Source organism: Mytilus edulis, chromosome 5 (genome assembly GCF_963676685.1).
Source record: "Mytilus edulis chromosome 5, xbMytEdul2.2, whole genome shotgun sequence".
NCBI classification, from domain to species: Eukaryota; Metazoa; Mollusca; class Bivalvia; order Mytilida; family Mytilidae; genus Mytilus; species Mytilus edulis.
Genome location: NC_092348.1, coordinates 37,941,358 through 38,082,648, shown reverse-complemented (window position 1 = coordinate 38,082,648; position 141,291 = coordinate 37,941,358). Strand labels below are relative to the sequence as shown.

At 32.1% G+C, this 141,291-nt stretch overlaps 1 protein-coding gene and 1 long non-coding RNA gene across 6 annotated transcripts; one reads left to right on the top strand and one right to left on the bottom strand.

Annotated features, from left to right (window-relative positions):
• The first annotated feature begins 20,716 nt into the window (after positions 1–20,716).
• LOC139523607 (uncharacterized) lies at positions 20,717–24,550 on the top strand. Its single transcript, XR_011664652.1, has 3 exons — positions 20,717–20,793; positions 23,414–23,510; positions 24,357–24,550. It is a non-coding gene; the product is annotated as an uncharacterized lncRNA (long non-coding RNA).
• A 3,278-nt stretch (positions 24,551–27,828) lies between these two features.
• Positions 27,829–95,807, bottom strand: LOC139523606 (myosin-7-like). 5 transcript variants are annotated; one of them, XM_071317749.1, is made up of 14 exons: positions 57,162–57,901; positions 56,957–57,044; positions 51,862–52,045; positions 48,972–49,035; positions 47,772–47,847; positions 47,340–47,435; positions 41,985–42,128; positions 41,216–41,359; positions 39,999–40,096; positions 38,074–38,158; positions 36,384–36,957; positions 35,428–35,532; positions 32,990–33,096; positions 27,829–28,512 (listed from the first exon to the last, which is right to left on the bottom strand). In XM_071317749.1, the coding sequence occupies exons 1-14, from the start codon at positions 57,446–57,448 to the stop codon at positions 28,399–28,401; spliced, it is 2,166 nt and encodes a 721-aa protein (XP_071173850.1). In that variant the 5' UTR covers positions 57,449–57,901; the 3' UTR covers positions 27,829–28,398. The 5 variants fall into 5 exon arrangements, with proteins under 5 accessions (XP_071173850.1, XP_071173849.1, XP_071173854.1 ...); XM_071317748.1 differs by lacking the exon at positions 57,162–57,901 and adding an exon at positions 95,599–95,807 and having other exon boundaries at positions 28,265–28,512; XM_071317753.1 differs by lacking the exon at positions 57,162–57,901 and adding an exon at positions 93,447–93,586 and having other exon boundaries at positions 28,265–28,512.
• Between the last annotated feature and the right edge of the window lie 45,484 nt (positions 95,808–141,291).

Genomic DNA, 141,291 nt, shown 5'->3' with positions numbered 1-141,291 from the left:
AACATCGCTGAAAGTTCCGTGAAACACATAGCCAGACACAGATTGATAAATCCACCAACAGCCCACATAATTAACGTCAGGCCAATAGACCCAGCATTGGCTAAAATCAGTGATGAATTGATAAATATTGAAACATGTCCGGTAACAGCTACCAAAATGGATGTACATTTTAACAGATTGATAGATTTTTTCATCTGAATCGATTCCATTGTCCTCACATTCAGGTCAATTCTTTCTTCTTTTTCTGTTCGTTCCATTTTTAAAACTAATATTTATTCCTTGATTTTGAAATGGAAGTATAACATATTGATTCAAAAGTGTCCTCAGTGTTCTATTTAAACTGTTTTGTAAACTGCTTCTTGTTTACAATGAGATAAATGAACCGTAAAATGTTTACATGTACATGTATAACGTTTAATTATTATTTAATCTTCGTGGATTGTTGACCGAGTCAATTTCATACTTGTCCGTTATAGGTGTTACAAACATACTATGTACTTATAATAATCAAGATAATGTAGATATCGATGTCGATTTTCTATTTATGTGGTCAACCGGACGGTCGAAAATAATTTTCATTATAATATACATGTACTAACCATGGCATAAAACATTGAAATCAAATGTAAAATCATGCAGTGATTTAAAAATAAATTCAAAATCAATCATCTAAAACTACGTTTAAGAAACTTGTAAATTGCTTTTTTTCTGAAATTAAAGCAAACATGCCCCAGTTTTTATCAATCTGACTGTATAATTAAATTCCCTCCAAGTATGATCAGAAATTAAAAGATATGCATATGACCTTAGCTTAGTCTTTATTGCATGAAGATACATTAAAGATAGTAGTATTCGTAATCTTGCGACCTCGTTTAACTAATTTCTTAATTGTGTTATGGGGGAACACCAAATATGTTATGCATACTTTGGACGAGAAATATATATGATAGCTAGGAAATGCTGTCGGTAACTAGACAAAAACGGGCATATGTAAGTCCGATAGGTCTGACATTATGTCTTGTAAAATCATAAAACCTTGGAATCTCTTAAAATGACACCCAACAGTGTTAAAATTAGATATGCTGACTATTCCTTGTCCGTCCCTCAGCGGGATTTGAACTCACACCTTTGATACAACCAGGCAGAAGCTAGCGAACAATAGCTAGCGAACAATAAGCCAGCGAACAATAAGGCGATATATCGAGAAACCAAAAAACAGAATAAGACAACAACGGCCGTTAAATAAAAAATATTTAAAAAGGCAAAATCAGTTAAAATATAGCAATTTAAATTCAATTTTGAAATGGTTTTTATCCAATCTATTGATTTAACAAGTCGCATAACTTTTAAGGCTAATATTCAGTACCACAATAACTATGCATCTATCAACGGATTATTTGTAGGTGTAGGGCCACCTATGCACCCTCTTCAAATTAGAACGTATGTAAAAGTAGTCCTACCCTGTAAAATATAGCACCTTTTTTGTCATTGTTTAATCTAGAGCTCAAAATTTGAAAAAAATGTCAAAAAATTAGGAGGGTCGGCCTATTCCAGGGCTTCTAGAGAAAAATAATGAGGGGTGTCACGGGGAATGACTATATAGGTCTTGTAGAGGAGAAACAGGCACTTCTTTTGCGCTAGGTATCGAAGGGCGCTATGTTAAAAAATCTGAAACTAGAGCTCAAAATTTGAAAAAAATGTCAAAAAATTAGGGGGGTCGGCCTATTCTAGGACTTCTAGAGAAAAATAATGAGGGGTGTCACGGAGAATGACTATATAGGTCTTGTAGAGGAGAAACAGGCGCTTCTTTTGCGCTAGGTAGCGAAGGGCGCTATGTTCAAAAATCTGAAACTAGAGCTCAAAATTTGAAAAAAATGTCAAAAAATTAGGGGGGGTCGGCCTATTCTAGGAGTTCTAGAGAAAAATAATGAGGGGTGTCACGGGGTATGACTATATAGGTCTTGTAGAGGAGAAACATGCGCTTCTTTTGTGCTAGGTATCGAAGGGCGCTATGTTCAAAAATCTGAAACTAGAGCTCAAAGTTCGAAAAAATTGTCCAAAAAATGGGGGTAGGGTCGGCCTATTCCAGGAGTTCTAGAGAAAAATAATGAGGGTGTCACGGCGTATGACTATATAGGTCTTGTAGAAGAGAAACAGGCGCTTCTTTTGCGCTAGGTATCGAAGGGCGCTATGTTCAAAAATCTGAAACTAGAGCTCAAAATTTGAAAAAAATGTCAAAAAATTAGGGGGGTCGGCCTATTCCAGGGCTTCTAGAGAACAATAATGAGGGGTGTCACGGGGAATGACTATATAGGTCTTGTAGAGGAGAAACAGGCACTTCTTTTGCGCTAGGTATCGAAGGGCGCTATGTTCAAAAATCATAAACTAGAGCTCAAAATTTCAAAAAAATGTCAAAAAATTAGGGGGGTCGGCCTATTCCAGGGCTTCTAGAGAAAAATAATGAGGAGTGTCACGGGGAATGACTATATAGGTCTTGTAGAGGAGAAACAGGCACTTCTTTTGCGCTAGGTATCGAAGGGCGCTATGTTCAAAAATCTGAAACTAGAGCTCAAAATTCGAAAAAAATGTCCAAAAAATGGGGGTAGGGTCGGCCTATTCCAGGAGTTCTAGAGAAAAATAATGAGGGGTGTCATGAGGTATGACTATATAGGTCTTGTAGAGGAGAAACAGGCGCTTCTTTTGCACTAGGTATCGAAGGGCGCTATGTTCAAAAATCATAAACTAGAGCTCAAAATTTCAAAAAAATGTCAAAAAATTAGGGGGGTCGGCCTATTCCAGGGCTTCTAGAGAAAAATAATGAGGAGTGTCACGGGGAATGACTATATAGGTCTTGTAGAGGAGAAACAGGCACTTCTTTTGCGCTAGGTATCGAAGGGCGCTATGTTCAAAAATCTGAAACTAGAGCTCAAAATTCGAAAAAAATGTCCAAAAAATGGGGGTAGGGTCGGCCTATTCCAGGAGTTCTAGAGAAAAATAATGAGGGGTGTCATGAGGTATGACTATATAGGTCTTGTAGAGGAGAAACAGGCGCTTCTTTTGCGCTAGGTATCGAAGGGCGCTATGTTCAAAAATCTGAAACTAGAGCTCAAAATTTGAAAAAAATGTCAAAAAATTAGGGGGGTCGGCCTATTCCAGGGCTTCTAGAGAAAAATAATGAGGGGTGTCACGGGGAATGCCTATATAGGTCTTGTAGAGGAGAAACAGGCGCTTCTTTTGCACTAGGTATCGAAGGGCGCTATGTTCAAAAATCTGAAACTAGAGCTCAAAATTCGAAACAAAATGTCAAAAAAATGGGGGTAGGGTCGGCCTATTTCAGGAGTTTTAGAGAAAAATAATGAGGGGTGTCACGGGGTATGACTATATAGGTCTTGTAGAAGAGAAACAGGCGCTTCTTTTGCGCTAGGTATCGAAGGGCGCTATGTTCAAAAATCTGAAACTAGAGCTCAAAATTTGAAAAAAATGTCAAAAAATTAGGGGGGTCGGCCTATTCCAGGGCTTCTAGAGAAAAATAATGAGGGGTGTCACGGGGAATGACTATATATGTCTTGTAGAGGAGAAACAGGCACTTCTTTTGCGCTAGGTATCGAAGGGCGCTATGTTTAAAAATCTGAAACTAGAGCTCAAAATTTGAAAAAAAATGTCAAAAAATTAGGGGGGTCGGCCTATTCCAGGGCTTCTAGAGAAAAATAATGAGGAGTGTCACGGAGAATGACTATATAGGTTTTGTAGAGGAGAAAAAGGCGCTTCTTTTGCGCTAGGTATCGAAGGGCGCTATGTTCAAAAATCTGAAACTAGAGCTCAAAATTCGAAAAAAAATGTCCAAAAAATGGGGGTAGGGTCGGCCTATTCCAGGAGTTCTAGAGAAAAATAATGAGGGGTGTCATGAGGTATGACTATATAGGTCTTGTAGAGGAGAAACAGTACTTCTTTTGCACTAGGTATTGAAGGGCGCTATGTTTAAAAATCTGAAACTAGAGCTCAAAATTTGAAAAAAATGTCAAAAAATTAGGGGGGTCGGCCTATTCCAGGGCTTCTAGAGAAAAATAATGAGGGGTGTCACGGGGAATGCCTATATAGGTCTTGTAGAGGAGAAACAGGCGCTTCTTTTGCACTAGGTATCGAAGGGCGCTATGTTCAAAAATCTGAAACTAGAGCTCAAAATTCGAAAAAAAAATGTCAAAAAAATGGGGGTAGGGTCGGCCTATTCCAGGAGTTTTAGAGAAAAATAATGAGGGGTGTCACGGGGTATGACTATATAGGTCTTGTAGAAGAGAAACAGGCGCTTCTTTTGCGCTAGGTATCGAAGGGCGCTATGTTCAAAAATCTGAAACTAGAGCTCAAAATTTGAAAAAAATGTCAAAAAATTTTGGGGGTCGGCCTATTCCAGGGCTTCTAGAGAAAAATAATGAGGCGTGTCACGGGGAATGACTATATATGTCTTGTAGAGGAGAAACAGGCACTTCTTTTGCGCTAGGTATCGAAGGGCGCTATGTTCAAAAATCTGAAACTAGAGCTCAAAATTTGAAAAAAAATGTCAAAAAATTAGGGGGGTCGGCCTATTCCAGGGCTTCTAGAGAAAAATGATGAGGAGTGTCACGGAGAATGACTATATAGGTCTTGTAGAGGAGAAACAGGCGCTTCTTTTGCGCTAGGTATCGAAGGGCGCTATGTTCAAAAATCTGAAACTAGAGCTTAAAATTCGAAAAAAATGTCAAAAAAATGGGGGTAGGGTCGGCCTATTCCAGGAGTTCTAGACAAAAATAATGAGGGGTGTCACGGGGTATGACTATATAGGTCTTGTAGAAGAGAAACAGGCGCTTCTTTTGCGCTAGGTATCGAAGGGCGCTATGTTCAAAAATCTGAAACTGGAGCTCAAAATTTGAAAAAAATGTCAAAAAATTAGGGGGGTCGGCCTATTCCAGGAGTTCTAGAGAAAAATAATGAGGGGTGTCACGGGGTATGACTATATAGGTCTTGTAGAGGAGAAACATGCGCTTTTTTTGCACTAGGTATCGAAGGGCGCTATGTTCAAAAATCTGAAACTAGAGCTCAAAATTTCAAAAAAATGTCAAAAAAATAGGGGGGTCGGCCTATTCTAGAACTTCTAGAGAAAAATAATGAGGGTGTCACGGGGAATGACTATATAGGTCTTGTAGAAGAGAAACAGGCGCTTCTTTTGCGCTAGGTATCGAAGGGCGCTATGTTCAAAAATCTGAAACTAGAGCTCAAAATTTGAAAAAAATGTCCAAAAATTAGGAGGGTCGGCCTATTCTAGGACTTCTAGAGAAAAATAATGAGGAGTGTCACGGGGTATGACTATATAGGTCTTGTAGAGGAGAAACAGGCGCTTCTTTTGCACTAGGTATCGAACGGTGATATGTTCAAAAATCAGAAACTAGAGCTCATAATTCGAAAAAAATGTCCAAAAAATGGGGGTAGGGTCGGCCTATTCCAGGAGTTTCTAGAGAAAAATAATGAGGGGTGTCACGGGGTATGACTATATAGGTCTTGTAAAAGAGAAACAGGCGCTTCTTTTGCGCTAGGTATCAAAGGGCGCTATGTTCAAAAATCTGAAACTAGAGCTCAAAATTCGAAAAAAATGTCAAAAAATTAGGGGGGGTCGACCTATTCCAGGGCTTCTAGAGAAAAGAATGAGGGGTGTCACGGGGAATAACTATATAGGTAATGTAGAGGAGAAACAAGCATTCTTTTGCGCTAGGTATCGAAGGGCGCTATGTTCAAAAATCTGAAACTAGAGCTCAAAATTTGAAAAAAATGTCTAAAAATTAGGGGGGTCGGCCTATTCTAGGACTTCTAGAGAAAAATAATGAGGGGTGTCACGGGGTATGACTATATAGGTCTTGTAGAGGAGAAACAGGCGCTTCTTTTGCGCTAGGTATCGAAGGGCTCTATGTTCAAAAATCTGAAACTATAGCTCAAAATTCGAAAAAAATGTCAAAAAAATGGGGGTAGGGTCGGCCTATTCCAGGAGTTCTAGAGAAAAATAATGAGGAGTGTCATGGGGTATGACTATATAGGTCTTGTAGAGGAGAAACAGGCGCTTCTTTTGCGTTAGGTATCGAAGGGCGCTATGTTCAAAAATCTGAAACTAGAGCTCAAAATTTGAAAAAAATGTCAAAAAATTAGGGGGGTCGGCCTATTCCAGGGCTTCTAGAGAAAAATAATGAGGGTGTCACGGGGAATGACTATATAGGTCTTGTAGAAGAGAAACAGGCGCTTCTTTTGCGCTAGGTATCGAAGGGCGCTATGTTCAAAAATCTGAAACTAGAGCTCAAAATTTGAAAAAAATGTCAAAAAATTAGGGGGGTCGGCCTATTCTAGGACTTCTAGAGAAAAATAATGAGGAGTGTCACGGGGTATGACTATATATGTCTTGTAGAGGAGAAACAGGCGCTTCTTTTGCGCTAGGTATCGAAGGGCGCTATGTTCAAAAATCTGAAACTAGAGCTCAAAATTTGAAAAAAATGTCAAAAAATTAGGGGGGTCGGCCTATTCTAGGACTTCTAGAGAAAAATAATGAGGGGTGTCACGGGGAATGACTATATAGGTCTTGTAGAGGAGAAACAGGCGCTTCTTTTGCACTAGGTATTGAAGGGCGCTATGTTCAAAAAATCTGAAACTAGAGCTCAAATTCGAAAAAAATAAAAAATAAATGGGGGTAGGGTCGGCCTACATGTATTCCAGGACTTCTAGAGATAAATAATGAGGGGTGTCACGGGGTATGACTATAAAGGTCTTGTAGAGGAGAAACAGGCGCTTCTTTTGCGCTATGTATCGAAGGGCACGTTGTTCAAAAATCTGAAACTAGAGCTCAAAATTTAAAAAAAAGGCAAAAAATTAGCTCCGGTAGCGGCATAACACAAAAAAACTCATCAAAAATACCAGACGCGCGTTTCATCTACAAAGACTCATTAGTGACGCTCGAATCAAAATAATGATTGAAAGGCCAAAATAAAGGACGAAGTTGAAGAACATTGAGAACATAACATTCCTAGTATTTTTGCAAAATACAGGTAAGGCAGTCTATTCCTGGTGTAGAAAAACCTTAGTTTTTTCAAAAATTCAAAACGGGTTAATTTATAAGATTATATCAATGATAAGCCTAGTCAACACAAGTGCTGACTACTGGGCTGGTGATACCCTCGGGGAAATAAATCTCTACCAGCAATGGCGTCGACTCAGTGGTTGCATTTTAAGTTTTAACTCATCATAGATACCAGTATTTAAATTTTATATTTACGCCAGACGCGCATTTCGTCTACAATATATCAGTGAATGTCCTGTGAAGGGAAAACAGGCGCATCGTTTGCGTAAGACTTTAAAGGGTGCTATAGAAAAAGGAAGATGTGGTGTGAGTGCCAATGAGACAACTCTCCATACAAATAACAATTTAAAAAGTAAACCATTATAGGTTAAAGTACGGCCTTCAACACGGAGCCTTGGCTCACACCGAACAACAAGCTATAAAGAGCCCCAACATTACTAGTGTAAAACCATTCAAACGGGAAAACCAACGGTCTAATCTATATAAGCAAAACGAGAAACGAGAAACACGTATATATTACATAAACAAACGACAACTACTGTACATCAGATTCCTGACTTAGAACAGGTGCAAACATTTGCAGCGGGATTAAACGTTTTAATGGATCCAAACCTTCTCCCTTTTTCTGAAACAATAGCATAACATCACAACATAGAAAAACACACGATAAAATATCAATTGGTAGACTTAACTCAATCAAAAAACGTATGATTACACAATGAACGAATATATTTGATCTGCAATATCTGAATACAAATGCATAGTTAATTAAATATTAGAGACAAAAATTCATGAACAAAAAGCTAACAAACAAATTTAAACAAAGCCCTGGCAGGACATCACTGAGAAATATTTAACCCTTCGAAAATATTGATCAATATTCACTTTAGAAAAAAACCGGTTTTAAAAAAAATATTTATAATCTTGAAGTTTATACAAATGTAGTAAGAATAATGCTATGTTCAATTTTGTCGATAGGAACTAAAAACTTTTAATGAAAAACTCAACTGTCAGACAAGAACGCGAAAACCAAAAAAAAACATATCACAGTCAGCAAAGACTAATTTGCAATTTCTTGTCATATAAAGTCATAATTTCCCCATCCGAATAACATGATAAAAGAGTTTGTAAAATGTGTTATGTAAATACTGATAAAAAATGCTGATTACTGGCTGATTTTCTTTTTCAAGGGTATGTCGAAAAGAAAACGACGAAGATAAAAAGAACTTTAGTGCGAATGGCAGCTGGTATATAACCAAATTGGAATTGAAATTAAAAAACACTCTTTATTTTTTTATGATATAATTTGTTAAAATAGAACTAGTTAAACACTATTTAAATATCACCTGAGTTTGATCAATAATTATCGACTCGATAAGTTCTTATCTGCACATGCAGCTCCTGTACCCGTACACAGCAAAATATGTGTTTCATCCTCATTGTTTTCAACACTTTAAATAACCAAGTTTATAAAGTTATGTGATTGACACCTTGAAATAGGTCCTCCACAACTCATAGCAGCAGCAAGATGGCAGATTATCAGCATGAGAGAGGCAGGAATGTCGCTGTGACAATTGCACGTATTGTCGTTCATCACTTTTCCACTATAATAAAATTGAGAATGGAAATGGGGAATGTGTCAAAGAGACAACAACCCGCCCAAATAAAAAACAACAGCAGAGGGTCACCAACAGGTCTTCAATGTAGCGAGAAATTCCCGCACCCGGAGGCGTCCTTCAGCTGGCCCCTAAACAAATATATACTAGTCCAGTGATAATGAACGCCATACTAATTTCCAAATTGTACACAAGAAACTAAAATTAAAATAATACAAGACTAACAAAGGCCAAAGGCTCCTGACTTGGGACAGGCGCAAAAATGCGGCGGGGTTAAACATGTTTGTGAGATCTCAACCCTCCCCTATACCTCTAACCAATGTAGTAAAGTAAACGCATAACAATACGCACATTAAAATTCAGTTCAAGAGAAATCCGAGTCTGATGTCAGAAGATGTAACCAAAGAAAATAAACAAAATGACAATAATACATAAATAACAACAGACTACTAGCAGTTAACTGACATGCCAGCTCCAGACTTCAACTACACTGACTAAAAGATTATGATTTCATCAAATGAACATCAGGCACAATCCTTCCCGTTAGGGGTTTAGTATCATACCATCATAACATATATGAGAAGAACATAACCCGTGTCATGCCAACAACTGTTTTTAGAATAAATGTGTTTAGTTCCGATGCAAAGACCTTATCAGTGACTCAATATTAACGCCAAAATATGCAATCTTTAATGACTTGACAACAGTATCGTAATTATATCCCTTCTTAATAAGTCTATTCAAAGGTTTTGTAAGTTTCTGAGGTGAATACTGACACCTTTGTGCTTTATAAAGAATATTACCATAAAAAATTGGATGTGAAATACCTGAACGTATTAGAAGTCTGCATGTTGAGCTATATTTACGAATGATGTCTTTATACCGATGATAAAATTTAGTAAATGTTTTGACTAGTTTGTGATATCATATCGAAAACCCTGGTGTAATAATTTTTCAGTAATACATAAATTTCTCTCGTTAAAATCTAAAACATTGTTACATACACGAGCGAATCGTACAAGTTGAGATATATAAACACCGTAAGATGGTGACAAGGGAACGTCACCATCTAAAAACGGATAATTAACGATAGGAAATGAAAAATCATCCCTTTTATCATAAATTTTAGTATTCAGCTTTCCATTAGTGATATAGATATCAAGATCGAGAAAAGGGCAGTGGTCATTGTTAGTATTAGCTTTATTTAAAGTAAGTTCAACAGGATAAATTTCATTAATATACAAACTGAAGTCGTCATTATTGAGAGCCAAAATATCATCCAAATATCTAAAAGTATTATTATATTTGTTTATCAGATGTTGTTTCGATGGGTCTTTGCTTATTTTTGTCATAAATTGTAACTCATAACAATACAAAAACAGGTCCGCAATAAGTGGTGCACAGTTAGTCCCCATTGGAATTCCGATAATCTGACGATATACGGAATCCCCAAAGCGAACAAAAATGTTATCTAGTAAAAATTCAAGGGCATATATAAGTCGTTTAGAGAATAAAAATTAGGCAATACACGATATAAAAGACTATCCGAGATCAAAAAGACCCCCTATGCCACCTGCTAGGGAAAATCAAGCATGATGAAGCTTAGTCAGAAAGAAACCCATTGCATACAATACAATCCTGAAAAGAGAGAGGTGGGCATACAGGAGCCTTTTAACAATAATTGTTCGAGATTGAATCATCTCTACTGGTTATTGTGCGATAAGACCATTTCAGGGACGTTTGCTTACGAACAGACACACAGTTATCCGTATCAAATGTAGTGCAGAGCTCGCCAAAATTGGAAATTAGCATCGTGGAGGAAGATCCAATGTTCAAATGGAATTCGGTTCATCTTCCTAGGCCAGATCGTAGCCCGGATTTGAACCATATCGAGCATATTTGGGACACTATTGGGCGGAAAGTGCACAAAAGGACACACCAGTTCAAACGCATCATGAAATAAACAATGCCCTTCATCAGAAATGGTTGCTGCTACCTTAACAACATATTAGCCGATTCATGGCAGGAATCAAAAGACGTTGAGATGCGGTAATTCGTTTGATTGGAGGCTGCGCACAAAGTACTAATTTTTTGGTGTATAACGACCAACCATGATGCGAACAGTCATCTGAAGATTAATTTTGAAATACCTGACATTGTAAAGTTCGACTACAGTAAAAGTTGAAAAATGCATTTTTTGTACAAAAAACACTACATTTTGTTATTAAAATTGTGGTTGCCAATGTTATCATAAACTATGTTTCAATAATATCCTACACATATTTTATTATATTTCATCCAAAAAAAGAGGCTGATTTTTCAAGTTTAAAAAAATCAAGGTGCTGCAATAATTTTTTCCATGTGTATATATAATACAGCCGTGCGTAAGATGGGTCCATTAGGGTTGTTAACTAAGCGTCTTTTTGAAATAAGTCACTCGCCTATTGCAAATAAGCAGTCGATGCTCAACATAAGAATACAACGACTCGCAACTATACTCGTGGTATTTACGAGAGGTATGAGTATGATGCAACGTATTACCCTCAATTTTTAAGGTTTCAATATCTACTCTAGTTTGTCTCAACACATCTCACTCCGTGAATCTATTCAATTTCTCTTTCTTGTTCTTCTTGTTTTGCTTACCAAACATTCATCACCTGGATCTCAGCTGCCGGTTCTGCATGTTAGAATTTGTGGTCATACTTGTCCAGTTTGTTCATTATTTTATTTTCACGTTCTTTTATTGCTGCATCATATTTTATTTGCATCCATTTTATATCCGTTTCATACGTGCTTTTGAATGAACCAACATTTCATTACAGAATCCGAAATGGCCCTCAGAGGTTTCAGGATGGTGATATTGTGGTATTTCATGTTCCAGTATCTGAAGAAACTATTCTTGATCGTCCTTTTTATCAATGACCCTTTCTGTTGTTACTTTCCCTGAAAAGTATTATTCAAGTTGGATGACCGTTTCCGATGGATTTGGGCTCTTTTTGGTGAGTCGTCCAAGTTCGTCCCAAAGATGTCCCATTGGCGATAATCTGAAGACAATACTGGCCACGGCAACACTCGAATGCGATTATTCTCCAAAATTCATTAAAATGTGTTTACAACGGGCGTTTTCTGTTTAAAATGTAGTTTAACGATGCCTTCGGAGAAACGGGAGAACTAGTGGAGCCAGAATTTCGTTCCTATACCCTTTTGCATTTAGGTTTCCTTCACTAATTGTCAGATCGGGGCGTTCCTGGTAGGTTATCCATCCCATACCATTAATTCGCCACCCTAAAGCCAATTTGTTTCCTGTACGCACGCATCAAAAAGCATGCCTTGTACCTGCGGCAGACCATGTCTCTGCCATCGATAAATGTCAAGTTGAATTTCGATTCAGCGGTAAAAAGGATTAGTCTCCATGTTAGTCTATGTCATCGAATCCGTACCCTCTCCATTCAACTCGCGACATCCTTCGATTCTGCGTAAGGATAGATCACTTCAACGAACGACGAGCTCTTAGGCTGCTCAGATGAAGTCGGTTACAAACTGTTTGCGCATATAGCCTATTTTTGTTTCTTCCATGAGTTTCTCCAAATCGATTACGGAGATAAATAATGCGGATTTGCCAATCTTCACATAACTTCGTTTCACGTGAGTTGCAACCTCGGGGAGGTTAAAATGTTGTACCAGTATCTCTAAGACGAGTCTTTAGCGCCTTTCAAAGTCACTGTAGAGACATTGAATAGTGCTCGATACATTTAATGATCAAAAGGACAACTCAGTTCCATCTCTATAAAGGTAAATGGTTGAAAAAATGCGTATTTGTTTGAAATCGGAAAATGGCGTAAAGTTATCTTCGAATTTAAAAGAAAATACTAAATGATCATGAATAGATTATTCAGGCCATTAGTTTTAATCGTGAAAATATTACAAACTAATATATTAAATATATTTTACTTAAAAAGCAAAGTAAAGTTTCTTTTTTTATATATACACATGGAAAAAAATTGCAAAATATTGATTTTTTAAAACTTGAATAATCAGCCTTTATTTTGGATGGAATATGATAAAATATTTGTGAAATAATATTGAAACATAGTTTATGAAAACATTGGCATTTTAACGAACAAAAAATGTTTGAAAAAAAAAATATTTATCTAACCACAATTCTAAAAACAAAATGAGGTGTTTTTTTTGTACAAAAAACTACATTTTACAACTTTTACTGTAGTCGAACTTTACAATGTCAGACATTTCAAAATTAATCTTAAGATGATTGTTCACATCATGGTTAATCGTTATACGCCAAAGAAATAGCACTTTGTGCGCAGTCTCCATTTAAACGGTCAACCGCCACTTAACGTCTTATGATTTCTGCCATAAATCGACTAATTTGTTGCTTAGGTAGCAGCAACCATTTCTGATGAAGGGCATTGTTTATTTCATCACGTGTTTGGACTGGGGTGTCCTTTTGTGCAAATAACGCCCAATAGTGTCCCATACATCCTTGATATGGTTCAAATCCGGGCTATGATTGGACCAAGGAAGATAAACAGAATTCCATTTGAACAATGGATCTTCCTCCACGATGCTTATTTCCAATTTTGGCGAGCTCTGCACTACATTGGATACGGATAACTGTGTGTCTGTTCGTAAGCAAACGTCCCTGAAATGGTCTTATCGCACAATAACCAGAAGGGATGATTCAATCTCGAACAATTATTGTTAAAAGGCTCCTGTATGCCCACCCCTCTCTTTTCAGGATTGTATTGTATGCAATGGGTTTCTTTCTGACTAAGCTTCATCATGCTTGATATTCCCTAGCAGGTGGCATAGGGGGTCTTTTTGGTCTCGGATAGTCTTTTATATCGTGTATTGCCTGATTTTTATTCTCTAAACGACTAATAGTTGAAAAGTGATGACCGACAATACGTACAGTTGTCACAGCGACATTCCTGCCTCTCTCATGCTGATAATCTACCATCTTGCTGCGGTTAAGAGTTGTGGAGGACCTATTTCAAGGTGTCAATCACATAACTTTATAAACTTGGTTATTTAAAGTGTTGAAAACAATGAGGATAAAAACACATGTTTTGCTGTAGAGGGTACAGTAGCTGCATGTGCAGATAAGAACTTATCGAGTCGATAATTATTGATCAAACTCAGGTGATATTTAAATAGTGTTTAACTAGTTCTATTTTAACAAATTATATCATAAAAAAATAAAGAGTGTTTTTTTTTAATTTCAATTCCAATTTGGTTATATACCAGTTGGCAATCGCACTAAAGTTTTTTTTTATCTTCATCGTTTTCTTTTCGACATACCCTTAAAGCTTGAAAAAGAAAATCAGCCAGTAATCAGCATTTTTTTATCAGTATTTACATAACACATTTTACAAAATACTTTTTTCCATGTGTATACATGTACATCTATTTTTATCAGACAAAACCCGCACGTGGACGAGGGTACTTATACCGTCTTTAAGGTTGTGGCGCTTGTATTGTCATTGATAAAGTTAACTGGTCTGTATGTAGTTTTACTATCATACTTTTTAACAATGCAGTATTCTTTGCTGATTTTGGTTATCTGGTACAAAACCTCCGATATGAAAAAAACTTTTGAAAGAATAAAAAGTAGACTGTCTATTAAGTATGTAAGTGTATATAGAACTTTAGGTTATATACCAGCTGGTATTCGCACTAAAGTTCTTTCATCTTCGTCGTTTTCTTTTCGACATACCCTTGAAAAAAAAAATCAGCCAGTAATCAGCATTCTTTTTATCAGTATTTACATAACACATTTTACAAACTCTTTTATCATGTTATTCGGATGGGGAAATTTTGACTTTATATGACAAGATTTTGAAAATTAGTTTTTACTGACTCTGATATGTTGGTTTTTTTTTTTTTGGTTTTCGCGTTCTTGTCTGACAGTTGAGTTTTTTTTTTTAGTTCCTTTCGACAAAATTGAACATAGCACCTTTTGAAGTCTTACGCAAACGATGCGCCTGTTTTCCCTTCACAGGACATTCACTGATATATTGTAGACGAAACGCGCGTCTGGCGTAAATATAAAATTAAAATACTGGTATCTATGATGAGTTAAAACTTAAAATGCAACCTCTGAGTCGATGCCACTGCTGGTAAAGATTTATTTCCCCGAGGGTATCACCATCCCAGTAGTTGGCACTTGTATGTTGACTTGGCTTATCATTAATATAATCTTAAAAATAAACACCGCTTTGAATTTTTGAAAAAAACTAAGGTTTTTCTACACCAGGAATAAACTGTCTTACCTGTATTTGGCAAAACTGCTAGGAATGTTTGGTTCTCAATGATCTTCAACTTCGTCCTTTATTTTGGCCTTTCAACCATTATTTTGTTTCGAGCGTCACTAATGAGTCTTTTGTAGACGAAACGCGCGTCTGGTATTTATGATGAGCTTTTTTTTGTTATGCCGCTGCTGGGTGACCCCCCTAATTTTTTGACATTTTGTTCAAATTTTGAGGTCTAGTTTCAGATTTATGAACATAGTGCCCTTCGATACCTAGCGGAAAAGAAGCGCATGTTTCTCCTCTACAAGACCTTTATAGTCATACCCCGTGACACGCCTCATTATTTTTCTCTAGAAGCCCTGGAATAGGCCGACCCCCCTAATTTTTTGACATTTTTTTCAAATTGTGAGCTCTAGTTTCAGATTTTTGAACATAGCGCCCTTCGATACCTAGCGCAAAAGAAGCGCCTGTTTCTTTTCTACAAGACCTATATAGTCTTACCCCGTGACACCCCTCATTATTTTTCTCTAGAAGTCCTAGAATAGGCCGACTCCCCTAATTTTTTGACATTTTTTTCAAATTTTGAGCTCTAGTTTCAGATTTTTGAACATAGCGCCCTTCGATACCTAGCGCAAAAGAAGCGCCTGTAACTCCTCTACAAGACCTATATAGTCATTCCCCGTGACACCCCTCATTATTTTTCTCTAGAAGTCCTAGAATAGGCCGACCCCCCTAATTTTTTGACATTTTTTTCAAATTTTGAGCTCTAGTTTCAGATTTTTTGAACATAGCGCCCTTTGATACCTAGTGCAAAAGAAGCGCCTGTTTCTCCTCTACAAGACCTATATATTCATACCCCGTGACACCCCTCATTATTTTCTCTAGAAGTCCTAGAAAAGGCCAACCCCCCTAATTTTTTGACATTTTTTTCAAATTTTGAGCTCTAGTTTCAGATTTTTGAACATAGCGCCCTTCGATACCTAGCGCAAAAGAAGTGCCTGTTTCTCCTCTACAAGACATATATAGTCATTCCCCGTGACACCCCTCATTATTTTTCTTTAGAAGTCCTAGAATACGCCGACCCCCCTAATTTTTTGACATTTTTTTCAAATTTTGAGCTCTAGTTTCAGATTTTTGAACATAGCGCCCTTCGATACCTAGCGCAAAAGAAGCGCCTGTTTCTCCTCTACAAGACCTATATAGTCATACCCCGTGACACCCCTCATTATTTTTCTCTAGAACTCCTGGAATAGGCCGACCCTACCCCCATTTTTTGGACATTTTTTTTCAAATTTTGAGCTCTAGTTTCAGATTTTTGAACATAGAGCCCTTCGATACCTAGCGCAAAAGAAGCGCCTGTTTCTCTTCTACAAGACCTATATAGTCATACGCCGTGACACCCCTCATTATTTTTCTCTAGAACTCCTGGAATAGGCCGACCCTACCCCCATTTTTTGGACATTTTTTTCGAATTTTGAGCTCTAGTTTCAGATTTTTGAACATAGCGCCCTTCGATACCTAGTGCAAAAGAAGCGCCTGTTTCTCCTCTACAAGACCTATATAGTCATACCCCGTGACACCCCTCATTATTTTTCTCTAGAAGTCCTAGAATAGGCCGACCCCCCTAATTTTTTGACATTTTTTTCAAATTTTGAGCTCTAGTTTCAGATTTTTGAACATAGCGCCCTTCGATACCTAGTGCGAAAGAAGCGCCTGTTTCTCCTCTACAAGACCTATATAGTCATTCCCCGTGACACCCCTCATTATTTTTCTCTAGAAGCCCTGGAATAGGCCGACCCCCCTAATTTTTTGACATTTTTTTTCAAATTTTGAGCTTTAGTTTCAGATTTTTGAACATAGCGCCCTTCGATACCTAGCGCAAAAGAAGCGCCTGTTTCTCTTCTACAAGACCTATATAGTCATACCCCGTGACACCCCTCATTATTTTTCTCTAGAACTCCTGGAATAGGCCGACCCTACCCCCATTTTTTGAACATTTTTTTCGAATTTTGAGCTCTAGTTTCAGATTTTTGAACATAGCGCCCTTCGATACCTAGTGCAAAAGAAGCGCCTGTTTCTCCTCTACAAGACCTATATAGGCATTCCCCGTGACACCCCTCATTATTTTTCTCTAGAAGCCCTGGAATAGGCCGACCCCCCTAATTTTTTGACATTTTTTTCAAATTTTGAGCTCTAGTTTCAGATTTTTGAACATAGCGCCCTTCGATACCTAGCGCAAAAGAAGCGCCTGTTTCTCCTCTACAAGACCTATATAGTCATTCCCCATGACACCCCTCATTATTTTTCTCTAGAACTCCTGGAATAGGCCGACCCTACCCCCATTTTTTGGACATTTTTTTCGAACTTTGAGCTCTAGTTTCAGATTTTTGAACATAGCGCCCTTCGATACCTAGTGCAAAAGAAGCGCTTGTTTCTCCTCTACAAGACCTATATAGTCATTTCCCGTGACACCCCTCATTATTTTTCTCTAGAAGCCCTGGAATAGGCCGACCCCCCTAATTTTTTGACATTTTTTTCAAATTTTGAGCTCAAGTTTCAGATTTTTGAACATAGCGCCCTTCGATACCTAGCGCAAAAGAAGTGCCTGTTTCTCCTCTACAAGACCTATATAGTCATTCCCCGTGACAACCCTCATTATTTTTCTCTAGAAGCCCTGGAATAGGCCGAACCCCGTAATTTTTTGACATTTTTTTCAAATTTTGAGCTCTAGTTTCAGATTTTTGAACATAGCGCCCTTCGATACCTAGCGCAAAAGAAGTGCCTGTTTCTCCTCTACAAGACCTTTATAGTCATTCCCCGTGACACCCCTCATTATTTTTCTCTAGAAGCCCTGGAATAGGCCGAACCCCCTAATTTTTTGACATTTTTTTCAAATTTTGAGCTCTAGTTTCAGATTTTTGAACATAGCGCCCTTCGATACCTAGCGCAAAAGAAGCGCCTGTTTCTCCTCTACAAGACCTATATAGTCATACTCCGTGACACCCCTCATTATTTTTCTCTAGAACTCCTGGAATAGGCCGACCCTACCCCCATTTTTTGGACAATTTGTTCGAACTTTGAGCTCTAGTTTCAGATTTTTGAACATAGCGCCCTTCGATACCTAGCGCAAAAGAAGCGCATGTTTCTCCTCTACAAGACCTATATAGTCATACCCCGTGACACCCCTCATTATTTTTCTCTAGAAATCCTAGAATAGGCCGACCCCCCTAATTTTTTGACATTTTTTTCAAATTTTGAGCTTTAGTTTCAGATTTTTGAACATAGCGCCCTTCGATACCTAGCGCAAAAGAAGCGCCTGTTTCTCCTCTACAAGACCTATATAGTCATTCCCCGTGACACCGCTCATTATTTTTCTCTAGAAGTCCTAGAATAGGCCGACCCCCCTAATTTTTTGACATTTTTTTCAAATTTTGAGCTCTAGTTTCAGATTTTTGAACATAGCGCCCTTCGATACCTAGCGCAAAAGAAGCGCCTGTTTCTCCTCTACAAGACCTATATAGTCATTCCCCGTGACACCCCTCATTATTTTTTTCTAGAAGCCCTGGAATAGGCCGACCCTCCTAATTTTTTGACATTTTTTTCAAATTTTGAGCTCTAGATTAAACAATGACAAAAAAGGTGCTATATTTTACAGGGTAGGACTACTTTTACATACGTTCTAAATTGAAGAGGGTGCATAGGTGGCCCTACACCTACAAATAATCCGTTGATAGATGCATAGTTATTGTGGTACTGAATATTAGCCTTGTTAAATCAATAGATTGGATAAAAACCATTTCAAAATTGAGTTTAAATTGCTATATTTTAACTGATTTTCTGCCTTTTTAAATATTTTTTATTTAACGGCCGTTGTTGTCTTATTCTGTTTTTTGGTTTCTCGATATATCGCCTTATTGTTCGCTGGCTTATTGTTCGCTAGCTATTGTTCGCTAGCTTCTGCCTGGTGAATTTTTTTCTGAGAAAAGTGCCTGTGCAACAATCGCTTAGCCTCATGTCCAGCGCTCTATACCACTCGACCACATCCTCTAGACCACTCGACCACATCCGCTCTATATATTTATGTGTTCCTGATTTATGCAACATAAGTAAAGTGAAGCCGAAGTAGAAATGGGCATGGGTCTGAGGCTGTTTGGCGATGCTGTTGACATTGATTCACTTTATTATCCTTATCCGACATAAGAATAAAAGGATCAGTTAAAAAGATTCAATGCTTATATCACGGACCTGCTTTCATAAGTTCAAACTTCTAACTTTAGATAAGAAATAGTATGTTCTGAATAATTTGTTGTTGTTTTATTTAAGTCCAGTGATCATATTCCTGCATATGATGTGAGGGGGGGGGGGGGGGGGTCGGACCTTTATCGGGACGTCGAAATCGGGTGTTTTTAAGCCCGGGATTTCGGTATTGATCCTGGAATTCTTTTTTCGAATTTCGGAATGTCGGGATTTAAATTTCTTTAAATTCGGGACCTCGGGATTTCATGATTTTAAGACCGGAATTTCACGATCATGACCCCTCCGACCACCACCCCCTCATGTAATGTGCTTCTTGTGGTAACATTACTATTATATATGGTATAAAGTATGTCGACATTATCTTGTTAAATTGAACACGAATACAAGGTTTAAATAATATTATACAATTGAAATATCAGGTGCAACATTTTGCTATTACAAATTCAATATTTTTGTTTTAGAAATAGGCCATTAACTGTACTGAGATTCAAATTCTCAACAGGGTAGTCTACAGAAAGACGTCTGCACTCGTACACTGTTACATTTTGATAGCGTGTATACTCATAATATAGTGGAAAAGCAGATGTACATGCAGGTTGGTTCTAAAGTTGTGCTGTTACGCCACGTTCCAAAGTTATGGGAAAGGTTGGACATTCACAGACATTTTCTATTTGTACCCGGGCCGAGTGTACAAATGTTCTAATACTTCGGTTGTCGTTGGGTGATGTCTGTCATATTAGATTTTTGTTACTATTAAATGTATTATGATAAATCTGGTCGTTAGTTTTCATATTTTGCCATGTCGGTTATTTTTTTCTTATAGTTTATCTATACGTCATGGGTTTTGTAAATCTGACAAAGGCCGATAGTACGGGTGACCTGCAATTGCTTACATTCATGTTATTTAGAGTCTGGTGGTCTGATACCAACATAATAACTGCTATATGCAGCTTATCCTGATGATTTATATATACAATTAATATTATTTGTCTCCTTCCAATTATTCAAGCAAATCTAAGTGTTTGTAATATGTCTGAGATCAACCCCAGTTTTTGGTTGCTAAGCCTTTAGTTTTCTATGTTGTGTCTTGTGTTACAGTGTACTATTAATTGTCTGATTGTCCTTTTCTTTTTTTTTTAGCCATGGTGCTGTCAGTTTATTTTCGATCTATGAGTTTAATATCCCTCTACATGCATTGGCGGATCCAGGGGGCGGGTTCCGGGGCCGTGGAACCCCCCCTTTTTTTGGACGATCAATGCATTTGAATGGGGACATATAGTTGGAACCCCCCCCCCCCCCTTTTTCAAATGGCTGGATCCGCCCCTGGCATGGTATATTTCGCCCCTCTTTTGCAAGATTGCATGTTCAGTGAAACACATACTATTAGGATAGGCACATATTGGCGAACAACCGACCGAATTAAACGGCATCCATATACGATAGAACGCGATACAAATATTGAAACAAAACCGTTGTCGGCTGCCCAAATAACAGAGCACTCTGACAGAATAGATTGTTTTTTTCATCTGAAATGTTGTACTGTATTTTTTGTGTGTCTCTCTTAGTAAGAGTCTTACATTTAAAATCAAATATTGTCTAAAGTTGCCATTGCCATGTTTATCATTATATCATAGTAATAATAATTTGTAGAAGAACTTTCAAATATCATTCTTTGCTAACTTTAATATATTTGAATACTTGATTTTAAAGAATGTAAAGAGAAGTTAAAAGTTCTAAAATCAAACATCACCTATTAAATGTCAATGACAATCATTACACACATTATCATGCTTGAACATTGGATAGATAAAATGTGCCATGTATTAAACGCGGGGGACATAGAAACACTGATCGTCCTGAATATGCATAAAATATTTGCCACTGGACGTTAGGTAATCAACAATCAATCAGTCATTAGAATTCTGTTCTTTTATTTCGACTAGCTGTATATATATATATATATAACTCGTCTAAACATCAACCCAAAAATGTTAGATCTGTAAATTTGCTTTGGCAAAGGAGTAGGTCCGGTAAGGACCGATTTTGGCCTCAAATTTCAGGTTCATCTGACGAAAGATTTTGACCACTTTTTAAACACTTAAGTGTCTATTTTATTTGAATTAATTAGTTTATGTGAAAGATTTTAACAGATTTAGTCATTAAAAACGATCCGATTCAAGCTCAAATATGAAAAATCTACCTAATATGCCGAAAAATGTCACTTTTCAGATGGTTTTTGGTAAAAATGAAAGTGGCCGCATCCGTGTTCATCCTCAACCTTTATATATGTTATGTATTATCATAAAATACAACTTACATTTCAATATTAAGGATGAACACGAATGCGGCCACTTTCGTTTTACACGAAAACCGTCTAAAATTTAACTAAAATACTAGAATTATGAGGATTTCAGTAATTTAGCATGACTTAATGGTGCTAGTACCGGATATATGTGCATTGTATTGTCAAAAACAGCCCATATTTATGTAGCAGAAGCATTCTACTGTCCAATAAATAACTAAAGGTTTACATTTTAACAATTTTGTAAAACTGCTATATTTGGGGCCAAAAAGGGGTCTTCCTGAACCTACTCCTTTTTGGTTCTTCCCTCGCCGGGATTCGAACCCATGCTACTGTGATATCGTGACACCAAATCGCCTGCACTGCAGCCGTCCCGCTAGACCACACGACCACCTGGGCTCAGGTGTGGTCGTGTGGTCTAGCGGGACGGCTGCAGTGCAGGCGATTTGGTGTCACGATATCACAGTAGCATGGGTTCGAACCCATGCTACTGTGATATCGAACCCATGCTACTGTGATATCGTGACACCAAATCGCCTGCACTGCAGCCGTCCCGCTAGACCACACGACCTGGGTGGTCGTGTGGTCGTGTGGTCTAGCGGGACGGCTGCAGTGCAGGCGATTTGGTGTCACGATATCACAGTAGCATGGGTTCGAATCCCGGCGAGGGAAGAACCAAAAATTTGCGAAAGCAAATTTACAGATCTAACATTGTTGGGTTGATGTTTAGACGAGTTGTATATACATTATGTACACAGCCATGTATCACCATCATTGATGGCGATCCGATGGATACATCTGTTGTAGGGTTGTCACTGACTCAGACGTACTTATGTATATATATATATATATATATATATATATATATATATATATATAACTCGTCTAAACATCAACCCAACAATGTTAGATCTGTAAATTTGCTTTCGCAAATTTTTGGTTCTTCCCTCGCCGGGATTCGAACCCATGCATATATATATATAAATAACTCGTCTAAACATCAACCCAACAATGTTAGATCTGTAAATTTGCTTTCGCAAATTTTTGGTTCTTCCCTCGCCGGGATTCGAACCCATGCTACTGTGATATCGTGACACCAAATCACCTGCACTGCAGCCGTCCCGCTAGACCACACGACCACCTGGGCTCTCAAAAAAGAGCTTTCGCTGGCCTTGTGTTACCTTTCCTCGTCAGTTTTAATCTAGCGGCGTACTACAGTACATGATATATAAGACATGAAGATGTTATTGTTACAGATCAGCTAAATTATCTATAGTAAAGGATCCTACAAATTAATGTAATATACAGTCACAGAAAATAATTATATTTATAAGTACGTCTGAGTCAGTGACAACTCTACAACAGATGTATCCATCGGATCGCCATCAATGATGGTGATACATGGCTGTGTACATAATGTATATACAACTCGTCTAAACATCAACCCAACAATGTTAGATAATATATATATATATATATCAGTCTGATATAATAAGAAGTTACATGTATTGTGTGTGTTTTGTATGCGTGCTGTCTATATATATATATAAAATCAATATGCATTACTTCTATTTTTCTTCAAAATGTTATTCTGTTTTATCTTAAAACCACACATTAAACAACCGTACATGATATTTTTTTTATTTAGTTATATAGTTTTTATAGCGGCTTTCACGATGTTTTGTTATGTCAGTGGCGGATGCAGGAATTTTCGAAAGGGGGGGGTGCTAGCCCAGGGCAAAGGGGGGGTGCAGGGGGGGTGCAAAACATATGTCCCGATTCAAATGCATTGATCGGTCAAAATAAAGGGGGGGTGCGGACCCCCGGAACCCCCCCTCTGGATCCGCCACTGTATGTGATATATCTTTTATTTTGATATTAGGGTAGCACCATCATCTATATGTACACCACTTTTAGACGATGTACTGAAATCTGTTCCAAACCCATTAGAAGCTAAACAAATGTGTGCAAACAATCAGGTATATACTTTTTTTGACAATTAAAAGCTTAGCAATTATATGCGATTGTTTTTACACACTAAATACCACTAAACTTATTATAGAAAGGATCACTCAGGACAATTTTAATTTATTTCCATTGCATTTTAAAAAAAAATCTTCTTTTACTCTACACCTTTAAATTAATGCCAACAATAGAATCTGACCAGTGGTTAAAAAGAAGTATGCATGCTTATTCAGCGTAAACTGTACAGTTTTACATTTTAAAGAGCAGAAGAGCTGATTATGATGATGCCATTTGTTCTAAAAGTGGACATCCAACATAAGTCTATTGTCCCAGCATGGTAACCTTTTTGTTCAATGAATGCATAAAAATGCATAGGAACCGGTTCACCTAAACTTTACATCATTTTTTCTGGTTGATTTTCTTGATTAAGACTCACATACTTTAGTACCAGGTCAACTATTCTATTCATCATTGCCAACTGAAGGTTATCTGACATGGTCAACCTGACTTTGGCATTATTTTTGTGGTACATTAACTAACATTCATTTTTCAGATTCTCATCATTTGTAAGGTTAAAGGTCACCACATTTATTTATAAAATCATTGTTACAGGTATGTGCCTTCCTGACAGTGTCTGCTGGTCGATTACTTATTTTTTTATTTGTAATTTGTTTATTATGTATATGTCATTTTTCTAAGGTAACGTCGCTTACACCCCTGTTGCTCATTATTGAAGGCTGTACATTATCCATTTAGTTGTAAACTTCTATGTCATTTGGTCTCTCATCAAAGTCATCTCATAGGTATTAATAATACCACATATTCTAATTGTTATCTTAATATTCTATGTTTTATTTCAGTTACTGGGACGATTAGGAACAATAGAGGAAGTTGGAAAAGCATGTTTATTTTTAGCTTCTGATGCAACATTCTGTACCGGAATAGAACTGAATCTTACTGCAGGAGCTGAACTGAATTATGGCATTAAAAACATGAGAAAACAGAAAACATTAGCAAACTAAAAGATAGTTTGAAATAAAGAATAAATGCTACATCATTGGTTTTGATCCTGACATGCTTGGGTTTTACTTTCTATGCAGGACATGACGTTCATACTGCCATGTTGTCCTTACTCCATTAGATGTGTTGGCCATACCTTGAAAAGATATATCGGCCATGGGAAAACATCGTCCATATGTTGTGATGATGAGTGGTCCATAGCTTTTTTTCGCAAATACATTTGATCAAGTTATAAATATAAATAAACTCATCAATACCTAATTGTTAATCGATTTGAAAAAAGTATACCTTTTCACATATTGCTTCAGTAAGAAAGTTACCTTTTCCCATATTGTTTGGGTTTCGTTTGGTTTGTAAATTTGTAATGGAATAGTGGAATACCCAAGTGCCAAAGGAGAGAAAATTGGTTGATAAAACACAGCTAGGAACACCAAGAAAGATGAAATGCAAAGTTATGTGAACTTTATTGACCTTATCATATATTTCTGATAGTTTTCCCGACCTATTCACATATTTTCAAGCTTGAAAAGGTGACCTATTCCAGCAGCACGTCCTATCACCTTGTATATATAGGAAGTGGACCCCGAGGACGGTTTGTGGACCCTGAGGACGGTTTGTCTACAAAAGACTCATCAACTTGAATCAACCAAAGTTAAAAAGGCCATGTTTATTTTGGATAAAAAAGTAAACTTTAGAATCTGATTGACTCAACACTGTGTATGAATGCTAGTGAAAATATTTATAAAAAGTGTACAAAATGCAGCAAATGAAGTCATAGTATTAATTATAGCGTCATGTATTCTAGGGATGTAATTGTTGTTTCAATGTTGTAAATTTGGAAAATTGTGTTATAGTTTTTATTATACAATCGATCAGAGATTTGATATTATAATACTAACGAGTAACAAATCTACAACATGTTTGTTCAGGGAAGACATTTTTTATTGTGTCAAATTTATTGCAATGAACAAGGTCATTTTTTGATGCAACAAAAACTATATATAACAGTCACAGAACAAATAACATACATGAAGCCATAAATTATATATAAAAGGCATGTAAATGGGTCAGATTATAGATAACTTTAAGTATTAAATTAATTTCTACCCTAACTACTGAGAAATTAAAGTTATATTTTATGACTTGAAAAATGCATCTTTCAAGGTTCTGACTGCACCATGAATCAAACATAAATTAAGTTACAAACTATTGCAACATTACAATTATTTCTTTGGTTATTCACAGTGTCTTTCAATGATTTAATATAAGATATACATGCTGATATCCTAATATACTCATAATCAAAATAAATAAAAAATATTATAATTTAGAAATACATGTATTGATAAATTTTCAAATATCTTTGTCTAAGTTCAGTCTAATAAAAATATTACGGTGAAAATATTACTTAATGCTATGGACAGTGCATCCTCACTTTGATTTTATAAGGGAAAAATATTACTAGACATGAAATAAAATATACAATACATGCTCAATGTTGACATATTAAAAAAACAAGCATGATCCTTCCAGTTAAGAGCTGATATCCAAAATTATCGCCTCCTTTTTCCCCTTCTGTCACTTTTAAGTATTGCCTCTGGTCATCAGTCACTTTATGCATTAATTAAAAAAAAATATGTTGATGGTTATAAATGATTGCTTCCTAGGTGAAAATGTGCTATTCTTGATTATATTTTCAGAATTACTACAGGTTCAATGATTCAAAATCAAACATTGTAAAGGGAGATAATCAGCATTTACACTTGAACTAAGTTTGTAACAGTAACTTTTCGGGAATTCCAGCTGATTAAAATTTAATCTTAATTCAAATGCCTTAATAATAAATGACTTTGTACAATGAATGCTAGAGAAGTTCAGTCTTGTTGATAACTTGGCAATGATGTAATCTTTGGTATACAATGAATCATGTATTACACATAGACAAGAAAGACATAAACACACTATTTGTATCAGGAATACATAGATAAATAATATTTTAATCTGATTAAAACGTGCTGTTTTTCGTTTTTATGTAGATTAAACCGTTGGTTTTCCCAATTGAATGGTATTACACTAGTAAAGTTTAGGGCCCTTTATAGCTTGCTGTTCGGTGTGAGCATAGGCTCCTTGTTGAAGGCTGTAACTTGACCTATAATGGTTTGGTACTTTTATAAATTGTTACTTGGATAAAGTGTTGTCTCATTGGTACTTATACCACATCTTCCTATATCTATGATATTTATACTGCATTAAACATACCACAAAGTAAAAAAAAGCCCCTTGAAAGTCTTGTGAGGATTTATTTTAAAAAAAATTCTTGTATCCTGACAATTTGCATGAGTGAGAACTATATTGTACTTTCATTTTTTTGTTAAATATTAAATATTTATTGTTTTCTAATTTCTGAGTGGGACACACATTAGGATATTCATTAGACAAAGAAATGGAAAAAATTATATGGTAATCATAGATGTGTAAAGTGGAGATAATTTTTTTTTTTACTGCTGACATACTTTACTTATTATCTCCCTTTTGAACCTTCAAGGGAAGTCAACTATCAACTGACTCAACATAACAATTAAATAAATAATAAATACATAATTAACATGAACCTATCTAATCTACTGTATCACAGTTTTATTTCGACTAGAACTACATGAAGATATGTGGGTCAGAAAGATGTCACGTCAACCTTAGATCAGCAAAGGAGTAGGTCCGGTAAGAGCCGATTTTGGCCTCAAATTTCAGGTTCATTTAACGAAAGATTTTGGACACTTTTTAAACACTTAAGTGCCTATTTCAATTGATTTGATTAGTTTTTGTGAAAGATTTCTACTGATTGAGTCATTAAAAACGCTCCAATTCAAGCTTAAATATGAAAAATCTATCAAATAAGCCAAATAATGTCACTTTTCAGATGGTTTTTGTCAAAAATGAAAGTGGCCGCATCCGTGTTCATCCTCAACCTTTATATATGTTATGTATTATCATCAAATACAACTTACATTTCAATATTATGAATGAACACGAATGCGGCCACTTTCATTTATGACGGAAACCGTCTAAAATTTAACTAAAATGCTCAAATTGTGAAGATTTCAGTAATTTATCATGACTTAATGATGCCAGTACCCGATATATGTACATTGTAAAACTGCTATATTTTTGGGCCAAAAAGGGGTTTTACTGAACCTACTCCTTTTATGGAAATAATTTATTATCCTTTTAAATAGTATTATTTGGACCAAAATATGAATTAACATTTCTGTGAGACACTATATTGAAATCTGTTTGATATATTGCTGGTAATTATTAAGTGTTGCAGTTCAACTGATACTTAACAAGTGTCAGAACATAAAATTCATATAATTTCTGTTACAAGTTCACTTTCAAATTGAACAATTTGGAACAATATATATTATGTACTTTTCTTAGAAACATGGTCATATTTAAATGCAACAGCCATGATAAAATTAAAATTTGTACACTTTATGCTAGACATGTAATGTAGTGATTGAAATTTTCATGATCATGCCTGGTTTCCTATAAATGCATTTTCTACAGAAAATGTATGTATCAACCTTGAGTTAACCTTCATAGGTCTGTTATTCTATGATGTAGATTATAATTTCTAAGGTCATACTAGACATGCTTTATCTTTTAAGGGCAAATTTATAACTCAAATGATGCTCTCTCATTAATATCTCAACAGAAAGTATATTAGTTATTTAACCAAACTTGACTACATTATAACTGGTTGTATAATGAAAAGAGATGATCTACAAGGCAGCTTTTAAGTAGAAGAGGATACATAGATCTGGCTAGAAATTCTTTTTTGTACATATGTTGTCAGTTTGTTTTAACATGAATGAATGTCAGGTATCAGCTTGTTGAGGTACTCTGTGGTCGTCCTATCGAAGTACTCTGCGGTCGTTCTGGAGAGGAGGATCGTAAATGCTTGGACAGTAAGGCATCAATCATAACATAATGTCCTTTCTGTTAAATAAAAAAAATATTGTTATATAAAATGATGACAGGTCACATAGATTAGGGACAGGCATACTAATCATTAAACTCAAACCATAATAATTATGTTTATACCCATAGCCAGGGGGGCTTGGGTGGTTCGGACGACCCCCCCCCCCCCCCCTCCCCCCTTGAAAACAAATAAGCATTGTTAAAGTCAACATTCTGTTCGAGTTATGACTGTTTAAGTCAAGTTCGTGAGTTCAAATAACCCCCCTTGGAAATTCCTGGCTATGAGCCTGATGTTACATGTATGCATCATTTAAGAATCCTTAAGTTTGATTGGATATAAAAAGAAGCATTTCATTCTTAAATAAATTTAATTAATTAGGCACATCAAATGTTTGTATGCCGTTACTGAATGATTCTGTCTAATATTAAAATCTGATGTGGTTACACGAGTCAGATTGCCTGGTTCAAATTATTTACTAATGCATAAAAAAATAGGCTAGCTTACATTTTCCTTTCCAAAATTTATAGTTTTGGTAGGGATTTTGTTTTTTGTCGCAATCAAGAAAATTTAAGTCTGGTTTTAGTATGATTATATATACAGCTATTCCAGAAGATATACCATCCACAACTGGGATTTGTCATTTACTTTTTTTCCAATTCTGTTGTGTTTGATGAAATAAGTTAAAAGATTCCAAAATGTAATGTTACCAATTGGTCAAGGTTAGGAAGAAATCTCCATAAAAATGTTAGAATCATCACTCATAAAATTTAAAATACATACTGTTTTTAAGCCAAAAGTGAAGGTATTGCATGCCAATACTTTTAAATAAGGATATATGTAATTCTATTTTTAGATATTTTCTTCGTCAGAAATAAAGATTCCTAAGAAAACTTCCTCAAAGCTGACCTATAGTGCGTTTTATCCTTGTCCTTTAGTCATTGGTGAAAAGTTGTCTCATTGGCAATTATTAACCACATCTTTTTCTCATATTAATACAGAGTAATAAAACTAGAGCTCTTAATAGCCTGTGTCGCTCACCTTGGTCTATGTGCATATCAAACAAAGGACACAGATGGAGTCATGACAAAATTGAGTTTTGGTGATGGTGATGTGTTTGTAGATCTTACTTTACTGAACATTCTTTCTATATACTTACAATTTTCTCTATCTATAATAAACTTGGCCCTTTAGTTACAGAGGAAAATATTTTGTTAAAATTTACAAAAATTAACCAAATAAATGAAAATTGTAAAAAATTGACTATAAAGGGCAATAACTCCTAAAGAGGTCAACTGACCATTTTGGTCATGTGACTAATTTGTAGATCTTACTTTGGTGAACATTATTGCTTATACAGTTTATCTCTATCTATAATAGAATTCAAGATAATAACCAAAAACGGCAAAATTTCTTTTAAAATTACAAATTGGGGGGCAGCAACCCAACAACCAGTTAACCAATTAATCTGAAAATTTCAGGGCAGAAAGAAATTGACTTGATAAACAATTTAATTCTGTCAGATTTGCTCTAAATGATTTGGTTTCAGAGTTATAAGCCAAAATCTACATTTTACCCCTCTGTTCTATTTTTAGCCATGGCGGCCATCTTGGTTGGTTGGCTGGATCACCACAAACATTTTTTTTAAACTAGATACCCTAATACTGATTGTGGCTAAGATTGGTTAAATTTGGCCCAGTAGGTCCGAGTACACAGTTATCGTCCTTTGATTTTCGTTGTCCACGAATATAGTCCTTAGTGTGGACAGTGTGTTACTTGCCAATTTTTGTTATACCCCTTTCAAATTTATTTCTCCATGTTTTATGCCTCATATAGCAAGTTGGGGGTTGAAATGACACTGTAAAAAAAATTGGGTCATCAATATTAATGTAAAGTAGTGATTAGGTCCAGCTGAAAAAGGTCAAAAATTAGCACTTCAGAAGCAGTCAAAAGATTTCAAGACCCCCTTAACATAAAATTGTCCATATTTTGAGTTAGAGCTGATGAAGTTTTCTATAATTTTGATATAATTTGTCCCAAAAGTGGTACAACACACTGTAAAAATATTATTGAGAAAGCGCAGGTGGGATTTTTTTAATTTTCATTTATTGTCTAAAAGAAATGCACTACGAAATAACTGTGTACTCGGACCTAAGAGGTGAAATCAGGAAATATAGAATCTGTACTTTGGCAACTTCCCTGGATGATTTGATGGTGTCAATTTGTCAAATAGCATAAAACTAAAGGATTTAAACTTTTATTTGATAGAATTTCTGCAAAAATGACCAATTTTGGCATTATATGGTCAAAATAAGCATTTCATAGCTTTTTCAATGTTGATGCATAAGTGGCATTTTGACTTTCTATCTGACATGTTTTCATGTGTCAATTTTTGTGTTTCTATGCTTTAATCCAGTTTTATTACTCATTTGTGAACTCTGAATCTACAGAAAAGAAGATTATCTCAGACAATATGAGCAAAATGTGTTGTATAAATGACCCTCGTCTAACGCCCTGTTTGGATCAAGTTAAATGTGAGGAGCATGGCACATACAAGTTGAAGTCCATAATAAAGCCCTCACTAAATTTGTATAAAAAGCACTTAACAATGTCTTTTGTACCTGTTTCATTTCACATAATATCTTTCTTTACTTCTGTAGGATAGCATGTGGTTCAAATATAAGCCTGTTGAGACTAAAATTGCATGCAAGTTTTTCACTAAAAAGTGAAAAATCATTGTATCAGACCATACTGTCTGGTAAAAATGATGAATGTAAGAGCCTTTTTGTGCTCAGATTTATTGTATCATGTCACCTGAGTATAGAAATGATAGAAAAGACACAAATTTTTATTTCTTATAGCTTTCAATATGCATTTTTAAATGTAAATATGTGCTACGGCCTAAATTGACCCTAAATTAATTTTAGTCTTACTTGGCCTAAGACCCTTTTAAACTAATATGATATGTTATTTGTAAGTTTTCTTTCCATTTAAAGTACATTAAATACATATGTAAGGATTATTTATAATCAAAAAGCTTCACAAATTTAAAATTGCTGGAAAATATTACATCTTTATGTAAGGCCCCCCTTCATTGGAAAACCTCCATTTTTAGGCACAGGCTCATATAAATTTGACTTTTGAATAATTATGCTAAGTCTGATATATCAAATGAGTACTCTATTGCTTTAAATACATGATATATTATATATTAAGGCATTTTAAAAGTATTTTTTTGCAATATTTAAATTTTAAAAGCCCCAAATGTTGATAGTTGAAATTTCTCAATTTTAACGTCTAAATTTAACACGCAAAGTTGAATATAGAATTAATCATATTGTCTATAATATATATCCTATTGCTATGAAACTTTGTAAGCAGTCTTATAATATATTAAGCTTTAGTCATACCAAGTTTTATTAAGATTGGTCAACTTTTTCTATCCTATTAGGTCCGAGTACACAGTTATCGTCCTTTGATTTTCGTTGTCCACGAATATAGTCCTTAGTGTGGACAGTGTGTTACTTGCCAATTTTTGTTATACCCCTTTCAAATTTATTTCTCCATGTTTTATGCCTCATATAGCAAGTTGGGGGTTGAAATGACACTGTAAAAAAAATTGGGTCATCAATATTAATGTAAAGTAGTGATTAGGTCCAGCTGAAAAAGGTCAAAAATTAGCACTTCAGAAGCAGTCAAAAGATTTCAAGACCCCCTTAACATAAAATTGTCCATATTTTGAGTTAGAGCTGATGAAGTTTTCTATAATTTTGATATAATTTGTCCCAAAAGTGGTACAACACACTGTAAAAATATTATTGAGAAAGCGCAGGTGGGATTTTTTTAATTTTCATTTATTGTCTAAAAGAAATGCACTACGAAATAACTGTGTACTCGGACCAGTAGTTTCAGAGGAGAAGATTTTTGTATAAGATTAAAAAAAATTACGAAAAATTGGTAAAAAATGACTATAAAGGGCAATAACTCCTTAAGGGGTCAACTGACCATTTTAGTCATGTTGACTTATTTGTAGATCTTACTTTACAATTTATCTCTATCTATAATAATATTCAAGATAATAACCAAAAACAACAAAATTTCCTAAAAATTACCAATTCAGGGGCAGCAACCCAACAACCAGTTATCCAATTCATCTGAAAATTTTAGGGCAGATAGCTCTTAACCCGATTAACAATTTAACCCCATTTAGATTTGCTCTAAATGCTTTGGTTTCAGAGTTTTAAGCGAAAATCTACATTTTACCCCTATGTTCTATTTTTAGCCATGGCGGCCATCTTGGTTGGTTGGTTGGGTCACTGGACACATTTTCTAAACTAGATACCCCAATGATGATTGTGGCCAAGTTTGGTTAAATTTGGCCCAGTAGTTTCAGAGGAGAAGATTTTTGTAAAAATTAATGACGCTGGACGCCAAGTGATGAGAAAAGCTCACTTGGCCCTTTGGGCCAGGTAACTAAAAAAACATAATATACTTGACCTGAACATTGAGTACTGATGTTACATCACAAAGCTTGAAGAACTTTCCCAGATCTGGTGGTGTATACATGTATCTCTTCCCATTATACATTCCATCTGTACTACCAGCTAAAATACATAAACAAAGTAAGCTAACAAACAATGGCAAGTTTGATTGAAAAGTATTAGCAAATTCAAAGAAGCTTTACTGATTTAAAGAAATATTTTACATAGCTAGAAAAAATTGCAACATGTACACTATAATGCTGTGAAAAATAACAATACTGCAAATAAGAATTATATGGACAATTGACTTTGGATATTAACTTAACCTGGACAAAAGCTACATAAATTAATTGCAATATGGAAGAACCTTTTCTGCCTGTTGCAAATCTTCAAGTTCAATCCAATACTTTCAAATGCTTTGTGAGTAAAGGGATGTATCTCTATAAAGACAAACAAAACTCCCTGTGATGGTATAAGGTTATTTTTGTTCAAAATGTTAGTCCATTTCTACTTAACAAACTCTTATATTGTATGTGCCTGTACGAAGTCATGAGTTTGTAATTCAGTGGTTGTTGTTTGTTGATGGTTACATATTTGTTTTTTGTTAATATTTTTTTACATAAATAAGGCCATAAGTTTTTTTCTTTTGAATTGTTTCACATTTAACTGTGCAGTATGGGCTTTGCTCATTGTTGAAGGCCACACAGTGACCTATAATTGTTAACTTCTGAGTCATTTGGTCTCTTGTGGAGAATTATTTCATTTGCAATCATACCACATCTTCTTTTTCAAATCAAGGGAAATGTTTTTCAGTCATATTTTGATGATACATTTCAAAATTTTTATTGTTCTTATATTTTGCATGAAAAGAGAGCCAGATAAAACAGAAAAAAATGCCTATCTATATAAGATTCAAAAAGAACTTAAAAGTTTGTTTGAATCTCCTGAAAGTTGTAAAAACATTGACTCTGGAATTTTATTTTGGTATGAACTGCATTATGTTTTAATCAGAATGTGTTATGGTCAATATTGGCTCAACCCACAAAAAGAATACACAACTAGAGGCTCTAAAGAGCCTGTGTCGCTTACCTTGGTCTATGAGAATATTAAACAAAGGACGCAGATGGATTCATGACAAAATTGTGTTTTGGTGATGGTGATGGGTTTGTACATCTTACTTTACTGAACATTCTTGCTGCTTACAATTATCTTTATCTATAATGAACTTGGCTCAGTAGTTTCAGTGGAAAATGATAGTAAAAATTTACAAATTTTATGAAAATTGTTAAAAATTGACTATAAAGGACAATAACTCCTTAGGGGGTCAACTGACCATTTTGCTATTGTTGACTGATTTGTAGATCTTACTTTGCTGTACATTATTGCTGTTTACAGTTTATCTCTATCTATAATAATATTCAAGATAATAACCAAAATCTGCAAAATTTCCTTCAAATTACTTATTTCAGGGCAGCAACCCAACAACCGATTGTCCGATTCATTTGAAAGTTTCAGGGCAGATAGATTTTCACTTGATGGACAATTTTACCACTGTCAGATTTGCTCTAAATGCTTTGGTTTCCGAGTTATAAGCCAAAATCTACATTTCACCCCTCTGTTCTATTTTTAGCCATGGCGGCCATCTTGGTTGGTTGGGTCACGCCACACATTTTTTAAACTAGATACCCCAAAGATGATTGTGGCCAAGTTTGGATTAATTTGGCCCAGTAGTTTCAGAGGAGAAGATTTTTGTAATAGATTACTAAGATTTACGAAAAATGGTTAAAAATTGACTATAAAGGGCAATAACTCCTAAAGGGGTCAACTGACCATTTCGGTCATGTTGACTACTTATTTGTAAATCTTACTTTGCTGAACATTATTGCTGTTTACAGTTTATCTCTATCTATAATAATATTCAAGATAATAGCCCAAAAACGGTATAATTTCCTTAAAATTGCTAATTCCAGGGCAGCAACCCAACAACGGGTTGTCCGATTCGTCTGAAAATTTCAGGGCAGATGGCTCTTGACCTAATAAACAATTTAACCCATGTCAGATTTGCTCTAAATGCTTTGGTAACAGAGTTATAAGCCAAAAACTACATTTTACCCATATGTTCTATTTTTAGCCATGGCGGCCATCTTGGTTGGTTGGCCAGGTCACGCCACACATTTTCAAACTAGATATCCCAATGATGATTGTGGCCAAGTTTGGTTAAATTTGGCCCAGTAGTTTCAGAGGAGAAGATTTTTGTAAAAGTTAACGACTAGGTCGATGACGGACGACAAAGCCGGACGCCGGACGCCAAGTGATGAGAAAAGCTAACTTGGCCCTTGGGGCCAGGTGAGCTAAAAAGGAGATTTAAAAAGAAACTGTATTATTTCAGCATCATCAATGCAAACAGTGTATACAATAACATGCATAATTCATCATGGTTAAATTTAAACATACCTGGAGCATCCAATCTTACTCCAACATAAACTCTCTTAGAATAATCATGTCTGTCCAGGACTCCAACATATTTTACTATGCCTGTATACACCTTTGGTTTTGGAGCTGAAAAAAGATTTAAAAAAAATTCTTATGTTTCCATTCTTGCATCGAATTACTCTAGTTCAGTATTAATACCTCTAATAAACTCTAAACATTTTTCTAAAATGGGGAGTTCAACTCAAATTTTTTAAACCCTTCTTGATGTAGGTATCTAGCTTCTAAATGTTTCAGTTTATATGTGGTTTCTAAATGATTTCACTCTATGAATTTGAAAGGTTATTGCATCTCTATTTGTGATTGAATCTAGAACAAACATTTGTACTTTTGGAATTAAATATGTGAAAAAAAAATATCTGTGGGTGAAAAGAGCTTCAGAAAAAGTTCCTTCAAAGACCCCATTTATCTTTTTCTGGAACAGTCAATATTTTGAACATTTCTAGAGAAAGGTAATGCAGAAAGGCAAATTTATTCCCATAAATTATGAAATTTATAAGATATCTTAAATTATCTCTTCTGCATTAGTAAAAATGTTGATTATCTCCCTTTCCTCAGTATCAATTAAATATCATATACGTATGAAAAAAGACAAGACTTATTGTAGAGCCTAAATGCATGCACTGCTCAGCATATGTACTAATTATAATTCCGTCACTCTGAAGTTTATTTTTAGAACACATGTTTCTTGCAAGTATTTTCTGATCACCTGAAATTCTTACATGCTCATTTGATATCAAAATCAAGTTTACGAGGAATGTAGGGCTGTTCCTTTCGTACATGCATACCAATGGTATACAATCTGAATACCCATGGTATACAATCTTAAAGGCTCAAAACACAAACAAATCCTGACGTAAAAACCCCCAACAATTTATAGTATTTTATGATGTATATAAATGATTTAGAACAAGACTTACTGATTTTTCTGCCATATTTAGGTGGTTTCTGAGGAACAGTAATGACTATACGACTGCCAAGCTTAACATACTGTTTTAAAATTTCATCTTTTTCCTTCCCTGGCATTTTTGATCTAAATAATGGTATTTCATCTAAATCCTCTGATTCTGATCCAGAATCAACGGTATCACTAAAAGAATGTCGCACCCATGCAGAAGATGACCGTGAAGATCCACGGTCCACAAATCCTGAATCTTGATGTCCATTTTCTTTTACATTTATTTTATAATCCACTAAAGGTTGAAATTTTGAACTAATTTTTTTGTCTCCTTGGGATCTAGGGGAGAGAGGAGTTTGTTTCCTAAAATGTATATGTTCATTTTGACTGGATGATCTAGTCCCTGAAGTTTTTTGTAAATATGTTGGTGGCTCCTTATATGATGAAGTCCTTCTAATGTTTGGATGAACAATAGCAGTTTTTGGACGTAAATCCTCACAGCTTCCTGTGTCATTATTAACTTCATCTAATATTGAAATCCTTGATGTTGGTGTATCATAAACAGTTGGTGTTGAATTAATGTGTATCTCCCTGGTCTGCAAAAATAAAGCTTTTGATTTCAAATTCATTCTTTTTAATTTAATAAGATCAATGATAGATGAAAAAAAAAGGAAATTAAAGAGAGTCAAAGTGTCCAGAAATAGATTTCGTTTAATTTTATTACTGTGTTGAAGACCCATTGGTGGCCTTCTGCTGTTTTCTGCTCTTTGGTTAGGTTGTTGTCTCTTTGACGACTTATTTCCCATTTCCACTCCCAATTTTTTTTTTTTTCATCAATTCACTGATTCACAATTAACCAAAGCGTCATCTAAAGAATTTCCATTTTGTGGGCTTCACACAAATTGATCAGAGCTTTTGTACAAATGTGTTCTAATATTAAATTTTATGACAATATTGTTTATTTTCAAGAATAATTAAATGAGCTTAAATCATGTTGATAGAATGTACTTACATTTTGGCATAGCACAAGGTCATAATGACTCAAAATTTTTGAAACCTCTTTACACTAAATCTGTTGGATGTGCACTGGTTGGTGTTAGTTTAGTCTTGGAGGACATGATTTGTTTATTACTCATATATGATGTTAAACTTGTCAAACTGTGAGTACTCTTCAAAACATTTTTTTTTTGTGCTTTGAGCCAATCTGATGAGAACAACAATTTTAAACAGATTCTTTAATACAGTTTATTTTTATATTAAACTGTTACACCAGTCGTCTAAGGTTAGGGAGAGAGAGTTGAGTGCTCACAAACATGTTTATACCTGCTATATTACATTTGTGTAAGTCCTAATCCAGGAGCCTGTAATTCAGAGGTTGTTGTTGTTTGCTGTTTGTCATATTAGGTTTTTTAATATCTTGTTTTTACATAAATCAGGCCCTTGGTATTTTCGTTTGAACTGTTTAACATTTTGTCATATCAAGCCCTTTCACAGCTGACTAGACTACAGTATGGTTTAAAGTTGTTGTTGAAGGCTGTACAGTGATGTTTATTTTCTAAAATTCATATCATTTGACAATGAGGGGGGTTTTTAACAACCTTGACTACCCATGAGGTCTTGCATGGTCAGCTACTACTATCATTTGGACTCTGGTAAATAGTTGTCTCAAATGGCAAGCATATCACCCTAACATTTTAGTTTATATAACTTACATGAGAAGACAGTGGTTTATTTCTGTGATGTACAGCAGCTATTGATCTGCCTAACTGACTGTCAGTGTCTTCTGACCAGGAATCACTATCAAAAGAAAAAAGGAAAGATAACTCTTAATTCATCTTAAAAGTCAGCACAACCAGTAACCAGGTCATAGACAAGTAAGTTAAAGAATTATAGAGCCGCTAATTCTGTGCAGTCAGAAAGAACATACATTTTTATTTTGTGTTACATATTTTAACCAAAACAGTTCCTACATATAGTTGTTACTTAGTCAATAAGTAAAATATTAGGCTATGAATTAGGAACCATGCACAACTGTTGCCATTTATCCATAATTTAAGCTATGTATGATGATAAAAAACTAGAGGCTCTAAAGAGCCTGTGTCGCTCACCTTGGTATATGTGAATATTAAACAAAGGACGCAGATAGATTCATGACAAAATTGTGTTTTGGTGATGGTGATGTGTTTGTGCATCTTACTTTACTGAACATTCTTGCTGCTTACAATTATCTCTATCTATAATGAACTTGGCCAAGTAGTTTCAGTGGAAAATGTTAGTAAAAATTTACAAATTTTATGAAAATTTTTCAAAATTGACTATAAAGGACAATAACTCTTTAGGGGGTCAATTGACCATTTCAGTCATGTTGACTTATTTGTAAATCTTACTTTTCTGAACATTATTGCTGTTTACAGGTTATTTCTATCTATAATAGTATTTAAGATAATAACCAAAAACAGCAAAATTTCCATAAAATTACCAATTCAGGGGTAGCAACCTAACAACCAGTTGTCCAATTAATCTGAAAATTTTAGAGCAGATAGATCTGGACTTGATAAACAATTTCTCCCACTGTCAGATTTGCTCTAAATGCTTTGGTTTTTAAGTTATAAGCCCAAAACTGCATTTTACCCCTATGTTCTATTTTTAGCCATGGCGGCCATCTTGGTTGTTTGGCCGGGTCACTGGACACAATTTTTAAACTTAATACCCCAATGATGATTGTGGTCAAGTTTGATTTTATTTGGCTCAGTAGTTTCAGAGGAGAAGATTTTTGTAAAAGATAACTAAGATTTAAGAAAAATGGTTAAAAATTGACTATAAAGGGCAATAACTCCTTAAGGGGTCAACTGACTATTTTGGACCTATTGACTTATTTGTAAATCTAACTTTGCTGAACATTTTTTCTATTTACAGTTTATCTCTATCTATAATAATATTCAAAAAATAACCAAAAATAGCAAAAATTTCCTTAAAATTACCAATTTAGGGGCAGTAACCTAACAACGGGGTGTCCGATTCATCTGAAAATGTCAGGGCAGTTAGATCTTGACCTGATAAACAATTTTACCCCCATGTCAGATTTGCTCTTAATGCTTTGGTTTTTGAGTTATAAGCCAAAAACTGCATTTTACCCCTATGTTCTATTTTTAGCCATGGCGGCCATGTTTTTTGATGAAATGGGAATTAAAACATAAACTTTATTCTAGATACCCCAGGAATCAATCAGATGAAGTTTGGTTTGAATTGGTTCAGTAGTTTTAGAGGAGAAGATCTTTGAAATAGTTTACGACGACGACGACGACGGACGATGACGGACGCCAAGTGATGGCAAAAGCTCACATTTCCTTTTAGGAAAGGTGAGCTAAAAAGCATGTGAATTAAGTTATTTATATATTATAAAATTCCATGCTATATTATTGTTGATTTGTGCTTGTTCTGAATCTGCTCTTCAGCTTCTTTTGTACTTTATTTGGCCTTTTTATTTATTTACTTTAAATGTCACTGATGGGTCTTTTGTAGATAAAACACAAGTCTGAGGTACAAAATTAAAAGTGCTATTCGTAGATGATTTTTTTTACCAATATTATGAAAAAAAGATTTTTCTTAATAAATAACTATGAATAATGAATATTACTTTAGATTAGGTTTCGTGGAACCAATTTTTTTAAGAAGTCCAGCAATCCTGTCTAGTTTATCATGTTCTTTAGAATTCTTCATTGTAGAGATGACATCCTGAAAAAAGGAAAAAATTAAATTGTTTTGAAAAATAAATACATATCAATTTGTAAGCATAAATTATAAATTGACGTAAAAAAATCAGACGAGTATGCTTATTAACTAGTCATGCATACTTGCATCTGCATGTATACAGTAATATCTACAGAAATTACAAATCTTTGGTTAGTACTAATGCTTTTGAATAGTTGACACTGCTATTGAAAATACTAAATTATTGCAATAATATTGAATAGGATAGTACACAGCTGTACATCACAACATACAAATGCAAAAGGACTATTTATGAATCCTGATGTAAATCAGCATTATTTGCATAATGCATATAAATTTTTATTGATGATTAACTTCAATATTTTCAAGAAATTTATGCTAGGTCATTACAGAAAGGAAAACAAGATGTTTTAGGACCACAAGATTACCTTGCAAGAAGAGGCACCTTTATAATTATCAAATGACACCAAAATCTTTACAACAAAAGAGCTGATTTCAGCTTTCCAATTGTGAAACTTCCATTTCTAAGTAGCAACATTCCAGCAGCACCTGCATACGGGGTATATATATCCCAATTGCTACGATATTTCTGTGCTTGTTTCCTATCATGATTTTCTTGATAGAGTGCTGCTCACAAGGAAGCTTTTAAACCAAGAGTTCCAAATGGTGAAGTTAAAATCATCCCTTCGTAAATTTTACGTACACCATCACGAGTTTGTTGACCGTTATGGAATAACCGTTTCACAGATGATATCGGATATGTTCCTTCAATTGTTACTACAATCCCCTTCCCTTTTCATGAATGTGATCTACCAATCAGACTATTTACGGGTTTGTGATAACATGAGCAACACGATGGGTGCCACATGTGGAGCAGGATCTGCTTACCTTTCCGAAGCACCTGAGATCACCCCTAGTTTTTGGTGAGGTTCGTGTTGCTTAGTCTTTAGTTTTCTATGTTTTGTCATGTGTACTATTGTTTGTCTGTTTGTCTTTTTCATATTTAGCCATGGGGTTGTTAGTTTATTTTCGATTTATGAGTTTGACTGTCCCTCTGGTATCTTTTGTCCCTCTTTTGTTCTCTTTTGAAGAATAATTCTAATATGGTTTTTTTTAATTTACCTTTGCTAAGTCTAATGCTTTAGATTTCTGTATCACCAAACAATCCTTTCCTAACATAATCCTTTTTAAAGCCACATTCTCATTGTGAGCTGTCACTATATCTTCTCTTAATCTTTCTGTTTGTTCCACATCTTGTTCTACATCCTGAAATCACAAATGAAATAAAAAAATCTCAAATCAGTTTGAATATGATTATTCAATTCAATAAATATTATTTAATTTATATTATAACCAATTTCCTAGCATTAAAATCAGGTTTAATCCACAATTTTCTACATGAAGAAATACCTGTACCAAGTCAGGAATATGACAGTTGTTTTCCAGTGGTTTGATGTGTTTGAGCTTTTTAAATTTCTTTGAAGTTTGGTAATTTTTGTTATTTTACTTTTTATCTTATTTTTTTCAATGTATTCTAGCACAGCCTTCTTAACATCCATTGCCATTTATTTAACCCATAGCTTTTTTTCATTGCAATCTCAAACGGCAATGTTACTTATCCTCGTGTTATAACCAAATTCTATAATAGCCCTTGCATTTTAAGTCATGTATAGTACTCACTCAGAATTCAACCAATGAAATACTTAATTTGGTGTTTCAAGAACTAATTTTTAACTCTTGAGTACTGAGTAAGTTTCATGACATATCCCAGTGACCCTAATTTTATCCATGTATTCCCCCTCAGCCCTTTAGGGCCATGAAAACCAATGTCATTCATCCTAAGCTTTGAATTCTTTCATCAGCCAACCCAGCAGGTATGTAATTGACTTACCCTAAGTTTATCTTTGTATTCCCTGACGGCCTTTCTAGCAGCCACCAGTAAAGCTGTTTTCTCATTGGATTCCTGTTTGTAAGCATCTATTTCTTCCTTCAGTTCCTTTATTTCATCTTTTAACCTTGGTATTGTTTCTAAGTTCTGAAAAATAAGTTTGTAGTTATAAAAAACCTGTTTATGATTGCTTTGTTGTACTTCCTTCAAACCTCAATACCAAAAACAAATAATTTTAGCACTGTTCCTTTGCTTTTCATTTGCAAATAATAAAGTGATTGTAATCATTTAATATAAATCCAAAAAAATGTTGCATGAATGCCCATGAGACAACTCTTTACCAGAGACCAAAAGATGCAGAAGTATAAATAACTATAGGTCACCATACAGTCTTCAACAATGAGCAAAACCCAAACTGAAGAGTAAGCTGTAAAAGTCCAAGAAATGATGAATGTAAAACAACTGAAACTGGAATTCTATTGGTCTTATTTAAACACGAAACAATAGACACAAAACAAGTATGATTTACAGCAACTAACAACCACTGATATACAGGCTCTGACTTGGGACAGGCATATACAAAGAATTTTCATAGATTTCTCCATGTTGTTTCTGGATATACTTGTTGTTGTAAGGATTCTATTTCATTGATTATATATTGTCTATTTTTTGGGAGGGGGCTAGTGTTTCTAATTTTCAGAGAAAAATTGTATTTCTCAAATTCTGTCGATTTCTTTTGTCAATTTTGTTGTAACATATATTTGGGTTGTGTGCCTTTTGTCACAAGCCTCCTATCATTTTACTTATCTTTAAATTGGCACATGATAGTTTCTAGAAAAGCCCTAATAAACATTCTGAAAAAACCATGCAATGTCTATAATTATAGTTAATGCATGTACAATATGGCTAAGTTTAGAAAAATAATTGTTTTCTTGACAATAACATATTTATCGATACATTTGAACTGAACAATGAAATAGTTTTAATGTGCAATCATTTAAAAAATGGACCACAAAACTCATTTCCTCACCATCAGAAAGCAATAAATGAACAATCAAATAAATCAGAATGAAATAATATAGGTTGAAGCATGCTACTTTAACATCAAATACACATTCATAAGTGTTTTGTATTATCCACTGTAATTAAGGAACATTATATAATAGGTGCCAAGGCCTCTTCTCATCAACAGAAAGTTTTTTTTAGCCATTAGAGATTTGTGTTCATAAATGATACGTGTACTGAAATGTATGACAGATAATTGACAGAAATATAAATTGGAACATTCAAAAAAAGAGACTACAATCGAAGTTGGTTTTTTTTTTACAATTTCTGAGTGAGTCCTTTCAGTTTAATACATGAAGCTGAAAATTATTCAATTACTTAAAATCTGTTATTTTTTAAATCATTATCATCAATTGTATTTATAAGAAGTAATCAAACCAGTTCTATATATCAAAGATGAATTTAGCATCAGTACGAAAAATTTAAACAAAAATCTAACATTTATACAAATGAAAACCTAGATGCAGTTCATTATGGGTCACACTTTCATATAAAGTTCAAAATTAAATATTAAAACCCCAAAAAATAAAAAAAAATAAAAACTTAAACCCATATTAATTTTTCATACAAAAGCAAATGAATTCACAGGAGAAAATATTATATATGATTAATATTTTTGGACTAGTTCATGGTGTTTATTGATTCTTTACATGTCAATAATGTCACCCAGCTGTAAAATCTAATGGTTTTTTAAAGATTACATTTTACATCTCCATTTAAAGATTTAATGTGCCCTGATCTATATCATGTATGTATCAGATCAACTGGAATAATTTAACCTTTCACACATTTGGAAAATAACAAGCTGACATTTAACTGTATTCTATAAGATATCTAAGAGGTCTGACCATGGACCACTTCTCTTCTAAGCCAGGATGACAGTTCTTTTATGCTGGCATAATAATTCCTTTGAAATTGATTCTTAATAAAATTTTCAGTATATATAAAAAAGTAAAACTTAATCATAACTTCATTTTTTTTCATAAGGTTTCATTTATAGGTTTTCTTTCCAAATTATTTCATATCCCTTTTTGGTATTACTTTTGGTGAACTCTCTTCAACAGTTGAAAATTCCAAGTTTCAAATATTTGGTTTTAATTTATAATAAATTTGCAAATTGATTCATGGTTATGAAAAAATATTACATGCAGGTTCTACTTAGACTATAGTCTTGTTGTCGGGTGGCTATCACACATTAAGTAGACTTAGCATGCTGTAAAATTAAGTACTGCAAAAAAATTAAACAGTTATTAAAGCCTTATAGGACAATTTAAGATATGAGGGATATATACATATTTATACTGCAATTGTTCTTATTTGAGCAGTCAAAATGTGTTGACTATATATTTCTATGTCATATACAGTCACTGACCCAATATCACTTTTCCTCATGAATAATTAAATAGAAGTTCCTGAAACTTTGTTTAATTATTCATTGGACCTCTTCAACCTGTCCTTGTTTCTGACATATACAAGGACTCTAACTTATTTCTTTTACATTTTTTTCACTTGTTAATATTTCTTGTTTAAAACCTATAAATGAATGTGTTTTATGCTTATTGTTGATATTTTAGTCACTATACTCAAACTAATTCGTTCACCATCGATTGCGGGCTGCAGCAGGTTATGTACATTTCATTGTGTTGTATATTTTTCCGCCCGAGGCCTTTTTAAAGGGGGATTTTCCCAATATTTAAATCAAATCAGAAATGTTTTTTTTTCTAGATGGGCAGTATAAAAAAAAGAAAAGAATGCATGTTGTCCTTTAAAATTTAGGCTTTAATGACCTAAATTCTTCACTATTAATTGCAAATTAGACTATGTTTACATTTGTTATGAATGTTCATTTCAACCACAAGTCCTTCTATATGAAACATAGTCAAAACTTAGAATATCCAATGTTTATGGAAAGATTAATAAAGTGATTTAAACCTAAGCAGACCGTAGAATTGTAATTGTATCAATGTATTTACCACTCAATGCTCTTCTATTTACCTTAGTAGTTTCAATTACAATTAAAAGGATTTCTGATTTAAAAATATTTTTAATTTCATTTTAGCCAAATAGAAAATTACTTAAAATTTTGTTTTGTCTTCTACAATTTGTCTAATCATTCAAATTCCCTTAACCTTGTTGGAGAAATGCCAAGAAATCAACATGGTATTTTAGCATTTATGCTTTAATTAGTTATAAACAATTAATTTTAAAAGCATGCATAGTGGAAACCTAGGTGGCAAAATGGTTTAAGTAGTCCATCTAGTTATCACAAGCCTGCCAAAACCACTCATAGTCAAGGTGCCCTTGACTATGACCTTAATTGAATATGGTTGCCAACTTTCCTGCAAAAGGTCAGTGGTTCTCAATGCTAATAAATAATGACTACAGTATAACAAAGCCAAATGTGCTTAAAGTGTCATTAAACACCATTATCCAATCAATCAATCATTTTATATTGAATTTCAATACTAAGACAAAGACTTAATCGTAGATAAAAGAAGATGTGGTATGAGTGCCAATGAGACAACTCTCAATCCAAGCTACAAGTTCTAAAATTAAATATGTATAAACAAGTTTCTCATAAAATTTGTAACATTTAATTATGGTATATAATTTGCTATAGATGATCATGTTTTTAATCTATGTGTTGTTAGTTTGCTGTCTTATTGACATATGCATGCTCAGTGGTTTTAGTAATATCTTTTAATTTATTTTACTTAAAACTTAATTTAAAAATCTTAACAACTAGTACATATTTTCACGAATAAGAACTTAGAAAAGTAGAGATAATTCAATAGTTCAAACAAGTGTCAATTACTCAAAATTTACCAATATTTTTAGTCAAAATCATTTATTGCAAACTTCAAGATAGGACCAATTTAATTCACAAGACTTTAATCTATAATGTGAAAGATATGTACTATAATTCATACACCTTTCACCTGTCATTAAAATGTTGGACTCTGATAATAAATGACACTTGAAAAAATAATCTTTAGCGTTTGTATTTTTCATTAACAAGTCTTTTAAATTTATTGTTCACTTCGGTTTTCGTCAACTGCTAATTTATTGGTAGCTGAGAGAAAACTTTGTCCGATTACTTTTAGTGGACCAGGCCACAACCACTTAAGTACCTTTGTGACCAGGGGCGTAGCTAGAAAGAAATGATCTGCAAGGAACTACCATTTTTGGGACCCTTTTATGCAGATTTTTTTTTTTTTTCAGTTTTCGGTCATTGGACGGTTAAAAGAGGAGCTACATGTTGTGATGTACATAGGACTTATAATCAATTCATGAATACAAAACTATTTAGAAATCTTGACTTCTGAATAGAGTAAAGCATGATTAATTGAATATGTAAGCAACACCTTTTTGTGATACAGAATTTACTCAAAATTGTCCAAAATCTGCTCTTCGGGAACGTCTCTATTACTTTGTCAATATTCACACTGAAATCCCGATGAATATGATGCAGTAATGCTAGCGATAATAACCTAGCTGTAGTTGTTCATGCTTAATCATACATATGTTTTCAACAGAATGATGTAGTACACTGAACGATCTCTCCACGGTAGCTCTCATGTTCGCCATCAAACGACCTCCTGATTGAAATTGACAAATTATATGCCAGGCAACTTTCGTATGTCTCAAACAATGCAGAGATTTGTTTGTTTGTTGTATTACCAACAACACGAGGAAGCAGATAATGCGCATAGAAGCTATTTCCAGACGTGACTCCAGTTCCATTATCATGTGGTCTATGAACACAAAATATAATGAGACTTTCCAATACTGTTTTAGCGTGTTTGCTGGGGGGGATTGGCTCTAGTAGTCTGTCGAACACATCGCCTCGGCATACTTTCAATGATTTCGAAGGGTACTGATAAATCTAATGTCAATTGGTACATCGCAGTCCAAACAGTTAAACCGTATTCTGTAAAATGTGTCCCGAAACTACTAGAGTATAACAAATTCAAATATTGTAATAGATGAAAGTTACTGTTAGTCTTTTCATCTCCAATAAAACTTTAATTTTGAAACCAAATGTCGCTATTTAATGACATTACATCATTTAAAAAAGCGATTACATATATGTGTTTCCTTTAAACATTTAATTTATAAATTTTTATTTTGCCATTTTTTTTTTTTGCATGCCGATTGATGTGCATGCAACTGCGTGTTGGCGTATAGGGAGCTACGCACCTGATCACAAAAATAAGGCACAGAGAAAAACTATGAAAAATCATCAGTAAGCCGGACTAAGAAAAAAGTAGAAGATATTTAATCCACTCATACCTTTTCAATATTTTCATTCCTCATAAGTTCATGTCTAACTTGATATTTCAAATCTGTTAACTTTTCTCCCATTTCTATGATTTTATTATTGGCAGCCTGAAATGAAACATTTATAAATAGTAACTTCTTATTCTGCAATTTTAAAACTCACAAGTTTTTAATTATTTTAAGTAGAACTAATGAGTAACTATCTCTCCTTTTTTCTATTGTTTATAGCCCTTTCCATAAACCATTCCCAGAATAATGAAGATTAATTATTGTAATTTAAAGAAAGTATATATGCATACAGATTTATCATAAAATTATGTATAAGATATCAGAATGCTATTGCTTATTATTGAGATACTTATACTAGTTGCATTATAAGCAATAAATAAAAATATCGCAATAATTTCTGCATCTACAGTTATTTTATATTCTGAAAACCATTACCTGTAACTGTTTACAAGTATCTTCATACTTTGCTGTCATCCTACGTGTATCTCCTTCACGTTGCCGTACCTCTACCCTAAAATAATACACCATTGCGTTTTGTAAAGATCTAAAATATTCACAGAATCTTAAATCATAAATGAAGAATGTGTTCATTTTACACAGATGACCCACTAACATATATGACAAATCCTGCAATTTTTCAATTTACAAAGGGACATAACCCAAGGATGGCAAGTGATGCCACCCATTTCAAACTTGATCTGCGTTTGGTGGTGATAAGCATTTTGCATAAATAATATTTGGTTGATGCAAACTAAAGTAAAGAGTTCAGAAACCACAGTTTTAGCATTTTTTCTATAATAAAGGAACATAACTCAAGAATAGTGAAAGTGACACTAACAAGCTAGCACTAGCTAATTTTTAATTAGAAACTTTGTTTAAATAAGATATATATACACATGCTTTAGTATAAACATATTTATTTATAGTGGATTGGGAAACAAGTTTTGAAACTTATATTAATCCCTTTCCATTTTGTGGGTGCGTGTGCTGCCTTGTAGTGGCATTAGCCTGCTCTTTTTCGAAGTCTAAAGGGTGTCTTTAACCTTGCAAGAGATATGGCTCTCTCTTAACACGGGTCAGCCAATTATTGTCCCCTTACGGCGGACTATCATTGTTTTCTCATGACCATACTCGCAAATGGTGACAAGGGAGAGCCGAAAATTCATTCCCTGAAATATTCATCCCGGAATGGGAATCGAACCAGGGACCTTTGTGTTAGTAGTGCGAGTATATGGTAGGTTTTTTTTTACATCAAAACCTACATATATTAATATATCTGTATTCCTACATAAAAATTAAAGATTCATTATCATGAGACGGTCCTACTTATAGTTCAAAATATAAAACAGTGACCAAGCAAGCATTACTACTATATGTTATGACAATGGATCACACACAAAATTGCCTATTATATTTTAGATTAACAAGTCCTATAAAAATTCAAGTATAATTGATGTCAATCACCAAAATAATAATTTACATAGAAAGTCAATATACTACTAATCCTCAGATTTGCTTAAACAAACCACTTGTAAATATGACGTCCATAACATAAATGAAATTAAAATCCAAGCCTGAACAATACACCTCCGGCTGGTACTACCGTAGTACTAACAAATATTAGTATGTACTCACTGAGTATATTCCAAGGTCTGTTTTGTAGTCTCTAGAATTAATTCAGCTTTCTCCACTTCAGAGGCTAAAAATGAAAAACAAACATCTGACCATTTACAAAAGATTATCTATAAAATATTGTTCTTTGTCTTTGTATGTTTCTATAAGAAAATGTTTTTGCAGTTTTATTTCAAGATTTTGTATTACTGAACAATACAAATATTTAATTGAAATATATCATTTAATATTTTTTCATCACAATTAACAAGAGTACATTTGTACTGTTTCATGGTTTAAGGAAGTTCACTACTCAGTTTCAAAATATAACAAGCTTTTCATAACACTATTAGCACGTAATGGTTAGTTATTCAAATGTTTATTTTTAGTTTAATATGTCTATATGTCATACTCCGCTTAATTCTTTCATTAATTTGTATAATTTGTGTATAAATGTTATATTATGCTGTATATTATCTATTGGATATTTATATTGTGTAAATCCAATAAGCTGTATTTGCTTACGGAAATAAAGGAACAAAATAAGCAACAAAAATATATAGGTCAATGTGCTTGTTTTCAAGATAATAGCCATTGAAATTTTGGAGTGAAAATGTTCTCTCTTTATTTTTCATAGCTTTATCATTGACATGTTTGAGTTCTCAAAAACTTTATCATTGGCAGGTTTAAGTTCTCAAAAACTATCTAAAAATAACAAGGATTTTATAAGACTTTTACAGATGGCTTATAATTATACATGTAAAAGATTTATAAAATAACAAGAATGTGTCCACAGTACACGGATGCCCCACTCGCACTATCATTTTCTATGTTTAGTGGACCGTGAAATTGGAATAAATTCTCTAATTTGGCATTAAAATTAGAATGATCTTATCAAAGGGAACATGTATACTTAGTTTCAAGTTGATTGGACTTCTACTTTATCAAAAACTACCTTGACCAAAAACTTTAACCTGAAATTTGCAATATCATTTTCTATGTTCAGTGAACCGTAAAATTGGGGTCAAAACTCTAATTTGGCATTTAAATTAGAAAGATCATATCATAGGGCACATGTATACTAAGTTTCAAGTTGATTGGACTTCAACTTCATCAAAAACTAACTTGACCAAAAACTTTAACCTGAAGTGGGACAGACGGACGAACGAACGGACGAACAGACGGACGGACGAACGGACGCACAGACCAGAAAACATAATGCCCCTCTACTATCGTAGGGGGTCAATGGGCAAAATTTTTTAAGGCATTCGAATGGATGAAACCAGAGGCTTCCGAAAATCTGACAAAAATCCCAAAACATGACAAGCGAACATCCTTAAAATTCTTAAAATGCAAAGCAAAACAAATCTTATTAAAAGCATGCTAAGAGAAATGCACTGCTGTTTGGAATAATACAAAAAATTAACACCAGGAGTTGTCTCATGTTCTATTTTGAGATGTAGGTTCTGTAACTCATTGATAATTCCTTAAGAAAAGCTCAAGATGAACAGCAACAATTCATACTTTCAGAAGCTTAAGTGCTATGCTTAATCAATATTTCATTGTTTGTACATTTTGTACTCCAAATATATTTTTTATCTTAGTTTTTTGGAAGTATTGCCCAGAATGAATTAGATTCTGAAACAATTGAATGTCTGTCCTACATCTTGACCTTGCATGAGTTATTTTTCTAGGGCATTTTTTCTTTTAACATCTGACAGATTTTAATAAAACTTCACACCAATCTAGTGTTTGCTGCAGTAGCAGGAGTTGTCATTGGAAATCTTTAACAGAGGATTAGGTGATTTATATTATATATATCCCCAACATTTCATTTGTATGAGTACAAATAAGTCATTCAATTATTCATTAACATATGCCAAATAATTTCTATTTTTGTGCACCAAACCTATCAGTTGCACCTGGCATACATTCTAAATCCATTAAATTTCCATTATCTTACAACAATAGGGACCATATCTACATCTGTTTTTTCCTTAAACTCTTACAACATGGATATATGCACAATACCTGCATGTGACTTTACCATAAAAGATTGATTTGCACATTATCTGCATTAATCACAGTATATATGTCACAAGATTTAATCAAAGTTAGATGTTATTACGCAATACTAAGCATAAATGTTCTTTTAAAAGAACAAAATGTGTTGTAACTGTCAATAAGGTATTTAATCATCGAAAGTTTAAGAGAATTATTTCTGAAACACCACAAGGTTATGGTAATTATGTAGAACTTTAGTGGTAGGATTAACAATTGTATGTTTGCATATTGTATTCCTTTTGGGGCATCAATAAGAATTTATCCTAAAATATATATGTCAGAATGATGCATCCCAACTCAGGTGTTCAAGGTCAGTGAAGGTTAAAAAAGCAAAGAGTTTAAAATTGATATTTTCAGTTTCTCTGCCAAGTATTTAGAAATGCACCTGAGTTTGGGAGTCAGAATAATGTGTGTACGTAGGGTAGTGTGTCATCTTGCTGACTGTTACCTTTTAGCTTTATCATATTAAGGAAAGTAATGCAATTGTTCTCACCTGTTTTAATTCAGGAATCTGATGTTCAGTAGTTGTTGTTTGTTATTGTGGTTCAGAAGTGTTTCCCGTTTCTTGTTTTTTTTATAGATTAGACCATTAGTTTTCCTGTTTGAATGGTTTTAAACTAGTAATTATTAGGGCCCTTTATAGCTTGCTTAGTGTGAGCCAATGATCTGTGTTGAAGACCGTACTTTGACCTATAACGGTTTACTGGGTACTTTTATAAATTGTGACTTGGATGGAGAGTTGTCTCATTACCACATCTTCTTCAATCTAAGAACAGAAAATACCAAAATTGAAAAGAGTAGCAAAACCTTATTGTGAAGATTATAATGTCATGTCAAACTACAATTTTACCTCTAATTTCCAAGTTTCTAATTCTGTCCTCCATAAATTTGACGTCTCTCTGGTATTTCTCAATCTGATCTGATTTCTTTTTATTATCCTGGGACAGTTTTTCAAACAATTCCTGTGTCTTGATGAGTTTTTTGGTTGTATCACTTTGTCCCAAGAGCATTTGATCGACTTTCTTTTGTAGTTTCTGAAGAAAAAAAGTAAAATAAAATGTATAACTAATTTGAATAACAAAATATGATTGCACATACATTATATTGCTAAAAGAAATTTCATTCATGTGTAAGTCATGTGATACAATTTCTGAAAGATTACTTTAATCAGGACTCCATAACAGTACTGTTTGGTTGATATGATAGAACCACTTTCAAAACCTTTTCTTAGTGCCAATGGGGGTTATGTGTGCAAGATGGCTCTTTTAGTCCTAAAATATCTTCTAGGGGGCATTCAAATGTATTTTAATATTGTTTTTACAGCTTCTTCGTACTTTTAAAAGCCAATAATATGCAATTGTAAAATCATCCGTTTGTTTAAAAATTGTGACAAAATTGCTCATACATAATTTCCATCTTGAAGCTTTCATTGGGGAAATCCCACCCAAATAGTGACTGTTGGCAGGTATGGCTTTCTTTTTAGTCATGTACATATTCACCAAGGGTTTTGAAAGATCAATTTTGTTAGTTTCTAAATACTGCATGCTCTGTGGGTTAAGGCAGTAAATACTGTTTTTTTTGTTTTTGATGTGACCTGCCCTCGGATCCAACCCACAATTTTTCACAATTCACGCTTGCACACTTCAACAAAATCACTGAGGCATTTCAAGATTTTTAAGGTATCTGAACTATAGCTGCATTAGCAAGTTTTAATGTTCAAAACATAAACTCTATATACATAATATTTTAATCAAGAAATTAGTGCTGTTTCTATATAGCTTGTCTAATATAGGGCTCAATTGGTCCACTCAGGTCATAATATCACTTCTATTACTATTACATCCATTTTAACAACAGTATTAATAAGAAGAAAAGGTGGGTAAAGGGGAATGAAACGCTGCAATCCAAAGACTAAAATAGCCAAAAGACATCAACAGGGATTCATTAAACAATCTTAAATATTGATAGACATGCACGTGTCAATATAATATGTCAAGCTCTTAATTCTCCAGAGTATATTTGTATGTGAATAAATAACAATCAAAGGTATACATTCACCAATCAAGAGGCCAGTTCCGGTATACGGTATAGTTAGTTGAATTTGTCATGTGACTTCCAACATCATAAAACTAAAATGTAGGCATTGTCACTTCCAACACATGTTAAGCAAACATGTAAAAAAGGTTGATTTTATATAATTCCCAAATAATTGTAAAATAAAAATCAAATAAGTTATGCACCCTCCCTGAAAAGGTATGATTTCATAAATTAATTCTTAACTACACTGCAGATTGACGATTCTGAAAGCGCTAATGACACTGTAATAGAGCAGGGATACAGGAACACCTTCTATCTGGTAAATGACATCATAAAGGTGTGCAAATTGACAATATTTTCTGGTGAAAAACATGATCCAAGAAATGCCTATTGTCAAAATTAGTGAAATCAAACATAAAGTTAGCTGACATACAAACAGCTAAAGATTCTATTTAGCATGGTACTAGATAGATTTCTAAAACTAGCAATATGATAGACAGACTTTTAAGGAGATGAAAAATTCAGTAACATATTTCAGTAGTTCAATTGTTTCAATAAACTATACAGATCAGGTGATAATTAATTGTCATAGATATCTGTATAATCAAAATCAAGGGGTTAGATGTCGACAAGCTTATAAGAATACTTGGGCAACCCCCCCCCCCCCCCCCCACCCCCCCCACAATATATAGCTTTCCAAACACAACAGTAAGATGTCAAACAGCTAATTACAATACTCCGACAACAAGCCCCCCACAATATAGCTTTCCAAATATGATAAGATAATATATAGATTTTAAAAATATTTTTAATGTTTCTCAGTAGGGGCCAATTGGATTTTAAAGGAGATCTCGTAAACTACTAGATAAAAAAATTAATTTCATATAAATCCTGTCAGACACTCCAGTGTCTTAACATTTAATTAAACTAGCTCTCAATGACAAACTTCATGATGAAATTGCATGTCAAAAAATAATAAATTTCTTTTGAAAGTATTATAAGTGTTTCATTTTGGAAGAAATATCTTAAGTAATCCTTGTTAGAGAATTGTTTGGAAATTTTTGATATGATTGTGCAAGTTATTTGTAATTTTGCAGCCATGGTTAATTTCTTTTTGATCACTCTTTTAGATAATAAATTTCAAAACACTGAAGGTTAAATTTATTCAATTAACATTGAACTTTTCAATAAACAAAAAGATATCATATGTCAGTTTGTAATAATACTCTTTTTTCGTGACCCTTGAATATCCTGGATCAATTTCCGTTTAAAAGTTTAAAGTATTTTGTCCTCAAACTTTTTAAAATGTTTGACATGGGTTTTGTACCTAATTGTTTAAATTTTAAAAAATCTATACAAATAATTCGTTTAATCCATTTTTGTAAAGCTTTTTAATTTGAAATTAAAAAAAACTCACACTTTTTCCATTTGAATAAATCAAAATAGTGATATTTACAAATAATCAAAGGCACAAAATTTTTGAATACCAAACTCAATTTGATCTCACACAAATTCAATTTCAATTTGAGTGTTATAACTGTTACCTAAACAAACATTTTTATCACCTCTTCTTTTCAATACAAAGACATTTTTTACTTATTTATAGGAGATATTTAAACATTTAATCTATGTCGACAATAAATTTTATTACAATTTTTTTTCTTTTTAATTCTCACTTTTCCCCCAATCATTACAACTTAAATGCAACCATAAATCTTAATTACATTGAAATATAAGTTATTGAATCAAATAAGATATTGAAATTTTAACATCCTGGTGAGGCAAGAGCTATCGCTAACTAATATATATAGTTATAGAACAATCTATTGAATATAAATAAAATTAGATGTCAAGTTTTATTATAAAAAGTAGGAAATGCCAAAACACATAATTTACAGAGCCTGTTAATGCTTCAAAAAACTTGACTGTATTCAGGCCTTTATGGACCTTTGTAAGAGGTAGAATAAAATGTTAATAGTGGCACACTAATCATAAAGTAAAAAGTAAAATCACAAAAATACTGAACTCTGGGGAAAAGTCGGAAAGTCCCTAATCAAATGGCAAAATCAAAGGCTTAAAGAAACACGTCAAATGAATCATAATGGATAACAACTGAAAGTTATCCCCTATAGGATTCAGTTGAATGAGCTTAGATACTTTTACTGAAAAAAAATTATCATTAAAAGATGATATTCAGGTAGAAGGAAGGTTATAATAATACATGAATTTAAGCATACACTAATTAAAAAAGAACAAATACAGTTGACTTATTAAAGTAACTAGTATAAACTGAAGAACTTTATGTTGATTTGAAAAAGTCCCTTATCAGAGTGCAAAACAATTTAATCAAGGTCAACTGACAGTCAGACATCAACTTCAGACAAAAGGCCTTCTATATGCCAAATATGGATTTGTTTTGCTCTCCTACCTTCAGAGATTATAAGATATATAATAGTCAAAGCTGGTCATAGCTGCAGCCACCAAGTGAACATGCATATAGTTCTACTTAAAGGGGATGTGATGCAGGGAAGTTGCCTCTTTGGTAATCTTATATTTTTCATGCTAATGTGGATACATATGAACCCTGTTTTGTACTAGAGATCACTAGATAACTCTCAAAATTTCTCTTATTCCTACATTTTGATGGCTGAGTGGAGAAGCAGAAAATACCAATGAAGTCTAAGCTTTGCCCTGTTTGAGGAAAGCTTATAACATTTTTTTTAAGGAGTTGCGAAATGCCTTTAGATTTTAATTTTGTTGAAAATTCTTATACATAATATAATAAACAAGAGGCTGTCAGAGCAAAAGCAAACCAGATTTTTTAACATTTATTTGTGTCCTCGCATTTTTCAATATCACAAGAACCATAACTCCTGAACGGTGAAAGTAAAAATCATCAATATCAAATTTGACCTCCATTTTGTTATCAGTAACAACATATTTAAATTTGAAAAGCTTTGAATGGTTCATAAGTAAATGCAACGACATGACTGGAAACACCATTTTTCAATCTTTCAAGAACCATAGCTCTGGAAAAAGAAATGTGAACAGGAAATGTGAAAATCGCCCTTATTAAACTTGACCTCCATTTTGTCATCAGTAACAACATATTTAAATTTGAAAAGCTTTAGTTGAATGGTTCATGAGTAAATACACGGACACGACTGGAAACACCATTTTCAATCTTTCAAGAACCTGATAACTCCTGAACTGTAAAAGTCAAAATCGTCATTATTGAACTTGGCCTCCATTTTTTCATCCGTAACAACATATTAAAATTTTAAAATCTTTGGTTGAACAGTTCATGAGTTAATGCACGGACACGACTGGAAACACCATTTTTCAATCTTTCAAGAACCAAAACTCCTGAACGGTAATAGTCAAAATCGTCATTATTGAACTTGACCTCAATTTTGTTTTCAGTAACAACATATTAAAATTTTAAAAGCTTTGGTTGAACGGTTCATGAGTAAATGCACGGACAACGTTTGGCTGCCGCCCACCCGACCGCCGTACATCCCCAAATCAATAACCGACATTTTCGGCGAAAATCTGGTTAAAAACTGAAGAGATGTGGTATGATTGCCAATGAGACAACTATCCACCAGAGTTAGTGGGAGTAAGTAATTATAAGCCACAGTTCAGCCTTCAACAATGAGAAAAACACAAACCTATAAAGCCCTCACATGAAAAAGAAGGAAACAATTCAAACAAGAAAACTAGTAACCTATAACTTAAAATAAAACAATTTACAAAAAATAAATATGACAGACATGAACCAACGACATCCACTGAGCTACAGGCTCCTGACTTGGGACATACATATAAAGAAATAACCTTACTTAACAAAAAATGTAACACTTAAACATTTTCTGCGCACATCCCATCTTTTTATTTCTTATAATTACCTCATTTTCAGTTTTTTGTTCGTCATATTTTGCTTTAAAGACTTCAAGTTCTTCTACTTTTAACTTCAGTTCATTCTTCTCTCTTTCCCTGTGGAGGAAATTAATACAATAAATATGACATACAGTTCATTACAATATATGTTAAGCATACATTTAGTTTGCAAGCTTTCACTAAAAATGATGAATTGATATAATATATAACTACCTTGCTTTAAAATCCATTTTTAAATTTAAATTAGCAGAACTACTTCCCCTCCTCATGACATGATCACTCACTACATTGGCCAATTTAAAAACAGAATTACGCTTTTGGTTAAACGCATGATTTTTGTCTGGAGTAACAGCACTGCTATCATCAAGTGGATCACTCGATATTGAGGACTCCACAGAAGTACTGCGTAATCTAGGACTACTAAAACTATCCCTACTCTCCGATTCTATATCCTGTGACTCGTCTTTGTTTTCGTGTACCAAACGTTCAGTTTCCATCATGTAGTGTACTTAAAACTTATCTTTTTTTTTTATCAATCCTACTTTTTAAATTCAAATAACGAATTTTCCAGTTGAATATATAAATCCTATATCTATTTATTCAACATCATTCAAATCGTTGTAGGCTTTACATTATATGTAATTCAAACACCATCCATCATGTTAAATGTAAAATTAATAATTCAGGGATGATACAATGAAACAGAACATTTTGTATCCTAATCTATTGCTCTCAAAATGACATATCACTTCAAAATCTCAATACTGTTCCTATCAGCTTGCACTCAACGGGACAAGGTGATAGAAATATTCATAATAAATCTAACAAATGCAACGTTCCTTTAGTTTCTGATTATGGTATCCATATAATAAGATCGGAAATCGTATATAAAAGTTTAGGAACGATTTCACCAATAAACTTATTGTGTACACTCCTAACATGAACTCGTAAATAATATGTTAAAAACTTAATGACGAAATTAGCAACAGTGAAATCAACGAAATGAATGACTGCTTATGAATTGCTTTCTATTATTTATTGTCACTTTTCCTTTTGAGATAGCGATCAGTCTCGGAATTTTTTTGCATGGAATTTTTGTTTAATCAGAAACGTAGGTAAATGGGTTTAGTCCACATTAGTAACCCCAATGACAATGTTAAGTGTTATAAATCAATGCATCAAACATTTTAAAATAATTCTAAATGGAAAAAGGATCAAAGAGTTAAATTCTAAAATGATAAATGAGGTGGTTATGAGATCTAGAAATTATAATATAATTTCCCTATTGTTAATGTTAACTGTCAAACACGTTAATTAATAACATGTAATTAGTTCTTTAAAATAGAACACAGTGCTAACTATATGTTAGCCATTGATGAATGAAATTTGTTTTCAGAAATAAATCGGCACAATCAAAACATTGTGTAAAATCCATTAACTTATTTCAACCTACATTTAAAAAGCTATGAAAACTTTAAATTTACTGTAATACTGACAATCAAACTAAATATGTCTCTCAAAATTACTAAATAGATGTAAACAAATTTGTTAAATTGGAGATTACAAAAAAAAAGAAGAAGAGTTTCAATGTTCCCTTTAAGTTGCACATTTTTATCTATCCAAGGGCAATAACTCTGTTTTTTTCCCCTTATCTTTAAAACCTTTTAAAAATATCTTGGAGAAATATAGGATTGAGAGCACTTCATGAAATGTCGTTTGCAATAAATAAAAAAAATTAAAGGGGCATAACTTTTTAAAAAAATTAATCAGATCGGGTATTGATTGTTTTGAAAGAACCTAAATAAAGACAAGTTGCGAGGTGGACTATAATCAAATGCAAGCAAGAAGAGATTTTGGATAAAAGTAAAAAATAAAATCTTATAAATATAAAATACAATCAATAATAAAGGCCTCATTGTAAATTTGAGATGTGCTGTTCCATTGCTTAAGGTTTTTTCAATAGTGCTTAAACATAAGCATAAAGCAGTACATGTGCTCAACAATTCATTACCCAAAGTTTTCACATCTATATATTTTTCTTTGGTTACATCTTCTGACATCAGACTCCGACTTCTCTTGAACTGAATTTTAATGTGCGTATTGTTATGCGTTTACTTTTCTGCATTGGCTAGAGGTATAGGGGGAGGGTTGAGATCTCACAAACATGTTTAACCCCGCCGCATTTTTGTGCCTGTTCCAAGTCAGGAGTCTCTTGCCTTTGTTAGTCTTGTATTATTTTAACTTTTAGTTTCTTGTGCACAATTTGGAGTTTAGTATGGCGTTCTTTATCACTGAACTAGTATATATTTGTTTAGGGGCCAGCTGAAGGACGTGTGGGAATTTCTTGTTGCATTGAAGACCTGTTGGTGACCTTCTGCTGTTGTCTGCTCTATGGTCGGATTGCTGTCTCTTTGGCACATTCCCCATTTCCATTCTCAATTTTAAAATCTATAACATCTAAATGAAGCAAGGTAGGAAAGATAACAGAGAAACTTGAGGAGATCAGAGGTCAAATTTACTAAAAAATGGTTTAATTAATACTACAAAAATTGAAAATATGTTCCTTGTTAGAATTTCTACCGAAGAATTGTATTTAAATTTCTGAAAGATCTGTTTTAAAAAACATAGAGAAACCAAAATAATTCCGGTGGAACAAAAGTTCACTTATTGTTATAGTTGTACATTCACCAACTGCTTTCAACATCAAACAATTGTTTAAATAGCTTCTGATCAAATTCAATTTGGACCAAGCTTATATATAACCAATTGGAAAATATGGTTGACAGATGTATGGTTTTGCTTGTAAACAGATTGAGTATAGGTAGGATATTTACTCTAGATCTACATGATGGTTTAAAATACCAATACAGCCGATTGCATTGAGTGTCAGAAGGTAAAGGTAATATCTTTGGTTAGCTTGCTTGCTAGCTGAACTGTGAAGGAATTATTAGGTAAGGTATAATACCTTCCTTTCGAAGTAGCCTAGACCTACAGACAGATAGATTGGTAATCTGTCGGACTAGTCTACTCTTGAAGTAGGTAGTTTACCTAACCAAAAAAAAAGACTTCACAGTTCTGCTAGCAAGCAAGCTAACCAAAGATTATAACTTTACCTACACACTCAATGCTATCGACTGTAATTATTAAAACTCAAACAGAATTGTTGTGCAACATTGTAATTATAGCATGATAACTATGTCAAAAATTCTAAGTATAGTCAAATACTTGAAAAAAATTCAATTTATATATATAACTGTTAGATAATTAAATAGTAGTAAGAAAATGAGTACGTTAATTTGAAAACTTGTCAATAATATTCATAATTACACAGTTTTATTTCATATCAAAAGAAATAATTATCTTCTTTTTACACAGTCCTTTCAGAATACCCTTGGTGTCATATATTGAAACATATTTATTGATCTTGAGATTACCCATAATCAAGTTCAAAATGGAAAAATAGATCAAGGATTTTCTAAAGTAAACATATTTCAGACAAGTAGCTGATAATCGCTTAGAATTTTCAAAAAAAAATCTAGTCCTAAGTTTTAAAAGTCAAATCAGCAATTAAACTTTATCAAACATTTGGTCACTTTGCATGAAAAATATTATAACGTTTTGATCAAGGCTTGTAAATATTGTTTTTTAGTATTACTTCAATTAACACAATATTATATCAGATTAAAAAGGCCATAATGTGATAATATAAAAAGAAATTAGGCATATAATGGTATGATCTATATCTTCATTATATATATGGATTTTGAAACTTCAAAGACTTGTCATCATGTAAAACATTTGGTTCCACTTAAATTATACATGTATGAGGGTCTGGAAGGGGGAAGGATGGGGGTCTTTTGTTTCTTATATTCTTTAATTTTTTTAGATAGTTTTTCCTCAGGAGGCCACTTCCTATATGCAAGGTGATAGGACGTGCCACTGGAATAGGTCACCTTTCCATTGGCTTGAAAATATATGAATAGATCGGAAAAACTATCAGAAATATATGATTTGGTCAATAAAGTTCCTATAACTTCTTCTTCTGTCATCTGTCTTGGGTGTTCCTGGCGATATTTTACACACCACATGAAACCCAAACAATATGGGAAAAGGTAACATTTTTACCTACGCAATATATGAAAAGGTAGGGTGGGGTAACAGAACTTCAGCGGCACCCACTATCAATTAAGTATTTAAGTTAAGCCCCCCAACCTGAGATTTTTTCTGTATTCTTTACATTTTTAAACAATTTTCTGTATTCTCTGCATTTTTAACTGTACAATTGCATGCAAACTAAGCAAAGATACATCTCTGCATACTGTTTACCTTGGCTTAAATATATATTTATTGCAAGACATACATTGAGTTCCATCACAATGAAACCACAGTAAATTGTCAGCTTATTTTTCTATACATGTACTCAATGAGTTAAAGGTTCAGCTCATTTTCACATTTTTTTTTCCCAATATGCATGCGTCTTATTTTTAAAAACAATATAACCTTACTGTTTAAGTAACCCTTTTTAGAAGTTTCGATAGACACAGGTACTGCCAATGTTGGTACTTCAGTTAAAATTAAAATTCTATAAGTCCTTGACACTTTTAAAATGCAAGTTTTTCAGTTTGGAAAAAAATAAAATTTACAAGACTAAGTGCAATAAACAGATAAGCTTTTGTTAAATTTAGAAAAAAAAGTCAAGCACAGATTGACACAAGTTCTTAATAAAGTTATAAAACTACTCATATCTTTGACAGAAGTTAAAAGACGAGGAAGTAAAAAAGATTAAAATTCACTCTTCAAACACAGTAATAGTATACTGTTATCTTACCAAAGCTCACTGAAAAAAATAATATATATTATAAATCTTGAATTTATTAGCAATGTTAATGTCCACTTTTTTGTAAAATTCATACATAACAAAAAAACATTAAGCCGAAAAATCTCATCAAATATACCAGGCTTATAGTTTAGTATTTCAGATGCACTGTAGCACATTTTGTGCACATATTTAGACTCATCCTTGTCATTGAAATCAAAATAAGTTAAAGGCCAAATCTTAGACGTTTGGGTCAATATCTAACAAAATTTATTCCTGACATTAACTGTTACATTTCTCAGTTTAGCATAAATAAAATTGAGAATGCAAATGAGGAATGTGTCAAAGAAACGACAACCTGACCAAACAGCAGAACACAGCCAAGGCCATCAATGGGTCTTCAACACAGCATGAAAATTGTGCACCCTGAGGCATGCTTCAGTTGACCCCTAAACAAAAATGTGTACGCTACATAAGGTGTTGCTGTAAACTCTAATACTATACTTTTTCACTTTCTTATGATTATTATGAGTATGATGACAATTAATGATGGTCAAAAATCAACCTTGACAACCAGGATCAATAAGCTGAATGGACAGTGAAAGAGATGATGATGTTCATGATCTTGGTGATAATGGCATAGTACAGGCCCCTGTCAGCTTCTCAAAATCTCCACAAGGGGTTTGAAACACAGCAAACCTAAGGTTTTCTCTTACACATGTAATAGCATGTGTTATTTCAGAAACAAGCATTGGTTTTGAGTGAAAGTATAGGTGCTTATATGTTATCAGGTTGTTTGCGTGTTGATATTGTAAAATATCAGCTACGAGTCACACTAAAGCTTTTTGTTGATTAAGTGTTGTGAGTCAAGGTTCTTAGTTGAAGGCTGTTCTTTGACCTATAACTGTTTAACTTTTCAAACATTGTGACTTGGATAGAGTTGTCTCATTGGCACTGAAACATTCTATATCTTTTAACTTATATTAAGGTGGTACCTAACACCTTCACTAAAATTAATTTGGCTCCTTTAATATTCGTAAAATTTTCAATAAGAATTTACTTTGACCATTTGACAAAAATATAAAAATTTCAAAAAATTTGAACCAACCATTTATCAATTATCAGAAAAATTACACTGGTTATATAGCAGTTTGACAAATACTAACTTTGATCATTGAGAAGCTTAATATTCCCTCAACGACACAACATAATTAAAACGTTTAGCTGATTTTACAGAGTTATCTCCCTGTAGTGTTAGGTACCACCTTAAATGCAATTTTTACCTTTAAATGACTGTATTCTGTTTATATATTGAAAGGTTATGCTCTCTCATGGTAGAAATCCCAAAATAGCTAACGTTTGCAGATCTGTCTTATTAAAGGAGGGCACAGACAACTTTAAGATAGACAAATTGATTATTGCTATAAAAATTATAGATTTCTACCTTGAAAAGAACTGTTCATATTACTGTAATAATGGATAATCATTACTATATATAATGAAGTATATTTGTTTGAAAAGAAATGAATGAATTTTATGTGAAGAACACCCATGATTGTGTTACACCAATTTGTAATAAGAAACAGATGATTTATGTAGTATACTATACAAATCCTTGAAATAACCAAGAAAAATTATACTGGTATATAAAAACTCACAAATTATCCATATTAAGATAGATTTGTTAAAGATAAAGATCATATGTTCCTATAAGGAAATTTATTAGGACAATGTGAATATGTTTGTTCAGTGGTTCAAACGACTACTTAAGACAACAGGTAAATTGTCCAGTGATAAAAGTCTCAATTCACACCTAGACTTAAAGGGGTACCAGATAGATTAAAATGTTTTACTCATATACTTGTGTTAAAATTGGTACCAGCCAATGTGTCTACTTTCGTACCAGTAGAAAAAAGACCAGCTGGGTACCATTTATACCAAATCTTTTGTTTATACCTTTCCACAAAAAGAGTAACAGATTTTTTGTTGCTAATTTTTCTACAGACAGCTTTTCTGCAATGAAAACTTAAAAGAACGTTATTTCGAATTTCATCAAATTTTAATAGCAGCCAAAGTTTAGTGCTAGGACAGATATCAGAATCATTTAAACACACCTGTGACCTTTTCTGGCAGAGAGAGAATGAAAATAGAAGGAGCATAGAAAGTTACCTAATGATAATAGTTAATGATACTAATAAATGAAACTTATTTGAGTTTTTTTGAAAACAACAAGAGTCAGTGGTCTCTGTTAAAATTATTCAGAAGTTGTTTAAACTTTGTGAGTTAGTGCTTGCAATATGGTATTCACATTTGTTCATTATTGAAGACTAGCTGTGACCCTCAAAATATTCTCACTTATTTCCATGGAAACAGAATGATATTGCATGCATGATCTTAGTTATTCATCACCATGGAGACAATAATGTATGACAACAAAGAAGTTCTGAATGATCCTTTCATGATTGTCAGATTGATATTAAAATTGGAAAATAAATTTAAGTGCACCTTTCAATCAAGTTATCAATATTCTGCAACCTTAATGGGTGAAATTAATGCAACTTCCTCATAAAACAAAAAGCTAATTGATCAGATATTACAAGAACCAAGTATAAATCCTCCCTTTTCCCTCCAAAAAAAATAATAAAAAAAATAGAGAATATCAAAGACACAACAAAATCATTATTTAAAAATATTTCAATAGAAACTAAGATTGATTACCTGTTTTCCTGCACTTTTTTCTCATCCTGCTTTTTCTGATCCATAAGATGCCGTGCTAAGCTGGCAATATTGAACTTTTTCATGGGATTAACTTTTACATGTCCAGGAGACTCAGGCCTACAAGTTTCACTCGCACTTACAGACATGATTCAATATATTTTGAAAATTTTGGGGAATTTTTTTATTTCTATATATTTTTATATTACTATATTAATGTCATTAATGAATGTTTTTGTTCCATATATCAATAACTTTCAATTTTCATCAGAAATCAATGATGTCAGAAAAAAGAACCATTTTTATTAATCCTCCGAGGAATGAATAATATCCAAAGCATCTGTAAATCCTATTGATTGTCTCGTCTGTCCAACGATTCAGATCTTAAAATTTATATCCAAGTAAATAAAGCTTGCTAAATTCACAAAAATGTTAAAATGTCAAACCAGTGTATCCTTGAGAACAACTGTGAAATGTAATGCACTGTTGATGAAGTGATATTTTTATATTAAAAAAATTGAAATGCTTCTTTAATTGTTCCACATTTGCCTAATGGTCCATTGAAGTGACCCTAAATAGTCACAATTTCAATTTTTTATTTTTAAATCCTAGCCCATTAAAAATCAGAAATTAAATCGTCTACTACACAAAAGTTTCTAATCTCAGGCAAACAAATTGTAAAAACATATCTTATAAAACTATTAAGTTTCTTTTTAAAATCCAATATATGTCATGCGAATGAGCTCTGCAATCTTCACAATGTTGTCGTTAAAACTTTTAACACTTCAATAGGTTCAGGACTCGTAGTTGGTCTATCATTCAAACTTCTTGATTTAGCTAATAGGTATATACAATCCTCATATAAATAGTTGATAATAAGTCAACACATGAAGCCACAGACAACATTCAAATTTACGATTTAAATTTTAAGATGACTTAAATGACTTTTTCAGCTGATATAACTATCTATCTTATGTTGAACTGAGTTTATTAAATCCTCAAACCAAATAGTAACGGAGTGAAAATGTCAAAGTTTCACATCTAATTCTAAGTTATTGCATCCAATTTGGCACGCAATTTTAAAATTTACAATCAAATGAAGAATATAAAAGGTATCTCTATCATGTTTTCCTTGGGTGTGACCCGTCCTTTTGAGTTTCTATAGTTTTTCATCTTCAAACGATATATTAAGTCCTTGTTGTAAATCAAATCAAGAATTTACATGACACTTTTCATAGTCCACAACTGCTCAAATTAAAATATCAAGTCAATTTTTCTTTGACTATTTGTTCATTTTTATTCTAAATCAGGTAAAAAATATAAAGTCTCATATCTATGTTGACAGGCGTTGAATTGTGAATATGATTTTTATTACATCAACAAATCAGCATTACAAAATATTGATCCTATATGGTCAACAGACAATCCCAAAATAACTACCAAAGCATTGTCAAAATTCAAACAAGTCTGGAGCCTATAAGAGGTGCAAGTGTACAAGTACATATCATTTCTTTTTTCTAAACAGTGTTGCAACAAGCAATTAAATTCACAGAATTTGATAACATAATCATTTTTCTGAATAGTTATAATGACATATTATTTTCACCCAACTGTTGATTTTTCTAAAGACCTTTACAGATATATTATGTAAGAAAATATTATAATTGTCAATACATCATGTATAAGTACAAATTATTCCAGCAATCCCCTATTTACCTATTATGATTCACTGATTTTTCATTGTAAAGAAACATTTAATAATTTGTACTTCTATTACTAATCTAAATTCAAAGGGGCGTAACTCTAAAGACATCTAAAATGTTTTTTACTCACTGAATGCTGTACCACGGTTCATTTCAACACACTTCATGACAATACCAATATACCAATCCGACTGATTTTTTTTTGCAGTTTGGAGAAAGGTCTTTGTATTCATGCATAATATTTGTGAAAAAATAAATGTTTTAAAAGGGCGTATTTTCAGAATATAGTCAATAATTATGTAGACTTTTGACGCCCAAACTTTCTACTGCCTTAAATATACAAATGATCGATGCTTTCCGAAAACTATACCAATACAGAATGAAATGTTTTTTAAATAATAGCAAAACTGTTGGTTGACAAATTTTTATTTGTTATTGCAAAAATTTAACTTGAAATATGTGTCATTTTCTCCCTACCTAGTTTACCCCCCATTACCGATTAGGATGTGGACTGGCCATTGTATTGAATATTACGCTATTTGGTTGGATTAAGTTATCATTAGTTAACTTTCAAACTGTTTAGTTTTTTCATACACGAGTATTGATTAATTCAGATTATAAAGATATAGGGAGATGTAATATGAGTGACTATGAGACAACTCTCCATTAAAGTCACAATTTGTAAAAAGTAAACCTTTATAGGTCAAAGTATGGTCTTCAACATGAATGTGTAACTTAATTGACTTTTAAGCTGGTCACTGGATTAGTCCTACAATACATGACTTTGGAGTTTCATATCATTTGCATTCAACGTTTTTTATCAGATATTTTTTTTTACTATCAGTGTTGAAACCGGTTTCAAACATCGTTAAAAAAAATATCTGATAAAGATATATTTAAAAAAAAATTTAAATGACATGAAACTCAAAAGTCATATATTTTATAGGACTAGACACTGGATGAGCTTATTTTATTTTTTAATCAATTATCTAAAGGTATGAAAGGGAAAAAAATGCCACTTCTTATATTTTCTACAAAATGTTCGATATATAGAGCAGATAAGTTATTTTTTAATAGCCTTTTCCGGAGAAAAATGAAAAAGTTTATTTTATTTCATTTTAAAGGAACTACATGTAGCTACGAGATATATAAAAAAATCTAAAGTATGATTTTTTTTGTTTTGTTCAATCATTAATGAAAGTGAAATAGTGAAATAATAATTTGCTTTTATCAGCTAAAATGGTTCAATTTTGTCAAATAAAGCCAATAAACATTGATAATGAATTATTCACTTGAAAGTGAAAAAGTCGACCTCATTAAATTCATATTCATGTGAACTTTAATTTAACCCCGTAGAAAGAGATAGAATATGCATGCATTGCCCGTGTATGGTTATTTAAAGAAAAGAATGTCAACAATGAAAGTGAAACAAAGGTAAATAATTTGATTAACTAATTCGATCCACAAAAAATCTTTCTTATAAAAGAAAACCAGATGCTCCGCAGGGCGTAGCTTTATACGACCGCAGAGGTTGAACCCTGAATGGTTGGGGCAAGTATGGACACAACATTCAAGCTGGATTCAGCTCTAAATTTGGATTGTGATAGTTGACACAGCATAGGTTTCTGACACAGAATGAATGTGTTCTAATGAACTTAAAATTTTTGTTTTCTCTTAGAGCAATTCACTATGCTGTTGAATATTTATCCTCTCAAACAAATGTTTGAAGAAATTTTCTTTTTCATTTATGATATTTCAAATGAGAAAAATTGAACCCAATTTTTTTAATCACATCCCCCTTTCCCTTATTCCAAAACTAATCTCAATTAAAATTTCTAATGGAGTTTGCAACAATAACTACTCATTTAAATACATCATAAAATATTAAGATGTAAAAAAACTGCTTGTTATCACTGAATGGTAAAGATTATTTTAATTTATCAGTTGGTAGTAAAAAGTGAATATACATTGTATATTGTATATAACAAAGATTTAAGTTGATTCTGGACTAAGAAAGATAACTCCAATTAAAAAAAAATCTTGCTATTGCACAATATTTTGCAATAAGATATTTCTTGCTTACTATTCTGGACAAAGAAAGATAACAATTAAAAAAAAATTTGCTATTTCACAATATTGTGCAATTAGATATTTCTTGCCATTGCGCAATACTGTGCAATTGAAAAGACTTGCTATTGCACAATACTTAATATAATAATTTTAGATCCTGATTTGGACCAACTTGAAAACTGGGCCCATAATAAAAAATCTAAGTACATTTTTGGATTCAGCATATCAAAGAACCCCAAGATTTCAATTTTTGTTAAAATCAGACTAAGTTTAATTTTGGACCCTTTGGACTTTAGTGTAGACCAATTTGAAAACAGGACCAAAAATGAAGAATCTACATACACAGTTAGATTTGGTATATCAAAGAACCCCATTTATTCAATTTTTGATGAAATCAAACAAAGTTTAATTTTGGACCCCGATTTGGACCAACTTGAAAACTGGGCCAATAATCAAGAATCTAAGTACATTTTTAGATTCAGCATATCAAAGAACCTAACTGATTCATTTTTTGTCAAAATCAAACTAAGTTTAATTTTGGACCCTTTGGACCTTAATGTAGACCAATTTGAAAACAGGACCAAAAGTTAAGAATCTACATACACAGTCATGACAGTTAGATTCGGCATATCAAAGAACCCCAATTATTCAATTTTGATGAAATCAAACAAAGTTTAATTTTGGACCCTTTGGGCCCCTTATTCTGTTGGGACCAAAACTCCCAAAATCAATACCAACCTTCCTTTTATGGTCATAAACCTTGTGTTTAAATTTCATAGATTTCTATTTACTTAAACTAAAGTTATTGTGCGAAAACCAAGAATAATGCTTATTTGGGCCCTTTTTTGGCCCCTAATTCCTAAACTGTTGAAACCAAAACTGCCAAAATCAATCCCAACCGTTCTTTTGTGGTCATAAACCTTGTGTCAAAATTTCATAGATTTCTATTAACTTAAACTAAAGTTATAGTGCGAAAACCAAGAAAATGCTTATTTGGGCCCTTTTTGGCCCCTAATTCCTAAAATGTTGGGACCAAAACTCCCAAAATCAATACCAACCGTCCTTTTGTGGTCATAAACCTTGTGTTAAAATTTCATAGATTTCCATTCATTTTTACTAAAGTTAGAGTGCGAAAACTAAAAGTATTCGGACGACGACGACGACGCAGACGACGACGCCAACGTGATAGCAATATACGACGAAAATTTTTTCAAATTTTGCGGTCGTATAAAAACAACAATAAACATAAATTTATAATTTATAAAACAAAATTTAACAGACCTATAAAAATCTAATTGCAAGAGCTGCTTAATCTATTTATATCTCTGTTTATGTTTACATTGCTTATATGGTCATAGAAGGTCAACTTGATAGTATTTAGATGGCTTCTTGGCTAAAATTCTTACGAAATGAAGCTACATCTTATTGAGACCATGTCCTGTATAAACTGTTTATTTTATACTTTTGATAGTTTGGAAAAATGTTTTACATTGTTATAAACAAGATATTAGAATTTGAGTCAAATCGTTGAACATGAATTTGGCAGCTAGTGCCCCTTTAATACATTTAACACATGGCAATATATGCCAGGTAAACTTATTGTTTATCTCAACAACAAAAAACATTTTTTATCTTATTATAATGTTATGATAACAGTAAGTCACAATTAGTCCGATTCAATAAGATTGTTTTAATGTCAATTTTGTCTACCTGAGTAGCACTATAGCTGAATAAATAGTACAAAAAAGATCCTTTTAAATCATGTAAATAGTGGAAAAGGCTTATTAAAAAATACTTTCAATTTAATCTGGAGTTATCTCCCTTTCACTCAAATCTGGAGTACAATATTAAAAAAAAAGATAAAAAAAATGTGTAGAACATTCTTTTGCCATAATATATAAACTTCCCACAAATATATGCAAATGCTAAAGCTCTTTTTTAAATTTATACTTTATTCTATTATAGATATTCATGAACATGTTTCAAAAGAGTATGATACCACAATGTTTTGTCTCAGCTGTATGACAGATGGGATGTTTCGTTATGTGCTTAGTAATGACCTTTAGTTAGGACCAAAATAGACAATGTTAATATGGCATTTGGTAATCTGCTATTGTAGCATTTAAGAATAAGAGAAAACATGGGTTGATCAAGAGCAAGAATAACTTGTGAGTTTTTGTGAAATGTTACTTATATACAGTAGCAGTTATAACTATAAGCAGCACATGTGCAAGGAAACATTTTTTCTGAAATGAAAATTCAGAAATTATTGCATGCATTTATTATTTCTATCATTGAACAATGAACATAGATAAGAGATCAAATATGGCGATTTCAAAACAATGTTGCATTATAAGAAATGAAGTAATCAAAATTTAAAAAATTTTAAATGCTAGTTTTTATTGTTATGAACCTAATAGATAGATTTTGATTGAGTGACTAAATTTGTGTGATAATTACTTCCCTTTTGTACCATGTTGGAGGTCTATGTGCACAATTTTCATGAGCCTAATACAATGTAAATTTCAAAAGAGTATGATACCACAATGTTTTGTCTCAGCTGTATGACAGATGGGATGTTTCGTTATGTATGACAGATGGGATGTTTCGTTATGTGCTTAGTAATGACCTTTAGTTAGGACCAAAATAGACAATGTTAATATGGCATTTGGTAATCTGCTATTGTAGCATTTAAGAATAAGAGAAAACATGGGTTGATCAAGAGCAAGAATAACTTGTGAGTTTTTGTGAAATGTTACTTATATACAGTAGCAGTTATAACTAAGCAGCACATGTGCAAGGAAACATTTTTTCTTGTCAACACCAGTATTCACAAAATATATAGACTTTTGATATTCAAATTTTACCAGACATTTAACAGACAAAGTTTTCAAAAATGTGTGTCCTGGAGTTTATCTGAATCATAGGAAGTTTGTTAAATGAAATCCTTTTTTAGCACAAAGCTTTTTTTGATTAATTTTCAAATTTTTTGTACCATTTAGAGGAAACTTTTACTGTAAATTCAGAAATTATTGCATGCATTTATTATTTCTATCATTGAACAATGAACATAGATAAGAGATCAAATATGGCGATTTCAAAACAATGTTGCATTATAAGAAATGAAGTAATCAAAATTTAAATTTTAAATGCTAGTTTTTATTGTTATGAACCTAATAGATAGATTATGATTGAGTGACTAAATTTGTGTGATAATTACTTCCCTTTTGTACCATGTTGGAGGTCTATGTGCACAATTTTCATGAGCCTAATACAATGTTATACTGACCGCTAGACAGAGAAAAAAATATTTCTAAACAATTTTAACTTCTAAAGACCTACTCGATTCATCACTTTTATTAATATAAAGTCAAATATTCAGAAAAACAACCTTTTACCCCTCCAGTATAAGGTGTAAAACCACCATTGATATCCCCCTATTAGTCTTTGATATATTTGCACTTTTCAAAAAACTGTGCAGAATTTATCTTTGTTTCAAATAAAGAAATCTTGGCATTTCATTTCAGTATATATATAATCTTTACTTAAAGTGTGTAGTTTAAGTTGCTATGTAGATTGCAGGTGGTGAGTAGTTAAGATGGCCGAAGATTTCTAGGTAGTCCATACAATTTCAGTATCCCCAGTAGCTTTAACTTCTTCTTTTTTTATTTTAAAGTAACTATGTTAGTACATACACAAGCCAATAAAACCATAAACTCTTGGGTAACAAAATGTTTCCTAAAAAAACTAATTTTTTTTCAGTTTGTTTCTGTATTTACAATATTTCAACAACAAAAAATCATGGTTCATCTTATCAGACAAGCAAATAACCAAAATGTGGTGATCTACAAGAACAATGACATATTGACAGAGACTTTTATGACACTAATGTCAACAAACAAACAAAATAAAATATGAAGAATGCTAAAAAGAAACAGAATTTTTCAATGTGCTTGAAAGAACAACTTTTATTTTAATATCTGATGTCAAATAAATAAAAAAATATCAACAAGGCTGCAGCAACTGTGGTGCGTGAAAAACCTAAGCAGATGAATAAAGCATCTTAATTAAGAAGCTTTGACCCTATAAACATTTTTGTTTTATTCATAGTAACATGCAAGAAGAAGTAATCTTAAAATTGACATAAGCAAAAACAATCCATTAAATTCCTGTACAAAGACTTCAACTACTCTCTAGGTCTATTCCATATATTTTGTTTTTAAATTAAAACTATCAAATTCAAGATAAAGCAGACCTCAACAATTTAGATCAATTAAAACTATTTGGAAAGTTGAAAAAAACTGCACAAAACACTTTATAAATATTCTTGCAGAAAGTTTACTATAAAAGAAAATTACCTTAAATCACTGTGACTTCTCGCTGCCTCCATTATAGAAATTATTAATTTGATAAAAGATTTCTTACCTTTTTACATACCAATTATCCCTCGCCATTTCATGATAATAAAGACTTAATCAATGTTGACAAATACGACTCTAAGTTTAAGCCCAAGGATACACAGATATTAAGGTTTTCTTTCAGATCGTCTTTGTCATTGACCACATAGACACTTAAAGATTAATAAGTCTTATTGAAATATGTTACATTGAACAAAAAAGGCCAACTCTTTAAAGGTGTTTATAATATTTGTCAATACACATCCGTACCAGGTTATTAAAATAAGTCGTGACTTTGTCAAAATTTGTAGACTAAAAAATAAATTATAATTTTGAAAGACTGATTATACCAAATCGGTCATTTACAAAATGTTCATATAAATCATAAAGTTAATGGGTTCACAGCATGCAACTAAAAGTATAATATAAAACACTTTGTTTGTTTTATTAGTTTTTACAAATTATAATTGACTTAAAAGAAAGCAAATCATTATATTTAAGTGCTTAAAGGTAGATAACTCCAGGCAATGATATCAGTAACATTTAATTTACAGTTGCCAACACTAAATAAAGAAAGAAACACAACACATGACCCTATGTAGTATGTACCCTTGATCAATTTCTGGATAAAACCTTGAACCAAAATTTTTTACCAAAGATACAAATAAAAATGTGACCTTAAGTGCGAGTACATTTGTACTTAAACAGTGGTTTATCTAGTGAGAGGACCAAGGGTGTCTTAGCCCCCCCCCCCCTTTTTGTTGGAAAAAATAGTTGATTATTTTGGGATCACTGAAGCATGAGTTGAGTGGGACCCCTCTACTGGATGAGTCAGTGCCCCCTCCAGACGCCACTCCCTTTATGAAATTTCTGGATTTGCCACTGTTAAGTTATTACTCTCAGATATACTTAATGATACCTATCATGGTGATAGGCACCATAATGTGCTATTGAACAGATTTTGTAATAGAATATATTATAAAAATTGAGCTATAATTTTACAGAAACATAGTTCTATTTCTTGTGATTTGGCCTCAATTTAGTGCCATTGATGTCAGTCTAAGTAGATGAAACATGTGTCATAGTTGTTAATATAAAAAAGAAGATGTGGTATGATTGCCAATGAAACAACTATCCACAAAAGACCAAAATGACACAGACATTATAGGTCACCGTACAGCCTTCAACAATGAGCAAAGCCCATACCGCATATTCAGCTATAAAAGGCCCCGATAAGACAATGTAAAACAATTCAAACGAGAAAACTAACGGCCTTATTTATGTAAAAAAATGAACGAAAAACAAATATGTAACACATAAACAACGACAACCACTGAATTACAGGCTCCTGACTTGGGACAGGCACATACATAAATAATGTGGCGGGCTTAAACATGTTAGCGGGAACCCAACCCTCCCCCTAAACCTGTTAATGTCTGTGTCATTCTGGTCTCTTGTGGAGCGTTGTCTCATTGGCAATCATACAAAATCTCTTTTTTTTTTTTTTTTTTTTTTTTTTTTATAAAAAACATGTTTTAAGCCTGATATATTTGAGGAGCTTTTTCAAATACTTGGTGCAGTTTGAAATACTGAGGAGAACACTAACTCAAAGTTCAACAGATTTACATTATCTGTGAAACATGTCAGAAACAAACCCAGTGTTAAGCCAGAAACTAGGAAAAATTGAACTCTTTCATTGAATCTGCACTACATGGTGTTTAGTAAATTAAGATGTTAAAATCTTCCCAATCAAAAGTTTTAATTTCAGATAGGTTCTACCTGTAGGCTGAAATAAACCACAAGTTCAAAGGATCAACTAATATTATTTCTGTGATGTAAGAATATTTTTATTTATAGGTTTAATTTTCAATAGATGAAAGACTACAGATCAGTATTGAAGTCACCTGATTAAATAATATTTAAAGTTATTTTCCTCAAGTTTCAATAACATTTAGTAAAATTAAAATGTCAAAACTTTGACATGATTACCTTAACACATAAATTTTCTTTCTTGACAAGAATTCCTTTAATACTCTCATAATACTGACTTATATTTAAGTATCAAAAGGATACATGTGATATATAGAAAATATCATATGGCTTTTTTAATATCACACCCTTATCTGCTGAGAGGATTATGATATTAGTTACAGTGTGTATGTTATGGAAAATTCCATATCATATCTACACCTTATAATATAATACATTGGCACTCATACCATATATTCTTATATTCATGTACCTTTGGTAAAACAAATGTGAATATTTTTTCATGTGAAATGATGTAAAACAGATTAAGAAATTGATACATCTTTTGTAAAGTCTTTGCAACCGTGACTGATACTTATGACTGACTAATACCAATGACGAGATGTCTGTAAATACTTAGTTACTGAGTACCAGTATATATTAATTTTGCGTATAAAATATAATAATCCTTTCTAAGGTAGTTTGGTGTCTTCCTCCAACTTGTTTTTTTTAAATAGCAGATAACAATCAGTCTAGATTTTTAATGAAATGTGCAAATTTTGAGGGCAGTTAATTCAACTGTATGTTATAGTTGTGTAAGACTTATCATGTTATAAATATAGAAAATTAAGCGTTTTTTATTGTATTTACAGCTGCATTAAAAAAAACCACCAGAATATTTTTGTTTGATTCATTTTTTTCAACTTTGCCATGTAAGGGGAGATAACACAGATGTAAGGGGAGATAACACAGATATAAGGGGAGATAACTCAGATAAAGTAACTTTTATAATAGAATGTGTTGTGAATTTCTTTGATCATCATTTTGTTTGTAAAGTTTCTCTCTATCTTCTTTAGTTTTTTGCTCAAAACACAAAAGAAGGTAAACAAAAATCCTTATTTATTAATTAAGGGCAATCACTCTGATAAAGAGTGAGTCTCCCAACTATATTAAAACATTTTTTTCTTGTTAGTAGATCTGGTCTTGATGATAATTTTTTGCTTTTTCAAGTTCATATATCTTAGTACAATGTAGTAGTCATCATCATATTTACGATATAAGTCAAAAGCGCAATAAATATTAAAATTGAGAACGGACATCGATTTCACATGTTTTGATGTGAAGTTGAAAATCTGGTCAAATGAGCTTTTCTCATTACTTGGTGTCTGTCTTGGATGACAGACGACAGATTGGTAAAAATCCTCCTCCAATGGCAATAACTCTTATAATAAGTTGACTTTCAACCACTCAACTTATTTGTTGAATTTGTCATGCTGATCATTTTTGTAATTTCAAGTTTTTTATTGTCTTTTATATTTTTTAAAATAATAAGCAAAATAAAAAGAAATGGTAAAATTTGTCAAGTAAAGGCAATTACTCCTAAAAGAAGTCGCATGACAGTTAAGACATCTATGGACAATTGGTAAAGCTCAGTTTTTTCTCTATTTATAAATGTTTTTAAATTATAGACATTAAACTTGAATTTTACCCTGTTGTTCTAAATTTGCCATGTCTGCCATCTTGGTTGGCTGAGGTTGGGTCATTGGACATATTTTTTGAACTAGATATACATGTACAAATGTACTCCAATGAAGTTTTTTTTGTTAAATCTGGCGGAGAAGATTTTTGTAAAAGTTAATGACAATGGACAAGGATTAACAGAAGCCAATTGATGAGAAAAGCTCATTTGGCACTGTGGGCCAGGAGAGCTAAACAGAATTGCAACTTCAATTCAAATATGTGAAAGTGATGTCCATCTTGTCTTACCAAAACTTGGGCAAGCAAATATTCAAAGAATCTAACTGAAAAACTTTAAAAAATATGATACTTAACAAAAACTATAATAAATTAACAAATATTTATAAAAAGTTAACTTACTTGGAAGAGTTATAGAAGTTTAGCCATTTATGTTTAGCATGAACAGACTGAACAACACTTGAAAATCCCCCTGCTTCCATAGTTGTTTAACTCCGGAAAAAATGTAACAATGAGAAATGTAACAAAATTCAATATCCGTCTAAAAAGCAATTTTCCATCACTAATTAGGAAATAGTTCCATTTAAAAAGTCAATTAATCCACAAAAATATTTACAAATCATATACTTGTTTAAGATCAATATCAGTTTCTAACGGAAAACTGCTGCCTCTATGACTGACTATTGACAATAGACCAATTAAATCTTTGCCTAGTATTTTAGTCATAAAACTGGCTTTTACTATTGCTTAACATGCCATGTTAGATGAAATAAAATAAAGAGAAATAAAAATAGTTATAAATCAGTTTTTAATAGAAAATAAAACCTTTCAAATAAAATTTGGTAAGATAAACATACAGAAAGGTATGGCGAACAGACAGCAATAATTGAACAAGATTTCTATAGCACCCTTGGACAAATTCTTTCATGATAAACCACAGTTGCCAAGCATCATTATTTTGTTTGACTTTATCATGTATATTTCATATGTAAAGCCATCATTTCTTTTATCATAAAAGCAGCATGACTTAAATTTTAATAATTCTAAATCTTATTAAAATTATGTCCGTCAAAGCGCAAGAAAACATCAATTTAAGGCTTGATAAAAGATCCAAAAGAAACACTTTCTCAGGGATATAAATTATCTTTTGTTAATTTATCTGAATCAAATTTATTATATTTCATAAACTTCTTTATTTGAAGATGAATATTATTGCCTCTGTCACTAATAAAGCGTTAAGGACATAAAAATTTATTTGAAAATAAATATTTATGTTGCAAATATCCCGTCATTACGAGGCATGCACTTTTCTGCCATTAAATATGTCCCATGGAGAGTTATTGTATTTTTCAAAATTTGAATGTCTCAGATCAATTTTAGTATGTATGCATGCACTTTTGTGTGCAATCAAAAATTTCAAACTGTGAGTAGCAATCTTAAATAAAAATTCTTCTTTAGTATCTTGCCTATGAGAAAACAAATTGATAAGTTTGCACTATTTGTTCAATAAAAATGTTCTACAAGGAGTTCTCCTGTCATATCAGATCATATCATGTCTCAGAATACACACAAATACAATTGACAACAAATTTAACTTTAAACTCATTTTTTTTTTCTTTTTTTTTCTATAATTGTGTGATTTTTTATGGAAAAGAGGGGGTTTAACTTTTATCACATTATTTTTTGGCATAAGACAATAATATATCAGTATAAATGGTTTCAAACATATTTGTACAAAATTACACCAAAAGGGCTGCTAAAAGCAGTGTTTAATTTACATCACTTCTATTAATGTTTGAAACAAAAAGTTCTACTTTCAAACAATTAAGTCTATATATTAAAAGTGACATCTGAAGTCATTTTATGCCATGATCTCTGATCTCTTTATAAATTTAAATATCTTATTTATTGAATGCACATTAGTTTTTATATTTGTTTTTTACTTTATCTTAGCTTAAATGCCCAGTCCTGCGTTACATAGAAAATCTTCCGATTCAAATCAACCATAAGGCATGAACAAACTAGTATGCTTACAATCAATTGTAGTTGTAAGATTTTTTTGTGAGATGAAGGCCAGTCACTTTAATATTCTTGATCATAATATTGCTTGTCAATCATTTCATGTATAAAATTCATTGAAGCATTTCCATAGACTGAAATTTGACTTCTAAACCTCATTGCCAAATGGCAATTATGGATTGAGTCCTGTAAGGCCAGGATTTTTTAATTTGTTGGTTTACGGATCCGCCGACCTGATTTTGCCGATTTCCAGAATAAAAATAAAATTGACTTTTCATGCTTTTTCATTCCCGCCGACCCTAACAAATGCATTATCCCTGAAAAATAAATAAATTATCCTTTTTTTATAAAATGAAATGCATTAATCACTAACAGAATTGATAACACTTTCTGTTGTGAAAAAATGAAACTTCCAGTTTACGTTTCTAAAAATAGATAAATCAATTATTAATGAACTTGACATGTCGTTTGGACAAATATTTTTGTGGAACGAAACTCGTGTTTAAAACCAATTACACAATAAGTTCGTTTCTCTTATTTGTCAACAGTCCGTAAGATGCATCTTCTCATAGAAATAGACTTGTCCAAATGTGGACAGATGGAAGTTCAGGACATCAAGTTAAAGTACTGAATATTAACAGATCATTTAAAATTTTCTTGTTTCATAGATAATAAAAAAAATTCGTCCATTTGGATAAAAACGGGAATGCGTGACAACAGATTAACCCGATATTCTCATTTTTTCCAGTGGACGAGTCTATTACGTTTTTGACGCGTGTGTTGAAAATTATTTTCTTACCACGCTTTTACATTTATTTCTTTATCAGTTTTCGTTCTTGAAGATCATTATTCACCAAGTTTTCTGGAATTGATTAAGAGCTATGTGAATTTGTCTTCCTTTATGAAATTTAATTACGTCTTTGTCCGTGCACCCCCTTTTTTACGGGAAATTATTAGGCAATGTCATGCAATTTTTATTACAACTGAGCAATAATATTTTATTAAACTAAAATTTAAGAAATGATGACAAAATAGGATAACAAACATATTATTATAGAAAGGTGAAATATATATTTATTTTGCATATCAGTTTTCTGTCTTGAAAGATATTTTTTTTATTTTTTTCCCGACCGACCGACCCGACTTTTTCATGGAGAAAATCCGTAAACCAACAAATTAAAAAACCGTGGCCTAATAATCAAATGATATGTATTTATAAACATATTTCAAGTTAAAATATTTCAAATATAACTTTATAATATATTATTTTAAATAAATGTATAGATAAAGAAAGATAACTCAATTCATTTTTTAGTGTTAATTTTTTCTCAGAATGATTTTTTTCAAGCAAAGATAGGTCCTTTAGTACAACAAATGAACAAGCATGTTAATTTTAAGCTATGTATCATTGCTATAAGAAATTCTGAAATGTTAGATCAAACTACTCAAACAATTACAGTTTATTGACTGTACTTGTAAGCGGTTGATTATAAAATAAAGAAGATGTGGTATGATTGCCAATAAAACATAACTCTCCACTGTTAAAGAGACCTAATGACACAGAAACTAACTACTATAGGTCACTATACGGCCTCAACAATGAGTAAAACCCATACCCCATGTTAGCTAGTAACAAAAAATTAATAAGCCTCGAAAGGACAAAAGTAAAACAATTCAAACTAGAGCACTAACGGGCTGATTTATGTACAAACTAATGAATGAAAAACAAATATGATATATAGCAAACAAGAATGTGTCCATAATACATGGATGCCCCACACGCACTATCATTTTCTATGTTCAGTGGAATGTGAAATTGGGGTCAAAACTCTAATTTGGCATTAAAATTAGAAAGGTCATATCATAAGTGTACTAAGTTTCAAGTTGATTGGACTTCAACTTCATCAAAAACTACCTTGACCAAAAACTTGAACCTGAAGCGTGGCAGACGGATGAATGGATAGATGAAAGGAGGCAAAGACCATGGAAGCATAATGCCCATAAATCGGGCATAAAAACAACAACCACTGAATAATACAGGCTCCTCATGATTGATCATATTATGTTATTTGGTGTATGAATTAACTTAGGAGGTACCCAACACTTTCACTAAAATTAATTTGGCTCGTTTGATTTTCATTAAATTTTGTCAAATTATTAACTTTGACCCTTTAACAAAAATATAGAAATTTAAAAAATTTTGAACCAACAGTTTTGTCAGAAAAATTACACTGGTTATATAGCAGTTTGACAAACACCATTTTTTATCATTGAGAAGCTTAATATTCCTTTTACAACACAACAGTTAGAGTTATCTCCCTGTAGTGTTAGGTCCCACCTTAAAGTAGTGTTTGAGTCCAAGATACTGTGGATTCATTATTATTCATTGGATACCAACTTTCATGGGTTTCATTAATGTTGGTACAGGTGAACCATGAATACAAATATTCAAGAAAGAACATATTTCAAAATGCTTTGTATAAGAGATGGGCAAAACCACGAAATCAAATATACACCAATATACAAGTGTTCAGCAATCCACGAAAATAATTGTCCAAAGTATTTAGAATTGATTTTTTTTTTTAAAGTTATAAATATATATACTGCTTTTTTTGTGATTTATAGAGTTTAATTAAGGCAAATATTTTTTAATCTCATGAAAAAGCTCAGGAGTGAAAAGTTCCCGTAATCATAATAAGTTTCAACACAGACAGCATATTTCATACACACTCAGTGAATTCAAATAACAACTTAAAGTTCAAGAAGTTTATGAAGAATAATTATTAAAGATTATAAGAATTATGCAATACATGATTGTGATTAAAATTTTATTTTAGAATTCTCACCTTGTGATAATTATCAAATAATATAAAACTTTGTGTGTCAGAAAACTTTAACTGATCTTCTTAAGCTTACATTTACAAATATAAATGCCATGAACTCTGATCTAATAATAATTTCCTGTAATGCACTAGTCTTTATCTTTTTTTTAATATCTTATTCAACTACTATCTGATCTTAAAATGTATAACTTGTGCTTCAGTAAAATATTTCCAATTAAAAATGGAAGATCTATGCACGAGATGTAATATAGTTTTAAATACCTAAAAAGACACTGCAACAAGGGTATTACTTGGGTTGACAGAACAGCAAATAATTGGCAAAATCTAAAGAAATATACCAAAAAAATTAAGAATAGAGAAAAATAGGGCAAAAAACAAAAATACAAACAAGAGAAAAATGAGGTGCATAAATATACAGGTAATGAATAGAAGATAATGACATAACTTATAAAGATAACAGTTAAATAACGTCTTCAAGGACTCATCTATACCTCTGTAATCCCATATGAGTTTTGTAGGATTTAAAAGAGTAATATATTAATGTTATACTTTAAAGATGAAAGGCAAAAATTGTTGCCTAAAAATCAATATATGAATCCTTTTTATCTCCTTATAAAAGTACAACATATTTCTCTGATATCTTAAAGCCTAATATTGATTTAGTAAACTTTGGTAAATCTGTTTTAAAAACATTTATTATTATAATTACTACATGTACTTGAAGCTTCCAACCGGCCTACACTTGTTTGCTCTGACATACATACCCAATTTGATTTAATTACACACCTAAAGTCTGGGCTTTGCTAATAAGGGTATGACGATGCTACTTTCTAACTTCATTAACTATACCATGTCAACTAAATTATTTTTTATATAAGTAAAACATATTGTTTCCCTTTTATTAGAATTATTCAGGGATAGAAATTCAGTGGCGAATCCAGGGTGAGGCTTCTGGGGGTTTTAACCCCTTTTTTGGGGACGATCAATGCATTTAAATGGGGACATATAGTTGGACCCCCCTTTTTAAGAATGGCTGAATCCTCCCCTGAAATAGGTATTAAGACAAAAAATGTCCGGCTGGCTCAAGTATATTTTGGAAGCCCTGGGTTGAAGCAAGAATACCTGTATGATCCTCACAGTAACATACCTTTGGTTGGAAAAGTTGCAACCCTTGTCAATTAAAATTAGGATTGGAGACCATAGATGGGAAAGGCACATAAAGAATGTGCTAGGGTTTAACTTGTCTGTGAGGGCTAAAACCTCATAATTACCATGGAACATGTAACAGTAACAAATACTGAAATATTTCAACTCTAAATTAACTGTTATTTCTCTAATACATTATTTATTTTAAAATTGTTCACATGTATAATGTTTTGAAAAACTTAAGTTAAGTGGTTTCACCTAGAGACTACACAGAAATAATTACAAATATGTTAGAAGAAGGACAACTCTATCTTCCTTACTAATAGTTCAAAATGGTAATCAAAGTTGCCCAGGTGTTAATATTTCAAATAATTGGAGATCTCTTCTCACAGGTGAGGGGGAGGACAGGGGGGTACCCTTCTCCCTTCTCCCACCCCTCTTCTCCTTTCTCCTACCCCTGTTCTCCTTTCTCCCATTAGAATAAAACATCTCCTTTTGAGATATTTTTTCTTGAAATATTAGAAAATATTTTATAAGGAGAGATATTTTATTTTTTCTCCTTTCTCCAACTTTTTCTCCTTTCTCCCAGCCTTCCTCTCCTTTCTCCTACCCCCTTTCTCCCCATCTCCCTTACCCCTGTCCTCCCCCTCACAGGTAGATAAAAATCTTCCACTTAGAAGTTTCAGGATCTTGGTTGCTAACTGTAAGAGTTGATAACACTTAATAAGTACTGTTTCTTTTGCTGACAAATTACCTTTGTTTTGAACCCTATCAGAAGTCAGGTAGAAATTGGCTTTTTACAATTGGTTTATATTTGTCTTAAATTGTTTTTGTGGGTTTTGCCCAAACACATTTATTTATAATGGGCACTCATTCACTTTAAACTTGGACAATATAATGCAGGAATTGGGACAATTTTGTAGAGCCAACGATCTTGCTAATAGAAAGTTCCACAGTCTGCATTAGACAACTGTTATTTTGATGATAATTAAGGTTCGCATGAACCAATATCTTAACTTTTACTATATAAGTCATGTGGTTTTTTTTGAGAAAATGAGAATGAGAAATAAAAGAATAGGCAAAAGAGGTACCTTTCCGTCAGAACTGTCTGTAGGTTGAATTGAAGCTGTATGTGCAGCCAAGAGCAGATCCAGGATTTTGAAAAAATTGAGGGGTACATGTATGTGGGACCCCATGATAAGCCAATGTTTGAAGTGCACTTTTAAAAGTCTATGTATTTATATTTATAGGTCCATAAGGGGTTTGACCTCAAGTCCCTTTCTAATCCATCTCTGAAAATGTTTGAAGTGATAATTGTAAAAAGTCTTTGCATTTAATATATAGGTAGTTCCATAAGGCCCCCGGTTAGGGATCAAGCCCATCCAATCCATCTCTGTAAGCTTGTTTTCAGACAGTTGAATTTCAAAGTGACGGCAGTAGTAATCTAAATAATGGACAGTATAAAATAATGGACATTATAAAATAATGGACAGTATAAAATAATAGACAGAATAAAATAATTGAAGGACAATGTTAGAAATGAAACAAAATAAATAGACTTGTACTTTACATTCTTTTGTCAACAGTACTTTTATTCAGTATTTTTACACAAGAACTTTAAAGCATTGAACTATATAGGAAATTTAATTTTCTGAACAAGTTAACCTTTTAAATATTGTTTTTAACACATTTGATTTTGTTTGTATTGATTACATGAAAATTGTGTAAAGAGGCTATATTTGAAATAAAGATTAGGTCAGGTGTTATTTTTCATACTTCTAATATTCAAACAGATCTTGAATAATGTAAGATAATTTAACCAATTAAACCAATTGACTGACCAGTACATGAGACAGTTTTGGAAAAGTAAAACTGCAAATATTTATTTTGTCAAAGTACTTTTTCAAATTTCTTAAAGACTTATAATGATTTCCAATTTTCTGAAACTGAACGTTCTTAGGCTAAAATTATGTATTTATCAAAGTTGTACAAAAGTCGAACAAGTAAAGGTGATGTTTGTTTATAGTTGACACGACTGTTTAGTTTATTATAGTAAGGTCAGTTCGATTGGCATATGGAGTTCATGCATGTGTGAACTCATGTGGTTTAAAGTCATTCAAGCCATTGCAGTCCAAGGCTCCGTGTTGAAGGCCGTACATTGACCTGTAATGGTTTACTTTTATAAATTGTTATTTGGAAGGAGAGTTATCTCATTGGCACTCACACCACATCTTCCTACATATGTATATCTAGTAGCATATTTTGCCAAATAAATAATATTATTGTATAGCAATATAATATTTTCCACAGAACGTAACCAAAAGTTAGCGTGCAATAAACTCTAATATTGCACTAGTGCAATAAATCTTCAAAATTCATGACGTCATTAACGAGAAAATCTTAGTTTAAACCAATTTTTACTTTCAAATATTATATTGCTATACAATAAAAGGGTTATTGCATGAATATTGGGGAATATTGTCCCTCGTAGAACATATATTGCACTCGCAAGTTCGTGCAATATAAAATTCTACTCGGGACAATATTCCCCAATATTCATGCAATAACCCTATATTACTATTTATTTTATCTATTTCAGTTTTTATACCACTAGTATGGGGAAACCAGTACAAGCTGCTTAATACATGTGTTTTTATATGAACTTTCCACAATATTTACTCATATTTATAATAAAATGTGCGCTTGTCTCTTGCAAGTGGCATCTCCCATGTAAGAGTTTGTGGTTATTTGATAAATATTTTATGTTCGTTTAAGTTTACGAATTAGAATTTAATTATTTATATTGACCATCACTGTCAGAAATAAATGAAGTGGATGTGAAATTGACAAGCACATTTCATTAGGTAATAATACAAAAATAATAAAAATGTATAAAGTGAATATTCTCAAATACAAATTTTTATTGCAAATTTAATAGACCATTTTTGGATCTATCCAAATTTTAACTTTACATGGATGGATGTCATCACGAATTTGAAATTTAGGAAATGAAAAATAGAAATTTCCTTAGCTTTTTCCAAAACCTTAAGGTTGTCTAGTACATATCATATCCTTGTGTTTAATTTTTAATTATGAATAATTACTTATACTTCAGTCAAACTTTTTAATATGTTTGAGTACATTGAAAGTTTGAAGTTTTCTAAGCACTCAAATTTATTTTCCATATATATGATGTTCAAAGTAATAAAATTTTCTGTTAAGATTTTTTCAATTATGGTTGTTTATTTATAGAAATGGAAACCACAAATTCATAAGTGCTTTTAAAAATTTCAACTCTTCTTTCATAAAAAACTATAAAAGCTAATGTTTACCATTGAATATCAAATATTTATTGACCTAAATTTTGTATGCTTATTGAATAACAACTGCATAAAAAACATATCAATATACATCTTTCACAAAGAATAATTTTAAATAAAATATTAGGCAAAACAAATATCTGTGGATATAATAAAGACATGAAGTAACATTTCAGAATATTTTTTTCATCACTTTTTTGGCACACATTAATAATTCATAATTGGTCTCTGCTTTCCAGAGTAAAAAGTTTTTACACAATATAAAAATAAGAAGATGATCTTTGGTATGATTGCCAATGAAACATAACTGTTCACCAATTTTCAGATAAAGAGGTTGTTAGCATGCTGAATTGTAGGCATAATTGTCTGTCCTTCAACAATGAGAATAAACCTTAACGTATAGTCAGTTATAAAAGACTATACAAGATCATACAAGCTCAATTGAAAGAAATTAAATAGCACTTTTTAATCTTGATTCATCCAAAGTACTATTCTGAATTTACATTCATCAGGAATAATCAAACCCAAAATTTGATGGATAGATTCTTTAAATATTAAGGAACAACACGACAATAAGGGACCTTAACGTAGGCAACTTCATTTTTTTATATAAATATGGCCGTTAGTTTTCTCGTTTGAATTGTTTTACATTGTCTTATCATTGCCTTTTATAGCTGACTATGCAGTATGGGCTTTGCTCATTGTTGAAGGCCAAACGGTGACCTATAGTTGTTTATGTTTGTGTCATTTTGGTCTCTTGTGGACAGTTGTCTCATTGGCAATCATACCACATCTTCTTTGTTATATTTATAACTTCAACCGATTCATCTTTGTCTAATAAAGTTTGAACCAAATTAGTCCTTTAACCTAAAAGATTCTAAACGGGGTTTACTGTGAGTACCCCTATTACTGTGCTTAGGGTCTTTGTTTTTGTATAGTTGTTTTTGTGTCTCGTCTAACATATCTAGTTAAACCAATTGTGTCTTATTTTTACAGTTTGTTCTTTATGTTGTGTTGTTTGGCACTGTCCAAGGTTAGAGGAAATTTTAGTGCTCACAAACATGTTTTACCCTGCACCACTCTGTAATTAATGTACCTGTTGCAAGTCAGGAACCTGTAGTCCAGCGGATGGCGCTGGTTAATGTTGTCATATTTTTTTCGTAAATTATTTTGTTAGTTTACTGTTTGAATCATTTCACATTTTACATGTTGGGGCTTTTATAGCTGACAATACAGTTTGGGTTTTCTCATTATCGAAGGCCAAATGGTTGCCTAGAATTGCTAACATCCAAGTATTTTGTAATCAGATGGATTATAAGGTGTCTTATTGGCAATCATACCACATCTCCTTATTTTTATATATACTAAGAAAGAAAGTATTAATGATTCAATTTAGAAAGACAATTGAAGAAATAAATAGTATATAAGGCAGTAATAGTTAGGCAGAACCATTAATTGGTCTTGTTTTTAAAGTTTTAATAAAATTACTCCTGTTATTTCCGTAAACATTGTTTCTATGGACATGCAGAAACATATTAGCATATACTTATGTCAGACTAGTAAATCACTGCAAACAAATTTATCTTCCATTAAACAAATTATCTTTCTTTCAACACAGTCATAATATTTCTTTTTTTAACTGTCAGCAATTTAAATTTACCCCCTATGTAAAATTTTGGCTTATTTTGATACCTAACAAGATTATAAGCTCATCACTTTGTAATATTATAAAGAGATCCCGACATGGTTTAAATTTACATAGTGTCAGATAAGAAAATCTTATTTGACGCACAGTTACTTCATAAAAAATCCTTTATTAACAAACAACTAACAACTTGAAAGGAATTCATGTGACAGGAACTGATCATTCAATAAAAAACTTTCAATTATGTTGTATTTATTATAAGTATATTATCAATGAAAAGATTATGACAGTTTAAACATTACCAGTACTTCAGTTTTCAAGCCTCATGATATTGTGGTGACAGAAAGTCCGTTAGAAACTTTCCTTGATAATTGAGAACACTTAGGTTCACTTGCATATAATTCTACTATCTAAGTATGTACACCATTGCATTAAAGGAACATATTTAAAGCAAATAAAATGTTTGAAGAAGGTCCACAACATACAATTTATCTAACATGTTTAAGTCTTAAATAAATACATCAAAACATGGATGACGTCACTTCTTAGAAACATAACAGCTGCAGTTTATATTGTTGTAGTTGTTAACTGGAAAAAAAACTAAGTCCATTTATAAGAAAATTCAGATACATTGGTACATAATTTTAACAAAAATTCCTACTAGACACTAGCTTTAGTTCATAAACAAGCTTCTGTTGAAGTTTGGTACAAATTTAAAATAGTATAAGAAAGTTATCAAAATTTAAAAACTTTAACCACAGAGTGAATGTTTTGTTTCCTGGCAGAAAATCTAAGTCCATTTAAAAGTAAATACGGAAAAAATGGATTTATTTTTTTACAAAATTTACTTCTGGATACTATCTTATGATCCTAAACAAGCTTCTGTCAAAGTTTGGTAGAAACCCAGAATAGTTTAAGAAAGTTATTAAAATTTTAAAAACTTTAACCACAGAGTGAATGTAATGTTTCCTGGCAGAAAAAAACTCAGTCCATTTATAAGTAAAATACGGAAAAATGGAATTTTATTTTTACAAAACTTTCTTCTGGATACTATCTAAAAAAAATATAATCATAAACAAGCCTCTGTCCAAGTTTGGTAGAAACCCAGGATAGTTTAAGAAAGTTATTAAAATTTAAAAACTTTAACCACAGAGTGAATGTAATATTTCCTGGCAGTCCATTTATAAGTAAAATACGGAAAAAGGGAATTTTATTTTTACAAAACTTTCTTCTGGATATATATCTTATAATCATAAACAAGCTTCTATCCAAGTTTTGGTAGAAACCCAGGTTAGTTTAAGAAAGTTATTAAAATTTTAAAAACTTTAACCACAGAGTGAATGTAATGTTTCCTGGTAGAAAAAAACTCAGTCCATTTATAAGTAAAATACGGAAAAATAGAATTTTATTTTTACAAAACTTTCTTTTGGATACTATCTTATAATCAGAAACAAGCTTCTGTCCAATTAGGTAGAAACCCAGGATAGTTTAAGAAAGTTCTTAAAATTTTAAAAACTTTAACCACAAAGTGAATGTAATATTTCCTGGCAGTCCATTTATAAGTGAAATACGGAAAAATGGAATTTTATTTTTACAAAACTTTCTTCTGGATACTATAAAAAAATATATAATCATAAACAAGCTTCTGTCTTAGTTTGGTAGAAACCCAGGATAGTTTAAGAAAGTTAAAAAAATAAAAAACTTTAACCACAGAGTGAATGTAATGATTCCTGGCAGAAAAAAACTCAGTCCATTTATAAGTAAATACGAAAAAAGGGAATTTTATTTTTACAAAACTTTCTTCTGGATACTATCTTATAATCAGAAACAAGCTTCTGTCCAAGTTTGGTAGAAACCGAGGATAGTTTAAGAAAGTTAATAAAATTTCAAAAACTTTAATCATAGAGTGAATATTTGTGGAAGCCCCCGGGGGGTTACTTCCGATATTTTATTTGGTATGAGTGTGCCGCAAAACAGGGTATCTTTTTCATGCCCTGTTGGTTAGAATAGGGTCCCTTTTTCATGTCTTGCTGGTTAGAACAGGGTCGTTTTTTCATGCCCTGCTGGTGAAAACAGGGTCTTTTTTTTTTAAACAAAGTATTTGTCTAGAACAGGTCATTATTTAACTGTTTATAGGAGCAAAATGAGTTGATCAAAAATATTTTGTTTTGCTTTGTTCTTAATCCTTGGTCAATTGTAGTAAAAAACGTGTCTAGAACAGGGTATACATTTTCTGAGCGGGTCTAGAACATGGTATGTTTTTTAACATTTCTGTTTAGAACAGGGTATGTTTTTCATTTTTTACTATGTAGGACAGGGTAGGATTTGGCAAGTGCTGTCAACACAGTTATACCCTAAAGGAAAGTCAGTAGCCCCTCCTCGGGTGGATGCCGCCGATAAGATGACTACGCTAACAGAATGTAGGATCCCTATGTTGAAAAGTTGAAGGCTCGAAAAGAAAGAGTAAGTTATCCAAAAATAAAATGAGGAGAGATTCCACATACTGTAGAACCATTTATTTTCATGTGAACTAATTTTCGTGGACTGATAAAAACTTGCATTTTTCATGGATATTTGAATTCGTGGTTTTGACAACTCACAGTAACAGTCTTCGTACAACCTTATAGAAAACTTGTATTTAGTCGAACATTTAAATTTGTGGTTTATCTGTACCCATGAAATCCACAAAAATTAATGGTAGTCCCCACTATAATAGATGAATCCACAGTACACAAAATATTACAAATAGCAACATGAATAAAATGCCATCTGCAAAGGGAAACAACTCATTGTAAATGTAATTAATCTGAAAAATCTATAGTAACAACAGAAGTCTTATAGATTATTTATGATAGATTCATACATAAAATCAAAAAGAGTTAATTCTTGCTTACATTTGAAGTACAATTAAGATACTGCTACAAGAATATCAAAACAAATCCCCCACCCCCACACACCCCGGCCCCACCCACATTTACCCTTGACATATCTGCTATTTTACATGAGTAATTGAAAAAATAATGTTTTATGCATTTGTTAAAATTGACTGATTGTTTTCTGTAACACAAAAGAAACACATATGTAGCTGTATTAATTATGTTCCAAGCAAAACCTTATCAATGCACCAACATACATGGCTCTAGATATATATATTTGAAAATTATGACATATCAAACATCATAATATTTCTTTACCTTTGAAGTTTTGGTATTGGTTTTATGTAATTACTATTGAAATCAAATCTTAGTACATGCTCCATTCAATAATTTGATTAATTAATGTAAATCATTTCTTCATACACTTCATCTTCAAAAACAACTTATTTACTCACAAAGTCATCATATTTGCTTCTCTGAATAATACATACTTGTTAAAATTGATTATAAAATTGTCCTTAAATAGAACCCAAAGAATTCATTCATTTACAGTCTGATTTATATTAGTTTCACTGTTTATTAAACACTTTTATTTCCATAAACAATTCTATGAATTATTGATCAAATATGGACCATTATTACATTTTCTATATATTATAATCACAGAAAACTACCAGTGGAAAAGGACTGAAAAAGTTTAAAGCCAGGTTCAGGGCTCATCTATAGGGGTTCATCAAAAATTTGACCGTGTAATTTGACTTAATAATGACAGAAAAAAACATATAAAACTTTATAAGCTCAAAAGTTTTATAGTTATACAATGCATGTTCCATGTTAATTTTAGCCAATCAGAAAATTTACAAAATTAAATGAGTTGATTAATTCAAATGCTTTTTTCTGTGTTACGAAATATACATTTTGAAAGTATTCAAGACTTGCTGAGATGAGCTTAAGGCATTTAATCAAATCATATTAAAGTTAATTACAATGGGAAAAAAAATATGTACAGAATTGGCTGGCCTAAAATATGTGATTCTAAATCCTGTTGATACTAATAGATCATAACATTGCACATGGTCTCTTATGCTTTTATCATATTTGATGGCTCTTGTAGTCCTACAAAACCTTAAAAGGGGCCTTCAAATGTAGTTTAATGTGTTTTTTTGGCTTCTTCATACTTTTAAAAGCCTAAAGGAATTATATAACTACTGTTTTGTTTAAAAATTGTAGACAAAAATGCTCTTACAAAATTTCCATTTGAGAGCTTCCATGGGGGAAATCACCCACATATAGTGACAGTAGGCAGGTATGCATGACTTTAGTTACTTGATGAAAGTGAGCTTTGAGCTAGATTTAAGTATTAAATAACTGTGAGCACTCTTAGAATTGTGCTTTGAGTCTTTTTTCTTTTTTGTTACTTTGATTTTGTGTGCATGTAATGAGTAAAGACCTAAGTTCCAACCGATTAGACAGTTATTTTCTTTAAACTTTTAAGTCCAAATTTAAGGGACTCTTGTTATTGTGCATTTAATGGAGGAGGTGGGCCTCTTGAAGCAGACAATTAAAGCTTTTAATTTCGAAGTGCTCTTCAGCATTCAGCAGGATGGTAAATTCAGGATTTTTTTCGCACAACAAAAAAGTTCTATTTCATGTATCATATACACCTGGGTATTTCAGAGTTTAAATACTTATTACTGTTGCCAATTTTTCAAGATCAATTTAACAACACTTCAACAAAGATCCATATATCTTGATTTAAGAATTCGAGAGTACCAGACATGATCTTTAATGTTTCACCAAAAAAAGATCAAATTAATTAAAAACGCAAATCAACACTACAACTTAAAGTGTTCTCATTTTTGTTCATTTTTATTTTATGAAATATGTTTTAAAATTCTTGTCATTGTCTCATTACAAAAGAGGTCAAAATATAGATGGGACCTACAGCTTAGCTGGAAAGGAATAACTGTAATTTAGTCATTTACAACAAATATTTGAAGATACTTTGAAGGTACTTGGTAAGAAATACTATTGAAGCGGCTGAATACCTGATAATTAAGCGTCAAACATCTAGAAAAAAATTGTTATTTCAGTAACATTAGCCAAAACTGATCTATATACTGTTTTTTCTGGACCAAGAAACCATGGAATAATTTCAAAACATTTGGAAAACTCTTAGTTTAAGTACTATCCAAATACAAATTACAACAAGTAAATGTCAAGTCACATAAAATGATTTATCACTATTTTTACAAAATTTTCCTTTGATCTTTACTGACTGATAATTTCCTTTTTCAACACAGTAGAGTGATATGAAACATTATCGCTCAAACCTAAGGGTGCACATGCCATTGTCAATGAATTCAACAGCATTGTATTAGGAAAAATAGCAATAAACAGATTATCATTGGTCATCTCAACTCGATTGCTTTTCTCACTTTAGCCTCATCGGCTCGGCTCAAACGAAGAAAATCAATCTCATTGAGATGACCAACAATAAACCATAATCATTTTTAAGTCTTTGGATTGGTGATACTTAATTTTATACAAAAACTCTTAACAATCAAAATGATTTAAAAGCAAATTAGGTCCAAATGTATAAATCAAAAGTTTGAAATACAATCATTAAGTAGATAAACATGACCAAATGTTTGACATATGGACATAATAACAGACATAATAACAAACAATCATACAAACAAGAATTCCTATACTCCCAAAACTATCTGAGTAATATATCAAAATACAGGCCCGTAGCCAGGAATTTCCAAGGGGGGGTTCGTTGGACTCATGAACTCGACTTTAACAGTCACAATTTGAACAAAACGTTGACTTTAACAGTGCTTATTTGATTTCAAGGGGGGGGTTCGTCCGAACGCCCCGAACCCCCCCTGGCTACGGGTATGAAATAATACAAGAGCTATCAATCTTTTGAAATAGATAAATATAATAATTATTTTTTTTAACACAAACGTTCAAATGTTTAATTCTTATATATAAGGGTTGCAAATATAGAGCTTATTACAATAACAAAATAAATATCAATTTTCTTATGAACATTGCTTTAAATACTGCCTGATATTACAGCTACTAATTATGTTGCAGTTGAGTCTGCACTGTCACATCAATACACTAGTAACCATGTATTACTGTTTTAAAATGACAAACAATTCTTGTGATACAGTCTTTGAATACATTAAAATCCACTAAAAAAAAAATTTTTTTTTAAATTTTCATTATTCTTTTGAGAGTTTATAATATTTATTTGAGTGGCAGTTAAATTGTTAAAAAGTTTTCAACTACAGTGTATTCAATATTTTTGTGGAAGAAGAAATTTTGTACTTATGTTGATAAATTGTATTGTGGTGACTTGAAGATATTCTGCAACAAGCCTAAAGGATATTTTTCTACTATTGAACAAAACTATATTCCCAACAAATCTAAATGAATGTAGACACTAAATGTCCTCCATAGGGTCTAAAACATATCAATGAAAAGACTTACCAAATTTCCTCCTCCGTTGGCGGACATTCTTCCATTTCCATCGTTAAATATATAATATGCTGTTTTTTGTCACTTTACATTAGATAAGAGATCCTAAAACTGCACACCTTTTTAAGTCACTCACCGAATAAAGCTTGCTCTTTAATCAATTTTCTAATTTTACATATATATAATCAATATATTTTGACTGTATATACATCACTTCAAAACTATTAATTTTCTTCAAATGTGATCATTTAGGATAACAAGTGATTTAAAATGTATTTGATTTTTCGGCTATACTAAAGAAAATGTACAATTCATGATACAATTCTGATAAACAGGCGGAATAATGGAATTGATAATGTCAAATACAACTATTGCTAAGGAACTCGGTAGAATGCCACAAATTTAAATACAAACATTTGAAAGAAAATAAAAGGTGAAATTTTTCGTTAGATATTTTATTTGTTTAACTAACAATTCACGCCAGGTTCCAATTATTGGAACATGTCTAAGGGTAAATAATTAAACAAAATTTAAATTTACGAGCAAATTCATATCGAGATTTTATTGACATTTCCATTGTTTGGTTATGAAGGGATTATTTCAAACGCTTCCGAATTACTGTTTAACTTCTAATATTCACTAACTTTCAAATATTTGGATATTAATATGTATGACTGGGTTAATATGTTGTCAAATGTTATTTTTTATTTTAAATTAAAATACAAACTATAAGCTTTCATTCAATGCAAGCAAACAAATTCAATTAATCAAATATGGAAATCATTTTACCCTATTGGTACCTTATATGTCATGAATTAGCAGCGATATTTTTTCAAAATACATTTAAGTTTAAAACTGTTAATAGCTTTCACTTTTAAAACTTAATATGGAAACCCCATTTAGATTGTATCTATATACAATTAAATCCTCTGAAAATCGTACAATACCAAATCATCCATACATCAAAAAATCTTTTATTTCCGACACCGTCATTAAATTTAAGTTATAATAGAAGTCATATTCAAGGTGATTGGAAAGTAATAATGCAGAGAAATATTCTCATTTTCATCTGTAGAAAATTTGATCTTATTATAATGTAATAATATAATACTTGTAAGTCTCGCATGACATTTGAAAACAAATTACGTCAGTAAAAATACTTATGAAAAATCATTCTTGGTTAATAGACTTCAATATGTGAAAAATTCTATAGTAGGTAATCAAATATATTTACGTTTAGAATTTTGTACTATTGCAATTCATCTTTCAAAGCCAGATTCTATTTTCAGCCACTTCTTTCATTTTTTATAGCATCTTTAAAAGAATATTATATTTTAGGTTTTAAAGCCTAATTAGGATAATTATATTTCACAAATAACGATTTTGCAGTATTTCGATAAGGGTTTAATAATTCTTAAAAAAAAAGAGTTCTGATGTTTGATATTTGTTATTTTGAAGGGGCATAACTCTTATAAAAAAGTCCATTGTCCACCAGTATAGAAATTATCTGAGATATTGCTTATACTATAAAAAAGAGGCAAAAATGCACCTGTGAGAGCCTCAATGAGGCCAATTTCCATAAATATAATATTTCCAAGGGCATTACTCTTTTTTTTAAAAAGAAAGTCATGATTGTCCAACATTACAGAACTTATGTATACAAGATATCACTGATCCTAACCTATTGTAAGAGTTTTATAAAAGCTGTCAAAAATTGTACCTGTGAAAGCACTAACAAGACAGGTCAGAGGGATGGACACCTGGTATTTCCATGTCCCCAGCAATCAATATTCAATGAAAGATTCAATATGAAAATAAGAAAACATGGTATGACAATATAAATGACAATGATAATCAAAACTCCACCAGAGACAATATGGCGTAGAAGTTATAAACCAGAAACTCTTTATATTGTATTTAACCCTTTCCTCAATGGAGATTTTTTTTTTGTATACTTGATTCGCATAGTATTTTTCAATAAAATGCTGAAAATATGCTTAGAAGTATTAATGCATTGGGAAAAACAAATATTTCATCAAATAAATTTAAGTCAGATATCCTTTTCATATTAGATACAAATTTTATGCAGACATTTCATAGTCAAATCTTTTCAACTGAGGTACTACACAGGCGTCATTATGAAGGAAAGGGTTAATTAACTTACCCTGGGTGATCTTTATCATCAGATGAACACTTAACAATGCATTCTGGGAGCTGGAGACCACAGCAGGAGTTACTTCTTCTCCTTCTCTCTTTAGTTTTACTTGATGAATACACTTGCTGTAAATGGTTGGCAACAGACTTTCCACATGCTGTTTTTAAAATCTGAAATGACAGCTTTTTTTTAATATCATACATAAAAATATTTGTACATGTATCTAATGTTGCAGTAGGATTGATTAAATAACAAAAATGCATGCACTGAAATGTTCCTGCTGAACAGATCATAATTGAATTTGAAGTCTTTGAGATAAATATTTAACTACGTTACTAGAGAGAAAGATACCAGAGGGACAGTCAAGTATCACATAAACTTAACCTAATCTATATATATATGTCAATGATCCATGCAAATGAGGTTAAAGACCAAACAGCCTATTGTTAATATGCATAAATCAACACAACTTGATTGTGACATGAAAGCTCTATGACGATGTAACTACCTCATTAAAATGCAGCAAATACAAAAGTCCAATTACGCGTATTTGACGGATTCCATTATGATGTACGCATCAAAATACATTAAGGATGTACTTAGGTGATCTAAGGTAAAATTAAATAAATCAAGAATTCAAAATTGATATCTTACATGCAAGTTGGAAAATACATGTACCTTGTTTGATTTCATCCTACCTCCCCTCCCCCCCTTACAAAAACAAAAATAAACAAGAATGTGTCCTCAGTACACGAATGCCCCACTCGCACTATCATTTTCCATGTTAAGTGGACCGTGAAATTGGGGTAAAAACTCTAATTTGACATTAAAATTAGAAAGATCATATCATAGGGAACATGTGTACTAAGTTTGAAGTCCATTGGACTTCAACTTCATCAAAAACTACCTTGACCAAAAACTTTAACCTGGAGCGGGACAGACGGACGAACGGACAGACAGACAGATAGACAGACGGACGGACGAACGGACGGACGGACGCACAGACGCACAGACCAGAAAACATAATGCCCCTCTACTATCGTAGGTGGGGCATAAAAACATTTTCATAGGTAAATAATTTAACTTTTAACTATTGTAATTTCATAGACTTTTTCAATTTAAAAGCAAGTGCCAAATAAATATATTTAATATATATATATACTTTAGAATGTTCATGTTTTTTGGAGTCAGATACTGTTAGACAGAAAATTACCAAAGAGAGATAACTGTGATTTAAAAATAGAAATATATGGAAATCAATTGATTAGAATTGCAAAACTCTAACAACCTGGGGACACAGGTATCTAGATCTGTCTGTCATTGAAGACTGGTATGTGTCTTTTAGCTATTTATGTTGGGATACGTCTATACCATTGATATATACATCTCCAACATCTCCTTTTAATCATATTATTATTAGCTCTGTAATTATAACTATTCTGGAGATTCTATTCTGTATGTTTGATTATTAATAAATTGCTGAAATAAGTGATAATTTTTTTTTTTATATTTGTTCTAGTAGGCAAAATAAACCATATTTTGCACCCATACTTAAATGCTTCTAAGTCTTGGCAACTTGCTACCTGGTTTGTTAGGAATTTAACAACCTTATTGTTCTAGGGAATAATTAATATAAATGGTATTTAAAGTGTGTGAGAAAATGCAAGGCTGTAAAAATTTGTTTACTTTAGATGGTACAAAGGATTGCTTATTTGAGATGGATGCTGCTGATTTTGAGCTTCTGATTGCAGAAAAGCGTATTTACTAGTTATATGTTATTCTTAAATTAAATTAAGAGAGGTCTGTCATTACCAGTGGCTTAGCTAGGTCATTTTTAAGTGTACGCCCGAGCCTTGGCGAGTGGTCCAAAGACCCCTAACGAATCCATGTCAAACAATTGGTGGTAATGGGTTAGAGCTAGGGAGCTAGGCCCCCAGAAGTTTACGAGATATCGAAAATGAATACCATTCATGTCATTAAAAACTCATCAGTAGCAACATACTTAAGAATAGTAATAGTTTATTTGTTATGTTACATTATTCATTTTGTTAATTTTAAATATAATGGTCATTGGAATCAGAGAAAATGTCAAAACCAATAACATTAAATATGTTTAACAAAAATGTGTCCATACCTTGACCAAAAAGTTTAAACTGAAGCAGGACAGACGAATGCACAGATCAGAAAACATAATGCCCCTCTACATGTCTACTATTGTAGGTGGTATTTTAGGTGGGACATGGTGGAGTGTCACCAAATAAGCCAAATAACACACCATGACATAGTAGGGGGGAATATGTCATGGTGTGTTATTTGGCTTAAATTTGTATTAGTGTTATTTGGATAAAAAATATGTTTTATTCTAAGAAAAAATAATTTATGTTTGTATTTAGTAAAAGTTTAATTAATTTGTTTAATTAATTTTACCTATGCTGTTGCATTAGTACTCGAAATGTCACAGTTAGCTCAAAGCACCTTATTTTGAAATATTAATTGTAATTAGCATATGTCACTTGAAAAGTTTAAGATTTTATCAAAACATTATAGGATTAGGCTTTGTTAATTAATGTCTATTTTTTGTTAATGAGAGTAATATTTACATGTCAAGTCATATTGATTTATATTTGGTTTTAATATAAATAGCGTTGTGAAATTTAGGAAAAGCAGTCACCTTTTGGAAACCTAACCTTTCACTACTAAAGTCTATTATACTGGATCTGTAAGACTGTCGATCAGTCTACTAGTTGACTTTGTAGTGTTTAGACAAAAATGTATTTTTGACTCACCTTTTATTTTTGAGAATTTTTAAGAAAATAGTCAGTGTTTTGGAAGCGTAACCTCACACTACTCATGTCATTATACTGGACCTATAAGACTGTCTACCAGTCTACCAGTTGACTGTGTAGTGTGAGACAAAATTTGTCTCTGACTCATAATTTAACTTTGGAAATACTTTTGAGAAACTTTTATTTTTGAGACTTTTATATTTTGAATTGAGATTAAGTACATTTTATGATTTAGTAATTATGGCATTTATTTTATATTTTACATTTTAAGGAGAAATAGTTTTACTTTGGATTTGTTATTTTAATTGATACTTTGTACTTTAATTAGATTATTATTATTTGGCATTGTTGATTGATCGAGTTGTCATCAATCATTCGTTTAAATTGTTACAGTAATTAAATTATGAAAACCTTCCTTGCGTTTTAGCTATGCCTATCAGAACATTAAGTCTAGCGATAGACTGACCCCCTGTCCCTTGGTTCCAGCACATACGAGTTAGCTCCCCCTTATCTAACAGTGCTCTGTAGTGGACCTTGGTGACAGATATGGTGGATTGACCCGAGGCATGATACAAATTAGATTCTGAGACTGCATAGCTAGAATGTAGGTTGACAAAATTCATTCAAAATTATTTCAAATTTCAAAATTGAAATAACAGTAGGAGAGACAATGAGAGGAGGAGAGAACCAGTAGCAGGAGAGACTAGTTGCAGATTAAACAACACACAACTAAAAGATAAGTACTATTATATTACACTTTAATAACTTTTAAGTGAAAAGTATAGATGTATGTTAATTCTTGGTGTGAATCTGTAATTTGATAAAATTTGTTTGAGCAAAACACTTTACAGAAGTAAACATTCAGTTCAGGAGAAACTGTACTTGTGTAAATAATTTTATGCGATTTGGAAATTTGACTCATAGTAGAGAGAATATAACATAAACAATATACTGACATAAATTACTTTTAGTTTCAGTTTGGTTATTGGAATCTATATCATCATGGGTAGAAAGAGAATTTCGAAAGGATGGTGCTGCCAAAAAGACAGATGTGCCAGGCTATCCAGTGTAATACCATGAACAGCAAGTTTCCAGTTTACTACAACCATGGAGAGGAACTTTGTCGAAATTGGAATAGAGGACCACCAAGTGAGATGTTCAGATGACAGTGGAGCTTCTTTAAGCTGTATCAGTCAACATCAATTACATCGTCTAAACACCACTACAGCGATACACAGAGATCAACGATCAAGGATGCAATAAGTGTCCGTGGATGTGTGTATTCAATAATCAGAAATATAGTGCTACAGCGATCTTTTGGACAATACAAAGTTAACCAGAAATTCCGTATATTTGAAACACTACATGCAAAAGCTATATTAGAATTAGATTTTTTGAGAGACAATAAAGTAAAAGCAGATTTTGAAAACATGACTTTAACCATACCAACTCAAAAGACTACAGCAATGAACATGGAACATCAAGATAGTGTTGCTCATGTTACCATAGCAACCTTTCAAGACAATAGTGCAGTTATACATGTAGCTTTGGCAGAAACCGTGAATTCAGTGATTTTAGAACCTCAGTCAGAAACAATTATATCGGTTAAAATTCCAAAATTTCATATAGGAAGTACAGTTATTTTAGAACCATGCCATAAGCTTCAATCTCGCTTTTCTATAGCTGGTGGAAAAACAGTTTCAAACATTGATAATAACAACATGGGAATTTACAGACTTTTAAATCCAACAAATCAAACTATCTATTTGGACTCAGGGCTTTACACTGAACACAGTCCATCTGTAATAAAAGTATTTGTATTCCATGCTGAATTATTGGTTTATTCATCACTAGTTCCAGAGTCTCAATAGTTAGTTTTCACCAGAGTTTCAGAGTTCAGAGTTCTCATTGCTTTTCACAGCAATCGTTCGTTGTGTGATCAGGTGCATCACACAGTTTCAGTAACAAGAGGCCATTCAGTCAGGCTCTTGTTACACGACCTTACAAGTCACCAAGTTTCCCCGGTGACAAATTGGTGGAGTATAGAAAGAGCCGTGGGGGTAAAGCACTCAACCAACAAAAACACCTTTTAATGTCCAAATTTTGTAACTGAACATGAAAAAAATAATCTTCAGAGATGTTCAGGTGCAATATTAGATATCGTATTTAGGGTTTTGTGGAATCCTGGTTCTCATCTGGGATTTTCCTCGCAAAAAATGAATCCATTTATCAGTCCATTACAAGATTTAAAAAATCGAACATTTTCTTTAGATATTTTTTCTTGATCTAGAATATTAGTGTCGGCCCAAGTTTCATGACAATCTACAAATGTATCAAGGTTTATGCTTTTATACTTTCAAAAAAATATATACAGTTTGTCAGCCTATAATAATGAAAAATGATTTAACAAATTTTTCTTCAAAACTATGCTTCACAAAAAAAGTTGTAAAAAATGCTCGGATTCTTGGATTTTGACAAAGAAATCGTTGTGTAAAAAATGTTTACCCCAGACTATAAGTATTAAAATACATGTCAATTTTGTCCGTAAAACACAGGAAAATTAACTTCAATATTATGCTCTAAGTCAGTTTACTCTTTTGACTATAACAGTTTTTGTTCAACTTCCGTAAAATTTCACAAAGGTTTTCAAAGTTATTGTTATTTTGAAAAAAATACCGAACCTAACTATTGACGCCGCCAAAGAAAATTAGGATCGCCGAAACTCGTTTTGGCGTCATACATTGTAAATATGTTTATAGTTGAAACATATTTTATTGTTCATAAAATGATAAATGGATTACACACAAGTTTTCAACTTAGTAACGTCTTTTCCAAAAATATACAAATATATATATGTGACAGGCTTGACAAAACTGTAAACAACAAATCGAATCTCAGCAGAAAATGAATTGCTTTAATCAAAAGAGAAGTGAGTATAGAACTCACAGTAGATTCAGACTTGACAGAAAATGAACAAATATAGTACATGTAGTATATGATACCAATTGGCTGAAAGTTAATATTGTCAATTTTATCCACAATTAAAAGCCAATGAAGAATGAATTATAAAGCTGATGTGTTTCTTACAAGTTATTTTTAATTTTCTCTAGATTCTTTTTTTTATTTATCAAAATTCAAGTGTACGCCCGGGCGTTTTGATGTAAACGTAGCTACGCGTCTGATTACTGTTAATCAACCTATTTTCGCTAGTGATTTATTTTTGCAACTTTCCAGAGTAAAAAATTAACAATATAAATATTATTGGATGCCAAATTGACTTTTAATTAAATAGGTGCATACTGCTGATTTGACAAGATACAGAATTATAGCAAAATGCAGATTTGAGCCAATTTGACCAGGTGTCAATTTGACTTTTCTTACTCTTCCTTTATAGTACAGGCCTCCCATGGGAGTATTATCGTACTGTTTTATGTACATATTTGATGTGAGAACAACAAATGTGGGGGCAAGTGTGGATTATCTACAGTGGGTCTCATTGGGGTCTAAGTGTGACACGGAATTGCCGATTTTTTCATAGCCAGAAATTAGTAGTGGTTTTGCTAATTAATATTCATAATATGTAAATGAGAATTGTACCACGTGATAGTACTTTGAACTGGACTGGCTTCATATGCTTGATATCATTAAAATCTTTAAAACACGGATATTATAAGTTGCCTGTCACAGAGTCCTTATTTACAATCACTTTGATATTTCCGTAAAGTTGTCAGGCGGTCAAAATCAAAACAATGAACGCGAATTTAGTTAATTTTTCGTGCTTTCGTGAGTTTATTCTTCTTGAAATAGTGACATTTTAATTTTACGTGGGAACCTAGAGTTCAGCGACTACACATACAAGGTTTGGACTTGCTTATTCTTTGGAAATTCAAGTTTCATATTTCACCCCGGCAACCTGTTTTTGTAAAGACCTTGTAAGCCAATTTTCAACCCGAAGTTTGCAAATTTGACGTTTCAGCCATTTTAGCCTGTATTTTACACTGCAATGTTAAAAGCCTCTCGCTTCGATTTTTAAAATAGCCCAGGAACCTGTATTTTTGCAAAAACAGTCATTATGTTTCGTTTAAATGGTGTATATTGTTGTGTATATTCATTTTCTGCCCCGGCAACCTGTCTATCACTTAAATTAAAATTAAAACAGACATTTTTTCAAAATTCCCTATCATTTTAATGTAACTTCCGTGACCCGTATCCGATTTCTTTAGTATAATATTCAAATAAGCAAAGTGGCGTTGATTTCTGGATATGTGTAGGTGTGACATGTGAAAGTCAAATTATTGAGTTGTGAAAACGGGAAATGAAGTCTTAGCGGGACACGGGAAATTACAAAAAAATGAGAATTACTTATGTAGATAGTGTAAGCAGGATACGATAATCTGACAAAACAGTAAGCGGGATCCGGGATCTGGGATCATGGGGATCATAACCCCCCAATGAGATCCCCTCTACAAAAAAACGATAATTTAAAAAAAAAAAAAATGCTAGTTTACCCCCTACCAGCTCTGTCCTGGACTTGCTGTGGACTTAAAGTGGCTTATGGCTCCCAGACCAACTGCAGAAATTTGTGCCTACAGTTGATTGAATATCTAGCAAGTATGCTCCTGACGACCCAGTCATTCAAAATTATTCGGATTTGAACAATCTCACTACAGAGGACCATTTTTGGATAAGGGAAAGGAACGCAGTGAAAGAGGTTTATACGCATGTGCAGGAATGGAAGGCGGAAAATTTTGAAGCTCCGATTTTGTTGAAGATTTCCATGATATTGTCGAGCTGTAACACAAAATAACACTTATATTTGTGTCTAAATGGTGTTTTATCCTTTTAATAACAAGATTTGTATATTTTTAACCCACCACCAAGCGAAGTTTTTGCAAAAAACTCTTAGACATCATTCCGTCTCGTTCTGGTCAGTGGTCGGCCATGTTGATTTTATCATCCAAGACACTGTAAATATTACTTGTGAGCCAAACCCTGATAGATTTCCTGACAGCAAATGGTAGAGCCTTATGTATATATGCACTGCACCATTATTTTTACCTTTTACAGTACATTTTAATTGAAAGTGTTGTGTATTTTTTAACACTTCCGTTTTGTCCATATTTTTAGGTTTTAATATAACCCATCTCGTTAGTTATTTTATTTTTTACATTCATTGTGCCTGAGTTAAAGTCTAGTTAAACGCTGTTTTATCCATTTTATTCATTTTTACTGCAATTAACGTACCTGTAGTCTGGGTGACGAAACTAAATTTTAATAAATAACTTGTATTAAAGTCCACTAACTACTGCCATTGTCTATATATTTTAACTTTTTGACTTGCCATCCGTCACGATGATTCGTTCAACACGTACACGACAAGCAAGAAAGCCGTTCACTCCAAGTCGGCCAACGGTACGAAGTTCAGTTAATTATAATATTAATAAGACGAAAGCATTAAATCAGAAGTTAGAAGCTACGGACCGTGATCATCTTAAGGTAGAGCTGAAAAACGGGAACCTAGTGTTGACTTTTTCAACCGCAGCTTTTGAGGCATTTAGAGCAGTAACTCGAACAATATATACATCACTGCCATTTGAAAACGTTAAATTTGAATTTGAAAACAGATTATCAAAAGATGGTATTACAAGGGTAGAGGAATCTCTGGTGGCATTTAAGGGTGGTATTAAATTATACAGGATTAATTTATATTTGACGACTTCAGTTGTTAATGTGAATGGTGGACATTTACAAACTTTTTATTCCGACCACTTGCATTTTATTATTAGTGAGCTTGACAAGATTGGGGATTTTAGTAATATGAACAAGATAATGAGGGACAAAATTTGTGAACTTTTAGAAACTGACAAAATTGCACAAGATTTTAAAAGTGTAACTGACTCTTCTAACATTGTGAGTAACACTGATGCAGCATCAAATATTACTTGTGACACAATTAGTCTTCCAGGAAGAGGGCGGTCTATAGATATGAACTTAAGTATAAATGAAACTGAAATTTGTCTGGTTTGCGATAAACATTGTGCAGATAACGCAGTATTGTGTGATAGGTGCAATGCCTGGTCTCATTATGCTTGTGAAAACATATCACTCTCAGATAGAAAGGGCCTCGAATCTGGAAACAATTATTATACTTGTACTAGCTGTAGGGATTTATTAACTATAGACAATATTGATAGATCTGAAATTCAGGAGTGTAATCCGTCTGTTGATAGCACCGAAGACAATAGTTGTCCATCCATAGTGAAAGTTTTAAATGCAAGGGAGCTTGGGGGTAAAAAGAATAGTAGGAGTAAAAGTGTGAGTACTCCAAAGTCCATTGGAAACTTACCACGACGTATAAATATTAATAGAAAATGTGTAGATGTAGCTATAAATACTGACATTTGCTTTAGTGATACCAAAATTTTGGACAATTTACCTGATAAGGAAAAACAATTAAAAGCTAAAGAGCGTGAATTAGTTAATAAAGAATCAGCTCTCAAAGTAAAAGAACGAACATTAAATGATACTAGTAAGAAATTAGCTGCAGCACAATCGTATATATATACTTTGGAAAAGAAAATTGAAGAATTAGAACAGTCTCTTATATTAAGTGAACGTGCTAAAAGTATGCAGAATGTTAACAGTGATTGTAATTCTCAAAGTAACACTAACAATAACTCTAATAGTGAGCTCAAAATTCTTGAACAGAGGTTTAATCTGTTAGAAAGCAAAGTAGGACAATTTCTAAATAGTGATAAAAGTATAGTTATAAATAATAACAATTATGGCTCTAATAATCGTCATGAACTGTCTCAAGAAGGGTCCGATACCCCAGTATATAATGTACAGGCGACAGAGTGTATTTCTAGTTCTCAGGACACTGTTTCTCAAAATCTAGTCAATAGTGGGGTCTCAGTAGATACCAACTTGATAAAAACATCATGTAACATTTCTGAGCAGGACAATACCGCAAAATCAGATACATCTTTTTTAGAAAAAACTGTGAAGAAAAAAAGGCCTCCAAGGTACAGGAGAAAAACCCCAAAACAACAACAGCACGTTGTAAACAGTCTTCAACCTCAATGGCCAATGCAACAAACATTACCGAGTCAAGTATATGCAAGGTTACCAGTGTATCCTCACAGTCAAAATCTGAACATATCGGCCAATCACTATGTGAATCAGCAAATACCAACAATGGTAAGGCAACCGTTATTTCATCCTTCAATGTTGAGAACTTCACAACAAATGCCGTATACCTATCAGAGCTACTCGGGAATGTAGATATTTTAGCTATACAGGAACATTGGTTATGGTCTTTCGAAAAATCAAAATTAGAAACTTTTGCTGCTGAACGCGATTTTTGTACTACTATAAAATGTACTGACGAATATGATCCTATTAGTAATAGACAGCGCATGCGGGGATGGGGTGGTTGTGGTATTTTATGGAGAGCACACCTAGACCAATTTGTGAAAATTCATAATGATGGTAATGAACGTATTTGTGTTATAACTTTAGACACTAAGCCGAAACCAATTTGTATTGTGGCCGTATATATGCCCTGTACTGGTAGTAAGGAATATGACCGAAAATATGAGCAATGTTTTGATGAGATAAGTGAATTAACTATTAAATTTGCACACCACACCATAATAGTGCTAGGTGATTTAAATGCCTCATTGATTCGTAAACAGAAAACTACAAGAGACAAAGTGTTTTTAGCATCAATACAGGAAATAAATTTATGTGTACCAAGGAATTATCCTTCTAGTCATACGTTTTTTCACCATAATGACAAAGCTTCGTCACAAATAGACTATATTTTAGCTTTTAATGATAGTAACTTTTTTATTGAGACAGATATATATTGTATGTCGCCGTTAAATTTGTCATCTCATGTGCCAGTGACTGCTAATTTTAAATGTAATTTACATGCTACGGAAAAAACTGATGTAGTCAATACTGCTACGATGAATAGAATTAACTGGGAGAAATGTGATACGTTGAAGTACCAAAGGTTACTTGATGAAAAATTTAATTCCTTAGATATTGCATCTGGAACTTTAGATGAACAATTTCAAAATGTGGCTGATATTTTTAAAACAAGTGCAGAGGATGCTTCAGAGGAGGTTAAAAAACGTAGGGTTCGAAAGTTAAAGCCGTGGCCTATGAATTTGAGAAGTCTTTGTCATGACAGTAAACAAGCATATAATATTTTCAAACAAGATGGGGGAAATAAATGTGAAACTAACATTTTATGGGTGAACTGTAAGTTGGCTAAAAAGAAACTCCGACAAGCTCAGAGGCAGTTGGATGCCAATAATAGATATAAACTGTATTATGAAATAATGGACTCATATACTTCAAATCAGAAGCTCTTTTACAAACTTATTAATATTCAAAGAACTGGGCAAGTTAAGAAATTGACTAAATTAGTTATTGATGGCATAAATCTTGAGTCCTCAGAAGAAATAAGGGATGGCTGGGCATCGTATTTCGAAAAATTAAGTACATTATCTACAAGTTCATCATTTTGTGATCATCAGCATCAAATTGTGAAGCGTAATATACAAAATATTTTGACACTACAAAATTCAGGGAATAAGGGAATTCAATATGCAACTTTAGATGAAGTTACAGCAGCTATAAACAAAATGAAAAATGGAAAGTCACCTGACGAGTTAAATCTAATGAGTGAACATTTGAAATGTGGTGGACAAATTGTACCTATAATATTAAAAGCTCTTTTTGATCGTGTTTTACAAGAAAGAGATGTACCTGAAATTTTTCAGTCTGGAATTATTACTCCAATACACAAGAGTCATGGTAAACCCTTGCAGGATCCAAATTCTTATAGGCGAATTACAGTATGTAGTATAATGGGAAAAGTTTTTGAGACTATACATATGTCTAAAATTTCACCAGACTTAGATAGACTTCAAAATAAATTGCAACGTGGTTTTACTAAACGGGTATCTCCAACAAATGCAGCTTTACTACTTACTGAGGCGCTAGCTGACGCAAAGGATCGTAAAAAGAAAGTATTTGTAGCCTTTATTGATGCTTCTAAAGCATTTGATGTTGTGTGGCATGATTCTTTAATGTTAAAACTTTTTCAGTCTGGAGTTAAGGATGAGGATTGGTTTGTAGTATATAAATGGTATCAGCAAATGAGATCAAAGGTTAAGTGGGATGGACATTTCTCAAGAGCTTTTGATGAGCAACAGGGAGTTAGACAAGGTGGTATTTTGTCTCCTACTCTGTATAAACTTTATATTAATCCGTTATTAGATTGGTATCAAAACAAACATTTGGGCCTCCGTATTGGAACGATACATATTGCCTCACCAGCATGCGCAGATGATATTGTATTATTAGCGGAAGATGCTATTTCATTACAGACAATGTTAAATTTACAAGAAACTTTTGCAAATAAAGATAGATATTTTATTAGTGAAGCTAAAAGTAAAATTATGACTTTCAATAGTAGAAGAAATGAAAAATGTGTGGATGAATTTTATTTACACGAAAAACCTATAGAACATGTTGTTTCATATACTCATGTCGGAATTAATCGAAATTCAGTTGAAAAATGTTTGGTATCAGAAAGAATCAAATTAGCTAGACGAACCTGCTATTCGCTAATGGGTGCAGGTATGCACGGATATAATGGAGTCAACCCAAATATAGTCATCAAATTATGGAATACATATGTTCGCCCACGATTAATTTTTGGACTAGACTGTGTAACACTTACCAGAAAGGAACTGGATGAATTGAACTTTTTTCACAAATCACAACTTAAAATTCTGCAAAACTTGCCAGAACGAACCGCTGATGCAGCAATATATATTCTGTCTGGCCAGATGCCAATAGAAGCGTTTTTACATAGACAAATTTTAGTAAATTTTGGCAACATTGTGCGAAACAATGATATAGAGAAGGAGATATGTATTAGACAACTTGTAATGAAGGATAATACCTCTCATAGCTGGTTTATTTATGTGAACGATATACTGTCATTGTATGAATTTGAATCTATTTTTGACATCCTAAATTCAATTCCAAATAGAGAAAGTTGGAAAAACTATGTGAAAAAGAGAATAGAAACATTCTGGAGACAGAAGATAACGAATATGGCAGAAGGAAAGTCTACTCTTCGCTTTTTGCATCCCATGTCAATGAATTGTGAAACTGTTCATAACGTTTGGGCCAACACAGGACTTGACTCTATTTCTATTATGAAAGCTAATGTAAAAGCTAGACTACTTACAGGAGTGTATACACTGCAATCAAATCGTAGTAGATTTAATAAGTATGAAGTAAGTGCAATATGTCCGTTGTGTATGGATGAGATCGAAGATATTGAACATTTCTTACTACAATGTGCTAGTACAGATACTGTGAGGAATCAATTTATTCCAAAGCTAAGAACTTTGCTTTATGACTTTAATCATGAAATAGGAAATCTTGTCTTCTCGAACAATTCAATGCTATTGAGGGTGATTTTGGATGTTTCTAGCCCACAAGTTCCAATTTTAATACAGACTTTTTCATTTATGGAGAAAATTGAGGCCATAACAAGAGGAATGGTATATGCTCTACACCATAAAAGATGCTCTATACTGGATCTAGTTGGCAGTTAGGATGGCAAAGTCAGTTAAAGTCATTTAAAATCATTAAATAGTTTAAAATAAAATAAATAAATTTATTAAGTTACTATTAATCAAAAGTTTAAGGTTTAATATGACAATTAAATGTTAAGTAAGCCTTGTGTTCTGATATTTTTACTTAAATTTAAGTTTGTAAGGAAACTTAAGGGTTGATACAAATGGCTAAGTTGTTCTATTAAGTTAAGAAATTACTTTTCTATTAAGGTATAAGGAAATTATACTAGGATAATAAAAATTTTGTCCCAAATAGGTGATAAAGTAACTATTATGTAAGCAACTTTAATTGTTGTGTGTTTTTTCTAGTGAAGTAGGAGATATAAGGCTACTGGTGCAGTGTAAGGAAACTTGAGTGAATGACCAACAAAGATGGCATATTGGTTTAATTCAGAATGAACAATAAAAAGCTGAGTTATATGCTGAGTAACAAATTGCCACAGTAACATTGATAATTTGGTGGTACATGAAGTAATTTTAGATTTTAGTATATATATGCCACAGTGCATGAACTTTTAAAGTAATAGACATTGATTAGTGTATAATTGATATAACGTATGTGATTTATATGGAGTTCAAATGTATATAGTATGGTGATGGAACAGTTTCCTGCACGTTTACAAAAGTGATTTGACATTAAGTTATTTTAAAGTTTATGTTTGAATTGAGCTCCTAGCTGGGATCGCAGCCTTAGCTCAATTTGGATAAGACCAACTGCCGTTGCGTTGTAAATTGGTGGTGGGTACGCCAGGCTGTGTTGACATCCATTACACCAGTATCTAGAACAATATATTTAGGCGAAATAATACTGGTATTATATGCACCGATCATATACACTGTATAATATTCCTGCACATGCACACAGTTGCTTACAGTAAATCAGTTGCTAATCCGTGCTACACTACAAAAGTAGTGGTACTCCAGATAGTGGAGGAAAGAATAAAGAAGAAGAAGGTTAAATTGCTATGCATCTATGATTCTATATAATTATCTGGTGGAACCAGATTCAGGATCATTCAGGAACATATCCCAGCCGCTCCAGATGTAGAATAGAATGCTCGAAAAAAATGTCTATATAAGGTCATTAGAAATACCATTATCGTTTGAAAGCCAATTTGAAGCTTAGATAATAAAAATGGTTCTTTATAAACCGAGAATGTGCATATTTAGTACATGGAAAAATATAGGGTTAAAATTTAAAATACAATTGTACCACAAATTATCTACCTTATATAGTATACTTACATTCTTTTTCCTTGTCGAAAATGCCATGGATTGTAATAATTAATCTATGATATTTGTATAACCTCTTCTAAAAACGATCCCATTGTGGTATACATGCATAATCGTATTAGTTTAAACAGTTGCGAGTTGAACACACCCGAAAACCAATATTTTTTGTTTGTTGCATTTCACGAGACAAACTGTGATAAACTTCAGTTGGTTTGTATACGGGTCTTTCATTTCTGTATTCTTTTATTTTTTCGGCCATTTTTCTCTATTCTTATCTAGTTTGCCCTTTATTATTTATTAATTTTATACTTTATTTGTTTGTCTCTATTGTAGTTTTTTTTAGGAGGATCGCGGGTACAAAAAATTAAACAGTTTTTTTGTCATTACATTTTTTTTTTATTACTTTACTAGTTGTTACTTTATCATATGGAACAAAAATCATTCAAAAAATAAATTCGTTTTGGCCCCAGATGACTTTCAAATTAAAATGTATATATCATTGAAAAAGCTCCAAATTATCTCCCTTTGGTGAAAAATGCAATTTTTTGGCATTAAAATTGAAATATCTTTTTTAACTCATCGGTGACCTATATTGTTTATTATTATTTTTTAATAAGCTGTATTTAAACTAAACAATTGAAAAATTTGGTTGATAAATGTAATTTAGTTCTTTTTTTATTTCGATATTACCTTATTTTCTCCTATTAGTTCAACAGGAAAAAAAAAGTAATTTTACAAAAATGTATGCTTCTTTCGAAGGCAGATTGTGAGCTTAAATGAACGGTGACCCCACTTTTTTATTTTATTTTTCTATTAAGTATAAGATAAAGTTCATTTATAGAAAAGTATAAGGAAATCCTATATTAGAAGAAAAATTTGGTTTATACCCGCGTAACAGTACTTATTATTTTTATATGTTATTTATGGCATGTTAACAGAACTTTCCCAAACATTTCTTTATATGTTGTCATAATATATCAATAAAAAGCTGATTATTAAATATGAATATTTTTGGTCAATAATTTCTGTAAATGGGTCATTTAAAAAAATGTCGAATTTTGAAATTGAATAAATGATTTGAAGTTACTTATTCAAACCACACTCGTCATAAGTAAATCAAAATAAACAGTAATTATAGAACAACATATTAAAAGATGTAATCTTGAAAATGTCATACAAGAATATATTGAAACATTGTTTTATAGGTGGTGCAATATTTTGTCTCTCCTATTACCATGTTCAAAAGAAATTTCGGGTTATTCGGAAAAGGTTTCGATAAATGTTTAAGCTTGTTTTGCGTAGCCAATCAGATGGTTTTCAAGAGTATACACTATATATATTCATTCTGTGAAATAATAGACTATTTGCCAATTTTTCATGTTGTACTGAAAAATGCCTCTAAAAATTGGTTTTCAAAGGTTATAATAATAACCTTCAGCATTTTTTCTCTCTTTCAAATAAACCCAACATCAAGTATATCCCTCACATATTTTAAAATAACTATTGCACCTGTAAAGTTAAAAAGCGAAGATCTTAAAAGTATTATAACATTAAGATGAGTTCAAAATTTATGTTTGAATGCTGTTGTGAAATAACTACTCCCTTGATGAAGTAATAAATTTTTTCTGTTGTAATTTTTGTTTCGAACGCTTTATTGCACTTTTCAAAAGTGTAAGCCATTTTATTGGTGTAATTAATCAATATATGTTGGTAACAGCATTTACATGACAAAAAATTACCCTCTATAAATTGTTTTCACTAAATGTCTTGAAATTTCTCTACACTGTCATACAAGAAACGTGCTGTGTTAAATGTTAAGGTTACTTCGCGGCCTTTTGAAATCAACACTGACTAATTCAATATTCATAGGGAGAACAATTTAAAAGATGATGTAAGTAGCGGACCTAAAGTTATTAACACTATGCAAATCTTCATTTGACAACGTATGAGCGTATGATGGTAATTTGATTATTGATTGTATCATTCGAAAGGGGGACTATGTGCGTTTATATTTTTTTTCTCCGGTTGAAGTTAATCCGTAAATTTTCTATTTAAATCCAGTCAAAAATTCGTTCATAGTGTATTAATTTACGTTTTTTGATTGAGTTAAGCCTGCCAATTGATATTTTATCGTGCGTTTTTCTATGTTGTGATGTTATGCTATTGTTTTAGGAAAAAGGGAGAAGGTTTGGTACCATTAAAACGTTTAATCCCGCTGCAAATGTTTGTACCTGTCCTAAGTCAGGAATCTGATGTACAGTAGTTGTCGTTTGTTTATGTAATTTATACGTGTTTCTCGTTTCTCGTTTTTTTATATAGATTAGACCATTGGTTTTCCCGTTTGAATGGTTTTACACTAGTAATTTTGGGGCCCTTTATAGCTTGTTGTTCGGTGTGAACCAAGGCTCCGTGTTGAAGACCGTACATTGACCTATAATGGTTTACTTTTTGGAAAGATTAGAACTTGTTCTAAATCTTTACTTAGGCACCAGCCTCCCTAACAACAGGACAGGTTAGCTACTGTTACTAAATGTATTCACACTGAAATATAGTTCCCTATGGTTCTCATGCATATGTGCACATACATAATGTAATACACATGTAAACTGAAAAAAAACCTGGGTTTATTATTGGAGCAGTTCATTCAAGAATGTATGTCATTAAGGTGTGTTGATGTGCAGGCTTTAAAAAAAAACATTTTGATTAGGTAACTGGGAATTGATTCAACTAGTATGATTAACAACTGTCATTATCACTAAACAATCAAAGACAAGGTGGACCTTTAATTACAATGCCCCACCTCCTAAACTGCCAATCAAATCGACCACATTACCTATCAACCTCAGTCTTACATAATTATTCAGACAACTCAATATACATATAATTCTTAATACACAAGCATTTGACCTCATAATTGAATACACAAATGTGTATATTAGATGTTTGATATTTATAAGGATGATAGATTTATTTATTGCCAATTACTTTTGATCTACATTACATAAAGTGATTCTGTAAATTATATCTGAAAGATAAAATGATTAATGGATTAACAAGATCTTAAAAAAAATGAAATGTGAATATAAATATGAATAAATAAAAGGTATTCAAGTAAGGCCTATAATTTACTTGATAAATTTCCAATAATCATCTGTAATTAATCAACAATTAGATTAATTTTAGTACACTTTTTTTCATCAGGAATTAACTTGAAACAGTTTAAAAATTTTAAAACTTTTAATTATAACAAACTGAGACTACTATAACAGTAGTCTCAGTAACAAACCATTGTTTATTAGTTTATTTCCCATCAATCATTATGTCTATTTTAGTCATTTGAATTTTTATTAGAAGTGAATATATATTTTTGCAATCAAGAAAGAATCCACATTTCAATAAGATAAGTTTTTTAATTGGTTTACCTTGAAAAAGTACATTTTTAATGCCCTGTGTTGAAAAATACTTTAAAAATTGATCAAAAGGCACTCTAAAACTTTTAATCTCCAATGCCATATAACCTCTATTTCAACTTACAAAATGCCCCAAAACAACATTTTTCAATTTTTTTTGTTGACACTTTAAAGTTTTAAGCTGTTAGTCCAGATTTTTGTCTTACAAGGATAGTTGGTAACATTTACTAGAAGAATTTTTGCATTTTTTTGTTTTTTTGAAACATGTTCAGAACTGGCAACATAATTTTGATAAGATATAAACTGCAGTTTAAATAAAATTGTGCAAATTAAGAGACCCATATTATTTAATTTGAGCTCATTTTATCCTCATACTGGAAAAGCAAATTTCCTTCTAAAGACCTGCTGTAAATGCAATTTTCAGCAATAGTGCTTTATAAAAGTTCATTTTTCCCCACCATACCTTAATATGAAATAATTCAAACTACTCTTCTAATCTTTCCATGAGTGATTTCCATCACTTTGATTTAAATTGTTATTTGGATGGAGAGTTGTCTCATTGGCACTCACACCACATCTTCTTATATCTATAAATACGATTTTTGTCTATGTTAGCAATGCACGTAAGAGATCATGTAAAATATCTTAACTTGACATAAGTCCATACATAGATGTTAACGCAATAAGAATTTATGGTATGGTCGCCCAAGTCTTTCGGGGTCTGCGTTTTTCATTTGTTTTTAGGTTCAGTGTCAAATGTTGTTGTTTGTCCTTGTTTGTCTTATTTGTTACCGGGTTTGTCTTTTGTCCTCTTTTTGCCCTTCTTCTTAGATAGTCCTGGGTTGTTAACACTTCTTTTAAGATTATGTTTTTTTCTCCTTTAATGTATATCCATATACCATATATCATCGGGGAGAGGTTTAAAATGTTCTAAGCGATATCGAATCGATATCGTATCACTGTTGTCGATATCGACGTCTTGTTTGTTCATAAATATTTTAATTCAGAAATTTTCGATATCGATTCGATATTGTGTTGTTATTGTCGATATCGACGATATCGACAGTATGTATTTTCATGCTATCTTCATTTGTCGATATCGAGTCGATATCGTACCGAAATTGTCGATATCGACAGTATGTTTTGCCACGGTGTATTTGTTTGTCGATATCGTGTCAACACTGTCGATATCATCTTGTTTGGTATTGGACATGTATGTTTTAATTTCATACATGCAGTTTTTAAATGTTGGTGTATAAATTTAAAAATATATTTGGTAAAATTAAATTGTTATTTATTGTTTGGTTTTTTTCCTTCAAAATATCTCCCTCTTCCAGTATGACAGTCGCATGAAGTTCCATTATATTGACAACGATGTGTGAACAAAACAAACAGACATAATAGGTACAAATGTCATAAATATGGGTTCAGCAGTCAATATTGTGTTATAAAAACAAACTGTATGTATGTAGTACCAGGATTATAATTTTATACGCCAGACGCGCGTTTCGTCAACATAAGACTCATCAGTGACACTCAGATCAAAACAGTTAAAAAGCCAAACAAATACAAATTTGAAGAGCATGTGCCTGTAATTCAGTGGTTGTCGTTTGTTTATGTGTTACATATTTGTTTTTCATTCATTTTTTGTATATAAATAAGGCTGTTAGTTTTTTCGTTTGAATTGTTTTACATTGTCATTTCTGGGCCTTTTATAGCTAATTATGTGGTATGGGCCTTGCTATTGTTGAAGACAATACGGTGACCTTTAGATTATAATTTCTGTGTCATGTTGGTCTCCTGTGGAGAGTTGTGTCATTGGCAATCATACCACATCATCTTTTTTTTTTTTTTTAAATATATTAACAAAGAAACACAAAAAGCATATAGACAAAGCACATTAGCAAAAATGAAAGACAATCTGAATACAAAATTTACCAAAGCACAATAACACAATGACGGGATGTATAAGTACCGAGCCGCGTCAAATGCATATCATTAAAAAAGACTAAACAACAAAAATTACATTCACAAAGACAAATAAAAGCATAATAAGATGACAATTTCATCATTTAAAATTCTTTTATACAAGAAACTTTTTCTTTTATACAAGAAACCTAAGAACTGTTTGCTTAGTGGATTGGCAACTGGGGCGCAAGCGAGTTGGTAAACCTTTTTTTTTTATCAAGGTTATATTTTTTTTCATGAGCGAGGCTTCCACAGGTAAATCATAAACCAATTGTTTTTAAATAATTTTAAAAGATATTGTCAACAATTTGTTATCATATCTTTTACAAATTAGAATTGAATCTTATTCCTTCTTTAAGCACATCACACGCAAATCGGCAGCAAATTGAAATCAATCAATAACTCACAGATTAAATCAATTACATCTTAGACTCGAGAGAAGTAAGAGAAATCTTTTAGAGTGAACAAGTCGTCTCCCATGGCAACCAGAGATAGTAATCCCTTACCAATGTGAATTCTTGTAGAAAGGTCGATGACTTCTGATCGGCTTTACTGGTTACTTCTCTGATTTTTGTCATCTGATATTGAGAGAGTACTATATTCTCTCAAAACACAAAATACAATTTTTCAAATACTATAAATAACACAACAGTTTAAGTAGAAAAAATGTAGTTGTTCTTTGAACATATATGCAATACGTATAACTTAAATTGTAATATTAACGTCAATAGAAACGCTTCGGTAGCATGAAAATAATAACGTGCTATAATCAAGTTTGCATATGTTACATCACTGTTATCGATACCGTTTTATGTGGAATATCATCAGTACTGACATAATTTAAAACAAACCTTTTTAAAAAATCGTCCGTTTATAATTTTTAGAATTATAAAGAAATAAAGTTTCATTTGGCTATTTTTTATGTACTGTTTAGTTTATAGCTCTATAGTTATTTCAGTAATTCACAACAACAAATTGAAGTTTTTAACGACATTGACTGGCTTTACAGCCCTTGCACGGTCGGTATTTTCAGTAATTATTCATCCCTCAGCTTTTAAATACTGGGCTGTTAGCAATTGATCCTTATAAAGAATATATGTCAAATAGCTTTGTATCCTATTAAGAGCATAGTATTGCATAGTATTGAAATATTTCAAGTCTGACATTGTGTTCCTCCTGTTCAATGTAGACAGTATAGATATCTTCAAAGGAAACTAACTATTGCGACTATTTACAAGTTCTTGACATTATTGACATTTTTGTATTTTTACAAACAAAAACTAATCTTACAATATCGCTTCTTGTATGTCTATAATAAAAGTCCACACACTTTTTTTGTAATTAAGCCAGCTATAAAGTACCCCCTATTTCTTTTTAAAAGAAAAGCTAGTAAATACCAGCTATAACGGATAACAGCAAAGTAAATATTTATAAACATGTAAAACCAAATAAAACAGAAGAAAAATATTTAACTTTTAGAATCCGAATGTTGACAAACTGAAAATGAAATTTAGAATAAGTGACCACAATTTATTAATAGAAAAGGGAACATATCTTAAAATACCAATAAAAGAAAGAGTAAGCAAAAACTGCCAACAAATTAAAGGTGGTTTTTATTTCTTTATTTCTTTTTATATCGTAAAAGTAACAGTAATAATAGAAAAATTGGATACGGATTCTTAATAAATGAGAATAATTATGCACTTTACAAATTTAAATAATATAGATAATATTACATATATATTCAGTCCATGATCAGACATTCCGGTAAATTAGCTGGATCCTTTTTAAAACAGTCTACAGAACTGAGGACAGAAGACTCTTGAAATGTTTACTATTATTATGCATATTAAAAAAAATCTTGTTGTTATCGTTTATTTCTGTTTTGATATGTTGTGTCACGTGCTATAAATATGTAGTGATATGGCAATACAGATTTGAACATAAGAGAATTGAATATAAGTGAATATTAAAGCAGTTTTATCGACATTTAATTAGATTAAAAATGTTAGATTTCTTATATGAACGCACAAAAATTGGTCAATTTTTATCATTCAACGAATACCAAAAAATAATGACACTTTCTGCACACTTATATTTGCATGTTATTTTTTGCAATATTTAAATTGAGAATGGAAATGGGGAATGTGCCAAAGAGAAACAACCCGACCATAGAAAAAACAAACGGGCACAGGACATTTGCGCTTTTTTACCTGTAAAATGATAGGACATTTGCGCTTCAAATACTATGGACATTTGCGCTTTTAATTTTGATTCACCTGTATTAAACTGACCGGACATTTGCGCTTTTTACCTATAGTCGACTACCTGTAATCTTAATGAGAAGAATATTATAGGCTGAACAGCCATCATACAGTAAGCGTACAGCAAATGGTCCAGAATCCTTCCATGCTCACTACAATGCACAGTTTTACATGACTCATCCTGCCATTTTTATATTTTTGAAGAGCATTATTGAACAACAGTCAGTAAATTATACTAAGATTTGGTACATTGATGAACAGGCTTCCCAATCAAGAATTGAGAATGAAAAACTCGATCATTTATTTGAGATGTTGGCTAAGTACCAATCAGGACAGATAACAAGAGCAAAATTTGTTCACTTATTGGGCTTCAAATATCAAGCTAAAACTGACATGTAATTGTGATGACAGTACTTAATTTAATTTCTTAAGAATGTCTCCTTTTATCTGTACATAAACTTTTAAACATATATCAACAATGTGCTATGACATGAATGTTATATGAAATGATTTTTAAAACTTTTTAACCATAAAGAATGACTTTAACTCTGCCAGGCTAAACCCGGATAAAAGATTGGGATGTCATAAATATAAAAAAGCGCAAATGTCCTATGTAAAAAGCGCAAAAGTCCATTTTTAAAAAGCGCAAATGTCCTATGTTTTGAAGCGCAAGTGTCCACAAAAAAAAGCGCAAATGTCCTATGAAAAAGCGCAAACGTCCCGTGCCGAAACAAACAGCAGAAGGTCACCAACAGGTCTTCAAAGAAGTGAGAAATTCCCGCAACTGGAGACGTCCTTCAGCTGACCCCTAAACAAATATATACTAGTTCAGTGATAATGAACGCCATACTAATTTCCAAATTGTACACAAGAAACTAAAATTAAAATATACATTAACTCTTACGTAAAACAATAAACAGTAATGTAAAACTTACAAACTGAACAGACAATAGACAAGGACCGAAATATGTACATTTTTTCCTAAATGACCGATAGACATTGCAATCCTCCCCATGAAAATAATGCATCGCCCGATTTGAAAGATTATTTGACATTGTATTGGTAAAACATGGAAATTGGTCAATGTTTTATACTTCAAAGAATACCAAAAAATAATGGAACTGTCTCCACACTAATTATTTGCATGTTATAGTTTTTACTCTGTATTACGTAAAAAAATAAAATAATAATGTAAAAATTAAAAATTAAACAGACAATATCGCAATGCTCTCCATGACAATATAGCATCGCCAAATTGAAAAGATTATTTGACATTGTATTGGTAAAACATAGGTTACAATAACAAGTACATACAGTATTCAAAGGTGCACTTGTACAACAACACAGGATTTTCTTAATCAAAAACCAAATAAACTTATCATATACCAATGCCATTTTGTTTTTATAGTATGGATTTAAAGAACAAAAAGCAAATCACAGTATGGATATGTTTTTTCAAACATATCAGCTGAAACAGTTTATAAAAGTTGATAACACCGAAAATATCTAATACATTACAATCTATTTCTTAAATGTAACAAACACACTCAGAAAGTGAGCAAGTGACGAGATTTTCCTTCCACTGTTATTTTCATTGACTGAGGATTAACAAGACAAAAGGTATTTAAGACTAGTTCATAGGCATCAATGGTTGGCAAAGTGAATAGAGAACAAGTTCTTAAAGTTGTGGGTATAGTTCTATGTTTTTAAGTTTAACGTGATAGTTGTCGAACTGAATCCCTATTTAATATTCAAAAGGAAAAATACAATAGATATAGGAAGATGTGGTGTGAGTGCCAATGAGACAACTCTCCATACAAGTTAAAGTACGGCCTTCAACACGGAGCCTTGGCTCACACCGAACAACAAGCTATAAAGGGCCCCAAAATTACTAGTGTAAAACCATTCAAACGGGAAAACCAACGGTCTAATCTATATAAACAAAACGAGAAACGAGAAACACGTATATATTACATAAACAAACGACAACTACTGTACATCAGATTCCTGACTTAGGACAGGTGCAAACATTTGCAGCGGGATTAAACGTTTTAATGGATCCAAACCTTCTCCCTTTTTCTGAAACAATAGCATAACATCACAACAAAGAAAAACATACGATAAAATATCAATTGGCAGACTTAACTCAATCAAATGATTTCTATACAAGGCTGAATCAAAAATCGTGGCACCCAAATCACTTAGCAAAATCAAAATCACAATATAATTAGAAATAGTTCTCCTTATTTTTAGGGTAAGTTTTAGAATAAAAAATATTAAGACACGTGAAAAAGATCTGCTTGTTCTTTTTTATAAGTCAGTTGGATGCTTTTCAATGTCTGTCATATCTGGTGTTTGTCAGTTAGCATAGAACCGACTGTTATTATTTTTTCTTTGACTTCTTTTAAATTTATGGTCATGCTATGGCCTTTTAAGCCCTGTGGTCTATTATTTTCTCATTGCGTATGGTTACCTTTAGTTTCTAATATCATCGTACAGTAGTCTCTGATAGATAGTTATCTCATTGACAATCTTAACTTATCTCCTTATTTATATATTGTAAGACTATGATGTTCGGATGTTCATTTTGCATTGTTGAATGTATTAATACGAAATTATTTCTCGTCCTAGTAGGGATGTTAACACCTATGCAACGATTCGAAAAAACACCTGACCGAAAAAAGAGTGCAATAATTATTCCGAGGATCTATGGGTGACCTATGGAGTTTCTTATATTCAAATATTATCAAGATAGAAAGGAGTAGGTTCAGTAAGACCCATTTTTGGCCCCAAAATATAGCAGTTTTAGAAAATTGTGAATATGTAATCGTTAAGATATTTATTGAAAAGTAAAATGCTTCTGCTACATAAATATGGGCTGTTTTTGACAATACAATGCACATATATCGAGTACTAGCATCATTAAGTCATGCTAAATTACTGAAATCTTCACAATTTGATCATTTTAGTTAAATTTTAGACGGTTTCCGTCTGAAATGAAAGTGGCCGCATTCGTGTTCATCCATAATATTGAAATGTAAGTTGTATTTTATGATAATACATAATATATATAAAGGTTGAGGGCGAACACGGATGCGGCCACATTTATTTTTGACAAAAAACGTCTGAAAAGTGACGATTTTTGGCATATTTGATAGATTTTTCATATTTAAGCTTGAATCGGAGCGTTTTTAATGACGTAATCAGTTAAAATCTTTTTCATAAACTAATTGAATCAATTGAAATAGACACTTAAGTGTTTAAAAAGCGTCTAAAATGTTTTGTTAGATGAACTTGAAAATTGAGGCCGAAATCAGGCCTTACCGGACCTACTCCTTTATCTGGAGGTTAAGCACATAGACTATCAAATATCTTTGCATACTGCTATTAAAAAATGCTCAATACCAGAGACTTGTTTAATTGAAAACATTTTAATGACACAATATAGTGTTGGGATGTGGGAAGATAAATGATTGGTAATAGTTCTACTTGTAATCTGATTAAAAAAATCAACAACAATAACAATCATAAAAGCACGCGCCATAGGTTTTCTGAGACTTCTATATATATTATTACTTTATTATGTATGCGTTATTATTTAGGACGTATCCTGTGAAAAAAAAACGGTATAGCTTTTTGTTCAGACAGCAGTTATAAAAGAAAATATTTTAATTGATTACAAGCACCGACAGATGTAAAGAAATCTTAATACTAGCTACGAATTGAATATTTCAAATATCATATTATTTCTTTTGTTTTATATCAAACTGAAACGAGTAAATGAACTGATCAAAGATGTTACCTTATGCAACTAGATCACTGGACGGCGCGGACTCTCAAAATTATATAAGATGTAAGCATATTAGCTTACATCTATTTAGGTTTACGACAGAGACAAACACGTATTTAGATGTAAAAATAAAATCTTCATATAAAATATTTTGATTTTTGCATGATTTCTTTTACATAGATAATGATCAACAATAATCGAATTGGTCCAATTCAAACAAATCAATTACAACCAGCTGTACGCACATCAAGGATAAGAGCACTGCGAATACTGGGTGGACTACATATAAGTTTAGGTGTTGTGTGTGGTATCCTTGGGATTGTTGGCGCTATTCTTAGCAATACTGACATGGAAATTGGTTGCAAACCAATGGGCTACTACAACAACTACAATGGTTATATTACTAAATATTCGTACTATCGTTGTGGAAATGGAGACAATGTTCTTATAATGAATTTAATTGGCATGACATTGTCAGGTTGGGTAGGTGTCAAATGTATGCAGTCACAGCGCCTCTAAGTCCCACTCAGGAGTATTTGTCATTTTACATTTTAACATGTCGATGTACATTTCATAAATAATAGTTTTACAGTTTGATTAATTGGTAATGAAAATAACCAGATCTATAATTTAATACTCAAGACGCGGGGTTCGTCTTTACAAGACTCATCAGTGACCCTCAGATCAAAATACTTTTAAAGCCAAACAATTAAATAAATGAAGAGCATTGAGGATTTCAAATTCCAAAAAGTTGTGCCAAATACGGTTAAGGTAATTTGTGACTGGGATAAGAAAATCGTTATTCATTGGAATTAATCATACTTTTGCAAACACTTAATCTATTAAAACGACACATAATTGATATGCCAACACTGAAGTGGTGACTACTAGGCTGGTGATACATGCGGGAATGAAACGTCCACCAGCAGTGATATCGACCCACTTAAGCAAATAGTTATCAAAAGTACCAGGTTTATAATTATATACGCCAGACAGGTTTTAAGTTTTCATTTACATTTGTTTATTCATATTTTTTTTTATAGTTTATACTGACAGGTTGTTTACCGCTATGCATGACAGAAAAACGTAAATCAAGCTGGAAATGCTTAGTACGTATTTAATATATTGTTAATTTTATGGAGAAAATAAATTTGAACGAATTGAATTTGAAGTCTGTATATATAAGATAAGAAATTAAAACCAGAAAGCTGACGGTCAATTTTTTTTTATACAAAATAATAAAAGAAAAAGAAATATGAAATACAACAATAAACAAAAACTGCTGAACGACCTACTCCAGACTCAGGGAAAGGCACACACATAATATGGCGGGGTTATACTAATTTGAAGGACATAACTCATTCCTAACCTATAGCTTGGGCAATTGTGTTACAATACAACATAAGAACAAATTACAAAAATTCAGTTGAAAAGAGTTGAACTCAACAGACGGGTACGAATCAGTTATACATCTAACAGCTACTCAAAGTGGACGTGGCAGGTAACATCCCCACAAATAGACACTAAGGACATAATTGATAACTAGTTTAAACTAATAGAAACTTATAAAAAGATCATGCATCTAAGAATAATAGTATATCAGTGCACATCAAACATCTAATGGATTTAATGTAAATACATCATTAATAGTCAGAGTCAAACATGACTAATGCATTGACATGATTTGGTATCTTGTACAATAACAAAATAACCGGACCATTGGAAAATTTAAATAGAACAATTCCTTATCTTATGACAAAATTAAAAATTCCGACAAAGCTAACGAATGGAAAACAAGTCACTTTGAACAAACATTTTTAAGATAGAAAATAATGGATTATACCTGCGTTAATTGCTAGCAAAACCAGTCAATTGTATGACAGTCACATACAATTTCATTGAGGTAGATCATCAGTATATACTTTTTGAAATAGAATGTTCTTATACTTTGCCAAAATTAAGATTTTACTTTGCTTTTTTCAAAAATATAATACAAAGTATTGGTCACCGTGCTATTTGTCAAGCTATGAGTCGTTGCAAATTGACCAAATTTGGTTAGATTGTTCACGAAAAGACACATTTGTGTGCATAAAAAAAATATATGAGATATGATTTTGAAAAGTGAGAAGATAGGTTTTATAATACATTTTAAGAAAATAAAACGAACTTATTTTCTTGCTACAAGTAAAAATAAAACAATTCCCAATCAGTCCAGTATAAATGTTTTACTTAAAGAGTTATCTCCCCTTAAATGGCTTTTTTGAAGAGAAAAATATTCTAAAATCACAAAATTTGATATTTCTTTAAATGTTTTGAATAATACAATAAATCACAATTTTTATTTTATATAAATATATAGTCTAACCATTAAATTGCAAATCTGGCTCCAAAATAACTAGACCGATTTTGAACAGCGCTTGTACAATCCAAGATGGCGGTATATCATAAATCTACCTTAAATTGACCTCACTGTGTCAACAAAAGTATAAAAGAAAATTGGTGAAAATGTAAAAAAATATGACAGCAGTAAACATCAACAGATGGGTGAGCAACGTACATGTATGTACAAATAATATTTAGTTTGAATTTAATTTACTGATACAAAGTCAATATAAAAACCAATAAAAACATTATTCAACGAAATTGTTAAATATATATTGTTGAATTTAAAGGATCAATAATTTTACTTGGATAGTATATATTTAATTCCGAGCTCGATAAAGAAAATCTCATAAAAGTGCTTTCACTTTTGAATGAGGTTTTCTAAAGGTATAACAAAAACTTATAGATCATAACTTTTACATGTTAAAATATATAATGAAGGCTTAGATAATTTGTGGTAATGTTCATTTACATCCCAGCTCCTTTGTTCTAACAGGGGGGATCTGAGCCAGATCACCACTACCAGATCACCCCAGTTTGAGTTTTTGTGTTATGCATGTCAAATCCCCTATAAAACTTATAATTAATTATACGGAAAAGACTATCTATCAAAATTCATGGAGAAAAAATCCAGTGTATATGCTGGGATTCGAACTCAAGACCTTTACCATAGCAAGCCACGACACATACCACTATACAAGGACGACTGGGTACGAACTAATTGGAATTTGACATACTTAAAGGAAGAAAGATATTTTTATAAGTGGGGCTAGTTGTCAGACCTTTATTCAATGGGTTTAAACCTTTTTCGTTAATAATTGAGTTTTCAGACTGGTTATATATATTTATTCAACTTGATTTTACACTTTTACAAAAAAGTCGGGTAAACAAGAGTTGAAAGATTTTTTATAAAGTGGCGATATAGTGTTTGCCGATTGGCAAGTGGGGCGAGTTGACATTGTTTGATATCTACTCATCGTGTTTGGGGGTCATAAAGGGTATACATCATATAGTTATATATACAGTATATTGTAATGTTTGTGCGGCGTTCTAAACTATATTTTATGAATTGTAAATGGTTTTTCGTCTAATCTAAATCTCCGGCCATCGGGGTGATCTTACATTAACACACCGCGTCCTTGTAAGATAACTATTAATGAAACCCAAATATCACAGCAGCCTGAGTCATAGCAAACAAGTGCAACACCGTAAGAAAATGCCAAATGAACATCACTGTTCCAATTTTAATTTAAGTGTAGAGTTTTCAGGTGAAAGTGAAATATATCAATCTCGGAAATGACAGTTATTACCTTTTAAATTTGATTTATTGTAAGTACATTTTATTTTGGTGAAGTCAGGTGTACATTTTGAACATTCTTAATTCCTTAACGTCAAAATATCATCAATAATACAGTAAGTGTTGTTGAAATTATCAATCAAATGTGGTAAGACGGGTCTTTACTGAGTATGGTCATGATGGATGATTCATAACAGAACACGAACAAGTCTGCTATTACAAGAGAATAATTGGTGCCCACAATACATACAATCTATCGATAAACCATATGTCGAATCGTACATAAATGTGATCAAAGAGAAAATTGACAGCTTCAATCATATATGACACCTTCAGTAATTATATTTATCAAATTCACTTTTTTTATTAGAATAGTCCTTGTGACTTTTCTAACAAAGAACGATAAGAATAAACCAGTCTAGTGATTTTTTTATTTGTAGACCGTAGCGTTTCTGGTTTGTAATATATTATCAGCAGCTGTAGTTTCATCCACTGTGTTTAGTTTAGCAGTTGTCGGAGCCCTTTTTGTAAGTTTTAAAAAATAAATAGAAGTAGTACATACAATAATACGGCTAATACTAAAAAAAATATCATGTGACTAAATGTAAATGAATGATAGTGGTATATGCATAAATCATGAAGCAGTATTCCGGTAAATAAACTCATCATAGATACCATGACTAAATTTTGTATATACGCCAGACACGAGTTTCCTCTACAAAAGACTCATCAGTGACGCTCGAATCCAAACAAGTATGTTATGTTCTTAACATCAATTAGAAGTTCTAAAATATCATTTTTATTCTTTTTTTGAATGAAATAAATATTTGTTTTTATCCTTATAGTCTTACAAGTCTGTAAACAAATAAAATTTAAAATAAATAAGCTGCTTCATAAAAAACACATAGATATCATTGGTCAACTGACGCATAAATAAGTCAACACTGTAAATTCGGTGTATTGTTTTTTTTTTATTTACACTGTAAACAAGTTGCAATCGATCACATTTAATTGGTTCGCTTCAACAAGGTTCCTTTTACTTTAATGTATTTTTGCTTGAATTATTAGTTAGTATGACTTATTTGATGTGCTCATTATTTAATGTGAATATTTTTTGCTATGTTGGAAAAGACGTACCTAAGTTGTATAACCTGTGTCTGATCCATTTGCTATTTTGAACAATGGAATATATTTAAGCTATGAACACTTGTTAGAAAACGAACCATGCAAGATAATTATTGTGTCTGTTCACAAAAGCAACTTCGTTCTTTCAGTTGACAAAAAAGGGATCAATGCAAATATGGTGTAATCAGATCTAAATTGCTAGACGATTTAATCTTGCGTAATTGAACTTGAAGTTGAAATTTAAACTTTTAAATATTATAACCCTGGAATTGAAGACATTAATACTTACAAATAACAAGTTAACATTCTTATGATGGTCACGAAAGTACTATTTTGGCTAGTTTCCGACGAATATCATATATGAAATCTTTGAAATAGAATGGCATTATATTTGTATTTTTACATGGTAGGGTGACTGATATTTTTTGTACAGCAAAAATAGCAACGTTCATTTGAGCTATTTCTGTGCTGTTTTCTAATTCGTTTTTAGAACAGTTGATTGTTTTACTGGCATATTGTTGTAAATGTTGTGGAATTTGATGCGATTGTCATACAAGTGAGAAGTTTGGCTAGCTATATAACAAGGTTGTTTCCACCATTTTCATGCGTGGAGAAATGTCTGTTCTCTGTCTGGAGTATGACAGCTGTTTTTGATTCGTTGGATGTGATTGGGCATTTTGTTTCGCTGTTTTATGGGGACTTTAAATTTCTTGTTTTCCGCGTCGTTCCGTGTTTTTCTTTTTTCGTAGCAATTTTGTACAGATTATGCAGCCTTTATTAATTAACACTTCCGGTAAATATTTTGCTTTAAAGATGTGTATTGAGTTAATGTAAAAAAAGTAAAAAAAGAAAGATATCAAATCTTTCGTACAATTTACATTAAAAAATTAACATGTGCGTCTGATTCAAATAACTCATAATGCTGTAAATTTCAGTTTAAAATTAAATGTTTTCGGATGAAAAGGTACTAAGGTAACGTTCCTAGTTTAAATGGTACGCGATGCTTATGTATTTGATAATCGATTTTGATAAGCTGATACAGTAACAAATGTACCAAACAAATTTATCAAACACCAGGTTTATAATTGTATACGTCACACGCAAATTTGATTTTTAAAACACCCGTCAGTAAAAAACAATAACAAATTAACAGACAAATGAAGTACGAAGTTGAAGAGCATTCAGGACCAAAAATAAAAAAAGTTTTGCCACATACAGCCAAGGAAAATATTTACTGTGGTAGAAAAGTTTGAATCAGGTTAATGACAAATAATCAGGGTTATGAATGTTAGAATTATGTTTTCTAATTATACATTTACTAAGAACTATATCCGTATTTTCATATTCGTACAAGGGCATTAAAGAGTAATATGGTAATGAATTGGCTGAGATTGAACTTTCAACACCAGCAAAGACATACACTCAGTATTGGTTATAACATTACATAGTACCAATTCTCTGCATCAGATGAAAATAATAATCTTAAGTTTTATTAAACATTTTTAAAATTTATTATTTCATGATTCTTCTTTCAGGCTTCTTTTGATACAAACACCGGAAGTGTTATTGCAGTGTGTGGCTTCCAAGCTGTATTTTCATTCATAGAATTCCTCATATCAATTGTTGCTGCAGCATATTGCTGTTGTTGTTCACAGCTCAATACGGGAAATGTTAGTATACTTTCAAGCTAAATTCTTTGAAATGTAAAAATAAGTAGTTATATATCAACATGTTTGGTAAGTGATGAAGCAACTTAAATTTTTACTCTATGAAATATCTTTAAAAAAGCAATCGTTGACACGTTCGTGAAAATCATCAGTTTACTAAATGTTGAATCCTGTTGAATAACAAACAAACATTTTTTAGCTAGGATCATGAAAACACGAATTTTATCAACTTTTTATTGAATTCGCCTGTGCACTGTATTGTTGGACCTCGTGTTAACATGAATGATAAGTTTTATTGAGTAATGCAATTGCCTAAGGAATAACACGTGATGTGCAGTTAGCCAATCAGAATAACGTATTATATGACCGATTGTGACTGTTTTGTTGAATGTGAATTCGCATTACTATAAGACGTGTTTCTGTACTTGTTTATCCCAAATTCATGTATTTAGTTTACATGTTTAATGTTATATTTGTAATTCTCATCGGATTTTGTCAAATGTGTTGACGTCTTTTTATTATATTTAGGTGTTACGGATAGAAAAATTAATCACCGCCTTTATTAATTATATTAAATTTTGTACGATTATTTACGTTTGAAGTTGGATTCATAGCAAACTGGACATATATATATTACAGTTAATTGCTATTAATAAGTATTGCAATATGCATTTTGTTTAAATTAATTATCAGTATTTAGTTCTGATATAATCTTAAATCAATCCTAATTCTATCTCACTTTGATAGTTTTTCATATGTGACGTCATGCTGTTTTTAAATTTCATAAATTCAAATGTGTCATAACGTTTGTACCTTTTCGCCATCGTATGTGACGTCACATTTTTGTAATTACGTTGACGCCTGGACTGATTCGGGTGTGTCTATTCTGTGTTAAACTTTAATAGCATTATGTATTCGGGTTTAGTGTTCTGTAATTAGTTAATACTTCAGTTTCATTATGTATATCTCTTTCATATTCATTTGTTAAAATTTACTGTTTGCAATAGCATGAATTGTTCTATATAGTAAGGATGTTCTTATCCCGGGCATAAAAACAATGCCGTATTTGGCAAAACCTTTTCAACTTTTGATCTTCAGTGCTGTACAACTTTGTACCTTTTTGACTTTCGATCTTTTATATCTGGGCGTTATGTATTCGGGTTTAGTTTTCTGTAATTAGTTAAAACTTCAGTTTCTTTATGTATATCTCTTTCATATTCATTTGATAAAATTTACTGTTTGCAATAGCATGAATTGTTCTATATAATAAGAATGTTCTTATCCCGGACATAAAAATAATGCCGTATTTGGCGAAACCTTTTCAACTTTTTATCTCCAGTGCTGTACAACTTTGTACTTTTTTCACTTTGGATCTTTTATATCTGGGCGTCACTTGTAAGTCCTGTGTGGACAAGGCGCGTTTTTGGCGTATTGAATTTTAAACCTGATGCTTTTTGTTATCTATTAATCATGTTTTTCTTTGTCTAATATGTTCTCCTATTTATTTGTATTGTAGTCCTGTAATATTATGTTGTCATTTCAATGTTATATTTAACTTTGCCATTAAAGTGCGAGGTTTGGCATGCCACAAAACCAGGTTCAACCCACCACTTTTATTCCCCTTTAAAAGTGTCCTGTACCAAGTCAGGAAGATGGCCATTGTTATATTATTGTTCGTTTCTGTGTGTGTTGCATTTTAACGTTGAGTCGTTTGTGTTTTCTCTTATTTTTGAGATATTGAGATCAGACGTGGCACGGTACTTGTCTATCCCAAATTCATGTATTTGGTTTTCATATTATATTTGTTATTCTCGTGGTGTTTTGTCTGATGCTTGGTCTGTTTCTGTGTGTGTTACGTTTCGGTGTTATGTCGTTGTTCTCCTCTTATATTTAATGCGTTTCCCTCGGTTTTAGTTTGTTACTCCGATTTTGTTTTTTGTCCCTGGATTTATGAGTTTTGAACAGCGGTATACTACTGTTGCCTTTATTTATAATGAAACATACATCTAATGTAATTATTAAAAGATAAACCATATGATAAACGTAAAAACAATTGCACTTTGTATTTTTAGAAACAGCATAATATATGTAGTTATTCAATATTTTCAGCAACAAAGAGTCATATTTATCAACACATCACAATCTGGAATGATAAATAACATGCCAAACACCCAAATACCTACAGGGAACCAGCAAGGATACCATCAAATGTGGATGCCACAAATGCAAGGATATTATGTTCAACAGCCGGCAAATATGGCAAGTAACCAACAACATGCAGATCACGCCAATGGAAATCAGATGCCAATACAGGGATACTATGGTCAACAGCCGGCAAATACACCAAATTACCAACAACAAGCAGGTCATTTACAAGGGAATCAGATACCAATACAAGGATACTATATGCAGCAACCCCAATCATTTGAGATGACCAACCAGCAACTAAACATAAACAATGAGCAGTTTCTTCACCCAACTGCACCTGCTGTAGATACAAATCAACCATTCCCTCTAACTGAAAATTCTGTTAGAAGTGAAATATAGTTATCGTCAAATATAAAGTAAATGTTACAATCGTCTTGTCCTATGACATGAATTGTAGTATACATAGTATAGTTAGGTGTTAGAAATCACTGTTTTTCTTCAAATATCACAACAACAAAAAAACGAATGTCAATAATAACATTTCAATATCAACATACTTGTTACATTAAGTGTTAAAGTCGTAACTCGAATACTAACCGTGTAATAAAATAAGCTAACCTCATATGGAATATACACGGTCTCCACGTGTACCCTTTTTAACAATCATATTACTAGAAATAAATAGGAGGTAAGATAAATCTTTTTATTTGTTTTCCTTTACGTAAAAATGAAATGAAATTGTACATATGTTCTGAATAAGAAGAAGAATTGCAGTTGTCAAAATCAACACGTCAACTCGTAATTCGGGCATTATACGATCATACACAGGGCACAAAAATTAATTGCGCTAGCTTTCATCTCATTGGATGTATAAGAGGTAACGTGATTAATTTCTAATATAAGTTCAAGCTATCAATCATTATATTCATATTACAAATTACAGATATCAGTAGATTATTTGATTTATTCAATTGAAAAAGTTAAATTTTTAGTTTTAAAGTCGTCTTTGAGATTGATAATTTAATCGAGGTTAGATATCTCCGATAACGATCGAGTAACTTTGTCAAAATCTGTTTCTGTGATAGTTGATAAATATTTGTTTTGTAACACGTTGATTGGATAATTCTAAACGATGGATTCGAAAACTACAAAAGAAATAGAGGAACATATGTACATGTAAGTTACCCGGTGTTATTGAGTGCTTTATTTGTGAACGAATAAATTAATTAAAAGTTCTGATTATCTATGACTAGTTTCATGTTATTATTTTGTATCACTACTTATATACCTAAATGGAGTTCTTTTTTTTTTTAACAATAGGACATTCTTTCGGACGATACTATGTGTCAATGAAATATGCTCCAAGACACAAAATAATGAATGAGGTCATAATTTTCATTGATAAAAGTGCAAACTATAATATACCTTAAAATTATAAACGTCTGACATTTTTTTGCTGCTGATAGGGGATAATATAAAAAAAGTTTAATCTATGATAGTTTTTAAAAAAAAATCGTCATTGCCTGCATTTAAATTTAAAACAAAACCATGTGAAGTTTTGTTAATTTATCGCTTCAATACAGAGACATTATCACGATATGAGATGAATTTAAATGTAAAACATTCAATTACACTTTAAAAAAAGGCATGTTTAACATATTTGTGTGTAAGATTGTGAAATTTTTATTGATCCACAATGAAAAAAAAATCATACTTTGACCTAAATACATTGACGTTTTCATTGAGAGTATATATTTTGATTATCTCTAAAAAAATTGTATTGCTATTCAAAACAAAATTATTCTGAATATTTCATTCGATCCAAATAAAATTAATGAAAAAATAATTACTTTTCCGGGAGACATATATTTTACAAATAGAAAAATCAATAACATAACACCCCGCCACTTTCAATAATCTAAATTGGTACAATAAATTACTTACAAAGGATAGGGGATCCCAAGTACTTTGGAATGTACAACAGATCCTGCTTCAAATTCTAGGAAAGTAGGAGAGAATTATGGCTAAACAAATTAGAACATATCCGTCAGCTGTGAAAAAAATATTTCTATAACGGTCAACACAGAAAAGGAAGGTTTACAATGAAAAACTAAAATCATCACTTTTGTCGTATCTTTTTGTTCTAAAGTGACCTTCATTGTCAATTTCCAGGTGTGCCGGATTTAAATGTACCTCGAACATTATTTTGTTTAATTTCGATGGGATAGATGCGTTAAACATAGTTACCAAATTTTGAGTTATATAGAGAAATGTTATCGTCTATATAGCGGATTCTGGAGTATAAACTTTAAGGCATTTCTAACTTCTATTAACTCTTCATAAGAAGGTGCTGGATAAAGTCGACTATTATTTTTCATACAATAAATGCAATTAAAAAACAACCGCACCTGCTGCATCTCATTAAGAGTTCAGCAATCTAGTGTACTACTTCTGGAACATTTATTATAAAAATTATCAGAAGTCTATTAACCGAAACTCAACATATTGACTATTTCAAATTACATATATTCAGAAGGCCAGTACCTTAGTTTGACAGCTAAAACCAAAATTATTTGCTGCCTTTTGTGTGCCGTTAACGAAAACGATTTCTAAACAACAATTTAATAAATATCATACTATATTATGTTGATGATGTTCTGACATATGACATTTTCATCCAATAACAAACACATATAGTATACGACTTGCATTCTAATACACTGATCGGAGTCAATAGTCAGTTTTCAAAACTTCCAAGTTATTTTCATTATCGCAGTTATTTTTATGCGTCGTCACTGAAAACAAATGTCGAAAGTATTGATCGCGTTTAAAGTTAAAAAAATTGTCCGCTTTAATTTTAGACAGTTCGATCTTCCTAATTAAACCAAAATAAAGAGTAACTTAAAAATAATTATATGACCTTCACCTTAAAAATGCGTCACTACATTTTACTTATGAGAAGACTAACCTTTTCAAATGATATTATCAGAGCATAACAAAGCACAAGTTATATTCAGAAACACAGTCACTGAGAAATGTTGAGCAAAGAAAAAAATAACTCTAAAAACTTAATACCTTTAAAATGTGAAGAAGGATCTGATCACTATTCTTGAACATCTGCGATCACCCAAGTTTGATGTGCGATACGAGTCTCTCAGTCATTAGTTTTATATGTGGTGTTTTGTGTACTATTACTTGTCTAATGATAAATTTCTTTTTAGCCATGGTGTTGTGTGCTTATTTACGAAATATAAGTGTGAATGTCCCTCTGGTATCTGCGCCTTTTTTCAGAATTTTAAACTTGTTTGAATTGATTAATAATAAAAGCCGACAGTGTTCGGACCACACGCATTCATCGACGGAATTTATTCCTTAGAACCACACCTCGTTTTTAACGTCCTACCTAACAAACTGTTTATTTTTCTGGCGTTTTGAAGTTCCTACTTATAAAGCAACTGCGTACCTTTACATGTGTTTTGAATTTAGTTTATGCATTTGCATAACATGTTGTTCTTTTGTAACCAAAAAGCTGCATGATGAATGACAATATCCGGATTTTAATCTTAAAGACACTATGATATGCATAAGCTGTTCTTTTGCCTGAGGCGGAACGATTCGCTTACCGCGTGTACTTGTTTCTAGTGTAATACAGAAACCTTTGATCATATTCGTTTACTACATCCATATCTTTTAAACCGATTCCTGATATTTCATTTTCGACCTCGTTTGCATATTCATAATGGTAAAGTTTGTTTTCCGAGAAATTGTGTTAAACGGTCATTAATAAAGGGACTTGTTGCAAATTTCCAATTTATCAATATTTGTTGGTGTACTCTGCGATCGTCTAAAATTTTCCCTTTATCGTTTCTGATAAGCGACCATACATGTAACTGTCAACGTTGATAGGACAAACAATCGGTGATTCAAAACTATATTTAAAACGACTCAAATGACTTCCTACTTTGACAATCTTCACACTTAACAAATAAGCGAGTTTCAATAGACAAAGTTGTGTTTTCAGAATAAGTAAGACTGGTCATAAAACACGTTTTATTTTATTTTACGGTGTGTTCATCTCACAGGGCAAAATGGTGAGAAAATGAACAACTTCTAATATCGATTTTATCATGGTATTGAAATACAAGCAATTAATTTTATACTCCTGTTCAACCCCAAAATTGCTATTCATAGCTTCAACAAAATAATCACTTACTACAGGTACTATGAGAATGCAAGCTAGTAATGAGACGAATTAAAAAAAAATGTGGGGATATTTTCGCTATTATTACAGTCATACAATTTTATTTCCTTCAAAACATGTGGGACTTTTTGGAATTAATAATTTCTAAATATCATTATTAACTTCTTGAATTGTCGTATACGCAGATAGTTCAGGTGAGTTTTCCAATTGCTGAGTGTTTATGTTTTGTTGCTGGTAAGTCATTTTAAATGATCGTGGTTGCTGCCCATGGTAGTCTCGAATTAGCATCTGATTTCCTTGTAAATGACCTGGTTGTTGTTGGTTATTTGTTATATAAGCTGGCTGTTGACCCTTATATCCCGCCATTTCGGGCTTCCATAATTGATCGTACGCGTGTTGGTTCCTTGTAGGTATTTGCGTGTTTGGCATGTTATGCATCAGTCCAGGTTGTACTGCGTGGATATAGATAACACTTTGTTACTGGAAAAAAATAAATGCATACATATGTATTGCATTTAACAGATATAGCTAGTGAAAAGACCATTTATTGTATTATGTTACGTTTGATATGTTTAGCACGTGGTTAAATGACTGAATAATTGGGACGTGTCATTTAAAATTCTTCAACATGACTTTTTTTAAGTAACAATGAGTGTTTGTTTGTGTGACCAATTTATATTAATATAATAGTTATTCATTAACTTAATTGTTCATGTATTAAGAAAAAGTGCTGTCATGCCATGCTCTCTGATCATTCTAATGTATTATAAATATCAATTTGTTTATTCCGAGCGTTCGAAAGTGAGAAATGTTGTCAAGTATACATGTAATGCCTATCAATGTTGAATTGAGCATAGACAACGGCAACATAGAACTTTTCCGATTCTAATAGCAAGCTATTTTTAACTTTCGTACTTCGAGACAGACATACCGTATAGCGGGTTAAATTCTCCCTCGCCCTGCTCGTCCGAATTTAAAGTATTTAATCTCTAAATTCAATAGGCTATAAACAAAACAAACACAGATATAGGATTAGTTGCTCGCAGTAACAAATCATTTTCTCTTGCGATACAATATTTCATTTTACTTTCTTCTACATATTTCTTCCGATTCAAACCACTGACATATAAATCCATGACATATAACATTGTTTCTCATTCGCATCTTTTCCTTTTCCTCGGTTAATACCTCCAACGCCTGTAAGTATGTAATAAACATAGCAGCAACTGTCAATATACCAATGTGACCAACTTCAATTCGACGCAACTGCGAGCACCTTCGATAATATTACATTTAAATGCCAAACTTTATATAGTACCATTAAATCCCACCCGTAGAAACCGCCAAAACTTTCCTCGTGCATTATACACACGACATCAAACTCTATAAATAGTACATACTGTTGCAGAACTAGTTATACTAGTTCCCATCTATAAATAATTACCACAAATAGCAAACGGGAAAACATCAATTTCAAACGAAATAAAATATATTTAAATTCTCCCTCGCCCTGCTCGTCCGAATTTAAAGTATTTAATCTCTAAATTCAATAGGCTATAAACAAAACAAACACAGATATAGCATTAGTTGCTCGCAGTAACATCGAAACAAAGGAAATGAAACAGTTCAGAATAAGAAGCCGATATAAAAAGATATTACCAACTAATGATCTAAAATTTTTCTTCATATAACCATCTTCAAACTGACACCACGAGCTCTATAGTACGATAAAGGTGTATTATCTTCTCTTAGCTAGTAAACACTTCGCAACTTCAAAGAGAACACAAAACGAAAATGAAATCAGATACGAAACAAATTAATTTCAGATAAATCTTTAACCACTTAACAGGACTTATCTCATATCCTAATCGGCACTCGGAACACCAAAATCGTAATTTTCCATAATAAAATTTATATTTCATAACGGTATATATATAGTGAACTAGACTGACGCTTCTACATGAGATGGTAATGCAAAGACAATTTTTCAAATCTTGAATCATTGGATAATTTCCAAGACTGTTTCCATTGATTCTGCAAATAGAAGAAAACAATCAAAAACTTCATATATACATGTATGTTAATTAGATAAACATTAAACTTCTATAGATATATATATACTTCATATCTATATACAACTTCTAATCACACTGTGCGATTCTTTATGTTACACTGTGCAACATAGCTCATGAAAGTCAAAACATATACATATTTCATATCTCATATCTACATACATCAACTTCTAATCACACTGTGTGATTCTTTATGTTACACTGTGCAACATAGCTCACGAAAGTCTATACATATACATATCTCATATCTACATACATCAACTTCTAATCATCACATTGTGTGATTATTTATGGTACACTGTACAACATAGCTTGTGAAAGTCTATATATATATATATATATATATATATATATATATATACATATATCATATCTATATAACATATGAAAAAACAAAGCCCACGATTTTTCCCAAAACGAAACCAGGATATATACATGAACTATTAGGTACAACTTGACTAAATTATTGTGAATCATATACAAACAATAGCTTATGTATGGTTGGCATGAATGTAAACACAATAACTGAATAAATGAATAACTCAGAAACTACCCCACCGGCTAGGAACAACCCAATAAACCTAATAAAGGGTTCAACTGGAAACCTGGGTCCGATCCAATGCGACAAGATGTCTCGCCAGACATACTCGGACGTGTATTGTTTTAAAAACAAATATACATGTATCATTGTACATTCATAATATGAATGAAACTTGAATGTTGCCCTGTCTACACCGGCCTATAAAGTGATAATATCAGAGGAAAATTTCCGCTATAAAATAATCACGTATCTTAACCTTATACAAACTATACACTAGTACTGTACATACAATTCAGTATTTCTCCGTAAACTAACGACACGTGAAAAATTAAACTTCTAACCACATTGCGATACTTTATGTTACACTGTGCAATACAACTCATGAAAGTCTATACATATATACATCATGTGCATATCTCATATCTACATACATCAACATCTAATCACACTGCTACACTGTACATCTATGGTACAACATAGCTCATGAAATTCCATACAAAGTCCATCCTAATACTGTATATTATGTCACAGAACAGCTATATTGTTCACGAATAAACTGTACACATTGTGTGCCATACCCTTATAAGTATATCTTATTTAAATATATACCTTCTAAATTACTATTAGTAGGCAGACCGAATTAAATCTATCAAATTACTGTTAAATGGTTGCATATCAAAAATGCTGTATTCGTCCGATCATTGCATAAAACTGAATTTAATTTCTGTAATCACGGAAATATTTTATATAGCCTTAATATTCGTGCTGTAAACAATTCACAGCTGATTTTCACTTAAGTACCACTAATGTAGCTGTCACCTTTCGCATATGCAGTATACAATTTATTAAATAACCCTATCAATCAAATAATTATACATGTAGGAACTATCCAAACTAATGCAGTTATTAAATGCTGACCAATCATATGTAAATGCATCAACACTCAATGTAGCAGGTGTAAAAAACTTTAAGACAAACTACAACACCATATTTCTTCTGTCGGTAAATAAATCACAAATGAATGAATGTACCGTAACAGATAAAATTATTTTAAATTAATATCTGAAACACCCGGATCTTCGAAATCAAAATTTTACTAAATTTGTCAGCTTTTATATATTTATCTCTAGGAATCCATTCAGTTTTGATCATATCTAATACAGTTTAAGCATATCGTTAAAAACTCTAAAGCTGTGTCTGAAGCTCCTACTTCATACAAACTTTTCTTATTTTCTTTAGTTTATACATTCTAATTATCGGTGTAAATCTAAACTAATTATCCACTCAAAAGGTTATGTACGGATTGTAAAATATAATTGCTTACCGCTTTTAATTCTCTCCAAGTTTAACTCTTGGTTCACTCCGATTTATCTCTCTTAAAATGTGTTACATTTATTACCTAGTACATCTGCATATTCGGTGGCATCGGAAAAAAACAAATCCTCTCAGGCATTCTATGAAAATATAAAAGATGCCTTAAATTAGATTTGTCATAAAAATTATATTCAAAATACCAAAACCTAAGTTTTATCTTTCAAAATACAAAAGAATCCCAATAAGCTCTACAAGATAGTCATACATAAAAGCCTCATCATAATTGACAAATACTGCGAAATGCTGTTAACCTTAAAATTATTTTTCAACCCACTCTAACTAAATTTCCACAATTAATAGTAATATTGCATTCAAATAAAACAGATATAATGTTTTATAAACTCTCAAATTTTTAACAGTTATTTCTAATGTCCCTTATCTTAAATTACAATTAACACCTGGTCATTCTATAATTTGAACTGGTGTCCATATGCTCTAGTCTTACTATAGTTTAAAATAAAACCATATTTTTACTAACTCACTTTTTACCTGCAAGTCCATAATTTCACAAATTTCAGAACTTTCTGCCGTTCCCTATCAGTCGTCTAAATAAAGCACAATCGGAATACTTACAGCTCTCCTATATTGTACTAAAACTCTGATCGTTTTCTAGTAAAACTGTGAAAGTAAATAATCTGATTTTAGTCAAATTTCTAAGGGGAAATGAACTCTTTGATGATCACAATTCTCATCTATGCTTCAAATAAAATTTATACATATATTGAATTAAAATGTATGTACAAACGTTTAGACTCCATTAACACCTTCAAATTTGATCTTTCGTTTATATATTTGTTTACACGACTCAAATCTAGTACGCGTCTTTCTATACCTGAACTTTGTACTGAAACAGTTATCGGATTTAATACAAATTATGGACACTTTAGCACATACTTACAACTTCTCGTCCAATCAAATTGCTTGAATTTGCCTTCTTATTTTCATAGTACATACTTTTTCCGTGTACTAAGTAACTACGCATGAATGACCACAAGGGTAAAATTTCATTGTATTGTAATCAAGATATAAGAACAAAAATTGCTAGGCTATTTTGATAATTTTCATAGTATATACCTTTCTATACAATAACCGAGACCTATTCCATTGATACAATTATAGAATTTCATAAAGACTTTTAAACAAAAATTGCATGCTTAAAAGCTGATTTGTTTTAAGGTTAATGAACACAACATGCTTCATTATTGAATGGAATTATATAACCAAATTCTATCGTATCTAAAATAAATTATAAGCCTGTAAAACGGTTTTCCAAAAGTATACATTTTATTTTAAATTCGCCGGTGTTTATATATCTCAACTTGTACGATTCGCTCGTGTATGTAACAATGTTTTAGATTTTAACGAGAGAAATTTATGTATTACTGAAAAATTATTACACCAGGGTTTTCGATATCACAAACTAGTCAAAACATTTACTAAATTTTATCATCGGTATAAAGACATTATTCGTAAATATAGCTCAACATGCAGACTTTTAATACGTTCAAGTATTTAACATCCAATGTTTTATGGTAATATTCTTTATAAAGCACAAAGGTGTCAGTATTCACCTCAGAAACTTACAAAACCTTTGAATAGACTTATTAAGAAGGGATATAATTACGATACTGTTGTCAAGTCATTAAAGATTGCATATTTTGGCGTTAATATTGAGTCACTGATAAGGTCTTTGCATCGGAACTAAACACATTTATTCTAAAAACAGTTGTTGGCATGACACGGGTTATGTTCTTCTCATATATGTTATGATGGTATGATACTAAACCCCTAACGGGAAGGATTGTGCCTGATGTTCATATGATGAAATCATAATCTTTCAGTCAGTCTGGAGCTGGCATGTCAGTTAACTGCTAGTAGTCTGTTGTTATTTATGTATTATTGTCATTTTGTTTATTTTCTTTGGTTACATCTTCTGACATCAGACTCGGATTTCTCTTGAACTGAATTTTAATGTGCGTATTGTTATGCGTTTACTTTACTACATTGGTTAGAGGTATAGGGGGAGGGTTGAGATCCCACAAACATGTTTAACCCCGCCGCATTTTTTTGCCTGTCCCAAGTCAGGAGCCTCTGGCCTTTGTTAGTCTTGTATTATTTTAATTTTAGTTTCTTGTGTACAATTTGGAAATTAGTATGGCGTTCATTATCACTGGACTAGTATATATTTGTTTAGGGGCCAGCCGAAGGACGCCTCCGGGTGCGGTAATTTCACGCTACATTAAAGACCTGTTGGTGACCCTCTGCTGTTGTTTTTTATTTGGGCGGGTTGTTGTCTCTTTGACACATTCCCCATTTCCATTCTCAATTTTATTAAGGTATACGAAATATATAGGCGGATTTAAGACATTTTTCAATACTTTTGCATGCACACTTTTAAATTGGCGGAATTTATTTTGGCATTTTTTTTTATATCCTCGAAAATTTGCGACAATTTACACCCCGCGAAAATAACCCGTTATACGGTATAATGCACGTTAAAAAGGGTCTCTTTTTGATATTATTAAGCCAAAACTGAATATATAATTAACCGTACCACGATAAAAAATGAGCAGATACATGTAACTTTAATTACAGAATTGTTTTATTCAAATTTGTAGGAAGCAACACAGACAACAATGTACATTTGTTTCCCGGCGTAGTTCAAATTACCACTAACGTTACAATTGCAACTGTGACGAGAATAACGATTAACTTATGTTCTAGAAGATTTAGAAACCGGCTTTGTATCCAAAGTAAAAGAAAAACGTTATATG

What these genes read in the sequence shown, in the direction of transcription:
- LOC139523606 (XM_071317749.1), bottom strand. Translation starts at nt 57,448, where the DNA reads ATGATGGAAACTGAACGTTTGGTACACGAAAACAAAGACGAGTCACAG. An exon ending in ATACTTGTAAACAGTTACAG is followed by an intron (nt 47,436 to 47,771) that starts GTAATGGTTTTC and finishes GTTTCATTTCAG; the next exon opens with GCTGCCAATAATAAAATCAT. An exon ending in CATCAGTACTCAATGTTCAG is followed by an intron (nt 28,513 to 32,989) that starts GTCAAGTATATT and finishes TTTATTTAACAG; the next exon opens with AAAGGACATTATGTTATGAT.